The 144179-nt window shown below is 36.2% G+C and overlaps 1 protein-coding gene and 1 pseudogene across 9 annotated transcripts; both read right to left on the bottom strand.

The window, feature by feature from the left end:
* Positions 1 to 28562: 28562 nt before the first annotated feature.
* On the bottom strand, positions 28563 to 128058 carry TSGA10 (testis specific 10). Of its 9 annotated transcripts, none has more exons than XM_011381957.2 (20): positions 127797 to 128058; positions 118498 to 118626; positions 113603 to 113818; positions 107516 to 107581; positions 106365 to 106488; positions 105807 to 105962; positions 101568 to 101738; positions 101400 to 101477; positions 100336 to 100487; positions 80356 to 80471; positions 77954 to 78108; positions 73881 to 73936; positions 72545 to 72713; positions 69987 to 70097; positions 67160 to 67345; positions 42273 to 42482; positions 33720 to 33922; positions 32155 to 32259; positions 31839 to 31988; positions 28563 to 28887 (listed from the first exon to the last, which is right to left on the bottom strand). In XM_011381957.2, the coding sequence occupies exons 5-20, from the start codon at positions 106413 to 106415 to the stop codon at positions 28863 to 28865; spliced, it is 2094 nt and encodes a 697-aa protein (XP_011380259.1). In that variant the 5' UTR covers positions 106416 to 106488; positions 107516 to 107581; positions 113603 to 113818; positions 118498 to 118626; positions 127797 to 128058; the 3' UTR covers positions 28563 to 28862. The 9 variants fall into 9 exon arrangements, with proteins under 9 accessions (XP_011380259.1, XP_023380086.1, XP_023380089.1 ...); XM_023524318.1 differs by having other exon boundaries at positions 28564 to 28887; positions 106365 to 106532; positions 127797 to 127940; XM_023524321.1 differs by lacking the exon at positions 127797 to 128058 and adding an exon at positions 127713 to 127769 and having other exon boundaries at positions 28564 to 28887; positions 106365 to 106532.
* Positions 57226 to 57344, bottom strand: LOC111732448 (annotated as a pseudogene).
* Positions 128059 to 144179: the final 16121 nt, after the last annotated feature.

Below are 144179 nucleotides of genomic sequence, written 5' to 3'. Positions count from 1 at the left end.
ACAAACGTGGAAGGGACGCTCTCCACTTCTGACTATAAACAGGATCAAAAACCCAAAAAGAATGATCAGAGGGAAAAGAGTCTGAAGACAGGTCCCATTTACTTGAGCTTATATACAGCAGTTTCCTTTTCCAATTTTGATATAATCCCTTTGGCACAAGCTATTCACTTAAAAGCTCCTTTCGATGGTTACCTGTTTTAAATTCCCTGTGTGACAAGAACAAAAATACATTATGAGTCAGTCTACCAGCCTCCCAAGTTAATAACCTGCATTCATGATGGACAGGTAAATCAGGACCATCAGATAGTGACTTTGTTAGTGTACGTTTGCTTTTTACAGAATCCTCAGACTAAACCCAACAACTTCAGCAAATCTGCACGCCCTTTTCTCTTTTCCCACCTGGAGTCTCTGCTCCTTGCTTTTCAAAATCACATTTTTTTTGTTGTTGTTGTAACTACTAAATATTTATTGATTCCATAAATCACCTTCCTACCTAAGAATTTTGTTTCCAGAATATCTTAAACCTCTGGCCTTATTCGTGTGTGGCCGTGGGTGGCTTTGAGAGGTGCCTGGAGCCTTTGAGAGGACAAAACCCAAGTTGTCTGTGATTCGCTAAGGCTGAGAAGGGACATGGTGTCAACACCCAAAATAGCAAGTAGTAGGAACTTTGTGAATAGGTTAGGAAAATGTGAAATTACCCGGAGCTTGGGAGAGCAAGCACCTTCAGTCTTTAAAATGTTGAAAGGAAGTATGTCCTTCACCCATCCCTGTCACTTCCACCTTCCTGCTGAGGACTTGGTCTCCAGGGGCCTGACATGTGGCCCTTTTTCTCCTTAACGCTTCTTGGGTTGAGAGGAGGCTAATACATGCAAGTAAGGCTTTGCCAGAGGTTCAAAGGAAATATTCAGTCCCCAGCAGATCCCTAATTAAGACCTGCTATTACCCCATTTTTACAGATGAGGGGCTGCTATTCTTACCCTGTCATGGATGAGGGGACTGAGGCACAAAAAGGGCAAGTAACATGCCCAAGGTCATTCAGGAAGTAAGCGGCAGAGGCAAGATTTGAAAACACAAACTCTCGGCGCTGAACAGGCTGCCTTCCTAAACACGGCATCTATTTCTGCAAACTGAAAAGCACCTTTTAGATTAGAAAATAAATGGGAAGCCCACACTCAGGAAGAGGATATCGGAAAGCAAGAGTATTGAAGTATAGTCTCCATCCCCATGACTCTTCATTTCATTGAACTGGAGGGCTGCTGTTAATGGGTGAAGAGGGTTTCGCTAGAGACAATAGGCTTCCTAATCAGGCTGGACCCAGGAGGCTGTGTTCTGAAGGACAGTGCTTCAGCCCTTAACCCACGATTCTGCACATGCGTCTTCATAAGACAAGCCCTGTCTGTCTTCCCTTGGGCTCAGAAAATGCGGACCCCATGGGTGCAGGTACCCCGACATGGGTAGAGGGTCGGAGCCAAGCATTAGCCAGAAAACAGCTGGGAAAAAAGAATATCGTCTTTGTCCTGACCACAGGCCCATTGCCCTGGTGAGCCTTGGTGACAAAGGTGGACTTGAGCCACCTCACTGTCAGAGGCCACATGAACCCAGCTGCTGGGGAACTTCCCACAGAATCAAGACCGTAGCTGCTGTCCCTCCCACCCTCCTTCACTGATATGAATGACCATGTCATGTCCCTCTTTCAGAATCCTCCCCTAGTGTCCATGCAGTTAGAATAAAACCCGACCCTCTTAAGAGGACCTACCCTTAAGGTCCTCTTTGTCACCTACCCTTCTCTGGGCCTCACCTCCAAGCACTACCCACTCACTTCCCTCCAGCCAAGCAGGGCTTCTTCCTGGTCCTGAGCACCCCACTCTGGGGCCTCTGCCTGAGAGGCACACCTCCCTGAGGATAAGGCGTTACTCTCACCCTGTACCTCCCTGGCTCTCACCTGGCTAACTCTCCCCCTTCAGGTTTTAGCCTAAATGTCACTTCCTTTGGTTTTTTCCCTGCCCCGTATCTCTCAGTTGCCCCTATTCTTTTCTTTAGAGTACATCTCACCCTTTGTGGTGGTTTATTACTGATTTCATACTGAATTCCTGGAGCACAATTCCTGGAGGGCGGGATCTGTATGTATTTTGAGCATTAGTGCTGCATATCCAGCTAGCACAGGGCTGGTACATAGTAGCTGCTTGATAAATATTTATTAATCAGTTCATAAGGAATATAGTCAGTAATATTGTAATAACTATGTATGGTGTCAAGTGGGTACTATACCTATCAGGGTGATCACTTTGTAAGGAACATAAATGTCTAATCAGCATGTTGTACACCTAAACTAATATAATATATGCCAACTGTAATTGAAAAATTAAAAAAAATGTTTAAAAATATTTATTAACCAGTGACCTTCCACTGTGACCTGTCTGACCCCGAATTGGTCCACCTCAGAAGTGTTAACCTGCAGTGCTCACACTCTCTTCCCACTCTTTTCCATCTGGTCTTGCTCTCCGTTTCCCCAACTTCTCCTCTTTCACCTTCCAGGGACCTTCTGTTATTTGACTGCTCTCTTATCTCAGGAGTCATCCCTCCCCAGCATCCATCTTTCATAGCTCTGATCATCATGGTCATCACCTCAGTTACTCTCTTACTGGCACCCCTAGTGCCATCACATCTTGGTCTGCCTTCTGTGCCTTCCTGGTTAAGGTCTCAACCCTACACCAGGACCCTGCACTCCTATAGCCAGGCCTCTCTCTGCTGCCAAGGAGGATCGCAGACCTGTGAGGAATAAAGCCACAAAGGTTTATAGTCTCTGACTTCATTTGAGCCTTAATGCCTCAGTCTCTGAAAAACAAACAGGGCAATGCATAAAATAAGAAAGAAGGAAAGACCACCGATAATTCCAACCCTAGAAGAATCACTGCTGCCACTTTGTTGTTTTTTCCTTCTGCTTTTTCTTTAATCGAGAAGGCATTGGAGTTAGCCGGTGAACTCATATGTCTTCTATGAGTTGAGATGAAGCCAAATACACAATTTTGGGTCCCAGATTTTATCAGCTACAGTATAATATAAGTATCTTCCCACGTGATGACCAAGTCTCTGTAAATATAAATTTTAGTGACTGGCTAATAGCCCATTATGTGGATATATCACAATTTATTTTGCCATTTCTCTCCTGCATGGGTTCCAATTTGAAGGTGGTACACACATTTCTTGACAAATACACGTGCGCATAACTTGTCTGCACCTGTAACTGCACCCTTATGAGAGATCCAGAGGAAAAATGCCCAAGTCCATGGCTGTGAACGTGTCAAAGGCTCTGGCTGAGTTGGAGGCTACAGAGGCTTCTGAGGTTCTGTGGCCAAATGACACACGTGGACAACAGTTCCATGTGGCCCCAGGCAACTTCCTCTCCAGTCGCCACAGCAACGAGCCCCAAATGCTCTCAAGCACCGCGTGTTCCTGGCCCCATCACACTCTCGTGAAGAGAGGATTTTGCTTCCTTCTTTAGAGAAAATTAAAGTTACCAGGAATGAACTCTCTCAATGCCCCACCCCCATCACAGCCCAACAAAAGTGACCTCTGTACCCAGATATAAGAGGATATCTCCCCACCTCTCATGTTTTAGATAAGATTTGCTTGCACCCTCTTTCTCCAAGACTACCGCCTCTGAAGGTGGATCTTTCTAGTATGTAAATATGATCATGTTACCTATCACTTATTGAGTACCTATGATCCATCGTCCTATACCAGTTGCTTTCAAAGATTCCCAGTTGAACTTCTGTGAGGGAACTTTTTGAAGTCCAGAAATCAGTGTGCCCACAATCACACTTAAACTACATGTCAGAACCCATATACGGCTCAGAGTCTTAACTCCTACGTGGTATTTCTAAGCACTCTTTGCACGTGGTCCTGTATTTTTCCTTTTGGAAGGGGACACATCATAATCTCATTTTCTATGTGAGTTTGGAAACATGGTCTGGGAATTATAGGTTCTTGCCTACATCATTCGATACTGATGCTTTGTTCTAATTATAGGAAACCATTAACATTTAGGCAGACATTGAATTCATGTTTGCTTTCTTTTATTTCTCTTACTTCCTTGACTGTTATTTACATGGCTTCATCTGTCACCATGCATCTGGGCAGGGACATTTTTGTCCATAACAATGAAGCAGCACTGTGCACTTTAACTAGTGATTAACTATTTTCAAGACAAATCATAATGGTTACGAGGCTGTGCATTTATATCACATCTTTGTTTCAGTGGTTCTGGATGTTTTCTCCTAAATCTTTACAACAGTTTTTTATAAAGTAGATGGCAAATTTAACAACTGAGTGGGCTTATGTTCAGAACAAGTTCAGCACATTCTATCCTGGTGGAATGTTTTTCCTTAGATGCTTCTTATCCTTTTGGCCATTTTATTGATCTGTAGGGAAGTCTGTTGGGATTAGTGAAGTGGAAATACTCAAAAACTCTGGCTTAATGTTGGCTGGGGCTGGGAAGTTACAGTTCTGTTAGAAATTCACCTTGGATGGTAAATCTCATAAAATCTTATTGTTTCTCAGTGGCTAAATCTTGGCAGTGGTTTTTGTTGTTGTTTGTTTTGAGAGATTGGCTTGGTTTTTGTTGCCTGAGGTGTAACTGACCTAAAGGACATACATCTTAAGTGTTTAGGTAGAATTTTTAGTTATATACTATTATTCCCAGGCGACCACCATTCACATCAATATCTAGAACATTCCTAACACCCCAAGAAGCTTTCTTGTGCCCTTTAGCAGTCACTCTACAAGCTAACCACTATTCCACACTGTCACCATAGATTAGTGATCTGTAGGTTAAGCCACATACATAGGTATATATAGATGTATTGACTTCTATTATTCAACATTATTTCCATGAGATTCACCCATTTTGTGTGTATCAGTTCATTCCTTTTTACTGCTATGTAGTATTCCATTGTGTGGCTATACCATTTTACTCTTCTTGGGCATATGGATTGTTTCCAAGTTTGGATTATTACAAGAAATCTGCTATGAACAGTCTTATACATGTTTTTTTTCAGTGGGCTTACACATTCAGTTTTGCTGGGTATTACCCACGAGTAGGATCCTGGGTCACAGGGCATATGTATGTTTAACTTTGGCAGGTATGAACAAACATTTTTTGATAGTGGTTGGAACAATTTACATTAGCATCATTAATGCAAAAGTTTCAGTTGCTCCACATCCTCCACATACACATGCATGTATGGAATTGCTGAGCTTTTTAATTTTAGTCATTCCAGTGGATGTTGTAGTAGTATCTCATTGTGGTTTTAACTTCCATTTCTTTAATAACTAATAGTGAGCATCTTTTCATTGACTATTTTGAGATCCTCTTTTGTTAAGTGTCTACTCAAGTCTTTTGCTCCTCTATTGATCTGGCTATCTTTTATTATATTTCAGTAAGAACTCTTTATATATTCTAGATGCAATTCCTGTACTGGAAATACATGTCCATTTGTACACACACACGATAGAGAGAGAGAGAGAGAGAGAGAGAGAGAGAGAGAGAGAGAGAGAGAGAGAGAAAGAAAGCATGAAAATATCTTTTAGTCTGTTACATCGACCCCTTCTGTTCCTATAACCAGGCCTCTCCCTGCTGCCAAGAAGAATCGCAGACCCGTGAGGGATAAAGTCACAAAGGTTTACAGTCTCCGACTTCATTTGAGCCTTAATGCCTCAGACAGTCTCTGAAAAACAAACAGGGCAATGCATAAATAAGAAAGAAGGAAGAATCACTGCTGCCACTTTGTTGTTTTTTCTTTCCACTTTTTCTTTAATAGAGAAGGCATTGGAGTTAGCCAGTGAACTCATATGTCTTCTATGAGTTGAGATGAAGCCAAATACACAATTTTGGGTCCCAGATTTTATCAGCTACAGTATAATATAAGTATCTTCCCACGTGATGACCAAGTCTCTGTAAATATAAATTTTAGTGACTGGCTAATAGCCCATTATGTGGATATATCACAATTTATTTTGCCATTTCTCTCCTGCATGGGTTCCAATTTGAAGGTGGTACACACATTTCTTGACAAATACACGTGCGCATAACTTGTCTGCACCTGTAACTGCACCCTTATGAGAGATCCAGAGGAAAAATGCCCAAGTCCATGGCTGTGAACGTGTCAAAGGCTCTGGCTGAGTTGGAGGCTACAGAGGCTTCTGAGGTTCTGTGGCCAAATGACACACGTGGACAACAGTTCCATGTGGCCCCAGGCAACTTCCTCTCCAGTCGCCACAGCAACGAGCCCCAAATGCTCTCAAGCACCGCGTGTTCCCGGCCCCATCACACTCTTGTGAACAGATGGTTTTGTTTCTTTTTTCAGAGAAAATTAAAGTTATCAGCATGGAAATAAGTTTCCTAAGCAGCTGACCTTAAAATTGGGAGAATTTTCTGGATTATCTGGGTGGGCTCAGTATAATCCCAAAGGGGTTTAAAAAGGGAAGCGCGAGACAGATGAGGACCAGAGAGGCAGCAGTGTGAGAAAGACTCACCTCAACATTCCCGACTTGGAGGGTGGGGGAAGGGCTGCGAGCTAGAGAAAGCAGGCAGCCTCTAGCAGTTCAAAAAGGCGAGGAGATGTACTCTCCCCCGAGTCTCCAGAAGGAACATAATCCTGCCAACACCTTGATTTTAGCTCAACAAGACACATACCGGACTTCTGATGTCCAGAACTGCTAGATAATTAATTTGTGCTGTTCTAAGCAACTGCTTTTGTGGTAATTTGTTGCTGCAACAATAAGACACTAATACAGAATTTATTTTGGAATTCCCTAGGTTTATTGCTGGAAATCCCATTTCTCCATCCCCGCTCACTGGCAGTTTATAGCAGAAGCCCCAGTAGACACGCCTTGGCCGAATCCTAGCTGAATAAACTTAATATTTTAAATGGAGGTTATTATTCGAACTCCTCTAATGGGAATCAGACTCTTAGCTAAGAGTCTTCTAGGAACCATTTTTCCTTTTTCTTTTTTTTGACAAATGCCAAATACTGACAGTCTGAAATTTTGGACCCTTTGGCCACCATTTAAATACCATTCAGCAATGTTTAGACCTTTCGGGAATGTCCATAACAGCATCTTCTGGCAACTCAAATGCTTCCAGTTTTAACCTGCCCAAATTTTATAACATTTTGTTTAATTATTTCCTCTTTTCAAGAAAAACAAAATGTGCGTGCTCTTGTTACATCATCTAAAAATCACAGTTTTGTTGGTTTTTAGCAAAATAATGTTATTTTTCATAAAACTCTGCCCTTCCATGCTTAATGCTTACTCTAACTTAACAAGTATTTGTTTGTCCGAAGGTATTAGATTCCTGGACTGCAGAAGAATCTGGAAGATTATCTTGGAATAGTGCCCATAACGGTGCCCATTTTGTAATATTTTAAATAAGAGAAATGAAAACTTGAATTGTGTCTATAAAGAAAAAGCGTAAACCACTACTTTTCTTTTGGGCAGAGAGATAAAACCACCATGTATCTGATTTATGTGCTGGCCCGTATAGCTCCTTTTGCAAATGTGGCTTTAAACCAGCTAATCTTTTCAAAGTCTTTACACTGACTAATTTAGAAGCAGGGAGAACAAATGTGGGAGGATAAATGTAAGGCACTGAATAAGAGCGATGATCTCTGCCAATGAACACTCCGCTGTGTTTCTGAGTACCCAATGTCGTTCACGACTTTCATTTAGCCGAAGCTTCCCGGAGCTCGTCTTGCCTCCCCAGCCTGAGGTGCTACGTGACTGGAATCCAAACTTGGAAGATCAGACCTGTCTAGGATCTTAGAGATCATGCTCTTCCGCCTCATTTTATGGAGGGCTGGAGAGCGACCAGCCCAGTTTCTAATGGCTGAAGATGGCTGAGTTATGCCTCATACCTGTCTCTGAAGGAGGTAGAGGACAGCGCCTGCCCACCTCTCCGATTCTGTAGCTTCCTGAGACTGGAAATCACGAGCAACATTTCGATGGAAAACTTATCTTCTTAGTAGAATAAATTAGCCACATTCTGATTCCTTCGCTAGGAATATGGCATCTCATTCACTTGGTAGATTATAAATAAAAAAATAAAATATAAATAAGCAAATACTAAAAAGGAAACATAGTTGATTTTTTCTTAATCATATGAAGATTTTATAATTGTCACTATTTTGGCAATTCCTTATTTTTGACTGAATTATGAACAAAAATATGTTTGGTACCCAAAACACAGACTCTGTTCTGGAAACTGCGGGAGCTGCTCTCCCTGCCTGTCAGCGAGATGATATGATACTGAGGGGAAGGAACTAAGCCAATGTTTCTGCAGCAGATGCTAACACTAAAAATAGTGTTTGGAATGAAAGTAGGATGAGGAATAATTTCTTCATTGTTTCCATGGAAAAATAGGAAAGTGGGAATGATGTGGACACTGACTGTGCCGATGCAGCCTTAGGTGGGTTTGGAGACTTCCTGTAAAGAAATGGGATGGCATCTGCAGACACGACACATCTCTCGGCAACTGTGAATCACCCACACTGCCATTTCTGTGATCTCTTCCCATTTTCAATGTCTGTGAGTCTGATTGATTTCGTATATGTATGAGAGTTTTTATTGACTGTATTTTTATATCCAGTTACTTATTGTTTGGTCCTTGTTGATTCTATGCAAAATTGCATAGTGGGTGCTGACCCTGTATTAAGTTGGAAGGTAGGTGAAGCTTGTTTTCAGTGCACTTTAGAGTCTTCTTGCCCTCAAAACCCCATTCTGCAGATGCCCTGAACCTGCCTTCTCTAGGCAAGGCCCCATTTTATACCCCCACATCCACTCTTATTCAAATGTACCCATTATACAAACCTCAGCTGGTAAACCAACATGCTAGTAAACCAATCCCTTCAAAGATGTGAATGACAAGTATTAACCTGCTATTTCTCTGGGTCTATCACCACTTAATAGAGATATAGAGATATGTATACTTCTTTTAAATCCTGGAAAAAAAAAAGTCTTAGGAAATGCACGGTTGTTGGTAAAAAAACACAGGACAGGGCACCCAGGGAGCAGATACTGGTGTCTGTGCAGGTCTCTGGTCACCTGCCATTGCAACACCAAACCCAACCTCTTTGCCATGAGCCAGTTGCAAGGCAGGCTTTAGTGGCAGACAAATGTTCCTACTTACTACTTGCAATGCACCTATGAGAAAAACATCTCCATTTCAGGAATCAGGAAACTCAGAGGGTCTTGCTGGAGCCCACGTAACTAGTGAGTGGAGAAGCCAGAATGCAGACCCAGCTTGGTCTGACCCCAAAGCACTTAGTCCTTGGCCCCACACATGCACTCGAGTACAAGTTGCTTCTCTTCTTTTCCATTGTAAAGGATTTATAGACATTTTGATAATTGAGTTAAGATAATTTGGTGGTTCTGAACTTGAATGTTTGGTAAAAATGTAAATGTATTCTTTTCAGCTTATGGGGCATGACATTAAACTTAGTGAAGGGAGTGAGCTCCACATGGCCAGCCACCTCTGGTGCTTCTCTGAGGCTTTCTGAGGCTGGGAGATGGACCCCTTTGTCTCCCATGACATGACTTCCCCGCATGGCCCGAGGACAGGTTTAGCTAAAGGAACAGGTCTCTGTGTGCTCATAGACACGGGCTGTGGCTGGCAGATGTCAGGGTGAGCCAGGCAAGCCTCTCTGAAGGGGGCAGTGTGGTCTCCTTGGCCGTGATACATGAGAATACCCCAGAGTTCAGTATTCCAGGGACATTTAAAGGTTGTGAATTTTGCACTAACACAGATGACTTGACAGCTCAGTTTTTAAAGCAAAAGTTTTAAAGAGTTCATTTTGAATGTCTGTTCCCTGGGCATAACGGTGTAAGATGGATTGGCCTTAGCAGCTAGAAAACTGGAATGAAGCTATGAAATGACAATGTTCAGACATCTAACCGCAGGCAGCAAGGGATTGTGTTCCTTGGTGGCCTTGGTGACCTGCCTGGAGGTGACTTCCCAGCTGCATGGGCAGAGGAAGAATCCAGACAGAGGTGGTGGCCAGGTGGCGTTAAGGAAGTGGAACTCAGAACTCAGGAGGCTGAAGGAGCTGGGATCTGTAGGGCAAAGTTCTGGAAAGGAGAGAGTCTTGGGGGGCTGAGGGAGCAGAACCCAAGTCTGGTTTGCATGCAGGCTGCATGTGTGTAGAGGGACGCTCCACAAGGCTGGGCAAAAAACAATCCCAGAGCTTAAAGCTGAGTAAGTCCCGGCACTAACACAGTTGGAGGGGATAGGCAAGCTTTGGCCAGATGGAGGGGAGTCCCGACGATCACACAGCTCGTTCAGTGGAGACGCCTCAGTGATGGGACTGAACTTGCTGTGGATTAACTGTCCTCCAAACCTACCCTAAAAAAGAGTTATGAGTTGACTATGTCCCCACCAAAATTCATATCATGAAGTCCTAACTCCGTGTCCCTCAGAATGTGACCTTACTTGGAAAAGAGTCCTTGCAGATGTGATTAGTTAAGGTGAGGTCACACTGGAATAACGTGCGCCCCAGTCTATTGTAACTTGGTGCCCTTCACTTGGACACAGGTACGCACGCTCAGGCAGAACACCCTATGAACACAAAGGCTGAGACAGGGTGATGTTTCTACAAACCAAAGAACACCAAAGATGGCCAGCAAACCCCCAAAAGCTAATCAAGAGGCATAGAACAGTTTCTCCCTCACAGCCTCAGAAGGAATCAGCCCTGCCGACGCCTTGATCTAAGACTTCTAGCCTCTCAAGCTGTGAGACAATAAATTTCTATTGTTTAAGACATCCAGTTTGTGGTACTTTTTACAGCAGCCCTAGTAAACTAATACACCAAACCTGAAAGCAGGTGGGGAGGGGGCGTGGTCAGTGGGGGATGCTCAGCAGGCCACCAATGGCTGTGTCTTGCTGTGTCTCAGCCATTCCGGTTTGTACCTTCCTCACCTCAACCTGATCCTAAACATCAAAAAGCCAAAGATCCATTTGATAAATTTGAGGAAAACTGAAATTTTAGGAAATCAAGTATCTCTAGATGAGACTTCTAGGAAGCACTGGCAGAAATGATGTTAGACTTTTTCAAAGAGATGTTTAAAAGACTCTACAAACTCTATATGTTTGAACATCATGTCTCATTTGGGAACGGTTTTTAACCAGATATTCAGCCAGTGGTTAAACTGATGATCTGGGAACCTCTATGATCAACAGGCAGACTCCAAGCAAGCAAACCCAATTGTCTTATCAACCCAGTGGGCTAAATGTTATGACTAGACTGGAAAACCTGGGTGTACCCCCACAACAGTGTCTCTCCATGAACAGCTGGCCACAGAGTAGTATAATAAATTAAAAACCAAATTAGACTTTTCCTCCTCGGCCTATTCAAGAAAAGGTATTTGATGACCAGCCCATTTTAAAATACTTTAAAAGTTATAAGCCAACAAACTTAATACCTAGTGAAATGCAAAATTCTTAGAGATATACTTCCCAACTCTATGAGATAATATCTTGATACCAAAAATAGAAATACATCATAAGAAACTAAAGACCAGTATTCCTTATAAATAAAAATGCACAAATTCTCAATGAAATACTAGCAAAACTAATCTAGCAACATATAGAAAGGATTACATACCATAAGTAAGTGGGATATATCCAGAAATGCAAGGTTGGTTTAACATATGAAAATCAATCAATGCAATAAACCATGTCAATAGGATAAAGGATGAATACATGAGCATCTCAATAGATGGGGGGAAAGCATTTGACAAAATCTAACATTTCCATGATTAAAACACTCAACAAACTAGGAATGGAAGGGAAAGTCTTCAACCTGACAAAGGCCCTCTACTACAAATCTACAGCTAACATCATATTAAATGATGAATGGCTAAACGCTTTCTCCTTAAGATCAGGAACAGAACATAAATATCTCATCTCACCACTTACATTCAACATTGTACTGTAAGTTTTAGCCAGGATAATTGGCAAGTAAAAAAAGTAAAAGATATCCAGACTTGAAGAGTAAAATAACCTCTGTTTGCAGATGACATGATCCTCTAGATAGAAAATTCTAAGGAATTCACTAAAAACTATAGGAACTAATAAACGAGTAAGGAAAGGTGGAGGTGTACAAGATCAATATACCAAAATCAATTGTATTTTTATACACTAGCAATAAACAATCTGAAATGATAAGCTTGAACTCATCAAAATCATAAACTTTTGTGTTTCAAACTATATCATCAAGAAAGTAAAAAGAGTAATGAATGTTACAGTTTGTACTATATTGCATAGAAATTGTTGTAGCAGATACCTTTCAATAGATCTGTATGAATATATATATAATATGACTAATTAGAAATACAGGGAATACACTACTTTGCTCCTTTAGTCCCTGGATACAAAAAGTTTCATAAATATAGCATAAAGGAATTTTCTGGAAGTGTTGGCAGCTAGATCACTGATTTTTCCTCCAAAACTACCTCTTCGTATAAGAATTTCATAGCATATCACAGAACATCTCCAGAATCTCTGTTTAGCAAACTGACACGAGAACCCCAATAAATTAATTTAAAGGGAAAAAAAAGTAAAAAGACAACCAAAATGTTTGCAAATTACATGCTTGGTAAGGGGCTTGTATGCAGGATATATAAAGAACTCTTACAAGTCAACAACAGAAAAACCATTAAAAGCAGGCAAAAGATTTGAACAGACATTTCTCCGAAGACATGTAATAAGTAGGCTAATAAATAGATTAAAATGCTCAACATCATTATTCATTAAGGAAATGCAAATCAAAGCTACTACACACAAACAAGAATGAGTATAATTTAAAAAAATCCCTACATGTCTGGTGTTTAAGAAATGCAATTATAAATAAGCCATGGGCCAAAGAGTAATCATGATGGAAATTAGAAAATATTTCCAACCAGTCATCAAAACTTGTAAGATGCACCTAAGTACTTGCCTTAGTGGAAAAATTATTATCTTTTCAAAATACTTATATTAAAAAAGAAGAAAGACCAAAAATCTGATTTAAGCATCCATCCTCAAGAACATAGGGAAAATAATAGTTAATTACAGACAAAAAGAAAATAAAAAAGGAAGAAATTAATAAAAGAAAACATAAAGCACAGTATAAATGATCAACAAAGCCAGAAACTGGTTCTTTGAAAAGACTAATAAAATTGACATATTCCTAGTGAAATTGACTTTGAAAAATAAATAAGGAGAGGGAGAAGGCAAAAATAGTCAACATTGGGAATGAAAAAGGGGATATTATTATAGATTAAAGAAATAACAGCACAATTTTCTGAATAACATGATGTATAAAAATTTAAGTTTAAATTAAATAGAGAACCTCTTAAAAATATTCAATATACTAAAACTGACAAGAAATACTCTTCTAGGGAAATAAACAGTTTCTAATTCATTTTTTGAGGCTGTCTTAATGTTAAAACAAAAGCTTGAAAAGACCATTATGAGAATGAAAATTTACATAACTTGATTCATTACTGAGCAAAAATATCAAACAGAACCCCAGTGTTGCGCGGTAGACTTGGAGAAATAAAGAAGTGGCCTCTTGCATCCCAAACTCCCTATTGGAGGAGGGGGACGAGAGAAGGTGCCACAACTTCTCTGAGCAGCCCTGCCTGGGAGAGCTGTGAGCTCCATGTGGCCAGTGGCAGTGCCCAGTCATCTGGGCAGAAAGCAGAAAAGCAGGGACAGCAGAGAAACAACAGCTGATTTTTACCAGCTGCAGATACAAAACACAGGCTGAGCCACAGCCTCTATCCCCTAACCCAGAGGGCCCCTCCCCCCATACCCTCTGAGACAGAATACTGCAGAGCCCCAGGGGAATCTGAGCAAATGCTACCAAAACTGTTGCTAACATTGACAGAGACTAAGACTGTGGTTAGCTAGCATAATTAAACATCTATTAGAAAAAAAGAAAAAAAAGATATTATTAAGACTTTATATGAAGCAGGGATCCAAGAGGCTTAGACACCACCTACTGGAAACCAAAAGAAAAGTGCCTTCTTTTCAATAGGCTAAGAACCATAATATAAAAAATCTTATTTCTGGAAAAAAAATCAGAATACACTTCCATTAATGCCCAGGCAGAGAAATAGTCCATTAAACACCATGAACAACCAAGGTGACAAGGCATCTCAGAAAGAAAGAGAAAAATCTCCAGAAAATAAGTTTACAGACATAGAAATATGCAACTTATATGACAGAGAATTCAGGATGGTACTTCTGAAAAAACTCAATGAGATACAAAACAACTCAAATCGACAATTTCAGGAATAGACAAAACAACTAGATGAGTAGGGCAAGGAGATGAAACCCTCAAAAAGAACCAAATAGACTTCTGGAGATGAAGAACACACTGCAAGAGTTGAAAAATGAAATAGCAAGCTTGAGAAATAGAGTCGACCAAATAGAGGAAAGGATCAGTGATATTGAAGACAGAAATCTAGAAATAAATCAGAAGGAAGAAGAGAGAAACTGAAGAATGAAAAATAATGAAAGAGAAATACAAGAACTAGCTTACACCATCAGGAGAGGAAACATAAGAATAATAGGCATTATTGAAGGCAAGGAAAAGGAGCAGGACTAGAAAGCATTTTCAGACAAATAGTTGATGAGAATTTCTCAAATCTAAAGAATGAGCTGGAGCTTGGAATTCAAGAAGTCAACAGAACACTCAATTATCTCAATCCAAAACAACTTTCACCAAGACACATTGTATTAAAACTATAAAAAATCAAAGACAAAGACAGAATTCTCAGTGCAGCCAGGGAAAAGAAGACGGTAACCTATAAAGGAAAACCTATTAGATTATTGTCAGACTTCTCGGCACAAATCTTACAAGCCAGAAATGAGTGGAATCAAATATTCAAACTATTAAATGAAAGGAACTACCAGCCAAGAATAATGTATCCAGCTAAATTCTCCTTCAGATATAAAGGAGAAATAAAGACCTTTGCAGACATACGAAGGCAAAGGAAGTAAAAGCTAAAGTAAATGAATGGGACTACATCAAATTAAAAAGCTTTTACTCACCCTGGTCAGTTTTGATGACCTGTGGAAACTCCTCAAATAGATGATTTCTATTCATTTTTTTTCTCCTCAAGAATTAGCCTGTATAAATCTGCCATCCATTGTTATAAAGCACTATTCTAGTGCTTTGTGTATTAATTACCCACTTGGCCCAACAAAGGTGTTTATTTCAAAACCTCTGAAGGCTAACCCACAGCAAAGTGGGGACTGGGGGAAATCCTGAACTCGTTCAACTTTTGATCTACTTGCTGAAAATCCTTGTCCCTGAACAATTCAAACCTCACAAACAACAGAGGTTTGTAGATTAGCAGAGGGACTTGAAAGGTGTTACAGTGGGACTTGTAAGAGTCAAATGTGTATCAGTTAAAGCAGGGGGCATAATTCAGTCAAGGTACAGACTGGAAGAAAAAATATTTTTTTCCTTTATTTTAGAGCAAGTGTAAAGTTCCAATCACAAATACAGTCCAGAATTTTTTAACATGTGGAAATTTTTCAGAAGGAAATTGAAAGTTTTGGGTTTATGTGGCTATATAAAATATACATTTATGTGGGTTTATATGTAAAGCCATAACTTTTAATTATCTATTGTAAAAAGTTTTCACTGATCTATATAGTTGTTATTTAGGGGTGTTCTTTAAAAAGGCATTCAATCTGGGCTTCCTCTAATAGAGGTTATTAAGCCCTTGCATTAATGCCTACAAAACCCAGGATTAACTGTCCTTGTCCAGACAGAAGTCCTGAAAATGGTCAAAGGGACTTGTGCCGTCGTGGGTTAACTTGATTATTGCATTTTACAACTGTGGGCTGCGAAAGAAGAATTCTTGAATTGTTTCCTGGCTGTGGCCATCCTCTTCAGACCTGCCATTAACTTGCTTTTATGAAGACTTCCTGCCTGCCTTTTTTCTGAAATGATTATATATACCATTACATGGACTTCGTAAAGCTACATTTCGTTTAGTTAGACATTTTTAGGAGCTGGGAGAAGTAAATGTAAATGCAATTGAGAAGGACCCCTGAGTAGAGCGGAGTCTACATAGGCGGGGGTAGGCACGTGTGCTGCCAGCCATTTGGCAGACATGCCAGAAACACGTTAAGGCTGGCTGCCCTGCACTGCAAGTTCAGTGAGTTCTTGAAGTAACTGAAAAGTTCTGAGGCAAACCTTTCATCTCAGTGAATTTAAAAAATAGTTTTCATGGATGTGTTCATTCAACAAATATTTCTTGAACATCTGTTATATGAAAGTCACTAGAGCTTGAGGCTAAATTGGTGAAAATGTTGCAACAGTTTAGTGAAAGAATAGGAAGAACATTATGTAAATAAATACCAACTTAGGCTTATACTTAAATACAGGTAATATTTCTCTTTGTAATATACACAAACATCAAATCATTAAGTTGTACACCTGACACTAATATAATGATGTCAAGAAGAATGAAGTCTTCGATTTCAGAATATTACAAAATGACATCTCTATTGTGTCAGATGCTATAGCCTAAGAGATGATGCAAATACACTAAATACTATGTTTGTTTTCTACTGAGATAAAACTGATTTAAATCCAGCTCAGCAAAACACATATAAGTAGGTAGCAAGCAGAGACAGATTTTTTTTTCTTAAATCTTTAAAACAGGACACCATATTTGTCTTGCCTGAAGAGATACCAGCTCAGTTACTGAGATACCAGCTCAGATACCATGTAATTAACATTACCTCCAAAAGCAAAGTAAACGTAAAATAATAATTCCTCATTTCCTGAGGGACAAAAGTGAGATATTTATATATTTTATCTTGTCGAAGTTATATGAGATTTGATTTTCATTTTACTAAATGTGTAAGTATAAGATGCAAAATTTCCTGTAAGTATAGCAATGAGAAACTTAAAACACAAAAAGCTTCTGCACAGCAAGGAAGCTGTTAATAATATGAAAAGGCAACCAGACAGAGGAAAATATTTGCAAATCATGTATCTGATAAGCCATTAATTTCCAAAATACATAAAGAACTCACACAACTTAAAAGCAAAAAGACCCAAACAATCCAATTTTTAAAAATAGGCAGAGGATTTGAATAGACATTTTTTCAAAGAAGATATACAAATGACCAACAGATACATAAAAATATGCTCAATGTCATTAATCGTCAGGGAAATGAAAATCAAAAGTACAATGAGGTATCACCTTACACCTGTTGGAATGGTGATTATCAAAAAGACAGGAGACAAGTGGTGGAGAGGATGTGGACAAAAGGAACCTTCATGCACTGCTGGTGGGACTGTAAACTGGTATAGCCACTACAAAAAACAATGTGGTGGTTTCTCAAAAAATTAAAAATAGAACTACTATATGACCCAGCAATCTTACTTCCTGGCATTCATCTGAAGAAAATGAAAACAATAATTCAAAAAGATATATGTAGCCCATGTTCAAAAAGATATATTGCAGCATTATTTACAACAGACAAGATATGGAAACAACCTAAGGGTCCATCAGTGGATAAATGAATAAAGAAAACGTGATTATATATATAAAATATATATACATGTAATATATGCGTGTGTGTATGTGTGTGTGTGTGTATATATATATATACGTATATATATATACACACACACATACACACACACATATATATATGCATATATATATATATATATGCATAAAATCCTGCCATTTGCAATAACACAGATGGAACTTAAGGGCGTTACGCTAAGTGAAATAAGTCAGAGAAAGACAAATACCATATGATCTCTCTCTTATATGTAAACCCAAAACAAAACAAAAACCAAGCTCATAGATACAAAGAACAGATTGGTGGTTGCCAGAGGTAGGGGGTGGGGATTGAGCAAAATGGGTAAAGGGAGACAAAGTTACAAACTTCCAGCTATAAAATAAATGTCATAGGGATATCATGAATAGCATGGTAACTGTAGTTGTTAACACTGTATTACACAGTTGAAAGTTGCTGAGAGTAAATCAAAAGTTTTTAATACCAGAAAAAAAAATTCGTGACTATGTATAGTAACAAATGTTAATTAGACTTACTGTGATCATTTCACAATGTATACAAATATTAAATCAGTATGTTGTACAACTGAAACTAATATACTGTTGTATGTCAATCTTATCTCAATATATTTGTTTAAAGGGCATGGGGAGTGGACTTTTCCCCAATATTAGATCATGGTGTCATTGAAAGAGAAGGAGCTGGGGAAGGACACCAGGAGCAATTCTCCAGCTGGAAAGCTAGCCTTTCTCAAGAGTGCTTCCCTCTGCATCGGGAGCCTCTGGAATCGCTCTGCTCAGCCTCCCTAGCCCCTCATTTGGCATGTGGAGTTCCCTGTGCCACATCTCTCTTCCTATCTCAACAAAATAATAAAGATGAGCTTTTCCAATCACAGTCCAAGAGCTGAACTCTTATTATCTGTGTACTTTGGTTCTTTTTGTTTTGTGGCCGAGTGCATGTACTTCTCTAATGCCTGATCCTTTTCACTCCTCATCAACAACTTATACTCACGGTCATCTCATTTCTCTATTGTCATCAGTAGATGTAGCAAAAAAACAAAAAACAAAAAATAAACTTTTTTGAAAGAGGAAAAAAGGAAAAATCTACTTTGAAATATTCTGAAAGTTTACCCAACTTAAATCCTAAAAAGTGGTGGCTTTTAAAACCCAATAAAAAACAACTAGTGCAGGATTTCCAGAATAGAGACGTGAAGATGTTGACTCATAGGAAAAAAAACCAGACAACAGAACTGTTTTTGAGAGCACCCCAGATGTTGGACTTAGCAAAGATGTCAAAGCAGCTATTATAAATATGTTCAAAGAACTAAAGGAAACCATGCTTAAAAAATTAAAAGGTGTGATGATACTGTCTCAAATAAAGAGAAACAACGATAGACAGAAATTATAAAAAACTGAAAATTTTAGTGTTGAAAAGTATAATAGCCAAAATGAAACATCACTACTAGGGTTCGACAGTAGATTTGAGCTGTCAGAAGAAAAGAACAGCAAACCTAAAGACAGATCAATAAAGAGTATGCACTCTGAAGCACAGGGAGAAAAAGGAACAAAGAAAAATCATCAGAGCCTCAAGAGAAGTGTGGAACTCATACCTGTACTGGGAGTACCAGAGAACAGGAGAAAAAGGAGCCGCAGAAAATACATTTGAAGAAATAATGGCTGAAAAGTCACAAATCTGGTGTAAAACATTAACCTACACATCTAATAAGCACAGCAAACTGCAAGTATGATAAACACGAAGATATTACTGTCCAGAGTTATCATACTCAAGATGTTGATGCCAAAGACAAAAAGAAAACATTGAAAGCAGCAAGAGAAAAATCCTTAAGGATATACTCAGATAAGACCAATGGCTGATTTCTTATGGGGTATGATGGAGACCAGAGGTAGTGGGGTGACACATCCAAAGCGCTGGGGGGAAACTTGTCAGCCGAGATTTCCATATTCAACAAAACTCTCTTAAAAACAAAAGTGAAATAAAGACATTCCAGTTAACTAAAAATAGAGATAATCTGTTAGTGGCATGCCAGCTTTACAAGAAATACAAAAGGAAATTCTTTAGATTGAAAGGAAGTAACATCAGTCATGAATTCATATCCACTTACAAAATGATGAGTTCCAGTAAAAATTATCATGTTTGTAATCATAAAAGACAACATAATTATATAGTTTTGTTTTCTTAACGAATTAAAAAGCAACTATATATGCATCAAAAAACACAATCAGAAAAAGGTGACGGAGAGTAAGAAGTACAAATTGCCAGTTATAAAAGTAGTCACAGGGATGTAAAGTACAGCAGAGGGAATACAGTCAGTAGTATTGTAACAACCACGTATAGTGTCAGATGGTGCTAGACTTATCGGGGGGATCATTTCCTAAGGTGTATGAAGGTCTAATCACCATGTTGTACACCTAAAACCAATATAATATATGTCAGCTGTAATCGGAAAATAAATTAATTTTTAAAAATACCACAATCAATGAAGCGAAAAGGCAACCCATGGAATGGGAGAAAATATTTGCAAATCACATATCTGACGAGGAGTTAATATCTAAAATATAGTAAGATATCTTACAACTCAACAGCAAAAAAATGAAAAACTTGATTTAAAAGGCTTGAAGGACTTAAATAGACATTTCCCAAAGAAGCAATACTTATTAGTACATGGAAAGAGGCTCAACATCACCAAACATTACGGAAATGCAAATCAAAACCAAAATGAGTTACCACCTCACACTCATTAGGATGGCTACTATAAAACAAACAAACAAAAAAACAAACAAATAAACTCCCAAAATAACAGGCGTTGGAAAGGATGTGGAGAAATTGGAACCCTGTGTACTATTGGCAGGAATGTAAAATGATTGAGATGCTAAAGAAAACAGTATAGCAATTCTTCAATAAGTTAAAAGTGAAATATCACATAATCCAGCAATCCCACTTCTGTGTAATGCTCTCAAAAGAATTGAAAGTGGGGTCTCAAAGAGATATTTGTACACTTGTATTCATAGTAGCATTATTCCCCAAAGCCAAAAGGTGAAAGCAATGCAAATATCGACATGAATAAACAAAATTTGATATACGCCTACAATGGAATAGTATTTAGCCTCCAAAAAGAAGGAAATTCTGACACATGCTATAATATGAATAAACCTTGAGGACACTATGTTGAATGAAATAAGCCAGGCACAAAAGGACAGGTATTATATGATTCCACTTATGTGAGGTACTTAGAGCAGTCAAATTCATAGAATCAAAAAGTTGAACGGTGCTTGTTGGGGCTGGGAGAAAGGGGAACAAGGAGTTATTGCTTAATGGGGAGAGAGTTTTGGTTTTGCAAGATAGAGTTCGGGAGATGGACGGTGGTGCTGATGGCACAACAATGTGAATGTATTTAATACCACTGATCTGTAAATTTAAAAATGGCTAAGATAATAATTATATGTTAGGTGTGTTTTATCACAATAAAAAAAAATCAATGAATACATTTTTAAAGCAATTATGTAGGACAATATGTGTATACTTGTACTAATGGGCTTATAATATATATAAAAGTAATCTATATGACAGTAACCTCACAAAGGAGGTCTGCGGAAACAGAACTGTATTAGAATAAGGAAATAACACCAGTTATTTCATAGGAGGAAATAGAGACCAAAAATGGTAAATAAGGTTAGAATATTATTTAATTCTATAAATATATTTGTGCTCTCTTCTCTGATTTTCTTTAAAAGATGTGAAATTATAAGAAATAACTATAACAATATACTGGTGGGTTTGTAACATATAAATAATTAGAATATATATCTTATATTTACATTAATATGTAATATATTATATAATAATAATAGCACAAAACATAGCAGTAACAGAGCTATATTGGACTAACATTTCCATATATCACTAGAATTAAGTTAATGAAAATATGTAGTTCTAATAAGATATAGATATATATGTATATACATATACACACACACGCACACAATGATCACTAAGGAAATAACTAAAAAATATAGTTAAAAAATTATTACATGAAGTAAAATGTTACCCTAGAAAACATTCACTTATTGCAGAAGAAAACACTAACGGAACAACGGAGGGAAAAGAAGACATGAGATATACAGAAAGAAAAATGTTCGATAGCAGAGGTAAATCTAAACATACTGAAAATAACCATACATGTGAATGTTAATCAAAAAATAAAATCCAAAGGCAGTGATAGTCAGCCTGAGTAAAAAAAAAAAAAAATCCAATTATATGCTGTCTACAAAATATACATTTAGAATCAAAGACACAATGGGCTGAAAGTAAAAAGACTGAAACTATATACTAATGTAAACAGAAACAATAACACAGCTAAAATACTATATATAAATAATACAAAATAGGCTTTAAAATGCTACTAGAGGTAAAGAGAGAGAGTTTATAATTATAAATGAGTCAATACACTAAGAAGATATAACAATTATAAGGATGTGTACCTAACAACAGATTCCCAAAATCTGTAATGCAAAAACTGACAGATTCTGAGTGAGAAATAGACAATTCAAAAATGATAGTTGATTTCAATATTCCACTTTCAAGAATGGATAAAACAATTAACTGGCAGAATATAATGAGGAAACAGAATAGTTGAACAACACTATAAATCAACAAGACATAATAGACATCTATAGAATATTCTACCTCAAAAGAGAATATAATGCAAGTAAAAGGTTATTCAGACAGGCACTATAATAGGCCATAAAATAAGTCTCAATATATTAATAAAGTTTGAAATCATTAAAGTATGTTCTACAACCATAAGAGAAAGAAATTAGAAGTCGATAATAAAGGGAAATTCGAGAAATTCAAAAAGATGTTCAAAAAAATTAAGTAAGACACTCCTGAATAACCAATGGGTCAAAGAGGAAACCACAGGGAAATAGAAAATGTTTTGAGGTGAATGAGAAAGAAAACACCATACTGAAATTTCCAGGATGAGTTACAGCATTGGTTAGAGGCAAATTTAATGTAAGCACTTACATTAAAAAAGTAGAAAAATTTCAAGCTAATAACCTAACATTCACTTTAAGAAACTGTAAAATAGAAAGAAAAAACAAACCCAAATCAAGCAGGAAGGAACTAATAAAGATTACAGTGGTGATGAATGAAAGAGAGATTATAATAACAGAGAAAAGCAACAAAACCAGAAGTTTGGTTCTTACAAAATATAAGCAAAGTTTTCATAACTTTAGCTAGATTTACAAAGAAAGAAGAGAGATAAGATTCAAGTTTCTAAAATCAAGAATACGAGTGGGCATTGCTAACATCTTACCAAAAAGACAAACGGAAGGATTATAGGGGAACTCTATGAACAACTATATGCCAACAGATTAGATAACTTAGATGTAATGGACAAATTCCTCGAAGAACATAAACTTTCAAAACCGACTTGCAAAGAAACAGAAAATCTGATAAAACTTAAAACAAGAGATTGAATTTTTAAAATTAAATTTAAAAGCTGCCCACAAAGAAAACCCAGGCCAAGATGGCCTCACTGGTGGATTCTACCAAACATGTAAAGAGTTAGTATCAATTCTTAACAAACTCATCCAGAAACACAAACCACATAATTCTATGAAATTAGCATTACTATGATACCACACAAAGCTTTGCACATGACTGTTCACTGTATTATTCATAATGGCCAGAAGGCAGAAACAATTCAAATACTTATCAACTCATGAATAGGTAAGATATAGCATAGCCATACAATAGCATACAATTTGATAATAAAAATGAATGAAGTACCAATATCTGCTATAACATAGAAAGCCTTCAAAACATTATACCATATGAAAGAAGCCAGTCACAAAAGACCACATGTCGCAGGGTTCCTTTTACATGAAATGTCCCGAATAGGTAGATCATAGAAATAGAAAGTCAACCCCTTAGGGCAGAGGGTTGAGCATATAAAGGAGAATGGGACTGAATGATTGCAAATGGGTATACTGTTTCTTTTTGGGTGACAAAAATGTTCTAAAGTTAGATTGTGCCGATGGTTGCACAACTCTGAATATACTAAAAACCACTGAATTATATACTTTAAAGAGGTAAATTATATGTTATGTGAATTACACCTTAATAAGGCCATTAAAAGGAAGGGAGGGAGGAACTAGAGTTTTGGCTCAAAGGAAATATTTTGAGGGACAGGAACAAAGTGTATACATTCTCAGTACAGAGAACAATCACAGGCAAATAGACCTCGATGTGTACAAATAAGGGAAAGAACATTTATTCAGTAAATGAATGTAATAGAGTGTTATAAAGGTATAAAAGGCATAAAAGTCTTCCGCTTTATTTCTCTAGAACAATAGAACTCTAGAACAAATTTTGAAAAATTTGTTTTGGCATACTGATAAATCTGATTATCTTGTTCAAAATTTAGAAGTCTGGCATGGTCTGTACCATGATAACTAAATCAGACTATCCTCCCTACCTTCATGGAGGATAGGCAAGTATGACACACAAACAAGACCACACATTAAGAATGCAATGAAGCACATAGGATAAGTGCAGTTAATAACAGATAGAGGAATACGTAGAACTTAGACAAGAAATAAGAAGACTTTCATTTTTTAAAGAATATTTATTGAGCACATACTACATGCCAAGCACTGTGCTAGGTGCTGAGAACACAATGTTAAACTGAACAAGAACTTTCCAGGCTGAGTTGGGGAGCGGGAGAGAGAAAAATGAGTGATCCATGCAGAGGAAAGAGCATGTGCAAAGTCCAAGAGAAGAAAGCATAAACTGTTTGAGGTACTTGAAAGCAATTCAGAATAACTGCAATATATAATTGCAAAGCAGGAGGGGTGAGGGATGAAGTTGAAGAGATCAAAAGAAAAAAAAGAGAACCAAATCAGAGAGGTCTGTAAAGGGGTCCAGTCTAATGGTGAGTTTGGTGCCCACAGGGTATGTGTGCAAACAGCGATGTGATCATATTAGTGTTTAAAGCCATTTCTTTTATTTCAGTGTAGAGAATGAATTAGACTGAAGCAGAGAGAGAGAATGAATTAGACTGAAGCAGAGAGAGAGAATAGGAGGCTGTTGCATTTTTCTAGGTTCAGAGGTTATTACGGTCTGAATTAAAGTTACAATAGAGAAAAGTGGATTATTTCAGAGATATTTTGGAGATAAAACTGTCAGAAACCAGGGGTGTTTCATTCTTTTATTTGTTCCGTAAGTATTTATAGAATACCTATTGTGTGTCAAACATTGTGCTACATCCTAGGAGATATAATGGTGGATACAGATATGATCCCTTGCCTGATGTATCTTACAGTACAAAATGATAGATATTAGACAAATAATTACACATTAATTACAAATTAATTAATTACGATTGTAATAAGTCCTTAAAGGAGAAATACTGGGTTCTTTTACAGGAGAATCTGACTCAGTCAGACCAATACTAGGAGTCAGAGAAATCTTAAGGAAGTGACTTTTCTTATGGTAAAATACACGTAACATAAAATTTACCATTTTAACCGTTTTAAATTGTACAATTCACTGGCACTAAGTATATTCACAATGTTTTACAATCATTAACATCTAGTTCTAGAATTTATTCATTGCCCTAAAGAGAAACTCTGTATCCACTGAGCTGTCCCTCCCTGTTGCCACTGGCAACCACTGACCTGCTTTGTCTCTATGGATTTGCCTATTCTGGATATTTCATATGAATGTAACCACAAAATATGTGGGTTTTGTGTCTGGATTCTTTCATTTAGCACAATGAAATTCTTTCATTTACCACAAGGGTTGTCCATGTCGTACTCTGTATCAGCACTTGATTCATATATTGATGTCTGAACAATATTCCATCGTAGGGATACACCACGATTTGTGTATCCATTCATCAGCCATTAGATATTTGGGTTGTTTCCACCTTTGGGTTACTGGGAATGAGAGCTGCTGTGGACATTCATGTACAAGTTTTTATTTGAACACATTTTCAGTTCCTTTGGGTATATACCTAGGATTTGAATGGCTGGGTAATATAATAACTCTGTTTAGCTTACCGAGGAACTGCCAAACTGTTTTGGACAGTGGCTGCGCCATTTTATCTTTCCGCCGGTGATGTATCAGGGCTCCAATTTTTCCACATCCTCGTGATACTTGTTATGGCCATCTTTTCTACTACAGCCATCGTAGCACACGTGAAGTGGTATGCTATTATGGTTTAGATTTCTATTTTTCTAATGACATTATCTTTTCATGTGCTTTTTGGCCATTAGTATATCTTTGGAGAAATGCTTATTCAAGTCTTTTGCCTATTTTTTTTTTTAAATTGAGTTGATTTTTATTGTTGGGTCATAAAAATTCTCTGTGTATTCTGGATACTACCCCCCTTATCAGATATATGATTTGCAAATGTTTCTCCCATTACTTAGGTTGTCTTTCACTTTCTTGATAGTATCCTTTGATGTGCAGGCTTTTAGCTCTGATGAAGTACAATTTATCTACTTTTGTTGCTTTTGTCATTTCAGTCTCAGTTAAGAAGCCACTGTGAAATCCAAGGTCATGAAGATTTGCCTCTATGTTTTCTTTGAAGAGTTTTATCGTTTTTGCACTTACACTTAGGTATATGCTCCATTTTTAGTTGACTTTTGCATGTGGTGTATGGTATGGGTCAAACTTCATTCTTTTGCATGTGGCTATCCAGTTGCCCCAGCACTACTTGTTAAAGAGACAGTTCTATCACCATTGAATGGTTTTGGCACTCTTACGGTGACAAATTTCTGGGCTCACAATTCTATTCCATTGATCCCTATGTCCATCCTTATGCAAGTACTGCAGTATTTTGATTACTGCAGCTTTGCATAAGTTTTGAAACTGGGAAATGTAGAAACTCTAACTTGTTCTTCTGTTTCAAGATTGTTTGGGCTATTCTGGGCCCCTTGCAATTCCATATGAATTTTAGGATTGGCTTTTCCATTTCTGGGAAAAAAAAAAAAGAATCCATTGGGATTTTGATAAGGATTGTTTTTAATCTGAAGATGGTTTGGGAGAATATTGCCATCTTAATATTAAGCCTTCCAATCCATGAACACAGGAGGTCTTTCCACTTATTTGGGTCTTCTTTAAATGCCTCAGTATTGTGTAGTAGGATGTGGCATTTAGGTTGACTGAATTGTGCAGTAAGAACAGAAGGGAGTAACCTAGGATGGCATCTGGGCTTAGGGTTCAGGCATCTGACAAAGCAGCTGGTGACACTCTAGGGTGGGAAACAAGGGCAGAGAATGTAAGGAAGAGACATCATTTAATTGTTTTAGATGTAATGAGGCTCAGTGCCTATAAGATGTTTAACTAAGAGGATTAACAATTCTCTTCGAAAACACCCTTCGGTAAAAATGGATATTTTGGATTGAACATGACATTTCAAAGCTGAGAGCTCTTTTTCAGATCTTTGTTATCAAAGAGAGAATATGTTTGGTATAGCTTTCATATTCCGTATTTTATTGCATTAGGTAACCTCTTCCGTATCAATAGACTATTATATATTTACATCAAGTGATCGGAATCTCATTTGAAACAATAAATGTTCTTAAATCCTACCATAAGAAAAAGTCTTTCTCTTTGAATTTTAACATAGAATACAATTGAATTTTCCCTGCCTTCGGGTAATGTTGGCCCCTTTATAATTACTATATTTTCCTTTTACGCATTCTGTAATTAACGGCACAAGTCAAGTACAGTATACTTTTAATCAAGTATGGAAATATTTCCTTACATATTTCATTCCTATTTCTTTCATGCCCCTCTCCTCACATACTATCCTCTACATACAACGTATCTTAGGTGTACATGACAGGCGATGATCAGCTCCTTGTCAGCTCAGCTCAGCTAGGAGATGGATAGACTAAAATTAATGTTGCAACGACCTAGTGCTTAGGTCATTAGTGCTTAGGTCATTGCATCACCTGGCAAAGGTTAATTTTGCATATATATCAACATATTAATATTAGCAAAAACAACTTTTTGTATATTATCGTCTACAATGTTTATTATAAAAGGACATCTTATTTTAAATTGTGCACAATTTAAAACCAATCTGTAATGACTATCTTGAACTAGATGAATAAATCTAAAGGTTTTTAAAAATTAAACTAAAGTGAAGATGTAGAACGAATTTATAGTAAAATATCAGAGTGCTAATGATTGAATAAGATCTAAATCAGGGTACTAACCTGCATTACTGCAGTCACACTGAACGGTGACTGTATAAAATGAAGAACTGTCTACATTAGACAAATACTATTAATGACAGGAATTTTTTTTATTATTATTAAAATGGCAAGAATACAGATAGCTTCTATCAGTAAAATACAGCAGTGTTCAGGCTCTTAAATCCAAGCCTTTGAACAGAAAAGTAAGAGATTTAGGAGATTTTAGGGGAAATAGGGAAACATCACTGGATTTGTTACTCTATATAACAGACAGCTGCCACAAGCCAAATAAATAAATAAATAAATAAAATGGCAATTAAGTTGATTGCAGTACTTTAATGTTTTAAATAAAACTTATTAAAAATACAGATTTTTTTTTTTTTTTTTTTTTACGATCTTACATTCTTGACAGATATAGCATCACCTACCTTTCAAAAAATAGTAGGGGTAAACACAATTGTAGAAAATGTATGTCAGTTAGTGGTACAATACTACGAATTTTAAAACCCTGGCACACACCTATTATCTGCTGCTTTGAAGTCAGATTATGGCCTGGAATTTATGTCAGGTTGGTTCCAAAATGGAATAGTGGGTCCCAGGCCACTAGCAGTAAACTTTGCCTATTTTGGCACAACTTCTCCAGACATGAAAGCATAAATCACAAAGAAAAATTTTAATCAACCAATTATTTGAGATACCAAGAAAGGAAAGGAAATCAGTTTTGTAAAAAACACTTTTCCCTCTTTTTATAAACTTTCTTTATTTACTCCGGATAGTTAACATAACAGTGTTCAATAGTGAAGTGAGCAGGTTTTATACTCACTATTACCGTATGGATAGAAAGAGCCATATGCATTTTTGTTTTTATAAGTCATCTCCGATCACTGCAATATGGCACATGAGAACAGAGATTCAGAGGCACAAAGTTAATAAATACATTTAACATTGTCAAGCATTCAAAAGATAAATGCAATCATGTAGCAAAAAAAATCAGTTTGTAACTTTGACCTTTCCCAAGGATGTGAAGAATTTTTCGTGTGTCAGAAATCTCTATAGCAAAGATTCCTATGAGAGAGAAAAAAACATTGTGCAGATTAATATTTTTAACTCACCAATTTTACCATTTATAAAAAATACATTCTAACATTACTTTGTCAATATTTAAGATTCTCCACCTACTTTCTGAGAAGGAAAGCAGATACAATGTATTTTTTTGCTCAGTTTTTACAAACTGTGATACATCCATATCATGGAGTAATATTCAACAATGAAAAAGAATGAACCATTCACACATACAACTTGAATGGATATCATGGACATTGTGATTCCATTTATATAACATTCACAAAGTGACAGAAATAGAGATGGAAAAGAAATCAGTGTTTGCCAGAGGCAGGAGGAGGTGAGGAGGTCTGTGACTACAAAGGACTATCATGAAGGAGTGAGTTCCTTCATGTTGATGGAAGAGTTCGGTATCTTAATTGTACTGGTGGAATATGCATGGTATGCAGAACTGCACACACACACAAGTGCATGTAAAAACTAGTGAAAACTGAATAGGGCCTATGGGTTAATCATATTGTACCAATGTCGATTCCCTGGTCTGTCAGAGAGTGCCATTGATAAGCTGGGGGAATGGCATGTGGAGCTGTCTGTACAATTTTTGTAACTACCTGTAGAACTGTAATCCTTTCCAAATAAAAAGTAAAATAAAACAAAACTGTAGTACAGTCACACAATGGGACGTTATTTAGCAGTTAAAAGGCACATGCAACAATACCTGATATGTACAACAACCTAGAAAATCTCAAATACATCATGCTGAGTGACAGTCAGCCATTAGAGGCTACATACTATATGATTCCATTCATATGACAACCTGGAAAAGGCAAAACTATAGGGACAGGAAGCAGACGAGTAGTTGGAGGAAAACAAATTAAGTACTTTGTTGTCTAGATAACAGGTGGCAGTCAAAGGATATCATCTAAAACTAACAGCAAAAGTTAAATAAAAAAAAAGAGGATTAAAGGCCCTATTTTTTTAAAAAAAGTATTAGTACAAAAGTAACCACTATAATAAAACATACACCTTCCTCAATATCAAAAGAAACGTTTGAAAGCAAAGAATAACCAAACTGAGAAAGAAATATAGTAAATATCACATAATAAACATAGTTATCATAAGAAAATATGTCAGAGTTGAGATCAAATTTAACAGTCATGTTAATAATGTGAAGGAGTTTAACTCACCTATTTAAAAAAAAGAATTTCAAAATGGATCATGATGCAAAACTCAAATCCATACTATATACAAGAGAGATACTTACAATGCAGTAATTCAAAAAAGCTAAATATAAAGAGATGGACAAAGATTCACCAAGCAAACGGAGACAGTAAGGAAACAAGAGTCGTAACTCTAATGCCAGGTGAAGTAGGTAATGAGCCCCTCTCCCCTCCAAAAAATTAAATGTGTCAGAAAAGGACATTTCTTAGAAGGACCACATTCCACAATGAAGATGTGACAGTTCAGAATATCTGTGCAACAAATAAAACAGCAAACCACTTATATAAAACAAAATTTATAGGAGATACAAAAAGAAATAAAAAGCATACTAATAATAGGAGATTTTAAAACACTATTCTTAGTAAAACAGGTCAAGTGAACAAAAATTAAGCAACAATATAAAAGCACTAAATGAAATTATAAAGGTAAATCTTTTAGCTGTATACACACTATATCCTGAGAAGAAAAACTGTAACTTCTTAAGTGCATATGAACTGTTCACAAAAATTGATCATGTAGTAAAGTACAAAGAACACATCAGTAGTTGTCATAAAATAGAAATATTATAAACAATATTCTCTAATCACAAAGCAATAACACTAGAAATTGAAAATGAAACCAAAACACAAAAAAGCTCCTCTCACTTGCAGGGGTGGGAGAGAGAGCACACAGGAGAGACTGACACTTCTTTGAGTATTACTTTTGCAGAGTTTCGACTTTTGAAAGCATATTTATCTATATATTCAAAAATTAAATTAAATCAAGGAAAAAACTAGAAAGGGGAAAAATGAAAGCAAATTGAAACAAAGGAATCTAATGTGATTTCAAATGTATACCATAAACACAGCAAACGGAAAAGAGTTAATCCTGAACACAGTATTTGACTACATGGCCTCAAGACTTGGTTGGGCAAGGCACAAACTTTTTCAAAAGTGGGTCTGCAGTGACACAGGTGAAGAAATTTTGAAACTGTTTTAGATGCATTCTGGGGTTGAGCAAGTACTTAACCGTGCTGACGCTGTCGAGTACATGTGTGACGCTGAGCCAGGGTTCCCACTGTAGAAGGAAGGGCATACAGATACAGAATGAAGAAGGCAAGGCAGAAGCCTGGGAAGGTGGTTTGGAACCGGAAGTATTGGTTATTTTGTTAAAATGGTATATGTGTGGAAGAGCGAGCACATGTGCAAGAGTGTGAGTGAACAAAACAGCACCTATGCTGTCTCATAAAAAGCAAATGGGGTAAGATTTTTAACAATAGTAAGTATAGGTAAAAGGTATACAGATGTTTTTTGTATTATTTTTCTTTTTATTACTCCTTGTAAGTTTGAAAACATTTCCTGATAAAAATGTTTTCACAAAATTTGTGACATATGGGGCTATATCTAAAATATTTTCCTCTGAAAAATTAGTTTCTTACTTTCCTAGAGCATATGTATTTTATGGTACTATAATAATTAACCAATATTTCATTAATGAAAGTATATGAAAAAATTGTTGTAGAAATAAAATCAGATTTTAAAAATATAATTTATGTAAACATTAGAAAAAATAGAAATCTTTCACTTTAGCATATTTATTTATACAAAACTAATTATCAAAATACTTTATTTTTATGTGAACACACAGAATCATGCAGTCATGTCTAAACAGGTCTGTGAGTGTCCTGACTCCCTTGGACAGTCACCGTGCACACTGCTCTGTGGTCCCCACAGAATGGACCTTAAACCACTCACTCTTCCAGTGATCGATCGAGGCCTCGGTCGGGAGATCGATGGTGAGCGCGTTCTGGCGAGTGGCATTTTGTATTCGGCTTTATTGTAGAACTCAAGTGATAAGTGTTACTTGAGTAATTCTGGCGGCGGAGTTCTTGCACAGCCCTCTCCCTAAAGCAAAGCAGTGAGGCTTTAAATTTTATATCCAGTGACGTTATTCATAGTGTTGTAAAACTGCAGTTCAAGTCATACTTTACAACCTAACCATCATGAAATAACCCAATCCTGCTGTTATCTAAGAAACACGGCTTCCCAGGCTGGTGGGGACGAAACCTACCTTTCAAAGCGCTCTGTCCCTAGTTGTCGTTTAGTGATGTCTAGATCAGCCTCCAGCTGCGTCACCACATTCCTGAACTGGGCCACATCTCTGCTCTGGATGGCCCTGTGTAAGAGAATATAAAGGTGACAGTTGATCAAATGTAAAACACGGCCAGGACTCCTGGAGCGCACTGAGCCAGCCTGCAACATTTTCTCCGCTGGATCCAAGCTCAACTGTGCTTTTATAGATGTAGCTGCTGATTTTAGGCGTCATAAGTAAACAAAGGTGCCTACTTAAGAAGCCCAGCCTGTGATAGTCACATTTAATTAGTTAAACCTTCTCTGCCTCAGTTTCCTCGTGTTTAAGTGCAGTAATATTATCCGTTATCTACCTGTAATATCTATTTATGGCAAATCGTTTTTAAAAGTACTGTGAGGTATTACATGCAAGGTAGTAGTATGACCAAATAATCCGCACTGGAGTTCACCCATCATTAATATGATCTGTTACATATGCATATACAAATATATTAAATCAACCATGTGCTTTATATATACTTATAATTAATTTTGCCAAATCTACATACACTGTTAAAACTACAAAATCTCTTCAGTTTAACAGGGTCTTCCTTGGGGCTAAACGATGCCTCCGAAAGCCTGTAACAGCACACTGTCATCAGGAAGGTAATGCAGACATGAACTCTGCGTGCACAGAACATTCCACCCTCTTTGCTTGCTTTCAGGACTGCTTATAGCCCGCTGAAATCTAGACTTAGAGATGAAGAACACAAAAGCTGATCATGTTTACCAGTTCTAAGTGATAGCGCTTAACAGCTAGTCTGACCAGAATGTACCCTTTAAGGTGAGAGTTTGGCATGCTCCTCTCGGCAGGTTTCCACCTATCAGCTTGAGAATGTGACCTTGTAGAACCAGTTTAAGGACTCACAAAAGCCCAACTGCAGTGACTGAAAAGACTGACTCGGTTGCAGCTGCCATAACCTGAAAGCAGTTTTTGAAGGAAACTGGCCTTGACTTTGCAGCCTTTGCTTGGTCGGGGGCTCCTATGAGAGGCCGATTCCCAAGACTGTGACTCTTAGCCTTCTGCAGGTCCCAAGTGCAGACAGAGCACAGAGTTGAGGCTGGATGAAAAAGTGTGATAGATGGGATAGATGAGAACAGAGGCTGAGGGTCCCATCAGTTTTTGTGAGGTATTTCTACCTAATCTTCCAGCCAGGGTCATTTAATAATATGCTAATAGTGCTGGAGATTCTTAAAAAAAAAAAAAAGCCAAAATCAATGCTCTGAGGGAAGTAAGTCTTCAGTATTCTGTGAGTGCAGTTCTTCTAGGTCCCTGGTATACACTTACAGCTACATAAGGAAATACTACATGACAATGGAAAGACTAAGTAGCAATACCAGGTGGCTCCATAAGTAGAAACATTCTTCTGGCTTCAGAAGTATTTGTTTTTCTAATCTGGTTATAATTCCTAAAGGCAATATTCTAGATCAGACATCCTATTATATCCAAAGCTCTACCCAAAATTTAAGAAACCTGACTTCATGTTATATTGCTAACCAACTCACATTTTATTTTCTGCCAAACAAAGGTGTTCTTTAAGAAGCTGAATTTCAGATTCTTTCTCTTGAAGTGCTATCTGAGACTGATATTCTTTATCTCGATTGGCCACCAGCAAAGCTTCTAGATTCTGCATGGAGATTCTCTCATTTGTCATCTGACTCCGGAGGAGTTCGATTTCGGAACGAGCAGAATCTAACTCATTCTCCATCTGTACAATAATAAGAAGATATCTATACTTATTCCCATTCATCCACTTAACTGATCATTTATCAGAAACTCATAACATTTCTGTATGTTATAAATTGACAACCCCTTTTAATTTCTTGATTAGAAAGTGTGTCCTTCTTCCCAGGCTGTGTGTATGTATGTGTGTCCACACACACATACATAGACACAGTATCACTTTCCTCAACTCTCTGAAAATATCAGAAAAGTCATTAATAAGTAAAGATTTATTAAACCCAAACTGCAAACGATTTCTATTTCCAGCTTTTGTATTTACTTATATATTTCTGCAGGAATGACATGGAGATATCTGTGACAACTGCTTTGTTCCGAGTTAGGCAGGTCACAAACACTCAGCTACCTATGGATGTCATTGCACTCCACAGTCAAGGAAGACAAGAGGTTGTTACACATGCCCTCTCTTGCACAAAACCTTGGAAAGCTTCGTTTTTTTTTTTTTTTTAAGGTAACCTTGAGCCTGGAATATGCTCTGTAAGCCAAATGTTTCTTCAAAAGGAGGGAAACCAGACGTTACTATTTAGAAAAAAATGATTCCTTATCTCATAATACACATTATAACAAATTACATATGCATTTAAAAAGTTAAATGTGAAAAGATAAAACTCTAAGAAAAAAGAATTTAATAAAAAATGAAATTATTGGGGAAGGAGTAGACAGTTGAGGAAGAACTTTCTAGACTAGATACAATTAAAAAATGATGTCTGATCATATAAAAACATTGATATCAATATAAACAGAATTTACAAGAGAACAACTGGAAGAAAATAAACTCAGCAAATAAAATAGTTAATATCATACTAATATAAGGAACTCATAAAATTGTTGAGAAATACGAACTAATTATATGAACAGAAAATTTACAAACTAATTAGTAAACATATGGAAAAAAATTTACCCTTATGAATAGTCAAAGAAATATAAATTAAAACAAGATGCTATTTCTAGTCCAGTGTTTCTTAACCATGACGATACTGAGCTTTTGGGTTGGATAATTTCTTGGCATAGGGAGCTGTCCTATGCTTTACAGGATGTTTAGCAACATCCCTGGCCTCTTACTCACTCGAGCCCAGCAGCATCCCTTACTCCAGTCGTAGCAATCAAAAATATCTCCAGACATTGCTAAAGGTCCAAAATCTCTTTCAGTTGAATCATTGTTTCAGTTTATCAAATTGGTAAAGTTCTTAGTGTGTATTGATTAATATTAAAAAGAGCAATGACTATTTCATATACTCTGCTGGGAGGAGTACCAAATGGAGCATCGCTTTTTTTGGTAACAGCTTTATTGTAATAGAATTCACATGCCATAAAACTCACCCATTTAAAAGGTACAATTAATTTTTTTTAGCATATTAAAAGCTTTGTGCTATCTATATCACAATCTCGCCATCTAGTGTTGGAATTTTTCATCATCTCAAAATGAAACCCAGAATTCATTAACAGCCACTCTGTACATCCTCCATACCTGCTGCCAACCCAGCACCAGCCCTAAGTATCCCTAACCTACTTTCTTGTCTCTATGCTTTGCCTTATCTGGACAAGTCACATAAATTAAATACAATGTATATGTGGTCTTCTGTGACTGGCTTCCTTCACTTAGCATAATGTTTTCAAAGCCATCCATGTTTTAGCAGGTATCAGTACTTCGTTACTTTTATTGCCAAATAACATTCCCTTGCATAGATGTAGGAACATTTGAGCTATTTATACTTTCTGGCTATTATAAGAAATGCTAGGAACATTTGTGGATGAGTTTTTCGCATGGACCTTTGTTTTTATTCCTCTTCAAATTTCTGGCCTTTATGGTAACCCTATTTTTAATATTTTGAAGAACTGTCAAAATGTTTTCCAAAGTGGCCTATTTTACATCTCACCAGCAACATATGAGGGTTCCGAATTCTCTATATCTTTGTCAATGCTTGTTACTGGGTTTTTTTTTTTTTTTTAGAGCTATTCTAGTACTTGTGAAATGGTTAAGTTTTGATTTGTATTTTTCTGATTGCTCATGACGTTGAGTATCTTTTCATGTGCTTATTGACCATTTATGTGTATTCTATAGAGAAATGTCTACTGAGACCCTTTGCCCTTTTTTAGTTGGGTTATTACTAAGTTGTGAGAGTTCTTTATATATTCTGGATACAAATCTCTTAACAGATGATTTGCAAATTTTTTTTTCCATTCTGTGAATTGTCTTTTTTACTTTATTGATGAAATCATTTGCAGCACAAAAGTTTTTTTATTTTAATGAAGTCCTTTTTATCTATTTGTTCTTTTTCGTTGCTTGTGCTTTTGATGTACATCTAAGAAAGCATCGCCTAACCCAAGATTACAAAAATTTACTTGCATGCTTTCTTCTGGAGAGTTTTTTAATTTTAGCTCTTACATATAGGCCTATAATAATTTTAAGTTAATTTCTGCATATGGTATGTGATAAAAATCCAACTTCATTTTTTTTCCACGTGGATGTTCAGTTGTCCCTGTACCATTTGTTGAAAAGACTATTCTTTTCCCATTATATCATATTGGCACAAATTTTTAAAAAAGCTTTTGGCCACAAATATAAGAGTTTATTTCTGGACTCTCAATTCTGTTCCATTGACATATATATTTTTCCTTAAGCTAGTGCAATACTATCTTGATTACTGTAGTTTTGTAACCAGTTTTGAAATTGGAAAGTGTTTTTCTTCTGACTTTGTTCTTTTTCAAGATTGTTTTGACTATTGTGAGTCACTTGCACTTCTATATTATATTATCTTGTCAATTTCTACAAAGAAGCCAATTTGGGGTAATATTGCCATTCTAACAATGCTGTCCTCTGATCCATGACTATGGGACATCTTTCCATTTATTTAGTTCTTCTTTAATTTCTTTTGAATATGTTTTGTAAAGTGCAAGTTTTGTGCTTCTTTTGTTAAATTTATTTCTAAGTATTTTATCTTCTCTTAATGCTCTCCTTTTTTGTGTAATTCCATTTAATAGAATTGTTTTATTTTCATTTTTAGATGATTTGGATGGATTTGTAATATAGAAATATAATTGAATATTCTACATTGATCTTGTATCCTGTAACCTGGATAAACTCATATATTAATTTTAACTTTTTAGTAGATTCCTTAGGATTTTCTATATCCAAGATGATGCCATCTGTGAATAGAGATAGTTTTACTCCTTTACAAATCTGATGCCTTTAATTTCTTTTCCTTCTCTAATTTCCCAGGCTAGAATCTCCAGTATAATGTTAAATAGAAGAGATTAGGAGGCCATTTTTATATTATTATTGACAAGAAAGAAGGAAAGCATTCAGTCTCTCTTCATTAAGTATGATGATGCTCTTTATCAGGTTGAGTTTTGTAGATGCTCTTTATCAGGTTCAGTAAGTTCTCTTCTAATCCTAGTTTATACTTTTTTTAAATCATGAAATGGTGTTGGCTTTTGTCAAATGCTTTTTCTGCATCTATTGAGATGATCATTGTTATTTGTTCTTTATTCTATGGATATGATGTATTTCATTAATTGATTTGCAGATATTAAACCAACTTTGTGTTTCTGGGACAAATCCACTTGATCATGGTATAAAATTCATTTTATATGTCATTGGATTTAGTTTTCTAGTATTTTCTGAAGAATTTTTCATCTAAATTCATAAGGGATATTAACCTACAGTTTTCTTTTCTTATGATGTCTTTGGTTTTGGCATCAGCGTAAAATCAGCTTCATATAATTAACTGGAAAGTATTCTTTTATTTTTTGTAAAAGAGTTTGTGAAAAGTTTATATTAATTCATCTTTAATCATTTGGAAGAATTCATAACTGAAATGTTCTATTTATGGAAGTTTCAAAATCATTAACTCAATCTCTTGCTGTAGATATATTTAGATTTTCTATTTTTCCTTAAATCAGTTTCAGTACTTTGTATATTTCCAGAAATTTACTGATTTTCACCTGAGTTATCTAATTTTTGACAGTTAGTTGCAAACTAATAATATTCTTTTATAATCCTTTTAGTTTCTATAAGGATGGTAGTGATGTCTCCTCTTTCATGCCTGGTTTTGGTAATTTAATATCTAAGTAGTAATTAAAGAGCATTAAGGAAGGATATTTAGAATTCATGTTCTTAACATTCCTCTTGAAAAGAGTTAGATAACAGACATACATACTACATTTATTTGGAAGATAGAAAACTAAGATCTGGGTAAACTGTACGGTATATGAATTATATCTTAATAAATATATTTTTAAGAAAAAGAAAAGCAAAGAAAGTTAAGACTAAAAGGTTCTAAAATTCCTTATTCTAGTGCTTTAAATAATTTTTATGAAGGTGGAGATATAGATCTTTTGCCTTTAACCTCTATATTCTCATTTGAAATTATCTGAGTGATTCCATGGATGCAAGGCTAGTATGATAATAAAAAAGTCAATCAATGTCATCTATCATATCAACAGGCTAAAGAAGAAAAATCATATGACCATATTAACTGATACAGAAAGAGCATTTGACAAACATTCGACAACACTCATTCATAACAAAAACTCTCAGAAATATAGGAATGGAGGGAAACTTCTTTAACTTGATAAAAAGCATCTACAAAATTCTACAGATAATGGTATTCTTAATGGTGAAAGACTAAGTGCCTTTCTCCTAAGATTGCAAGTATATGTTTAATTTGACCACTTTTATTCAACATAGCACTAGAGTACTAACCAGTGCAAAAAAGCAGGAAAAGGCATAAGACAGGAAAGGAAAAAATAAAACTGTCCTTATTTTCAGATAACATAATTGTCCACATAGAAAATTACAAGGAATCAGCAGAAGAATTACTACAACTAATAAGTGAGTTTGGCAAGGTCACAGGATATAAGATAAATGTTCAAAAATCAATTACACTTCAAGATATGCACCCCAATGTTCATAGCAGCATTGTTCAAAGTGGCCAAGACATGGAAACTACCGAAGTATCCATTGATAGATGACTGGATAAAGAAGATGTGGTACATATATACAATAGAACATTACTCAGCCATAAAAAAAAGATGAAATACTGTCATTTGTGACAACATGGATGGATCTTGAGATTATCATGCTAAGTGAAATAAGTCAGAAAAAGTTGAGAATCCTATGATTTCACTCACATGTGGGATATAAAACTAAAAGTAACAAACAAACATGACAAACAGAGACTCATGGACATGGACAGTGGATTAATAGTTACCAGAGGGAAGGAGGGAAGGGGAGTGGTAAGTAGAGGTAAAAGGGGTCAAATATTTGGTGGCAGCAGGAAATTTAATTTTGAGCGGTGATCATACAATGCAATATACATATGGCATTGCTGAATTGTACACCTGAAATCTATTTGATTTTATTAACCAATGTCACTCCAATAATTTTAATTTAAAAAATCAATTACATTTCTATATACTGGCAATGAACACACTGATAGCAAAATTAAAACTAGAATACCATTTATAGTAGCTCAAAAAAAGAATACTTTGTATTTTGTAGGTATACTTCTAACAAAATATGTATAGAAATTATATGGTGAAAACTACACAGAGCTAATAAAATAAATTAAAGAAGATCTAAATAAGCCATACTGTGTTCATGGATTGGAAGCCTTAACATAGTAAAGATGTCAGTTCTTCCCAAAATGATAAACAGGTTTAATGTAATCTAAGATTTTTTGAAGAAATAGACAGATTATTCTAAAACATATATGGAAAAGCAAAGAGGCTAGAATAGCTAAGACAATTTTGAAAAAATAGAAGAAAGTGGATGGAATCTGTCTATCTGATTTAAAGATTTATTATTAGCTATGGTAATCAAGACTGTGTTGGTATTGGTGGAGAGAGACACACAGAATCAATGTTAAAGAGTAGAAAACCAAGAAACAGACCTACTCAAATATATTCAACCAATTTTTCACAAAGGTTGATTTCACAAAATCAGTTCAATGGAGGAGAGGTAGCTTTTTCAATAAACGATACTAGAGCAATTGGACACCCACAGGCAATAAAGGAACCTTGACCTAAACCTCACACCTTATACAGAAATTAACCTAAAATAGATCATGGAATTAAATGTGGAACATAAAACTATACAATTTTTAGAATAAAACCTAACAAAAATCTTTGGGATCTAGAGCTATGCAAAGAATTTTTAGACTTAAAACCAAAAGTACATTAAAGGAAAATTGATATATTGCACTTCATCAAAATTTAAAACTTTTGCTCTGAGAAAGACCTTAGAGGATGACAACACAAACTAAATAGTGGGAGAAAATATTTGCAAACCACATATTTGAAAAAGGACTAGTATCTAGAATATATAAAGAACTCTCAATACTCAACATTAAAAAAACAAAGAATCCAATGAGAAGATAGACAAAAGACATAAAGAGACATTTCACTCAAGGATATATATAGATGACAAATAAGCACACAAAAAAGATATTCATCTTCATTAGTCATTAGTAAAATGCGACTAGATGATGATATAGCACTGCACGCATATCAGAATGGCTAAAATAAAATAACACCAAATGCTGACAAGGAAGTGGAAAAACTGGATTGCTCATACATTGTTGGTGGGAATGCAAAATGGCACAGACACTTGGGAAAACAGTTCCCTAAACAACTAATCATGTAACTACTATATAATCCAAAAATTGCATTCCTGGGCATTTACAGAGAAATGAAGATTTATATTCACAAGAAAACCTGTACACAAATATTAACAATAGCTTAATTTGTAAGATCCCAAAACTAGAACTAATCCAGATATCTTTCAATGGGTAACTGCTTAAACAAACTGTGTTACACCAACAGCATGGAATATTACTCAGAAATAAAAAAGAATGAAGTACTAATACATGCAACCTGAATGAATCTCCAGAGAATTATGCTGAGTGGAAAAGCCAAAGCCCAAAAGGTTACATACGGTATGATCCTATTTATATAACATTCTTGAAGTGACAGAATTATAGAAATGGAGAACAGATTAGTGGTTGTCAGAGGAAAAAGAGGAGTTAGGGATAGGAGGAAAGTAGATAAGACTATAAAAGGGCAACAATTATAGATCATTTTAGGAATAAACACATATACAAAAATAACTAATTTCAAGGCAAAAAAATTTATGTCAGGAGTATTTTAAAATACAATAAGAATTAGCCTGACCACTTCACACCCATTAGGATAGCTTTTATCAAAAAAGCCCAAAACCCTAAAAATAACAAGTGTTTCAATTATTAAATAAGTATTGCTTTTCAAATTTGAAAACACCAAGTAAAAATTGTTTTTAAAGAAAAAAATTAAGAACACATCATTTGAATTTTTACAATGAATATTCATGAGTTGCTTACATCATTAAAAGGTTCTTGCTGAAATAAAAATGATTTAAGAAAAAATCTGACAATTTTGGCATATACAACTTCACTAATTAAATAGTAACAGTGGATTTTTACAGAAACCAGCTAGACACATGATTCTCAAGTGCAACATATCCTCCTAAAAAACAGTAGACTAACAAAATTAAAATTTCAATAAGATTTGGTAGTAATATAAATATAAATATGACCACAATGTTGATATTTCAATTACACTATGCAAATTGTAATGCATTCCTCTGTAGGGTCTGGGCTCCATCTATATTTCCAGCTGCATCTCCAGCCACTTTCACCCATGAATGCTATGCTGGCCATTGCAAACTACTTACTATTCACTCAAGAGTTCATTTATACCTTCATACACTTCCTATGTTGTTGTTCCCTTTGAACGAGAAAGCCTCATTCCTTCTGCACCTAATAGGAATTCCCTCCCTAAAATCCTGAGTATTGCTTATTAGTATAACTTTCATCCCAAATTATTTGTATGCCAATACTGCCCTTGAGGGCAGGGGTCTATATCTTTTGAGCATTATACTCACAGTGGCAAGCACAATGTAAGGCACACTGTAGGTACAATCAACTGAATTACAGTTTAAAAGAAACCAATTAGGAAATAAATTAAGCTTAGAAGAGTATCCTTCAAGTTATAATTTAGCTGGATAAACCTCAACTTTGTGGTTATTTGCTGATTGGTATGTCAAAGTGTTTTATAATTCTTCTGGCTAAAGTAATGTAAATTACATACTCAACGAAAGAATTTGTTATAGTCTTGAATTATTGGAACACAGCTGTCAAATTAATCTTTTGGACTTTAAAAATAAGATCTAAAGATCAAAGATATGGCTTGATGTAATATTTTATAAAAAAGAGTTTATTTTTCTAAATTCGTAGCAATTTTAATAAAAATATGAAAAGAACCATTTTAAAATGTATTACCATTTCTATTTCTTGATCTTTAGCAACCAACTGCCGATTAAGAAGTTCTTTGCTTGAATCAAGTTTAATACAAAGTTCCCTTGTGGAAGACAAGTCTGCAAGAGCAGACACTTTTTCAAATTGAACCTTCTGAAGCTCCTCTTCCATCTTTACAAGAGATTTATGTAAAGTAGAAATCTGGGACTTGTAAGACCTTTCCGCATTTAAGTGCTGCAAAAACAAAATAATTATGTATATTTAGCAACCAAGTGTTGATTAAGAAGTTCTTTGCTTGAGTCAAATTATATATATAGATATTTTATATATACATATATATTTTATATATATATACATTATATTATATATATATATACATATATATATATATATATATACACACACACACATATATAAAGTGTACAAAATGGAAAACAAAATGGGGCAAAATCTTTTAATGACAGTACACTTATATTACACATACCTTTAGATGATATAAGTGGTAACAGCATGCACAAAACACTCTGGTAAAGATAAATTTGGGTTTCAAATTTCTGTACATAAAATCTATGAGTAAGGTGGTCAACTGATGGTTCTTTTTAATGTACTTAGAAAACAACTTTTTCCACTTAAAATCTCAGCCCCAAAGCTCATTGAGATACACATGTTTGGTCTATAGTTCTGTCTATATTTACCACAGTTTCAATTATTCTATGATGTAAATATTATTGTTGTCTTTAACAACAAAGTGGCAAACAAAACATTAGCCACTCCCTGTTTAATTCACAATAGCCAATTCTTGAGTGGCATGTTGATATCGATTATAGTATCATAAAATGAGGGCTGATAACTCTCTAGTACTTACTAACACCTGAGGGAAAGACTGGGTAAGCATAAATTAAGAATACATCCCCATTATGAGAAATCAGGGCATGTTTTAAAAATGGTAATATGAGATTCAAGTTATATGAGATTTCAAACATTCAAGATAATTCCATACATCCCCCCTTTTTCCAGAAAAAAAAACAAAACAATGTCTTCTGTAAGTGCACTGCCACATACAGAGAAGTGTTTACTATTACGTGAAGCCAATAGAACAGAGAAGCAAATAAAGACATTTTTCTGCTTTTATAAGCATAAAGCACCAAAAATTCCTTCTGGAATAAATTATTTGGCCAAATTCATTCTTACCTTTCTCCTTCCCTTTCTTCCTCGCTCACTCTATTTCTCACTCATTCTTCAAATAACTCTCTATCTATCCCCCATCCATCCATTCATCCATCCATCCATATTTATTGAGTATAGTCCATGTTCCAATCAATGTGTCGAAATGCATATTCGAGGGTAAGCAAAATGATCTCTGCTCTCATAAAACTTCCAGACTATGGGGAGTTATGTATCAATCACATAATTGGACAGATGAATAATAAATTCATATTAAGGAAATATTTCTAGAAAAAAAAAAAAAAACACTGTATAACAAAGGAAAATGACCTAGACTGAGAGAGACAGAAAAGTCAGGAATGGCTTTCCTCAATAAATGACATTTGAGCTGGGTGGGATCTGAAAGGTGAGTAGATATAGCATGTGTGTTATGGAGGGCAGCTTTCAAGTCGGGAATGCTAAGTGAAAAGGTGCTGCAGGGAGTGTGTGGAGAGAGGGGAAAGATGAGCTCCAAGAACAGTTAGAAGGCTGAAACAGCTGGAGCTCAGAGACCCTAGGAAAAAGTGAGAAGAGATACAGCTGAAAAGGTGCACAAACTTACAGGACAGAGAGCCTACTCAGCTGGGTTACAATTCAGGTCCTGATCCATTGAAAAGTCTTAAAGAAGGAGGTGATACAATCAGTTCTGTGTTTTGAAAAGATCTGGATGTTTCAGGTTCTAGTAAGACAGTTGATGAAAAGGAAACCCTTCTCTTAAAGGTTAAGATAAACTAGAACAAAACATTATTTTTGCAATTCATAGACGAACTTTTGAGGAAGAAAGAAAAATTATCACATGCCAAAAACAAAGAGAAAACAAAGCTGGAACAGGCAGCAAATGAACAGGCCTGAAGCTAAGAGCTGGGGGTAAAAAGAGCCAGTAACACTGAATGGCTTACATTTTAACGTTCGAGCAAGGATAGGAAATGATACTTTTGGACAAATGGAGAGTTGGAACTGAGACCTCCACATAATCTGGGACCTCTAAAAGGAGGCTCCAGGGGAAAAAATTCACTCAATCTCACAGAGATACAACCAAAATTTTATCTTGATCTAGTCTCTGGTTAGGGAAAAAATATATCTTCTGTAAGAAATTGAATCCTTAGGTCTAATTTCACTCGATTTTAGAGTCTGACTTTACACTATCCATCCCAAATTCTAAACTTTAACATAAAGTTTATCCCATGCCAATGGTAACCCAGAGTCCCTATGTAGAAGCAAATCCATCTTCCTGGTCATAGAGGATTCCATAGGGGGAAAAAGTCCTGCTCAAGAGGAGCTTACCATCAAACACAGGGCACAATCCACCATGAGTGAGACTCAGAGTAACATAACACATAGCAGAATCAGACTTTTAGAACTTCAGATCACTGAAAAAAATATTTTATAAGGCATGGAAAATATGCTTAAAAGTTTTAAAGACATTAAATAACATTTGAGAAGAATAAGATTTCGAAAAAACAGGCAGATATGAAGGAGAATCAAACAGAACTTGTGGAAAGAAAGAAAAAGTAACATTCAAAGAAATAACATCTGAGAATTTCCAGGCTAAATAAAAGCATGAATACTCTGACTTAAAAAGTACAGCAAAACCAAAGGCCTCCCCCCCAACCAAATAAATCCATAACAAGACAAAGTTTCTTTGAAACTACAAAGAAAAAGAAAAGACTGTAAAAGAAACCAATGATGAAAGACAGTCTTATAAGGAATCACGATTAGAACGAAAACACTTCTCATCAAAAATGACAATTATTTTTAAACTTATCAAGGGAAAATACCTCTCCACCTACAATTCTATATTCAGCTAAACTAATACACAAGAATGAGAATATGGTGAACATTCAATGCAATATATATGACTTACTGTTGAATTGTACATTTGAAACTTATTGAATTTTGTTCATCAATGTCACCATTAAAAAAGTGAAAATAAAATAAAGCCATGTTCAGACAAACAGAAAATTAACTCACAGATCAAAGAAAGTTTTGAAGAAAGGAAATTGAACTTAGAAGGAATAAATAGAATGTAAGAAGCAACGATGAATGAAGAGTTTGGAAAATTTATGGATGGATATGAATAAGCATTGACTGAAAGAATAAGAACAATAGAAATAAATGACTTATTCTTAAGGTTATGAAAAAACAAAGTGGAACTAAAATAGTAACAACAATATCATAAAAGGTTGGTGTGTGAGTGTGTATGAGAGAATAAGAGAGAGCACACATGCACTGGTAAGCAGGGTGTTGTACTCAATATTCCAATATTCATAGGACTATATATTGTTTAGGAGGAGGGCTGGAGATACTAACAATAGACTTTGTTAAATATGCATATTATAATTTTTGCTGCTAAAAGAATAGATCGAGAATGTATAACTTCCAAATCAATGAGCAGTAAGGGTAGGAAGTATGTAAAGAAAACAAACACATAAACGATGGATAAAAGGAAAAAAAAAGAAACAAAACAGAATCATGACAAGTAGAAAGTACAAAATAAATCAATAATTGTAAACCTAAACATACCAGGAATTCAAACAAATTCAAAGAAATGGATTAATCTTATCAGTTAATGGAAAGATGTTGTCAGATTGATTTTTAAAAAAATCAAGCTACCTGATTTTTATTAGACACAAATAGCTGAAAGGATTTTTAAAAAATACATAATATTTCTGTTTCCAGCCATGAAAGATAACTGGGAATGAACTTATTTTTAATGAGAGAGAGAGAGAGCGAGCGAGAGAACGCTTGAGAGAGATGAAAGCATTGCTTCTAGCCATTGGACAACAGGCAGCACAGGACTGCAGTCTCTGAGAGAAGGAAAACAAATACGATGACCCCCATGAACATCCAGGTTTCTCTCTGAAGTCACTTTCCAATTTCTGGTCCAAGGAAGGAAACTTTTACCAGAGAATAGTTGTTTTGTTGAGTTGAGGAGACAGAAACAAGTATCTGAAATGTGCAGTGTAGAGTTCTGGAAACAAGGGATCTACATAAAAAGATATCCAGAAATCTGCCTAGACGTCTGACTGAATACTGAGCCTTGAACATATAGAGGGCAACTTCAGAAGCCTGCGAAGGAACCACCAGAGAGCTCTAAAATAGACTAGATCTCTCGAGTGACGTCAAAAACATGGCAGAATGAGAGACGTCCTCGGATCACTTCCCTTGAAACAACAATAAGCTAAACATCTAAAACTCAACAAAAAACATCCAAACTGCACACCAGCACGCCCGAGCATTGGATCTACACATGAGAGCTACCACAGGTTAGAAGCCCAGGTGTTGGGCGGTGGACTGGGTGAAATAAAAAAGCTGCCTCTCACAGCTGCGGGAACTACCTGCAGGAGGAGAGGGAGGGGAGAAGGTGTGGCGAGTCCCTGAATAGCCCTGCCTGGGAATGCTGTGAGCCATACGCGGCTGGTGGCAGTACCCAGTCATCAGGACAGAAGGCAGAGAAATGGGGATGGTAGAAAAGTGAGAATGGCAGAGATACAACAGTTGATTTTTATGAAAAGCGTTTGCAAAACCAGGGCTGAATCACAGTCCCCATCCCCCAACCCAGAGGGCTCCTCCCCCCATACCCTCCGAGATCGATCACCGTGGAGCCCCAGGGGAATCTGAGCAAACACTACCCAAACTGTCGCAAACACTGATAGGAAAAGAGACTTGGGGTAGCAAGCATGATTAAACATCTATAAGAAAAAAAAAAGACATTAAGACTTTATATAAAGCAGAAATCCAAGAGGCTTAGATGCCACCTACTGGAAACCAAAAGAAAAGTGCTTTCTTTGCAACAGGCTAGAGACCATTATATAATAAATCTACTTTCTGGAAAAAACAATCAGAATACACTTCCATTAATGCTCAGGTGGAGAAATAGTCCATTAAATACCATGAACAACCAAGGTGACAAGGCATCTTAGGAAGAAAGAGAAACATCTCCAGAAAATAAGCTTTCAGACATAGAAATATGCAACTTATATGACAGAGAATTCAGGATGGTACTTCTGTAAAAACTCAGTGAGATCCAAAACTAATCATATCAACAATTTAAGTAATTGAAAAATCAACTAGATCAGCAGAATAAGTTCTTTAGCAAGGAAATTGAAACCCTCGAAAAGAACAGAATAGACCTTCTGGAGATGAAGAACACACTGCAAGAGTTGAAAAATGAAATAGCAAGCTTGGGAAATAGAGTCGACCAAATAGAGGAAAGGATCAGTGATATTGAAGACAGAAATCTAGAAATAAATCAGAAGGAAGAAGAGAGAAACCGAAGAATGAAAAATAATGAAAGAGAAATACAAGAACTAGCTTATACCATCAGGAGAGGAAATATAAGAATAATAGGCATTATTGAAGGCAAGGAAAAGGAGCAGGGACTAGAAAGCATTTTCAGACAAATAGTTGAGAATTTCTCAAATCTAAAGAATGAGCTGGAGCTTGGAATTCAAGAAGTCAACAGAACACCCAATTATCTCAATCCAAAAAAGCCTTCACCAAGACACATTATATTAAAACTATAAAAAATCAAAGACAAAGACAGAATTCTCAGTGCAGCCAGGGAAAAGAAGACGGTAACCTATAAAGGAAAACCCATTAGATTATTGTCAGACTTCTCGGCACAAACCTTACAAGCCAGAAATGAGTGGAATCAAATATTCAAACTATTAAATGAAAGGAACTACCAGCCAAGAATAATGTATCCAGCTAAATTCTCCTTCAGATATAAAAGAGAAATAAAGACCTTTGCAGACATACAAAAATTGAGTGAATTCTCCACTATGAGGCCTCAAAACAGGAAATACTGAAAGAGGTCAGCTCACATAAAATGAAATGACAAAAAAAAAAAAATATTAGGAGTAAGGTGACTAGCAGGAAAGAGAAGCAGAGGAGTGCAACTCTTACTAGGAACAGGGCATTATAAGCTTAAAAATAAGAAGAGATTTGATATAGCAAGATAGTAATGAACATTCAGCATACATAGGGACAAATTGAGACAGCAATGACAAAAAGGGGCGATTCGAATATCCAAATTTGCAAAGTGGAATGAAGATAAAGCATGCACAGAAGAAAAGGAAAGACTGAATATAGATAACTATCCTTTATATATTTGTAATGACAACCACACACCATAGATTCAGAACCATTGTATATAACATAAAACAAGAAGGACCGGAAACATGGCAGAGAGAGAGACATCCCCAGATCTCTCCCCTTGAAACAATAAGCAGAACATCTAAAACTCAACAAAAAACACCCAAACTGCACAACAGCATGTCTGAGCTTGGGATATGTGCATAAGAGCTACCACAGGTCAGAATCCTGGGTGTCGAGTGGTGGACTGGGAGAAATAAAGAAGCTGCCTCTTGCAGCTACCTATGCACCTTGTAGGAGGAGGGGGAGGGGAGAAGGAGTGGCGAGTTTGTGTGGGAGTTCCCTGAACATTCCTGCCTATGATAGCTGTGAGCTCCCCGTGGCCAGCTGGCTGCAGGTCCCAGTCACCAGGGTAGAAATCAGCAGAGGAACAACAGCTGATTTCTGCCGGCTGTGGTTGCAAAAACAAGGCTGAGCTGCAGCCCTCAGCCTCCAACCCAGAGGGCGCCTCCTCCCATACCCTCTGAGACCGATCACTGCAGAGCGCCATAGGAATCTGAACAAACGCTGCCAAGACTATCACTGACACTGATAGGAACTGAAACTGAGGGTAGCGAGCATGATTAAATATCTACAAGGAAATTTAAAAAGTGTTATTAAGACTTTATATAAAGCAGGGATCCAAGAGGCTTAGACGCCACCTACTGGAAACCAAAAGAAAAGTGCCTTCTTTTCAACAGGCTAAAGAAAGACCTTTATATAATAAATCTTTTTTTCTGGAAAAACAGCAGAATACACTCCTATTAAAGCCCAGGTGGAGAAATAGTCCATTAAATACCATGAACAACGAAGGCAACAAGGCATCTCAGGAAGAAAGAGAAAAATCTCCAGAAAATAAGCTTACAGACATAGAAATATGCGACTTATATGACAGAGAATTCATGATGGTACTTCTGAAAAAAATTCAATGAGATACAAAACAACTCAAATCAACAATTTTAGGAATTGAAAAAACAAGTAGATGAGTAGGGCAAGGAGATTGAAACCTTCAAAAAGAACCAAATAGAACTTATGGAGATGAAGAACACACTGCAAGAGTTGAAAAATGAAATAGCAAGCTTGGGAAATAGAGTCGACCAAATGGAAAAAAGGATCAGTGATATCAAAGACAGAAATCTAGAAATAAATCAGAAGGAAGAAGAGAGAAACCGAAGAATGAAAAGTAACGAAAGAGAAATACAAGAACTAGCTTATACCATCAGGAGAGGAAACATAAGAATAAAGGGCATTATTGAAGGTGAGGGACAGGAACAGGGATTAGAAAGTATTTTCAGACAAATAGTTGATGAGAATTTACCATTTCTAAGGAATGAGCTGGAGCTTGGTTTCAAGAAGTCAACAGAACACCCAATTATCTCAACACAAAAAGGCCTTCACCAAGATACATTGTATTAAAACTATCAAAAATCAACAACAAAGACAGAATTCTCAAGGTAGCCAGGGAGAAAAAAACGGTAACTTTTAAAGGTAAACCCTTTAGATTATCCTCAGACTTCTCAGCGCTAACCTTACAAGCCGGAAAAGAATAGAATCAAATATTCAAAATATTAAGTGAAAGAAACTATCAGCCTAGAATAATGTATCTAGCTAAGCACTCTGTTAGATATGAAGGAGAAATAAAGACCTTTGCAGACATACAAAAACTGAGAGAATTCTCCACTACGAGGCCTGCACTACAGGAAATACTGAAAGGGGTCAGTTCATCTAAAACAAAATAACACAAAAAAATACATAATTAGGAATAAAGTGACTATCAGGCAAATAGAAGCAGAGGAATGCAACCCTTACTAAGAACAGAGGATTATTACATAATAATAAGAGAATTGTTATAGCAAGATAGTAACGAATGTTCAGCATACATAGGAACAAATTGAGATAACAATGACTGAAAAGGAAGGAATGCAAAGATCCAAATTCGCAAAGGGGAATGGAGATAAGGCACACGCAGAAGAAAAGGGACGACTATATATATATAACTATCCTTTATATATTCATAATGGTAACCACATACCAAAGATTCAGAACCATTGTATATAACATAAAACAAGAAAGACCAGCAGGAAAACCCACAAGAGCCAACCAAAATAAAGAAAACAAAAACACAAGGACAAGGAAGCAATGGAAACAACGAGCTACCAGAAAGCAAAAGATAAAATGGCTATAAGAAGACCTCATATTTCAGTAAGCATCCTAAATGTAAATGGACTGAACTTACCAAGAAAAAGGCACAGAGTTGCAGAATAGATCAAAAAACAAAACCCAACCATATGTTGTCTCCAGGAGACACATCTCAGCTCCAAAGACAAATATAAACTCAGAGTGAAAGAGTGGAAAATGGTATTTCAAGCAAATGGCATTCAGAGAAAAGCGGGAGTAGCGGTACTAATATCAGATGAAATAGACTTCAAAATAAAAAAAGGTAAAGAAAGATACTGAGGGACACTTCATAATGATAAAGGGAATCATGCACCAAGAAGACATAACACTTATTAATATCTATGCACCCAATCAGAAAGCCCCAAAATATCTAAAGCAATTACTAACAGAACTAAAGGGAGAAAAAGACCAAAACACTATCGCAGTAGGGGACCTAAATACTCCACAGTTGGATATGGACAGATCATCCAAACAGAAAATCAATAAGGAAATAACATCCTTAAATGACACATTAGACCAACTGAACATAATTAACATTTACAGAGCCTTCCATCCCAAAACAGCTGCTTATACATTCTTCTCTAGTGCACATGGAACATTCTCAAGAATCGACCACAACGAATAGAATAGCCTCAACAAATATAAGAGGGTTGAAATCATACCAACCATATTCTCTGATCGTAATGCTTTGAAACTAGAGATCAACTGCAGGAAGAAATCAGGAAGAACCACAAATACATGGAGATCAAACAACATGCTACTGAAGAATAACTGGGTCAGAGAAGAAATAAAAAGAGAGATCAGAAGATACATAGAAACAAATGATAATGATAGTACAACATATCAAAACTTTTGAGACACGGCAAAAACGGTCATAAGAGGAAAGTTCATATCATTACAGGCCTATCTCCAAAAACAAGAACGAGCCCAAATAAACAACCTAACGCTTCACCTTAAAAAACTAGAAAAGGAAGAACAAATGAAGCCTAAAGTCAGCAGAAGGAAAGAAATCATCGAAATTGAGGAAGAATAAATAAAATTGAAAACAAAACAAAAGATAGAAAAAAATGAAGGCAACAAAGAGCTGGTTCTTTGAGAAGGTTAATAAAATTGACAAACCCCTAGCTAGACACATTAACAAAAGAAGAGAAAGGATACAAATAGACAAAATCAAGGATGAAAGAGGAGAAATGACGACAGACACTGAAGAAATACCAAGGATCGTACAAGAATACTATGAAAAAGTATATAACACCAAATTTAATAACCTAGACGAAATGGACCAGTACAACAATCAAGAAGAACTGGAAAATCTAAATAGACCGATCAGCAGTATGGAAATTGAAATAATCATCAAAAACCTACCAAAAAGTAAAAGTCCAGGACCAGATGGCTTCACCAGTGAAGTCTACCAAACATTCAAAGAAGATTTGATATCTATTCTCCTCAAACTCTTCCAAAACGTCGAAGAGGAGGTGATACTTCCCAACTCATTTTATGAGGCCACTATTACCCTGATACCAAAACCTGGTAAAGATAACACAAAAAAAGAAAACTACAGACCAATATCTCTCATGAACACAGATGTAAAAATCCTAAAGAAGATACTAGCGAACCGAATACAGCAACATATTAAAAAGATCATATACCACGATAAAGTGGGCTTCATCCCAGAGGCACAGGAATGCTTTGACATACGCAAATTGATTAATGTGATACACTACATAAACAAATTAAAACACAAGAATCATATGATCATATCAATAGATACAGAAAAAGCCTTCGATAAGATACAGCACCCATTTATGATCAAAACACTTAACAAAATCAGTATAGAAGTAAAATACCTTAATATAATAAAGGCCATATATGACAAACTCTCAGCCAACATTATAGTTAATGGTGAAAAACTAAAAACCTTCCCTCTAAGATCAGGAACAAAGTAAGACTGTCCACTCTCGCCACTGTTATTCAATATAACATTGGAGGTCCTAGCGAGTGCAGTCAGGCAAGAGAAAGATATAAAAGGCATCTAAATAGGAAATGAAGAAGTCAAACAGTCACTATTTGCGGATGACATGATTCTCTATATAGAAAACCCTAAAGACTCCACAAGGACACTATTAGAAACAATAAACAAATATAGTAAAGTTTCTGGATACAAAATCAATGTTCAAAAATCCATAGTGTTCTTATGCTCTAATAATGAAGTGTCAGAAAAAGAAGTGGAAAAAATAATTCCTTTTGCAATTGCAACAAAAAGAATAAAATACCTAGGAATAAATCTAATGAAACATGTGAAGTACCTAATATAATGAAAACTATAAGACTCTGTTAAAAGAAATTGAAGAGGATACAAAGAAATGGAAAGAGATTCTGTGTTCTTGGAATGGAAGAATAGTTAAAATGATCATATTACCTAAAGCATTATACAGATTTAATGCAATCCCCATAAAAATCCCATTAGCATTTTTTAAAGAAATAGAACAAAAAATCATCAGATTTGTATGGAAGCACAAAAGACCCCGAATTGCCAAAGCCATCGTGAGAAAAAAGAACGAGGCTAGAGGTATCACTTTGTCCGACTTCAAATTATACTACAAAGCGACAGTAATCAAAACAGCATGGTATTGACAGAACAACAGACAGAAGGACCAGTGGAACAGAATAGAGAGTCCAGAATTAAACTCATATTTATATGGGAAAATAATTTTCGACATAGAAGCCAAAAACATACAGTGGAGAAAAGGAAAGCCTCTTCAATCAATGGTGCTGGGAAAACTGGAAAGCCACCTGCAAAAGAATGAAACTAGACTGTTATCTATAACCACGCACCAAAATTAACTCAAAATGGATTAAAGACCTGAATATAAGACCTGAAAAAATAAAATGCATAGAAAAATCACAGGAATGAAATTGAAGGACCTTGGCCTTACAGAGGATTTTATGAATTTGACCCTCAAAGGCAAGGGAAGTAAAAGCTAAAATAAATAAATGGGACCACATTAAACTAAAAAGCTTCTGCTCAGCAAAAGAAATCGTCAACGAGGTAAAAAGACAACTATCCAAATGGAAAAATATATTTGCAAGCAACACCTCTGACAAGGGCTTAATATCCAAAATATACAAAGAACTCATACAACTCAATAATAACAACAAAAAAACCCCACAACAATCCAATCGAAAAATGGGCAGAGGACCTGAACAGACACTTCTCCCTAGAGGACGTACAAATGGCCAACAAATATATGAAAAGATGTTCAACATCGCTAGCTATTAGGGAAATACAAATCAAAACCACAATGAGATAGCATTTTACGCCTGTTAGAATAGCTATAATCAACAGGACAAGTAATAACAAATGATGGAGAGGATGCTGAGAAATAGGAACCCTCATTACTTTGCTGATGAAACTGCAAATTGGTACAGCCACTATGGAAAGCAGTATGGAGGTTCCTCAAAAAACTAAGAATTGTTCTACCATATGATCCAGCAATCCCTCTTCTAGGTATTTATCCCAAAGACTTGAAAACTCATATCCTAAAAGATATTTGCACACCGATGTTCATAGCAGCATTATTCACAGTCGCCAGGACATGGAAGCAACCGAAGTGTCCTACGATAGATGATTGGCTAAAGAAGCTGTGGTACATATATACAATGTAATATTACTCAACCATAAGAAGAGACGAAATACTGCCATTTGTGATAACATGGATGGACCTCGAAATGATCATACTAGGTGAAATAAGCCAAAGAGAAAAAGTAGAAAATCACATGGTATCACTTATATGTGGGATATAAACCTAAAAGCAACAAATGAATAAGACAAACGAACAGAGACTCATGGACAAGGACAATGGATTAGTGGTTATCAGAGGATAGAGGGGAAGGGCAAGTGTGGAGGTAGATGGGGAGAAAATTTAAATCATTTCTTCAATTAAAAAAATTAATCAATTGATTAATTAATTTGAAATATAAAAATAAAACAATTAAAAAATTAAAATAAAAATAAAGTAGACTAGATCTCACATCTCATACACAGCTGGGGAGACATCAGTGTCTGGATGCGCCAACGTGAAAAGCCCTAAACGTGAACAGCCTGGACCAGGCATTAAGAGAGATCCCAGAAGAGTCATACCTTAGTGGTGGGGCTACACGAGTCCTACAGAAAAGACTACTTTACATCTGCCCTAACAAAACTTAAAAACAATCTTGGAAGTATCAATTGAACTGCAGGTAATTTTTTTGAAAGTTTGTGAATATCTTATTAGGCACTGAAAATAATATAGCTTTCCCAATTTGCTGAAAGTAAATGTGTCATCTTCCATAAAGAATAAGCCTCTCAATGTTTTAGAAACATACACTCCATATCCCAGAGAGGTCAGTCCCATAATTGACTGGAAAATAAAGAAAGGTTTTATTTATACTATACCAAACCCAGAGAGCAAAATACTCTGTGGGTCTTACAGAGTTGGGGGTCTGTCTAAAAATAAGGAATATGTAAGCTATAATATTATACAAAGAAATATCATATCCTTCTTTTTCTTCCTAGCATCTCATCCTTAAGGGGCACACAGGGCATTCCCGAAGAATAGAGTGGCTTAGCAATTAGGCAACAGTTGACCTGCAAGTAATTTAACAGCCTGCCAGAATAAATTCAACAAAGTAAAATTCGCAATGTCTAGCATCCAACTATAAAATACCAGATATATAAAGATGCAGGAAAATGTGACCCACAGACAGGAAAAAAATCAGTCAATATAAATAGATGCAAAAATGACAAAGATGATGGTATTAGCAGACAAGGGCTGTAAAGTAGCTATTGTCCAGTCAAGGGGGGATAAGAAAGTCTGAATTACCATGTTGGCACAAACAACCAGAAAAATGGACAAAGTATAGGAGGGACAATGGAAAACAAACAAGAAGAATCCTGTGGTGGCCAGAGCATCTCGCTAAAGGCAAATTCTGGACCATGATGCAGAGAAAAAGAACCAAAGCACAGTCTAGTGATCTCACTGAGTTCTAAAGATAAAGATCAGACTTCAGTGAAGCTGAGGTGGCTAGAATTTGTGGAGTAGAGTACTGCAGAGAGCGGGGGTCTGCAGAGAAGGAGTCTCAGAAACATGTACATGCACAAGGGAACCCAATGTGACCAAAGAGAAACTTCTCAGAATGAACAATTACCAGGGCAACTGTGAGCCACACAGTTCCTACATCTTGTGTTAGGCCAGGAATCATCCCAGATCTCACTGGCCAGAATGGAGACACTTGGACACTTCACTGACTACACAGGCATTCAGTAGAGACCCCAAAAGGGTCACACTGTAGTAATGAGGGCAAATTAGCCCGAGAATAAAGACTCTTCTGGAGCTATCCTAAAAAGCTTATAAACAATCCTCAGGAACACAATAGAATATCAAGTAACTTAATAGTTTGACAAGATAAACCCAACACTTTTGAAATTCAGCTCTCAGTAATGTAAAATTAACAACATCCAGAATACAATCAGAATTTACTATATGGGTTCAGAAGTAGGACTATGGGATCCATAATCAAAAGAAAAATCAGGGAATAGATACAGAAGCAAATGTGCCAGAGATGATGGAATTAGAAAACAATGACATTAAAACAGTTAGTATAAATGCACTCAATATGCTTAAAGATTTAAAAGGAAAAATTAAAATAATAAGAGAAGTAAAAGACATTCCAAAAACCAAATGGAATTTTTGGAGATAAAAAATATAATCTCTGAAATTAAAATTTCACTATATGTCATTTATATCAGATTAGACACATAAGACCAGTAAGTTTGAAGACACAAAAACAGCAACTATATAAAACGAAGCAAAAAGAGAAAAAGACTGGGAAAAATATGTACAGAGCCTTAATGATCTGTGGAACAATACCAAGTGATCTAACATACTGAGAACTGGAGTTCCAGAAGGAGAAGGGCAGGGGAAATAAAAAATATTTAAAGAAATAATGACCAACATTTCCTGAATCTGATGAAATGTATAATATCAAAGAATACTGAGCATTATAGACTCAAGGATATCCTTACCAATCCCAATTACACAAAGTCCAATTGCTGGGAACCAGCAATAAAGGAAATTCTTAAAAATAGCCAGAGTCGAAAAAAGAACATTATGTTTAGAGAAATAAAAAGCTTGACCTCAGATATAAGAATTATATCAGCCTTCTCTTCAGGAACCATGCACACGAGAAGAGAATGGACTGAAATATCCAAAGTATTGAATGAAAAACCCACCAACCTAAAATTCTATATACAGAGAAATTATTATTCTAAAGTGGGGAACTAGACCTTAGACAAACAAAACCTAAACAAATTTGCTGCTAGTAGACATATCTTAGAAGAAAGGTTTAAAAAGTTTTTCAGAGAGAAGGAAAATGATATGTCAGAAACTCATATCTATGTAAATAAATAATTTTTTTTTTATACCTACAGCACCTGGTATTCTTAGGTGGTCTCCCATCCAAGTACTAACCAAGCTCGACCTTGCTTAGCTTCCGAGATCAGGTGAGATCAGGCACGCTCAGGGTGGCATGGCCATAGACAAAAATATTTTTTCTAATTCTAAATTGATCTAAAAGATAACAGTTTGTTTGACACAACAGCAACAATATATTGGAAGATTATAGCTTATTAATAAGTAAAATGTATAACAGTCATAAAGAATGAGAGAAGAGATTTTGAATACTCTGTTATAAGATACCTGCACTATTCCTGCAGTTGTATTGTTTTATTTAAAGGTGGACTTAATAAAAGTGTATATTGAAAATTCTAGGGAAAACACTAACAAAGTTTTCTGAAACAGAAGTATATTGATATGCTAATAAAGGAGATAAAATCATATAAATGTTCAATTCAAACCAGAAAAAGCAATAAATAAGTAGGAGATAAAACAGAAGAAAAGAACAAGGGCAATGAAAACAGTTACAAATATGGTAAATATTAATCCAACTATATCTATAATCACTTTAAATGTGAATGGACTTATATACAATTAAAATACAGACTATTAGAGTGGGAGAAAAAAATAAGACACAATTATATGTATTTACAAGAAACTCACTTTAATATAAAGATGCAAACACTAATCACAGGAAGCCTAGAGTACCTACATTAATTTCAGACAAAGCTGATTTCACAGCAGAGGGATAAAGAGGCAGCCTTACATAATGATAAAAAGGCCAATTCACCAAGACATAAGAATCCTTAATGTTTTTGCAGCTCACAACATATTGTGTCAACATCCATCAGGCAAGAAATGATAGAATGACCAGGAGAGACAAGTAAATCCACTATTATAGTTGAAGAATGCAACACCCCCCCAACAGTAACTGACAGATCTAGCAGGCAGAAAGTCAGTAAATAAACAGTTGAACCGAACAGCACCAATGAACTGGATCTAATTGACATTTCTAGAATACTTCATTCAACAACAGCAGAATATGCATTCTTCTGAAGCTCATGTGGCACATTCACTAAGATAGACCATGTATGAGCTACAAAACATACCTTAACAAATAAAAACAATAGAAATCATACCAACGATGCTCTTCAACCACAATGAAATTGAACTAGAAGTCAGTAACAGAAGGGAAGCTGGAATATCACCAAATATGTGGAGAGTAAATACACATTTCTAAATAACACCTGGGTCAAAAAAGAACTCTTAAGATAAATTTTTTAATATTTTGAATAAAATAAAATAAAAATATAAATTTCTAAATTTGTGGCATTCGGTGAAAGTGATTCTTATAGAAAATTTATAGTATTGAATACATATATTAGAAGAAAAGAAAGATATAAAATCAATAACCTAAGCTTCCACCTTAGGAAATTAGAAAAAGAAGAGCAAATTAAATCCAAAGTAAGCAGAAGAAATAATAAAAATAAGAACAGAAATCTATGAAATTGAAAACAAGAAGTTTAATATAGGAAGTTAAAGAAACCCAAAGCTGGTTCCTTGAAAAGATTAATAAATTGAAAAACCTCCAAGGTTAACCAAGACAAAAAGAAAGAAGACACAAGTTACTAATATTGAAAGGGAAGAGAGACCATCACTACTGATCATAAAGACATAAAAATGATAATAATGAAATATTATTGCTATAGAAAGTTTGTTTCCTCTGAAAATTCATGTTGCAATCTAATCACCAATGTGACTGCATTTGGAGGTGGCGCCTTTGGGGGGGTGATTACGTCTGAGGGTGAAGCCCTCATGAATGGGGTTAGTGCCTTCATAAAAAGGACACCAAGGAGCTCACTTCCCTCTTCCTCCACGTGAGCACGCAGACAGAAGACAGCTGTCTACAAACCTGGAAGTGGGTTCTTGCCAGACACTAAATCTGCCAGACTCTTGATCCTAGACTTCCAGCCTCTAGAACCGTGAGAAATAATTGTTTTTTAAAGCCCCCTAGTCTATGGTATTTTTGTTATAGTAGTCCAAACAAGACTAAGACAATTATGAACTCTACACATACAAAATTGCTATCTTAGATGAAATGGACTGATTCCTCGAAAGACACAATCTGCCAAAACTCACGCAAGGAGAATTAGATAATGTCAACAGACCTATATCTTACAAGAAATTGAGTCAATAATTAATATAATCTTCTAAAACAGAAATCACCAAACACATATGGTTTTACTGATTAATATTACACCAAATATTTAAGGAAGAAGTTATTCCAATTCTATACAATCACTTCCAGAAGATGGAAAACTTCCCGACTCATTTATGAGGCCTATCTGTTACCAAATTCATTGGAAGACATTATGAGAAAAGAAAATTATACACTTATATCCCTCATAAACATAATGCAAAATTCTTCAACAAGATATTGGCAAATTGAATCCAATAAGGTGCAAAGAGAATTGTACACCATGACCAATGGGAATTTATTCCAGATATGCAAGGCTACTTCAACATTCAAAAATCAATTGATACAGGGGTGACATCAGCAAGATGGCCCAACAAGATGTCCTTCACATGTATCCCCCACCTCAACTACAATAATCTGGCATCTATCCACAAACAAAAGAGCCTATGTGGGAGCTGTGCAACCCAAGTAAGAGATCGTGAAACCCCAGTGGTCCAAGAACAGGAGGGTCATTTCGAGAAGACAGGCATACACAGAGGTAGCTGACTTGCAGATGTGGTCTTGACTACAGAAATAACTCCGTACCCCTGAGTTTGTCTTTGGTTCAGACACTAGCAACTACACTAAGGGACCAGGAGTCATCTCACTCACCCATAGGCATACAGACCTTGGATCCAACTGTGGACTATAAAGTGCCCTGTTAAGTGGCTCCAGCCCCTCTGGGCCAGCATCTGGGAGCCCTGGAGGAAAACTAAATTAGACAATTTACCCACAAATGAGAGAGCCTTTGAAGAAGTCTAAAAGTCCAACAAAGAAGTTTCAGCAACTCACTGAAGCCAAAAAAAAAAAAAAAAAAAAAAAAAGTGAGATTGGACACATTGGAGAGCGTAAGAGGAACAGTTTACTCACATCACCCTTTCCCCAAGGCAGCACAGCTCAATGCCAAAGAAGCCATTCTTGACCTTTGATTTCTCCCATGGAAGTAGCTGAGAAAATAGCAGTCTAGGCTTGGAACTGAGAGTGTCGAGGGGATGTGGATCCTAGGAATGGCATCAGGTGCTCTACTGGGAAGCTTCCCAAAAGCCACTGGTGACACCTCTCCTGTGAGCCCCCAGCTGGCCCATGGGCACCCCCAGTGCTCTATATGTCACCCGCACACATATGCCACCCAGGGGCTGACTCCCTGTGCTGCTCTCAACAACAGCAAGAACGAGCTTTTGCAAATGGCTAGTAAATAGTACAGAAAGCCAGCCCAAATCTGCAGGCTTGAGAAAGACTTCCCTTGGGAAAGCAAAAGGGAAGTTATAAGAACACAGCTTGAAGCTGCATGACCAAAAGAAGGCACATAAGCTGAAGAATTCTGCCACAAGAGGCATGGAGCAGGCATATCCATAGAAGGTCTGAGAATCTCTAATAGAGTTGATGAAAGGCATTTTCTCTCCTGAAGATAACTGGTAAAGACAACAGCATAAGAGTTCAAGGAACATGAAAAATCAAAGAAACATGATGCCACCAAAGAATCACAATAATCTTCCAGCAACTGATTCCAAAGACATGAAGTTCTATAATTTACCCCATAAAGAATTCAAAATAGCTATTTTAAGGAAGTTCAACAAGCTACAAGAAACAACAGAAAAGCCACAGCAATCAGACAAGGAAAAGATAAGGCATCTACATTGAAAAGGAAGAAGCAAAACTGCATTATTTGCAGATGACATGATGCTGTATATAGAGAACCCTAAAGATTCTACCAGAAAAAGTATTAGAACAAATGAATTTGGTAAATTAGCAGTATACTAAATTAATAAACAGAAATTGGTTGCATTTGACAAACCAATATAAAACTATCACAATTAGAAATTAAGAAAACAATCTCATTTTCAATTGCATCAAAAAAATAAAATACCTAGGAATAAATTTAACCAAAAAGGTAAAATGTACAATGGAACTGTAAGACATTGAAGAAAGAAACTAAAGAAGACACAAATAAGTGGAAGATATACCATGCTCATGGATAGGAAGAATTAACATCATTAAAATGTCCATAATATCAAAAACAATCTACAGATTCAATACAATCCCTAAGAAAATACCAATGGCATTTTTCACAGAACTAGAACAATCTAAAATTTATATGGAACTGCAAAAGACCCTGAATAGCCAAAGTAATCTTGAGAAAAGAATAAAGTTGGAGGTACCATGATACCTGATTTCACACTATACTACAAGACTATAGTAATCAAAACAGCATGGTACTGTCATAAAAACAGACATATTGATCAATGGAACAAAATAATCCAGAAATAAACCCACACCTATGTGGTCAATTAATCTCTGACATAGGAGGCAAGAATATACAATGGGATAAAGACAGTCTCTTCAATAAATGACGTTTGGAAAACCATGCAGATATATACCAAAAAATGAAATTAGGTTATTTTCTTACACTACATACAGAAATAAACTAACAATGGATTAAAGATCTGAAATCATAAAACTCCTAGAAGAAAACACAGATAGTAAACTCTTTGACATCACTCTTAGAAAAAATTTTTTTTGGATATGTCTCCTTAGGCAAGAAAAACAAAAGAAAAAATAAACAAATGGGACTATATCAAACTAAGAAGTTTTTGCATAGCAAAGGAAACCATAAACAAAATGAAAAGACAGCCTACTGAAGGGAGAAGATATTTGCCAATAATACATCCAGTAAAGGATTAATATCCAAAAAATATATAAAGAACACATGCCATTTAACATAAAAAAAAAATCTGATTAAAAAATGGGAAGAGGACCTGAATAGACATTTCTTCAAAGAAGAATACAGATGGCCAATAGACATAAGAAAAGATGCTCAATTTCACTAATCACAGAGAAATGTGAATTAAAACCATAAGAGATATCACCTCACACCTGTCAGAATGGCCGTCAATAAATCAACAAGCAATAAATTGGCAAGGATGTGAAGAAAAGAGAACACTTATGCACTATTGGTGGAATTGTAAATAGGTGCAGCCACTATGGAAAACAGTATGGAGGTTCCTCAAAAAATTAAAAATAGAACTACCATCTGACTCAGCAATTCCATTATGAATATTTATCTGAAGAATCCAAAACACTAATTTTAAAGATGTATGCACCTTTATGTTCACTGCAGCATTAGCCAAGATATGGAAGCAACCTAGGTATCTATAGATAGATAAATAGATAAATAGATAAAGAAGACATGGTGTGTGTGTGTGTGTGCGCGCGCACGTGTGTGTGTGTATAATGAAATATTACTCAGCCATAAAAAAGAATGATACCTTACCATTTGCGACAACATGGATGGACCTAGAGCTATCAAGCTAAATGAAATAAGTCAGACAGAAAAAGACCAATACCATGTGATCTCACTTATACGTGGAATCTAAAAAACAAAATAAACAAACAAAACAGAAACGAACTCATAGATACAGAGAACAAATTGATGGTTGCCAGATGGGAAGGGGTAGAGGGATGGGTGAAAAAGGTGAAAAGAACTAAGAAGTACAAATTGGCAGTTATAAAAATAGTCATAGAGATGTAAAGTATATATCATAGGAAATATAGTCAATAATATTGTATTAACTATGTATGGTGTTAGATGGGTACTAGACTTATCAGGATAATCACTTTGTAAGGTATATAAATGTCAAATCACTATGTTGTACACCTGAAACTAATATAATAGTGTATGTCAACTTTAAAAAATAAATTAAAAAAAATAGACATTGACTATCTTACATCATACACAAATATTAATTCAAAATGTATCATAGACTTAAATATAAATAGCAAAAGTAATATTTCTAAGAAACATAGAAGAAAGCCTATGTACCTTTGTGTATGCACAGATTTATTAAATAGGACATAGAAGTACAAAATGTAAAAGAAAACTGATAAATAGGACTTCATCAAAATTTTCAAACTTCTGCTCTTTTTATGTTACATTTATTAGAATAACTGGTTAATAAAATTATATAAGTTTCAAGTGTACAATTCAGTAATACATCATCTGTATATTGCATTGTGTGTTCACCACCCAAAGTCAATCTCCTTCTGTCACCATCCATTTGACCTTTTTTACCCTTATCTACCTCTGCTTTTAAAAAGACTTCATTAAGAAAATAAAAAGGCAAGCCAATGACTGAAAGAAATATTCAAAAATACATATATCTGACAAAGAAACACCTAGAGTATTCAAAATAATTCTTACAACTTGATAATAAGAACCCTAATAAAAACATGGGTAACAGAGTTGAACAGATACTTCACAAAAGAAGATTTTTTAGTGAGTGACAAGACTGTGAAAAGCTGCTCAACAGCATTAGTCATGAAGGAAATGCAAACGAAGCCTACAACGTGGTAACGGTACACATCTGACAGCAGTGCTGTGTGTTAGGAAAGATGTAGAGATATGGGATTCTCATATGATGGAAGTAGGAGTGTCGAGTGGTACAACCAGTTTAAAAAACAGTTTGTCAGTTTCTCACAAAGTTAAGCACACTATGACCCAGCAATTCTACTACTAGCTATTTATCCAAGAAAAATGAAAACTTATATGCACTCAAAGACTTACATGCAATGTTCACAGCAATTATATTCATAATGGCCAAAAAACTAGAAAGAACCTGTGATGGACTAAATTGTGTCCCTTCAAAATTCATATGTTGAAGTCCTAGCCCCAAATGTGACTGTATTTGGAGACAGGGTGGGGCTCTAATCCAATATGACTGGTGTCCATATAAGAAGAGAGAGAGACAGCAGGGATGCATGTGTACAGGGGAAGGTGTGAAAACATAGTATTAGGCAGCCATCTGCGGACCAAGTTGAGAGGCCTCAAAAGAAACCAAACCTGAGGCATCTTGATCTTGAACTTCCAGCCTACAGAACTGTGAGAAAATGAATTTCTGTTGTTTAAGCCTCCCAATCTGTGGTATTTTGTTATGGCGCTCTAGCAGACTACTACATTAACTTAATGTCCATTAACAGGTAAATAAACAAATTGTGATATAGCTAGATGATGGAATACTACTCAACAATATGAACTAATGAATGAACTAATATGCAACTATGTGAATGAACTTCAAAATCATTCTGCTGAGTGAAAGAAGCCCAGACACAAAGTGTACTTACTGTGATTCCATTTATATAAAATTCTAGAGAAAGTAAATCTAATCCATAGTGACAGAAACCAAATCGGTTGTTGCCTGGGTTGGGATGGATTTATTGCAAAAGTGCTTGAGGGAACGTTAGGGAGATGATGGGGTGTCCTATAACTTGATTATAGTGATGGTTGTACAAGTGTATTCATTTGCCAGAACTCATCAGATCACTCTTAAAGTAAGTGCTTTTTGCTGCATGCAGATTATGCTTCAATATAATTGATTAAAAATTAGATATACCAGTAGTTCATAAATAATAAACAAACTAGAGAGCTACCTTCACATAAAAAACACTATAAGTAAAAAGTATTAGTTATTCAAGTGAGTCATTATACAAAGATAGAACATTTTCATCTGAAATATATAAAATGCTGAATTGGTATAAAACTAACAACAGTCCCCAAAATAAAGCAAATCTGAGAAAAAATTTGGAGAAAAACAGACAAATCCACAATAATAGAGGAGGATCCTAACATGTTTCTTTCAATAACTGAAAGATCAAGAATACAAACTTAGTAAGGAATTGAAAGACACTATTAAACAAGCCTTATCACATGTGTATATATCTTATGTAAATACATTTCATATATATTATATATATATGTAAACACACATACCCAACAATTAATGAATATATATGCTTTTCAAGCTCATCTGGAGTATTATCAAAAAATGTATACACTGCCACCAAGCAAGTCTTATTAATAGATACCAAAGAATTAATATCATATAAGCCATTTTATCTGAACATAATATATGACAAAATTAGAAATAAAAAATAGAATAATAACCTCAAGTACTCTGTATATTGAAAAAAAGATATATTTAGAGAGAAATTTCCAGTCTTCAATATATATAAAGAAGAAAGATATTAAATCATGGAATGTTATCAGTTTATCCTAAAAATTCATTTGAGAGAGTTTAATGAGGGCAAAGTATAGTCAAAATAATTTGAAGGAACATGAATCCTTCCAGACATCAAGATTTAACATAAAACTATAGAAGCTCCATGAGTATGTTGTTGGCAAGCAGATAGAGCAATAGACCAATGCAGCAGAACGGATGGAGACTTATTTTTATGACAAAGTAAGCTTATAATTCAGTGAAGAAAGAATGATGACTACCCATCCACAAAAATATAAAATTACATCTATATTTAAAACTATACACAAAATCAATCTCAAGTAAATTAAAGGGCAAATGTGAAGGGCAAAATTTCACATAACTTTAGAAGAACTTTTAAATTAAAATATAAGAAAATATCTTTCTGGTCTTGGGATAGATAGTAAAGGATTTCTTAAAGAAAACATAAAAGCATAAATAAACTGTGAGGGAAAAGGCTGACAATAATTCTAACAGCATCAGAATTTAAAACTTCTATTTATAGTGCAAGTACAGTGAAAAGACAAGCCAAAAAGAGAAAGTAACTGCTAGTATCTTTAAAAGGATTGTTATCAAGAATACATAGATAATTCCTATAAATCAATGTGAAAAAGATAAACGACTCAATAGAAAAACAGGAGAATTTATGAAAATGTGTTTTAGAAAATCAAGAGAAAAATTCATAGAAGAGGAATCCTGAATGGCTAAAAAACATGAAAAGATCCTAAACTTCATTTGTGATCAAGGAACACAAAACACAAAATATTAGAAAAAATTTAAATGTCTGATAATTTCAATTATTGATTAGTATTTGAAAAAAATGATAATTCCATGCTTTCTGGTGGAAGAGTAAAACTTTAGAGAGCAATTTGACAATATTGGGAAAAGTCAAAATTGCACGTATCTTGGATCCAGTTATTTCATTTCAGGCATAAACCTAGAGAATTATACACCCAAGGAGAAACATAAAAGTATGTTTGTGGCAGCGTTTTATTATAGAAAACGTGAAGGCAATTAAATTTCCTTCAACATGAGAATAAACTTTAAAAAGAAAATATTTATGCAATGACTACAGATGCAACTGTTTAGATGTACACTACATGTATCAAAGCAGATAAATTGTAAAACTATAATATTGACAAAAAATGCAAGTTGCAAATGGATATCTATAGTAGATTACCACTTTTTTAAAAACTTAAAGCACACCAAACATTATACATTATTTGTGGGTGACAAATGTACAGAAAAAGTATAAACATATGCAAAAGAATTATACAACTGACATGTAAGTTATACACATCAACTATTTGAGAGGGAGGAAAAGAGAGGACAAGGCATTGTATCCTGTAATTTTTTTAAAATTTAAGTAAAGAGAAACTTGAAGCAAATATGCTGAAATGTTAGCATCCTTAAACCTGGGAGGAGGTATAAGTTTCATACTAATTTTTTTGCACTGTTTTGGTATGTCTGAAATAGTGCCTAATTTTTTAAAATGCTAAAGATTATTCTAGTTGTAAGGTAGGTAACAAATTACAGGAAAACAAGAATGGACAGAAAGAGAACAGTTATCAGGCTACAATTCACAGTATATTTAAATAATTTAAGTGTTTATAAATTTAGTTTATGGAAGCCAAACAAAACTCTTTTAAATATGATGCAGGATGTATTATTACAAGCACATTTTCCCAAACTCACCTGCTCGACCTCTCTATTGAGGGAATCCACCTTTTCTTTTAATCTGTTACCCTCTGCCTCTGCAGTGATAAGTTCTAACTTGAGGGTATTGTTATCTGCCTCTGCTTGCCGGGCCTTATTTTCCCAGTTTTCAGCATCTTCATTAGCTTTTCGGAGTTGGTCCATCATTTGCCGGTTCTCAGATTCCTAAAAAGCAAATCTTAGGTATTACTTTAAAAGGTGTAAAATGTCTGACCTCTGAAGAAACATTCTTACTTGCCGGGTCATTTGCATCATAACCTTGAGGAATCCCACCTATACTCTCAGTTTAGAAAGCTGGTCATCCGTAATTAACAACAGGGGTAGAGCAAGATCTGCCCTGGCTCCTGAGTCACACCCAGCCGCTTCGTAAGGGTACGTTGCTTACTCTTATCTTCAAGACCTGGGTGAATATGTTCTTATATTTGCTTTTATTACAATAAAATCCCCCACTGTCTCCCTTCCCCATGTATCTGCTTACTGACTACTTGCTGGTCTGGTCCCTAAGCTCCTGCCTTGGCCTGACCTTTTGTACCTGGGTATCCCATGTTCCTGACCACCCTTCTGACTTGCACTAGCCACAGAGCTTCTGGCTGCTTGCATGCCTTAAGCATCAACTTTTAATAATTCTCTTGGTTTGGCGCATTTGCTATCTGGGTCCATTTGCTATCTTTTTCCTTTAGAACCCCAGGCTTAATTTTTGCGATCGTGGACTGTTCTATCATTCACTTTTGCTGTTCTAATAATTTGCCTGAAAATTCTCAGAAGTAAAATATCAAACCTATGCCCATAAACACTATTGATAAATATACATTCATGTATATATTGGACATACAATATAGAATCACATTTTTAAAACCTTAAAAGTTCTATCATGACAGATTGACTGAAGTATGTTCTTATTTCTAGAGAAAAACAATCAATTCCACAAATAATGTATTATATCGAGTAATCATTATGAGGCTATATTTTAGTAGTGTGGTTTGGCTAACCCATTCTAAAAAATAATTTATAATTTTGGTAATTAATTAAAAAAGCATTAGATCTCTTTCTCTCCTACCTGTTAACAAACAGTGCATTTCCCTAGCAGACACATTGGGTTAAATAAAATGACAAATTGTAATAAACAAAGTCTTATCCCGTAAGGATTTCAAAGTGGATTTAAGTTCTCACATATATGATTAATCTTGAGTCTGGATGAAATTCAGTGAATATCGCCCCCTTGTGGTGGGATGATACCTGGACTGATGTGAAAGATCTTTGCGAAGTCTGTTAACAGGTTAACCTACTAAACTATAGTCCTGGCTTTCAAGATCTAGATATTCCAAATGTGCCACTAGGAATCTGACGTGTTTTCCATTACTGTACTAAAAATAACAGTTGTGTACAGAGTATGTACTTGGGAGGTACATGATATGACATACACAAACTGAATTTGACCCACATTAATCTTTATTTACCCACTTTAACTTTCTGTGGCCCTATTGTCTATGTCGTTCTCTTAAAACCGCCTCACAGCTCTCTGTGGTCAGTTGTGGCTGGACAGTCTCCTCAATAACACTTCAAAAATAGGAACCATTTCTAAATATTAAATTTAGTTCTGTGACTAGGTAATATATGTTCAGAGTTTAAGTAGTGAAAAAGAATTGCCATAAAATCTCTCTCCTGCCCTCCAATCACCTATTATCTCACTCTCATGGCAACCAGAGACCAGAGTTCACCTTTTTTTGGATCCACCCAAAGCAGCCAGAGCAGTGTGGGACTCAAGACAGGCAACTCTTCAAGAAAGTGAGACTGGCGTTTGGGGTTTCCCAACTCCTCCTTTCTGGATCTCTTTACCTCTTTCTGGTGCTTCCCCCACCCTGTACCCCATGACTCCATCTGGGATTCCTTGGCTCCTCACAATACTCCACCCTTCTTGACTGAATTATGGATACAGCCTCTTCTAATGGCCCTCTCTCTTGATTTTGTTACCATTCTGATTTATTCTTCCCAACATTTCCAGAATGATCTTTCTAAAAGGCAATTCTTCCAGTAACTTCTGTGCTTATGTTGTTGCAAAAGCTTCCTGAAACTCAAGTTCAAATGAGGCCTTCCTGCTCATTTATCACATTGCTCCAGCTACAGGACCTGCTCCCCAACACCTTGCTTACTTTGTCCCCACAGACTGGGTGCCATCTTGTTTCCTGTCGTCTCTGGTATTCGGCACCTAGCATGCTGCACGCCGAATGCAGGAAGCACTCGAGAAGTCCTAACGGACCTCCCGGACAAACTGGACCTCAGGAGGACACCTGGATCCACCCAGCTACACTGTGAAATGAAATCTCACAAAAAAACTCATAATTAGGGTGCTAAAAGCTGACAGAAGCTTCTGAAAGCCCCAGTCCCTAATGGTGAAACAGGTAATGTTACAGGCTGCGGGGGAAAGGAACACTGACTGAAAGTGTACTGTGTTAAATGTTCAGATATCCATTGATTCACATTCTGCCCTATTCATATTTTGCTTTAAATGGCTTACTGTGCTAGGTTTACTTGACTTACTCGGGTGTTCTTCCCACTTGCAGATGGGACACTGAGACTCAGGAGGTTAAGTAGCCTCCCTGAGTTCATGCCATGAGGGAGAAGAAAACTTAGGTCAGCTGACTCTAGAGCTTCTGTCCATTCGTGGTGTTACATTTCCAGACCGTAAAATCAATAAGTGTAGGGAACAGCCTGCTTTGTCAACATTTACTGCCTGAGAGCAAGGAGGACAATTTAGGAGTCCTTATCTTAGCTATCATGAGCAAAAAGGAAAAAAATATATACGTACTTCAGACTTTAATATATTCTTCAGCTTGTTAACTTCCAAATTAGTATCTTGGACCTTCTGTTTTATGTCATTAAGTTCATTATGAGTATCATTCAATTTTTTAGACAGTGCCTGTGGGAAAAAGATAGCTAGACTTGACCACAAAAAATAAAAACTTGATCTATGTCAAAACTACTATAAATAAATTTTAAAATATTTATAATAATATGATAAATAAAAGTTAATATACCTACTATATAAAACTCATATAAACACAGTAAGAAAAATATAAATCCAAACAGTAAATGGGCAAAGAACCTAGACAGACAATTCACCAAAAAAAAAAAAAAACCACAATAATCAAAGGAATGCTAATTAAGACAATGAAGTACTATTCTGCATATCAAATTAGCAAAGACTTAAAACTATTATGTTATGGTAAGGAATGACTATTTCCATGTACTGTTGGAGTAAACATAAATTTGTAAAAAGTAAATCTCTGATGTGCTATTAGGTGATGTATCAAAGGACATTTTCAAATACTCATAAAAACAAGAAAGACAAATGTGTCTTTGAAGGTAAGAAATAGATATGGGTGGGTATTCACTATATTTGAAAATGTCCACTTAGAAAGTTTTATTTTTAATTAAAAAGAAACTTCAAAAGCTTTAATTCAATTTGAAATTAATAAAATTTAATGAAAAAGAATATTCATTAAGGCATTGTTTGTTACGGTGACAATATCCACTCCCATTAAGTGAATGATGCAGTAAATAATAGCGTCTACATAATGGTATAACTGCATAGAACATTATGCATCTATGAGGAATGTTTGGAATAATTTTTAATAACAGAGGAAAATGTTCATCTATATTTAGTGAAAAAAAATCAGGATAAAACACTAAAAATACCTTATCCCAATTTGTTAAAAGTTGTGGGACTGAGGATGTATGTTTTTAAGGCTTCTGTTTTCCAAACCTTTCATGATATGGGTTCTTAATCTGAGGTCCACAGAATGATCCATTGTCCAACCTTGGGTATATCACCCAAACGAAGGAAAAAGCTACTCTTGACCACATGTAAATTGCTGTGACACTACTTTTCTTCTGATTATAAAAAATGTTTATGAAGTTTTAAAAAGCAGGAAAATGCTTATGTTACAGTAGCTAATAATGGCTATAAAATATTTATCAAGTGATTATGCTGGACAATTTGATAAGAAAGTGCTTTCTAGGCATAGTCTTATATACTCTCCGTTTTTACAGATGACAAGCTGAGATTCAGAGAAGTTAAACGGTATTATCACACAGCCAAGCAGGAGATTCAAACCCATGTGAGTCTTAAATACTCCACTCTACTGCCTTCTCATGTAGAAAAAAAAGGCATAATATAAAGGAGTGTGTGGTCATAGTCCAGCTACATTAAAAAGTTTATGTAAAACATAGTATAAAACATTTTTTAAGTACATTGAAAATCAGTAAAAAATATGTTAACAGTGGCTAACTCTGGAGGTAAAAAAGAGAGTTTTTAATCTAGTTTTTCATAAATATAAGTTATGTTTATCTATAGCCCATTTGCTCTAGCTATAGAGTATACAAAACTGTAAATTTGTTTTTATTGCTATTCAGATTTTTTAAGATAAACTCTATTTTAGAATAGTTTTAGATTTATAGAAAGGTTGTGAAAATAGTCCAGAGAGTCCCCATATGCCCTACACTCAGTTTCCTCTATTATTAACATCTTACATTAGTATGGTACATTTATACAATTAAGAACCAATATTGATACATTATTAACTAAAGTCCATATTTTATTCAGGCTTCCTTCATTTTTATGTAATATTCCTTTTCTGTTCCAGGATCCCATTATTCATTAACTTCTGAAGAAAGTATTTTAATATCTCAGGCAATTTTTTTATAATTAACAAAAGGTTGCATCTTTATACATGTTTATGTAAACTAAAAATATTTAACAGCTAAAAAATACAGACTTTTACGATGCAAACTAAATATACTGAGAGTGATACCAAAGTGGAAGAAATCATTTGGACCAAAGAATTTTAAGCAGGGAAGAAAGCTTCCAAATAGAAATTTTTAATGTTCGAATTAAAATAATGATATTGGAAATGAGAACTGTGGATAAAGCTAAAGTGTACTGACTTAGAGAGGAAGTAATTATAAAAGAAATCCCCCTTCCCCCCCCCCCAAAAAAAAATCACAGTGCTAAAGAGGACCAAAAAACGTGACACAGTCCACACACTCAAACAGAATAGTCTGTCAGATAAATCCATCCTTTTCCTAAAAGTTTCTGAAGGTTTTATCTTCATTTGTATCCTTCAGTAAGGAAGTACTGCTAAGGTTTAATATAAAATATTATCCCTCCCCCCTTCCCTCTCTTCTTTAATATTTAATACTTTGTGTCTGAGAATTTCATTTAGAAATTATGTGGCAGATTCTGTGTAATAAAAGTAAAATCTGGCTGGTTCCAAAGTCTGAGCTTTTCTACAAAATGAAAGGAGGGCCATGTCTCAGAGGAACTAAATATTTTCTTGGAGAAAAAGATTCTAGGGATAAATATACCTGGTTTTCTTGTTTAGCTTTAGAAAACTGTTCTTGGAGATTGTCATTCTCATGAGCCAAGATATCTCTTTCCCTGGCAATTTGAGCCAGCTCATCATTCGTTTCATCCAACTGCCGACGCATTCTGGAAATGTCTTGTTCACACATAATTAGCGCTTCAGTAGACTGTCTAGTCCATAAATCAAATAGTACATAAGAGACATTTTACCGAAACAGAATAACAAATTCTCACAAGACAGAAGATGGACAGTTAACATGAAAACATTTGAAAAAGTTTTAAACACATTTAGATTTATAGGAGTAAATACTGCAAGGATTGTGCATTGGAGTTTCTCTCTGTTGCCAACATTTCACTATGAAAAAGGGTGCTAACTACACATAATAGTCAACGATTAGCTAAATATTTCAGAACTTCTGACACTCAGACATAAGAAAACCTTCACTGTATCTCTAGACGCCATGGCTTATTAGTCTCCCTTTCAGGTTCTTCTTCCTCTGCCCTCTTAAAACTTAATGGTTATGAGGGTTTAACTCAACCTGCTGATTCTTCTTTCTCCATACCTTCTCTCAGACAAATTCTACTCATACCCATGGCTCCCAACACCATCTGCACTGAGATGACTCTGAAATCATTATTTCCAGCTCAGCCTTTTCTTTACACTCCAGACTCTTATATTTAACTACTTATTTGACATATATACAAGGTCTCAAAGGCTTGTCAAGTTCAGAGGAAAAATTTTTTCTCACATACTTTCCACATGGCCAGTATTCATCCCCAGCCCCTAACCTGGCATTTTCCTAGATTTTCTCTTTCACAAGTACCTCATTCCTGTTCTCCAACTCCCCAATCACTATCTGTCATCAGTTTTCAGCCACGGTAATCTTTCTAACGCAACGATCTTCTCAAAATTTTTTAATGACTTCTCATTGCCTATGGATTAACAAGTGTCAGAATATTTTTTATCTTTAAATATAAAATCAAGACTCGTTTATCTCTAACATAGGCCTCTGCCTGCCTGTTCAGCCTTTCCTCCCTTCACGTCTCCTCTTACACTTTGAGTTCCAACACACTCACCTACCTGTCATTTGAGAGGCCCTGTGGTTCTCTGTGGTTCTTTGTTATCCTTTCAACCTAAATGCCCTTCCCTTTCCTTCACCTGGCAAACACTATGTCCTCTTTTACTTCCTTACACAGAGTTAGGCCTTCTTTCTTAAGATATTAAGAAAGTTATCACCTTATATATAACACTAAGCCCCTTGTTTCTTACTATCTTTGTACCTTCCATAGTACTTTGCCCTAATAAGCACACAAATTCTTGTTGAATGGATGATTTACCTTGATGCCTGTTCCATCTCAGCAATGATATTCTTCATGCCTGAAATGGTCTTTTCCTTGAAAAGTAATATAAGTATTAAATAAAAATTATCTTAAACTGTTATTCTGTTAAAACTGAGTGAATGAAAAGAAATTTCCCCCACTCTTTTTGATTTCCATTTGGGTTTAAACATTTATTCTGTATTTTTTTCTACACTTTAAAACTAAAGCCTAACATATCAATGTAAATATCTGTACTAGATAAAAATGATAGATTATGGTCATTAAAGACTATACTCAGGTAAACTGATATGAGATCTATATATGAAATGCTTTGTTAAAAGCTATTTTGTGCAGTTACCCAGCAACATGAGACCCCCATAAGCACTCTGCATTTGGAAACAAACCAATGGTCTGGCACTGAAGTGTTCTATATTGGCAAAAGGACTGATTCACTTTCTCACTTCATGTTATAAAAAAATGAATCATGTAAAACTAAATCTAGTTCTTAAGAATAATAACGTTGATCAAGTATATTATTTATATTAGTCATCAATAGCAAAAAGCTGCTAAATGGATATATAAAGGATATTATTAAGTTTAGGTGTGAGTTAATAAGGAGGTAAGCATTAGCCCTAGAACAAAGGTATAAAAAGGAAAACACTAAAGACAGTCTCCCTTTTTAAGGATGTGGTGAGGGAGCAGAATTACTGGGGTCAGTCAAGGCTGAAATGTTAGTGTTTTTTAAAAAACAATACCATTCCCACAGCATCTCCTTTCAAAACTCTCCTTGATCTGAATAGTTACAGATACTATATGCAGATACGTAGGCTAACATTAGCCCAAAAAAGTAGGAAAATTGTCCTTTCACTAAATAACTAGATTTCACTTTACCCTTTGAATTTTCAAATTCTTAGTAACCAAGTAACAAGATGAAAAACTAAACCTATATTTACCAAACAGTTCTGTTCCTGTTTATTAGAGACAGAGTTAGTTGTGCGGGCGTGTGTGTGTGTGTGTGTGTGTGTGTGTGTGTGTGTGTGTGTGTGTGTTTGATTTTCCTTTATTCATGTCCTCCTCCCCAGGGTACTTTTAGCTCTGGTTTCCCATTCTGCTTTCTGGTAGAATGGTGCAGATTCCACTCCTGGCAGTAATGGCTATTGAAGTATGGTTAAAATATCCATTAGCAAAAGAGTTAAACCCCTTTGGGAAGCACAAGTCAATGAAGGAAAAACTCAGAGAAAATACTGCTTAAAATGGGATATTTACACATGCTTTTAAAATATAATTTAATACATTTCTAAATAAATTCTGAAAAACTAATTGAACTTATAGTGTTTCTGAAACCCATTACTTGGTTAAGCTTTAAATATTTTTTATAAGCCTAAAAAGGACTTTAACAGAAATTCATCTTGAAAGTAAGATTCTCTAAGAATATTATAAAGTATCTAGGGCAACAAAATCATTGGGTGGAATCCAGTAATATATCCTGTTAGCCCTGTTTTCTCTTAATATGGCCTGAATACCACTATTTCTCGAACTGTGAAAATCTGTGCCATCAATTTAATATTTCTTGTACAATCTCAATATGTTTGTCCAGAGACAGACTCATGGTAATTGTTAAAAATTCAATCTGGACAGGATGGTCATAAAACTACTTAGAAAACAAGAAACTAAAATTTTATACAAATAATTCTGGCTTTTATTACTCAAAAAATCTGTGAATTTGCTATTGGGTTTTTTTAAACTGCAACTGATAACACATAGTTGGACATCTTTTTAAACTATGATTACCAGAAGAAATATCACCTAAGTCACTGTAGTATAGACTTTTCTAGGAATTGATTTCTGTAATCTCCAGATAAGCCTGTAAAACTATTGCTTTTCACTGCAGAGTGTTTTCAAACTCGGCTCTGCAATATCATGGTAGAGAACATGTCCTCTTTCGAATTTCTAATAGTTTTAAAAGTTATTTTCCTTCCAGAGGATGGGTGTGTTTTTATGTTCCCAATCTTATACGAAGTTCTTGATTTGAAATGGACTTGCAATTCGATATTCCTTAAAAATAATGTTGGTACAGTTAGGAGAAAGGAAGAAATAGGAAATGTCAGATATAGAAGATAGAACTGAGATTCAGAAAGATCTGAATAATTTGTTTCTAAATGTTAGTGTTTTTTTAAAAAAATCATGTTTCAGTAGTCAAAAAGTGGTTTGAATAAAGTGAGAATCAAAATTCCACCCTCCCAAAGCCATAAAGTTTCAAAAATATTTAGGTATAATGTATAAAGTAACAAGTCAGCCTTTTCGACAAGTGTACTAAAATTTACTATCTCATGTACATTGAGGACTTCAGTTACGCTCATGATCCCCACATCTATTAACTTCAATTCCATTTTCTCTTAGAACCTAAAAATCCAAAAGCCTACAAATAGTTCAACTACATGTCCCAAAGACGTGTCAGTAATTTTCCCCTCTAAGCCTGTTCTATTTCCTGTGTTTCCTACTCTGTGCACAGCAACTATTCATGTAATTCTGAAATCAGAAAGCAAATCCTGTTAGTCTTATCTCCTGAAAATAGATCTATTTCTCTCAAACATACTGCCACTATTCTAACACTTATTTTATTCCTAACTAGTATCCTTGTCACTATTCTCACATCTCTATAATCCATCTTTTATATGGATTAACAAGTGTCAGAATATTTGTTTTTAAAAAAGATCTAATTATAATATTTTATTTACATTATTTTAATGATTTTCTCTATCTATGATTATAGAGTCTAAACTGAAATCATATGTATTTTTATGATTTGCTGCTGTCTATCCCCACCTTATCTTTGCCCTCCTCATCCCTGCCCCCATATCCACCTCTTTGTAATCTATTCTCTGGACATGCTAAGCTATCAAGACATCTCATGAAATACTCTTTTGAAACCACTGGGCTTACAGATTAGCTGTTCTGTTGCTCTGGGTTGCCCTTTCTCTCACTGTCCCCTTTCTCTAAATCTTTTCCTGGTTAATACCTAGTCATCTGCCAGGGCAGTCCAAGCACCAAGACCTCCTGAAAGCTATCTAGATCTTCCTCCTCCCTTAATTGAACCCCTAGGCCAAACCAGGTGTGTTTCTGCCAAACTCTAACAGCACTTTGTGCAGATATCATTACGGCACTTGGCACATTCTATCATAATAGCATCTTTATTTATCTTTTTCCCAATTAAACTATAGGCTTTGGAAAGCGTGCCCAGTCCTCCTCAGTGTCTAGCATAATATCTAGTACATGTCAATAACTGTTTGCTGACTGGATAGATGGATAAAGGAATGAAAGAGTTCCTGCAGAGAGGGGAAGGGCCTTATTCCAATGATGCTGCCTTTGCTTAAGACATTTGTGGAAAACAGTTCAGGAGCTGCCTTCAGAATCGGTTAGTTTATGAGTTAGAAAAGGGTATCAATATTTCCCTGCCTTTTAGGCAACACCTTTTTTGTTGCTGTTGTTTGAACAACAAAAACCGAGGGATGGAGATTATCATCCAGTTTTATGCACCAGTTGCATCCGATCTAGTCTCAAAGGCTAATAAGGGCGAGGTAAAAATGTGCTCCTTGTTCTGAACACAATTACAAAGGCAGTTTAAATGGAATAAACATATTGCATCCCAAGGTGGCCACCTGAAAAATATAAGCTCTGGTGTGCTTTTAAAAAGAAATCAGTCTCTCTGCTTTATTATCATGCTCCACAGTTTGACATTTGAATTAGTTGTCAGTGAATGTTAATCAAAAATTGATGAGAAATCGATTTAAAAATATTAACTAGTAAACACAGAGTAAATATATATATGCCTTACTGTTAAAGTGTACAGCTGAAACTTATTGGATTTCATTAACCAATGTCACCATAAAAAAATTAAAATAAATAAATACACATTATTTGAAAAAAATATTAGCTACTGGATTTGAACACATATTTCTTAAGACTATCTCGAAATATTTCAAACTCAGATTTTAAAGTTTCAGCTCTCTAGAAAAAAACTGAGAAAATCCTATTATTTTATTCAGATTCAAGTGCAAACATTTCTCTTAAACCGCAGTTCTGGAACATACTTTCATCGCCAAACTCTCTCCAAGGGATGCAATATTCTCAGATTTTTTATCCAGACATGCTTGCAGGCATTCCTTCTCTTTAGCCAGATCATTGAGAGTTGCACCAAGAATGCCGATTTCTTCTCGCTGAGCAATACTTTGCCTTGTAAAATTATCTAAATGTGTAATCATAAAGACATTATTTTAATCAAGATCGATTTTTTCCAGTTCGTGCTGGTTGAAATACTTTTCAAAGTAAGTTCTCCTCTATTATATTCAATGACTAAAAATAAGTACTGTATCTCAAATAAAAAATGGCTTTTGTTGTGATTGAAAACCAAGATGAGTCATGAAATTCTAAATGACTCATAAATGTAAAAGCACAATTAACACATTTGAATTAGAACATCAAAGGAAAGCTCTACATCACAAGTTCTCAAAGTAGATTTACATGTGTGGTGGGGGAGGAGAGGATGGGTGGAACATTAAAACAACCATTTCCCTCTCTAATTTCCCCTCCCTCTAGCCTAGAATCACTGTTGTATATAAGTTGGTAACAGATCCTAATAAAATATTCAATTAGGTCATCTTCAGAGTCAAATATCTTCTAATATTCGGAGTTTCCTAAAGTAGTGGTATAAAAATTCCTAGAAAAAAATATCACCACAGGAAATCTGATTTGATCTGTGAGAACGCTGGCAAGCTGAGTCTGTGCTGAGGGCTGAGTGACTGGTAGACAACAGTGGTTTGCAAATTGTGGATTCTCAACCAGCACCATCAGCGCCATCTGGGAAGTCCAGATGTACTGAATTAAAAATTCTGAGTGGACAGAGCACTTACGTTTTAACAAGCATTCCTTTCACGTGACTCTAATGCACAAAACAAGATTGAGGAGACTGGTAAAGACACAAAAGCCCTGGCCATATTCTATCCAGGAACTGGCTCTCCAGGTGACACACACAGCAGAGTTTGGAAGCTGCTGGTCTAAAGCTCCAGAAGGGAAGCTCCGCTAGACCAGACCTCGAGGTAAACCCCTGCCAACGGCCCTCTAGTGCAGTGCTAAGAGAGGCAATGCCATACACCAAGAGGATGAGCCATCCAGCACCTGAGAGTACATCATGCCCCTTTTCTAGGCAGTACTGTCCTTAAGGCAGAGTATATGTTTTGGGTGTTCTGATATCTGAGTTCATTCCAGGTGGCATAAAATAAATAGAAAAGCTCTGAAACAGCTCTAGTGTCTCCCAGGACCACCCCAATTTTCTGCTACTCTTGGTAGCCAAACTTCTAAAGAGATTTCTGTTCTCTCCTGTCTATACTTCCTCATTTCCCATTCATTCCTTAACTTACTTCATCTTCCACATCCAATACTCCATTCAAACTTCGTCAAAGTACCAAAATCTCCACTGTGCCAAATCCAATCAATATTTTTTCATCTTTATCATATTTTGTTTCTCAAAGTATCTGACAATTGATGATACCCTCCTTTTTAAACCATTTTGCTCTCTTGTCTCCCAAAATAACACTCACTTCTGGGTTTTCTTCCTAATTCTTTGGTTTCTTCTTACTCAGTCCTGGATCCTCTTCTCCTCATTCTCTATATTTCCCCTAGGTGATGTCATGGTTTTAAAATATCATTTATATGCTGATGTATCCCAAATGTATATCTTTAGTTTAGATTTCTCTTTTGAGATAAAAAAAAAACTTATCTATTTAACTGCTTACCTTAAATTTGTACTTGGACTTAAAATATCCAAAAATGAGTTCTTCAATAGTCCCCTTTTGTATTTCTTTTAAAATATTTCCTATCTAAATAAAAAGCACTTCCACCCACTTAATTATTTATGCCAGATGCTTTTGAACTGCATAAAAGCAAATGTTAAAAACATTTCCTCAGTTTTAAAATGGGTTCTTTTATAGTCCTGAAGAAAATTTTACTTTACAGTTATAAGGAGATTGAGTTATGACCATACTTTCATAGAGACCACCAGTCATAAACATAAACATAAATAGGAGATTTTATAAAAATAATTTTCTCTGTAAACCCAATACCATAGATATAGCAAAATATATGCACACATTCCACAAAAAATAATATATAAATAATAAGTTTCATTACAGCAGCTATAGCAAACCACAAGCTAATACAAAAACATCTCAATTTAAAAGTGATCACCATAAATTTACAAAGTGTTGCTGCTTTGTTTAGTTATTTTTTCACTGAAAAATATGAAGCCATATCTAAGTATTTTCAGTCTTAAATATTAGTAAAAAATTTTTACTATTAAAGAAAAAGGCATTTTCCATGACTTTTAATTCATTAACTTTTAAGGGCCTATTTCCAAGTTCATCTATGTTATAACTGAAGAAAAGAAAACATTTCTACCAGACTTAAAGAAAAAGTAATATCAGAAAAAAAAACTCACCAATTTTTTCATCCAAGCACATAATTTTCTCCTGAGTAAGCTGTAGCTCATATTTTTTCTTAGCAAGGTGTCGCTGAGTATCAGAAAGATCTTTTTCTGTGTTTTCATATAAAAGTCTGTAAACATTTTAATAAAACTAATTCTGAAATTTTTATGTTTTATCAGCTTTTTAGTGTATTTAGATATAAAAACTTTTAAGGACGCTAATATACTTTTTTCCTTTTAGTATTTTCATTATAAAACCATGTTATAGGAAGTTTGGAGAATAAAGGATAAAAAAGAATCCTTAATTCACTACTCCAACATAAATTACTATTAGCATTTTGGTATTCCCTTTTCAGTATTTTTTTTCTTTGCTTATTTATAGTTAATATACTATAAAATCAAAACTGAATCCTGATTTTTTTTTAACTTACACTTAATCTTTAATATTTTTCAGTCTTATAATACAGCCCTCCAAATCATTTTCTGGCCAAAAAAATATATGAGTAATAACCATTTATTTTTAAGCAAATAACCACTTATTATTAGACATTTAGGTTCAATTCAGTCCTTTACTATTATAAATACATCTATAAGGAACAGCATCCCATTCATTCCACGAACACTGATGTACCAGGCGCGAGATACCGAGGAAACTATCGTGGACCAGGTGGGCACTGGCCCTGCCTCAAGGGGTTTATAGTCAGTAAACAAATAAACAGAGTATAACTTTTAGCAATATAAAAACTAGATAATCTAAAAGTCTTCTTGCCACAAAACACTGGAGGCATACTGAATAAAATAAAAGAAGCATCCTTTTAAGTGTATAGCAAAATGTATAAGAATTTGAAAGGAAAGTCCCCTAGGGCCAAATTAGAGCGATGACTATAAACTGATGTCATGTTAGATATGGTTAGGGTTGGACTGTCTCAGTAGTCTTGTGTTTAAACTCAGGGACATGGAGTTATCTGTAACACAAGTATTAGAATTAAGACCCTCCAGATAAAACCATTGAGGACTATAACATTAGTTGAAAGGTCAGACTAGAGAAAATCAGCTTATCAACCATTGCTAGGCTCAGGGTAATAACAACAGCTAAAAATATTCCTTGGGAATTCTTTTTTTTTTTTGGCTTCTCCTTGATTTGTTTTTAAATTTATTTCTTTTAAATAGTTTCAAGTATACAGTACATTGGTTAGACATCTATATAGTTTGTAAAACAATCCCCTCAATTGCTCCCTCCCACCCCTGACCCTCCACCTAGCCAATGTATTAATGCTGACTGCATTCCCTATGCTGTGCTCCCCATCCTGTGACCATCTATCAGCTACTAATTTATACTTCTTTAACCCTTCACCCCATTCTCCCCGCCCCCAAACACCCCTCCCCTCTGTCCGTCACCAAATTGTCCACTATATTTGGAATCTGTTTTGATTAGTTTGTTCTTTTATTCCTTAGATTTCTCATATAAGTGAAATTATATAGTGTTTATCTTTCTCTATCTGACTTAAATACCTTCTAGGTCCATCAAAGCAATGTCTTTTTCCATCCCCTTCCTTTTAGTCTATGTCTTTTTAATCTGAAGTAAGCCTTTTGTAGACAGCATATGTAGGGGTCTAATTTTCTTATCCTTTCAGCCACTCTATCTTTTGGTTGGAGCACTTAGTTCTTTTCAATTTAGGGTACTATTGATAGGAATGTAGCTGTTATCATTCTTTATTCCTGTTTTTGATACGTTTTTCCTTCTTAAAGAAGTCCCTCCAACATTTCCTGTAATACTGGCTTGGTGGTGATAAATTCCTTTAGCTTATTTTTGTCTGGGAAGCTCTTTATCTGTCCATCAACTCTAAATGATAGATTTGCTGGATAAATTATTCTTGGTTGTAGACCCTGGGTCTTCATCCTGTCAAATATTTTTTTGCAAGCCCTTCTGTACTGCATAGTTTCTTTTGAGAAATCAGCTGCCAGTCTTATGGGTGTTTCTTTATAAGTAACTAACTGTTTTTTGCTGGCTGCTTTTAATATTCTTTCTTTATATTTAATCTTTGGCATTTTAATTATGATGTGTCTTGATTTGGGCCTCTTTGCATCCCTGATTTTTGGAATTCTCTGAGCTTCCTGGGGTTTTATGTCCATTTCCTTCACCAGGTTAGGGAAGTTTTCCATCATTATTTCTTCAAACAGCTGTTCAACATCTTGGTTTTCTTCAGTTATGCCAAACAGATGGATACTTGGACCCTTAATAATGTCCCACATTCTCCTTAAATTATTTTTATAGTCTTGGCATCTTATCTCTCCCATTCTGATTGCATGTCCTTGGCTTTCCTATCATCTAGATAGGGCATTTAATCTTTTTCTTTATTCACTTTGTTTATTCCTCTGTTTATTCCATTTAATATACTTCTCATGTCAGATAATGTGTTCTTCATCTCAGACTGGTTCCCTTTTATAATTTCCATTTCCATTTTTATGTTTTTTTACCTCTTTGTCAAAGTTCTCACTGAATTTATCTATACTTCCCAAAAGTTCATTGAGCATCTTTATAACCAGTGTTTTGAAGTCTGCATCTGTCAGATTGCTTGACTCCATTATCTCTGGATCTCTGTTCTCTTCTCTCACATGGTTTCTGCTTTTTTGTCTTCCCATTTTGGCTACCTTTTCCATGTCTGCTTCTATGTACTAAGCAAAGCTTCTAAGTCTCCCAGTCTTATTAGTGTAGATTTGTGAAGTAGGTGTCCCATAGTCTTGAGAGGAGTTTACCTGCAGGCCAAACTTAGTCCAAGCCTCTACCCCTCTGGGGCCACCTATTAAGATTCAGCAAGCAATCCACAGATGCTATGCTTATAGTTGCCTCAAAAGGCCACACCAGAAACCAAGGCCAGCTGCCTCCAGTGTGAGTCTAGGCACTGCTCAGCAAGGAGCACCTGATTCACTGAGGATATACATGAGTGTGGCTTGGGTGGGGCTCCAGTTGGGGGAGGAGGGGTTTCAGGGAATCCTCTGGGCAGAGTGACCTCTGTTATCCAGTTTGATGACATCACGGCTATGGCAGCGCTGTGTCAGCGTACAGGGAGTGGGGAGGCCTCAACAGGGAACAATGGATACCACCGGAACTTCCGTACAGAATGAGTCTCTTCTGGGCCCTCACTCCGACAGTGTCGTCCCTAGTGCTTTTGTGCACAGCCGAATAGGCACTGGTGCTCAGAGCAAGCAGGTCCATCACTGCGAAAATCTGCTTATGGACGTGGTCCTTTTAAGAGGCTTCTGCCGCTGTCACAGCCTCTGTCTCACTCAGCCACTTGAGACTGGACAGCCCCGCATCCTTACTCTGTCCTACCTTCTGACATTGCAGGGTGATTTCTTGAATTTCTCTCTAGTTATATGGCTCTAGATTTCAGGCGATTTTTCCTTGCTGCTGCTCCTTGTTTTTGTCACAACTTTCATTTGGTTGCCAGAGGGATAAACAGAGCCTCTACCATCTACTCCATTTTTTTTTTCCTCTCCCCTTCCTTGGGAATTCTTAAAATCAAAATAAAAAATCAAAATAAAATCTGGTTCTATAGAATTAGTGGGTTTTGCATTGTGGATGGCCATATAATCTAGAACACTTGGCAGAAATAAACACAAAACTTCTCCAGGGAGACATGCCCTCCACCCAGGCACAGAACTAAGCCTCAGATAAACGAGGTTGAAAATGAGCTCACAATTCAAATTTTAAAAATACATTGAGAAACAACCCAAACTTAGTGGGAGTCAAAAGATAACACAAACTAAATTAGATACCTAAGAACTTCAGATTGTAGTATTATCAAAAAGAAACATAAAAAGAGTTTTGTTTAAATACTAAGACGTAAAATAAGTAACAGAATTCATTTTTTAAAAAAAGATTTTAAAAGAGAACCAAAGAGAACTTCAGAAAATAAAAATAATTGAAATAATTAAAAAAAAAATCAATGTCAATAGATAAGTTTAAGAACAAAATAGACACAGCTGAAGAGACAACTAGCTGGAAAAAAACAGATCAGAGGAAATTACCTTTTATGGAACACAGATAAAAATATAGGAAAAAATACAAAAGAAAGGTTAGAAGACATAAAAGGTTAGGATGAGAAAGTCTAATATTTACCTAATCAATATTCTAGAAGGAGAGAATAAACAATATTAAAAGAAATAATGGCTAGTATATGAAATCTTAAACTAAAGCAACATCAATGAAACACATGAATGACACTAAGAGAACATAAGTCCTAGGCAGAATGAATAACAAATCCATATTTACTAAGACAATTATAATTGGGGGAGGGTAAAAGGACTTAAAGGGAGGCAAGATTTCTAGACTAAAAGTGATCAAATGTGACACCTATAGACTGCGATGAGTTTTATATGTATAATGTAATACTTAGAGGAACCATTCAAAACAGAGATACTCAAATGTATTATATATAAACTGAAACAGAATTCTAAAAAACTGTTAAAGTAACTCACAGAAAGGTAGGAAAAAGAAAACAGATAAAAAACCAAAAGGAAGAAACAAAAAAAATTACATAGGAGACTTGAGCCCTAACATATCAAATAATTACAGTAAATGCATCAGGTCTATCTTATCTATAATAAGTAAAACTAGAAACCACCAAAATACTCCTCATCAGGTGAATGGTTAAACAAACTGTGGTACATCCATATCATGCAATACTACTAGCAATAAAAAGTATCAAAGTATATCAAAGTATTGATACATACAAGAACTTGGATGAATCCCAATGGCATTATTCTAAGTGGAAAAGCCAATCACAAAAGCCACATCTGATTCCATTTTATACCACATTCTTGAAATGATAAAATTGTAGAGCTGAGAAACAAATTAGTGAGTGCCAGATATTTAGGATGGGGGCAAAGGGTGGGAGGGAAAGTGTGGCTATAAAGAGGTAGAATGAGTGATATCTTTGTGGTAATTAAATAGTTCAGTATCTTGAATGTGGCAGTGGTTACATGTGATAAAATAACATGAAATTATATACACATTGTATCAATGTCAATTTCTTGCTTTTGATATTGCACTATAGTTATATAAAATGTAATCACTGGGGGAAACTGAGTGAATGGTAAGTGGAACCTCTATGTGTATTTCTTCAACTTCTGTGAATCTGTAATTATTTTAAATGTAAGAAGTAAAATAACTTCTAAATCTAACTGCACATCTAAACCAATTAAATAAAAATCTTGGAGCAGGAATTAGGAATCACTATTTTATTTTAAAGTTTCTCATTTGATTCCGATATGCAGCCAGGGTTGTTAAGAAGTGCTTCCTAATGCTGCTTCGCCCAGAGGGGCAATAAGCGAAAAAATGACAAAGCACGTATTATGTGAGACAAAAAGTGACTGTGATTTTACAGTGTTTCTCCCATCTTAGGACTCTTTCATCCCCCATACTCTGAACTCAATGAAGCTGACACTGCTGTTACCCTAAAAGCAATGTCTAACATAGTAACTTTTATCTCCACAGAAAAATCATAGTCCAAAATCACAAGACATTTGAAAAAGCAAGCCATTTCAAAAGAAACAAGACATACTTACTGATTATTGAATCCAAATGGTGGCAGATATTTTAGAGTAAGTAAATCAATAATTTTAAATTAGACTAGTAAAGGTATAAAAGAAAGAGAAAAATATTAGCAACATGAACAAGGAACCAAGAAAAGAAAACAGATGCAACCAATATGAGAAATGTAATAGCTGAAATTTAAAAATATAGCTGATATAAAAAGCAGAATGAATATAGTTGATGAATGAGCAAACTGAAAGACCAAATTGAGGAAATTTCTCAGGAAGAAGTAGGAAAGGACAAATAAATAGAAAATATGAAAAGTTAGAAGACTTAGCAAACCTAACTTCAAGACTTATTCCAGTAATCATTACAGTAACCAAGACAGTATGGCATCAGTATCAAGATCAACAAATAGATTAATGAAGCAGAACAGAGAACCAGAATTAAGCCCACAGTTACAGAGTCAATTTTCAATAAATATGTCAAAACAACCCAGTGAGGAAAGGAAACCACTGGTACTGGAACAACAGGATTGCCATGTGGGAAAAAAATGAATCTTGACTTCTACAATACACCACATACAAAAGACCTAATGTAAAAGTTAAAACTACAGAGCTTTTGGGAGAAATCCTAAACATACATACGGAAATTTTAACAAATTTTAGGAAACCTAATCTAATCTAAAAACTATAATCTATCTTGACCAAGCGGAGTTAATTCAGGAATGCAAGATTTGTTTACAACCTAGAATTAATGTAATTTACCATATTAACAGACTAAAAAATGAGGTAAAACAAACAAACAAAAAACATATGATCAGATCAACAATGCAAAATAGTATTTGACAAAATCCAATATCCACTCTTCATAAGAATTCGGAGAAAATTAGGAACAAAAGAGAACTTTTTCAACCTGATAATAGGCATCTATGAAGAGCCTATAGCTAACATCACAATAGTGAAAGATTGAATGCTTCCTAAGGTCAAGAACAAAATAAGAATGACTGTTCTCATCCTTCAATTCAACATTATACCAGAGGTTCTAGCCAATGAAATAAGACAAGGAAAAGAAAACAGTAGGTATTCAGAGTGGAAAAGAAGTAAAACTCTCTTTATTCATAGACAACATGATAATCTATGTAGAAAATGCTAATGAAACTGCAAAACAAACAAACAACAAACAATCTTAAAAGTTTAGAAACTAGATAGCAAAATATAAGCACAATATACAAAAATTAAATGTTTCTATATGCTAGCAATAAGCAACAGGACACTGAAATTTAAAAATATTTATAACAGCATTAAAAATACAAAACAGGTATAAATATGACAAAGGGTGTGCACTAACAAATATGACAAAATTTGTACACTGGAAATTATAAAACACTGCTAAGAGAAATTTAAAAAGACATAAATAAATGGAGAAATAGTCTGTTTCTATGACTCAAAAGCCTCAATATTGTTCATAGTCAATTTTTCCAAAATTGATCTATAGATTCAACATAAAATTAAAATTTCAATAAACATTTTGCAGACATTGACAAGACAATTCTAAAATTTATAGGAAAATGTGAAGGACCTAGGGCAGCCAAAACAACTTTGAAAAGAAACTAATTTGGAGGGTCACAGTATCTGATTTCAAGACTTATTATGAAGCTTCAGTTATTAAGACAGAGTGATACTATCATAAAGATGGGAAAATAGATCAACAGAGCAGAAGAGAATCCAGAAACAGACTCACACATATACAATTTTTCATTAAGATGCTAAGGGAACTCAGTGGATGACTGAATAATCTTAACTAGTAAGAACCAATGGATAGTTATATACAAAACAAAAAAACAAACAAAAGCAAATCTCTACTTTTATCTTAAACCTACACAAAAATTAATATTAATTCAAAAGGACCATTAACCTAAATGTAAGCTGAAATTATAAAATTTCTAAAAGAAAACATAGCAAATAAGATTTAATGGCTTTAAGTTTGGCAAAGATTTCTTAAATAAAACATAAAAAGTGTGATATAAATGAAAAAATAATTTTAATAAATTGTACTTCATCAAAATTAAAAACTTTACTTATCAAAAGGTACTGTTAACAAAACAAAAAAGCAAGCCATACACTGGGAAAAGATATTTGCAAAACATGTATCTGACAAATAATTTGTAGCTAGACCATAAAAAGGATTTGTATAAGTTAATGATAAAAAGATAAACAACCTAATTAAAAATGGGCAATATTTGAACTGACATTTCACTAAAGAAGATATATGGATGGCAAATAAGTAAAGGCACAGATGATCAACATCACTGATCATTAGGAAAAAGCAAATTAAAACCACGATAAGATACTATACAATAAGATACATCCACTAGTATTACTAAATTAAAAAGACAGACAAAACCAAGTGTTGACAAGAATATAAAGCATCTGGAACTCTCACACACTGCTGGTGGGAATGTAAAATAGTAAACCCATTCTGGAAAACAGTTTCTTCAAAAGTTAAACATATATCCACCATATTACTCAGCCATTCTAATCCTAAGTCTTTACCCAAAAGAAATGAAAGTACACACACACACACACACACACACACACACACACACACACACACACACACACACACACACACACACAGAGGCTTGTATTTGCAGCTCTATTTGTTATAGCCCCAAACTGGAAACAAACCAAATGTTCATTTGGTGGATCTAATGCAATAAAAATGAAAAAATATAACAACATGAATCAATCTCAAGGTAATTATGCTCAGTGAAAATAGCTCGACAGAAGAGTAAATGGTGTATGACTCCATTTAGATAAAATACTAGAAAATCCAAACTAACCAAAAATGACAGAAAGCAGATCAGTGGTTGCTTGAGGATGGGGAGTCTGGTGGGAGGCAGTATGAGAGAAGGATTACAAAGGAGGACAAGGAAACCTTGGGAGATGAAGGATATATTCATTATACTGATTACAGGGATAATTTAATGGGTGCATACATATGTCAAAATTTATTAAATTGTGTCTTTTAAATATGTGAGATTAACTCATATTGTATGTCAATTATACTTTAATAGAGTTATCAAAAAAAAACACAAGAAAGCTAAAAATTATGGTGTGTAGAGTAGAAATGTTAATACCTAGGCAACATATATCCTCGAATAATAATAAAAATGGGGAGGTTGAAATATTGGAAGAAATTTTTTTAAATACTAATATTCCAGTGGCTACAGAAGAGAGCTAAGTGTGCCGCATTCTGGCTGATAGGAAGCCATGAGGAGAGCCGCACTGTGTCCCTGCATCATGGAAGCAAGGCAGCAACCAAAGCTTATCTAGCTTTTGGTGGAGAGCTTCCCTGGACTACAGAGACCACATTCTGTGCACTGCACCTGACCTAATACAAGACCCACCTAATAATGGCCTGCATCGGGAAAACCACAGCATGCAGGGTGGCATAGTAAATCAATGAGAAAATATTGTAAAATGTAGTGAAATTCTCCTATGGTCTAGCTGAAGAATCCCTTTGAATGCCCTGACAGACTTTTTTTTTCTTGTAAAACAGCACTTAAAAAAAAAAGTGTGCTAAAATAAGAAGCACCAATGTAATAAGTGCATCAATTCAAATGATAATGAATGTGTCTTGAAAAGACAGCAGACACTGTGGCAAAGCCTTCCAGGGTGCACTGCGGCTAGCCTCATGCTGTTAAACTGCACTGCAGCCCTGTCCTCTCCAAAATAGCTTTAAGACCTAGCACAACACTGGGATCCATTTAAAAAAAGAAAATAGAAAATTACATGCACAATTAGAAATTTTCAAATCAGACCTTTAAATCACTGACCAATAAACCCACACCTAAAACACTCATGAAATAGACCTTTAGAAATAAAGCTGAAGCAGACTCTGGTAACTCCCATATCAGAAAACATGTCTTATTCTCAAACCAAACTGTCATTTGTTTCTCAAGTTACACGTTCCACCAGTGCTCAGATATGTACATTTTTCCCCCCCAATTCTAAGGGAGCCTCATTCAGAGACACCCAAATGAATGCTTTTACAGAGAATTGTTTACAGTCACAGGGACTCTCTGGAGATACTCAAATCAATGAAATACAAAAGTCTACAGATGATAGCACTGATAAACCAAGCTATAATGTATGTCTATGGTTTTTTTACAGTTTGCATTCACTAAACAGGATTTTAACAGATAATATTCCAAGCAACGGTTTATTAGCAGAGACTGAAATTCATGCTTTGTTACCTCAGAATGACTCTACGACTTAAAATTCAAGATGAGAAATCTGCATGTATTATAAACTTCAGTGCACAGAATAGAATGCTTCCTTTACAAAACATGACATAACTAACCAAATGATAGATTTTTTAAGTAATTTTGGAAAATGTCTTGTTAGGTAATTTGCCTGGCCAGAAATCACATAATGAAGGTCCTCTGTCAAACACTAATATGGGATCTGACACATAGTTTCCATCTGGTTCAGCCTACAGTCCTATGATAGACTTTGGTTGTTTCCAAGTTTGGGCAATTATGATTAAAGATGCTATAAACCTCATATGTAGGCTTTTCTGTGGACCTAAGTTTCCGACACCTTTGCGTAAATACCAAAAAGCACAACTGCTGGATCGTATGGTAAGAAAGAGTATGTTTAATTTTGTAAGAAACTACCAAACTGTCTTACAAAGTGGCTGCACCATTTTGAATTCCCGTCAGTAATGAATGAATAAGAGTTCTTGTTCGCTCACATCCTCGCCAGCATTTGTTGTCAGTGTTCCAGATTTTGGCCATTCTAATAGGTACGTAATAGTATCTCATTGTTTTAATTTGGATATCCCTGATGACATATGATATGGAACATTTTTCACATGCTTCTTTGCCATCTGTGTATCTTTTTTGGTGAGGTGTTTGTTAACGTCTTTTGCCCACTTTTTAATTGGGTTGTTTGGTTTCTTATTGCTGAGTTTTTAAAGAGTTCTTCGAATATTTTGGATAACAATCCTTTAGCAGATGTGCTTTTTTGCAAATATTTTCTCCCAGTCTATAGCCTGTCTTCTCATTTTCTTGACATTGTCATTTGCAGAGCAGAAGTCATTGATTTAATAAAGGACAGTTACCAATATTTCTTCCATGGATTGTGCCTTTGGTGTTGTATCTAAAGAGTCACTATCATACCCAGGGTCATCTAGATTTTCTGTTTTCTTGTATAAGTTTTATAGTTTTGCATTTCACATTTAGGTCTATGATCCATTTTGAGTTAATCTGAAGAATGTAATGACTGTGTCTAAGATATATTATTATTTTTGCTTGTGAATGTCTAGTTGTTCCAGCGCCATTTGTTGAAAAGACTATCTTTGCTCCATTGTATCACCTTTGTTTCTTTGTTCAAGATCAGTTAACTATATTTATGTGGGTTTATTTCTGAGCTCTCTGTGCTGTCCCATGGATCTATTTGTCTGTTCTTTTCCCAGTACCATATTGTCTTGATTCCTGTAGCTTTACTGTAAGTCTTGAAGCCGGGTAGTGTGAGCCCTCCAATTTGGTCGTCTTCAATATTGTGTTGGTGATTCTTTTACCTCTTCATATAAAGTTTAGAATCTATTTGCTGATATCCACAAAATAACTTGCTGTGATTTTTGCATTGCATTGAATCTATAGATCAAGTTGGGAAGAATTGACATCTTGACAATATTGAGTTTTCCTATCCATAAACATGAAATTTATATAGTCCTACTTAGATTTCATTCACCAGAGTTTTGTAGTTTTCCTCATATAGATCTTATACATAGTCTGTTAGATTTATACTTAAGTATTTCTTTGGTGGGGGCTAACATAAATTCTATTATGTTTTAATTTTGAATTCCACTTCTTCATTAAGAAAGCAATTGACTCTGTATATTAACCTTATATCTTACAACCTTATTATAACTGCTTATTAGGTCCAGATTTTTTTGTTGATTCTTTTGGATCTTCCTACATAAAAATATCATGACATCTGAAAAAGATTTTAATATTGAAATCTTTTTAGCCTCAAAAACCCAAACTCAAATTAAACCTGTCTTGGAATCACTGGGCACAGAGACCCAAATTAACATTTTATTCATCAATTAATCATTCATTCAACTGTATAGGGAATTTTAACTTCTTGGATCTTAAGATGTTTGATGAATAGATGTAGGCACAGACATTTCTTTAAAATCTGCTTCTAGGAAGTATGCTGGGAACACTTCAGTTTTTTTATAAGTATTGATTTATCTGACATAGAAACCCAAACAAACAAACTTCTGCTACTAAAATACACCTATTTAGAAAGAAAATTTCATTTATGCAGTACAGAAACATAGACAATGAGTACCAGTTTTGAAATCCTGGGGATTTTGTTCTTTATCAGCAGTAAAACCTAAACAGCAATGGATGCATTTCTTTTTGGCTGATTTGGCCTGAAACACTATACTCAGTTTACAGATATAGAAATCTAGACATGTGCAGAACTATGCTCTTGACTCAACTTCTAATAAGTGGAGTTTACATGTGAAATAAAATTTATAATTTTTTCCATCAAGTGACAAAATGGAAAACAGTATTTTAACTATATTGAATGTAGTTGGATTATATAGCTCTTTAAGCAGGTTCTTTATAATTCTTTGCCTTTTATATATGTCAATATGAAACCTATGATAAATGTAAGTGTATTATAAAGTATAAGATACTGATCTTTAAAAAATAAATTTACACTGACTTCTCAGCAGAAATAATGAAAGTCAGAAGACAGTAGAAGAATATCAAAGTGTTAAAAATAATTCCCACTTCAAAGACAGAATCAACTGGATTGGATATGGGTGTATAAAAAGAAAAACTGTGGGTCACTTCCAGGTTTCAGACCAAGAATTGTATGAGTGGAGTTTCCATTTACTGAGATGTGAAGACTGAAAGAGAACAGATTTGAGTGTGTTGGAGGGTAAAGGGCAGTGGATAGCAGAAACTGAGGTTTTGAAATGCTAACTTTGAAATATATATTAGACATCATAGTGAAGATGAAAAAGAGGTAGTTGGACATTCAAATTTGAAGTTCAAGAGAGAATTCCAGGCTTGACATACATTTCAGAGTCAAGAGTAAATACATGAGACTGGATGAGATCACTGAGGGATGAGCATAGATACAAAAGAGAAGAGGTCTAAAGACTGAGCTCAGGGACATCCAATAATTGGAGATCATGGAGATGAGAAGGAAGTAGCAGAAGAGACTAAGCTAGGACAGCCAAAGATTTAAAAAAATTGAATGAGCATGGTATGTCAGATGTGAAATGAAGAAAGTCTTTAAATTGGTAGGGAGAGCACAGTCGATCAACTGAAGACTGAAGATTGATCATCAAATTGAGTAAAATGAAAATAAATATTACCTTGGGAAAAGGTTTGATAGAATGGTGGGGGAGAGAGGCAGATTACAGTAGGCTCAAGAGAGAACAAAAAGTGAGACATTAGAGCCAGAAGTTTAGACAACAGTTTCCATGAAATTCCTGTAAATGAGTAACAAAATTTAGTATAAATATAGAACATCTGAATAACATGATTACAAATTTGAACTAAGGGACAAATATAAACCACTGTACCCAACTATTTCAGAATTTACAATTTCTCAAGTATACAGATCATTACCAAAAATTGACCATAAAAGTAGAAGACAACAAATTTCAGAAATCTGAACTCTAATAGTATGTTCTGAAAAACAATTTAATTAAGAAATCAATCACAAAAGTATAAATAAAAATTCATTGTTTCTGGATATTTAAAATCATAATGGATCAAATAAGAAGTCATAATGGAATTCAGAAAATATTTCATAAAGTAGAAAGTAGATAACAAAACTTGTAGGATACAAATATTTTAAAGAAAATGTATGGCCTTAAGTGTTTATGTCAGAAAAAAGCCTGAAAAGTAAAAATGTAAGCATTCATCTGAAAAAATTAGAAAAGATAGTAAATCTAAAGAAAATAGAAGGAAATAATAAAGAACGAAAGCTAATGAAATAGTAAAATGAATATTAGGGAAGATCACCAAAGCAAAAAGTTGGCCTTTTGAAGAGATAATTAAAAACAATAAACTAGAAAACGAAGAAATCACTACAGATTATGTGAACATTAAAAAATTGAAAGGTATTATAAACATTATCCTAAAAATGTTTTAAAATTTAGAGAAAATGGACAAATGCCTCAAAAAAACAGAAACTGACTGGAATAAGAAGAAATTTCTAATTCTTACTTTATCTATTAAAGAAAATAAAATCCCTCAAAGAAATGTTGATACCCAAATGGCTTCACTGGCAAGTACTAAAATTCCAATATTATAGAAATTCTTCTAGATATTGAAAGAAGACAAAATAATTTGGAAAGACTATTATCATAAGGTTTACATTATCTTGATACCAAAATCTGATTTAAAACAGCCCCGAGAAAGGCAAATTGTTGGCTAATCTTAAATATAAATATAGATATAAATATCTTAAAGTAGTTAACTGAGACCAGAAATCTATGAAAAGTATAATACACTCTAACTGATTTGACAAAGCACATCCATTCCTGGAAAAAAACAAAAAAACAAACCAAAAACCAAAAAACAAACAAAACTTCAGTAATCCAGGAATAGAAAGAAACTTCTTCAACCTGATAGAAGACAACTTTGAAAAATTTACAGCTAATATCTCTAATTGTTGACAGTCTGAATGCTTTCCCCTTAAATATGAAAAAAGACAAGGATGTCCACTTCACCATTTCCATTTAACATTGTGCTTGATGTTCTAGACAGTGAGACAAAGCAAGAAAAAGAACAAAAAGCATGAAGATTGAACAACTAAAATATCTTTATTTGCAGATGAACTGTCTATATAGAAAATTAAATGGAATCTACAAAAGGGCTACTAGATCTAAAAGGTAAATTCAGTAAGGTTGCAGAATACAAGATAAATATATAAAAATAAATTATGATGGTTTTAGCCCTGAAATGTAAAGAGCTGCAAAGACATCATTCCCATTGTTACAACAAGAAAATGATGATTAAACTGCAAATCAAAGACTTTTCATGAAATCATCAGGGTAGTAAGTTGCAGGGCAAATTGCCACCCCAAAATCTGAAAAGAAAGGCAAATCAGGGAGTCACAAATAAGGTATGCTCATCAGAAGGAAATGCTAGAAAAAAAAATACTGTGACAAAAATGAAGAATGCCCTTGATGGATTCATTAGTAGACTGGTCACAGTAAAGTATAAATCTTTACGCTTGAAGATAGGTCAATAAAAACTTTCCAAACTGGAAAAAAAAAAAAAAAAAGAACAAAACATTCAAGAACTGTGGGATAATTGAAATACCGGAAGGAGAAAAAAGAAGAGAACAGGAGCATAAAAAATATTTGAAGTAATAATGATCTAGAAATTTTGAAAATGAATGTACAGTATCTATATGCAGAGAGCTGCAAAACACTGATGAAAGAAATCAAAGATCTAAATAAATGGAGAAATATTCCACGTTCATGGACTGAAACACTCCATATTGATAAGATGTCAGTTCTTCCAAACTTGACTTAAAGATTCAATGCATACCCAACTGAAATCCCAGAAAGCCATTATATAGACATCAACAAACTGACTCTAAAGTTTACATGGAAAGGCAAAAGACCTAGAATAGCTAATATAATATTGAAGAAGACAAAGTTAGAGGATTCACATTATCCAATTTCAAGACTTACTGTAAAGTAATAGCAATCAAGACAGCATGATTTGGTAAAAACAAAACAAAACAAAACAAAACAAAACAAAACAAAACAAAACCAAAATAAACAAAATAGATCAATGAAACAGAATAGAGAGCCCAGAAATAGGCCCATACAAATGCAGGCAACAGATCTCTGGCAAAGGAGCAAAGACAACAGAGAAGAATGGAGCTGGAACATCTCTTGGACACCCATATGCAAATTAAGGGAATCTAAATATAGACTTTATATCTTTTATAAAAATTAACTCAACATAGATCACTGATTCTAAGTATAAAATGCGAAACTATATAACTGCTAGAAGAAAACAAAGGATAAAAATATGTGTTCTTGAGTTTAGTGATGAGTTTTTAAATACAACACCTAAGACAATCTATGAAAGAAAAAGTTGGCAAGTTGAAATTTATTGAAATTTCAAATTTCTGCTCTGCAAAAGAAGCCGTTAAAAGAATGAAAAGACAAGGCACAGACTGGGAGAATACATATTTGCAAAACGCGTATCTGATAAGAATATGTATCCAAAATATACAAGGAATTCTTAAAATAATAAGCAGACAAACAACTGAAAAATGAGCAACAGTTCTAAACAGGACACAACACCAAAGACACACAGATGGCAAACAAGCATATGAAAAGATGTTCCACATCATTTATCATTAGAGAATTGCAAATTAAAGCAATGTGCTATGGCAATACACCTACAATAATGGCTAAAATACAAAAATCTGATAATACCAAATGCTGACAAGGATATGGAACAACAGAAACTCTCATTCATTGCTGGTAGAAATGCAAAATGGTACAACCACCTTGGAAAAGAGTTTGGCAGTTTCTTATAAGGCTAAATATTGTTTTACTATATGCTCCAAGGTATTTACTGAACTGATTTGAAAACTTATGTCAACACAAAAACCTGCACATGAAAGTTCATAGCAGCTTTATTCATAATAACAAAAACTGGAAGCAACAAGATGTCCTTCAATAGGTGAACGGATAAACACATTATGGTACATACATATGATAGAATATTACTCAAGAAATGAGATCTCAAGTTATGAAAAGACATAGATGAACCTTAAATGCAAATTGCTAAGTGAGAGAAGCCAATCTGAAAAGGCTATATACTGTATAATTTCAATTATATGACATTCTGGAAAAGGCAAACATTATCTCAGCCAGGTGACCAAAGTCAAAATCAACAGTGATAAATCATACTAATAGTATAAACCCATGATACTCTGGATATATGTACCTAAAATAGCACTTTACCTCTGTGCTTTCTCTCAAAAACATATTACCCAGTCTAATCATGAGAAAAACATCAGACAAATCCCAGTTGAAAGACATTCTACAAAATACCTGATCAGTACTCCTCAAAACTGTCAAGGTCATCAAAAACAAGGAAAGTCTGAGACTGTCATAGCCAAGAGAAGCCTAAGGAGACATGACAACTAAATGTAATGTGGTGTCCTGGATGGGATCCTGGAACAGAAAAAGGACATTAGGGAAAAACTAAGGAAATCTGAATGAAGTATGGACTTTAGTCAATAATAATGTATCGATATCAATTCATTAATTGTAACAAATGTACCATACTAATGTAAGATGTTAATAACAGGAAACTGAGTATGAGAGATGTAGGAACTCTGCACTATCTTTGTCATTCTTCTGTAAATCTAAAACTTCTAAAATACAAAGTTTATTTTTAAAAACAATTGTATTTTCATATATAAGCAATAAACATTCAGAAAGTGACATTTTAAAATTCCATTTACAACAGAATCAAAAAATAGGAACTACATAGGGAAAAATCTGACAAAAGAAGTACAAATCTACACACTAAAAACTACAAAACATTCTGAGAGAAATTAAAGACCTAAGAAATGGAGAGAGACATACTGTGTTCAGTGAGTGGGAACACTTGGTAATTTTTAGATACCATTTTCCCCCAATTCCAATCAAATTCTCAAGGAGGCTTTTTTGGTACACGTTGCAAAGCTGATTCTAAAATCAAAATAAAATGCAAAGGAACTAGAATAACCAAAACAACTTTGAGAAAGCACCAAGTTGGAGAACTAACACTACCTAATTTGAACACTTAATCAGGAGTGTTGTATTGGCCTCAAGATACATAATAGATCTTCTCAACAAAACAGATAACTAAGAAGTAGACCTACACATATATGGACAACTGACTTTCTAAAAAGATGGGAAACAATTCAATGTAGAAAGGATAGTTTTTCAACAAATGGTGTTGGAACAACTGGATATCCATATGCAAAAAAAAGTGAACTTTGATTTATACCTAGTACTATACACAAAAATTAACTTGAAATGGATCCTGGATTTAAATATAAGTACTAAAACTATAAAACTGCTAGAAGAAAACATGGGAGAAAAATCTCAGTGACCTTAGGCTTGACAACAATTTCTTTAAAAGAAAACAAAAAGCTGTATATAAAAATTTTTAAATCAATAAATTTCACTTAATCAAAATCAAGAACATTTGCTCTTTAAAATATACTGTTAAGAAAATAAAAAGGCAAGCCAGACTGGGAGAAAATATTTGTAAAACATATACCTAACAAAGGATTTGTATCTAGAATACAGAAAAGATTTTTACAACTTAATGATAATAATATAAACAACTCAGGAAGAATGTGCAAAAGATCTGAATAGACACCAAAGAAGAAACATGTATGGCACGTAAGTACATGAACAGATAGATGTTTGAAATAATTAGGCATTGGGGAAGGCATATTAAAACCATAATACACACCTATCAGAATAGCTAAAATTAAAAAGATACTGCACCCCAAGTGTTGGTGAGAATATGTAACAACTGGACCACCTATACACTGCTAGTGCCAACATAAAATAAAACAGTACAACCACTTTGGAAAACAGTTTAATGGTTTTTTTCAAAAGTTCAACATACACCCATCAGATGACTCAGTCACTCTACCGTTAGGTATTTTCCAAGAGAAATGCACATGTCCATACAAAGACTCACATAAGAACATTCACGACAGTTTTATTTGGTACAACCCCAAACTGGAAACAACTGAAATGTATATCTATACAATGGAATACTACTCAGAGATAAAAAGGAATAAACTCTTGATTATATGTGACAACATGGATAAATTTCAAAATAACTATGGTAAATGAAAACAGCCACACGAAAGAATATATACTATATGATTTCACTTATATAACATTTTAGAAAATTCAAACAAATCTCTATGACAGAAAGCAAGTCAGTGGTTGCCTGGGGACTGGCAGGGTATGGGGAGGTTACAGAGAGGGGGCATGAGGAAGCTTTGGGAGTGATGGATAGGACCACCATCCTGATTGTGGTGATGGTTTTACAGGTACGCACTAATGTCAAAACTTACCAAAGTGAACACTTTAAACTATGTGCAGTTTACTGCATGTATGTCAACTGTACTTTAATAATACTGTTAAAACAAATATATACAAAAAACCTCCAAATTATTATACATCTATCTGTTAGAATATTTTAATAAACTCAAATGCTTTCAAAGAACATCTAATGACATGGGAAAATGCTTATGGTATACAATTAAGAGAAACTGGCCAAATATATAACTTAATATAGGATGATGTCAATTACATAGAAAGCTTATATACACACAGATAAAAATGTTTCTGGTTAGAAATAGATCCACATTAATAATCACTTTCCCTAAGTTATGGAATCATAGGTGATTTAATTTTCTTTATACTTTTCTCTATTTTCAAAGGTTTTCTTTGTTGTTGTTATTATTTTTATTTTACACGAGCTTGCAATATCTTTTTAAGCAGGAAATTTAAAGGTACATGAAGGGAAAGAATTTGAGTGATTATCTGTCCTGACAAATGATTCCAATGTATGCACCACAGACCCTTGAAAGCCAAAGAGGGGAACTAACATGTGAACCAAGTATTATTTGTAGACTTAATATATTTCACACTCATATGAATTATTATTTTTCAAATATTTGTAGAGTCACTGAAATTCAACCTTACTGAATCTGTAGAACCTCTATTTCTCACATCAACAGATACTAAAAGTAAAATCATTAGCCTGGATGTCTTCAGAAACTTATTCCCCTATATTTACTGCCTGTTGGCTGCTTTATTGAAATTTCTTCTGCTACCGTACTAGTATGTAAGGACACACATAGTACCTGACATTCAATTAACAGGAGTCCCATTATATGTTTCTCTCCCATTTCTCTGCTATGACTTTTTATTATATTCTAAGCCACCCTTTTTTCTAAGTTACCGTCAACCTGTACTTTGTGCTTTCTTACACTGTTCAAATGCCAGAACATAATTTAAGTTATAAAGGTAAGTTAACGATCAAACACCAAAGTCAAATAGGCTCTGTTCTGGGAAAGGCTTTGTAAAAGCAATTTCAGTTAAACATTGAGGCATTCTGCACATGTAAGGTTAAGATGACTAAACATTTGATTCCTGGTTAAGTGTGGCATTTCCAGTCTGTGATCAATCTTGGGAAAATCACTTAATATGTACTGAGGTTTCCACAACTGCTCCATAATAATCCTCTCAGAAATTAAAGTCAACAAATAATTTAACTATCATTATAAAATACACTACAAAAAGCAGAGCTATTTGTAATAAACTATTAGTTGTTCAAAGGCAATTTAATTTACCTCAAAGAATTATTCTCTGCTTTTTGTCTGCCAAGTTCACTTTCCGTATCCATTGCCTTTCTTGCTAGTGATTTCATTTCTTTTTCCACAGTGGTTATGGTTTCCTTCATCAAAGTCATATTTGACATTTGCTCCAAACGTTCATCATCAAGCTATACAAGTAGAATGACAAGGTTACTAATGTCACTGAAAAAGCCTTAGTGATCGTCCTAAAGTAACACCCACTTGTACAAACTGGCAAGTGACAAGATTTACATGCTAAGAGAATCAGATCAGACCTGAACACTGAGAAGCGGGACGGACAAGGTGTGGTGGGGCAGGTATATGAACAGTAATGTCCACCTACATTTTCAATCTGGTCCAATTTGGTTACAGTACACATTATTATTTGCAAAGAAATTATCTGTTGTTCAACAGTAATAAATTATACATATACAGTGAGAGTATGAAAAAATTGTTTTTCTCCTATCTACTGTTTTTACCCATTTTAACAACATAATACAGATGAGTTTATAAATATATATTTAAGATATAAATTAAATTTGGAATAGAAAGTTCTCTTAATTCTGTTTACATAATCATAACATCTCAAACATATGTTCATAGCATCTCAAATCCTTGTTTTGTAAAAATATGATGCTTCACACTTTAACTTCATTTTAAATATCTTTTTCTCATTAATTTTCATTTAATCAAAATTTTCTCTTCTCTACTTACTCTTTAGGTAGAATAAGGCAGTTTAACTGTATCTGGCAATGTTATCTTCGATGAAACAGGGAGATGAGAAAGTTGCTAAAATCCCTGAGAATTATCTCTAATGTCTTTTTTTTTTTTTAAAAAAAACCACACTTCTCAACTGAACATAAAAGACTTCACTCACATGTTTTAGAAGGAAATAAACAATGAAAAAAATGACAATTTACTCCATACATTCCATCTTAAATATTTTAGGATTACAAACACTATCTTAGAAAAGCAAAAGAAGTTCTCTGAACACAGAAAAGGGGAAAGGGGGAAGCTACTGACAGTTTATGGACAAAAGCATAAAAGTGATTTTTCTTTACATTATGAACTGTACATTCCAGCTCCTCTATCCTTTGTTCCAAGTGAGCCTTCTCATTAAATGCTGTCTCTTGGGCAATCTGGTTAAAAAAACAAAAACAAAACAAAGTGTTTTCAATGTCACTGCATTGTGTTTAACATATGTTCACATAAAAACAGCTATTACAAACCTTTAGTCTTTCCCTCAGACTATCTCGTTCTGTGGTCATCCTTCGTAAATCAGTGAAGGCCACATCTCTTTCAGTCTCCACCCGCCGGAGGATGGCATGTGCTGTTGTTGACTTAGGAGACTTACAGCTTTTCATCATTTCTCGTCGAAGTCGGGCAATTTCTTCCTGCGCCTATTATTTAAATACATAGATAGACTGGTACTTAATAAGCTTTGTAACAGACATAAATATAGAGTTATGTCTTATATCTAACCAGTTAAAATTCAAGCCTATATTAACATGTATGCAGCAAGATAATGGTATAATTTTTAATGAGTTTATACAAATAAATGCAAATGATGCCCCTAAAATGCAAGTGAATGTACACAAATAAAAGTTTGATTTACAATATCTTTGCCAAAATTTCTGAAACTACTTTGAAGGCAGTCGATGAGAGAGAATATTTTACTAAGAAATATATATAGTATGGACCATTCACTTTGTGATATAAATTTAAATTCAGCACAATTCAAGTAGAATACTGACTTAATAAATATCATCAGTGTTCCAGTCTTTGCTACATAAATGTATAGGCCACAATCATGTCCTAGCTACTTTTACCCTGACGGAAAGGCTCACCAATCCTTACTGACAACTCAACATACTATCTAAACACCTATTCAAATCTGTTCTACACCTGCAGATGACTGCATATTTTACTTTGTGGCTTAAGTCTTTCATCTTCCTTCATCTTGATTTTGATCACTATTTATTCAGCTAGCCTCCAAATCTGAGGAACCTATATTAACTTCCTAAATTCCACAGTTAAGCCTTTATTGGAATCCTGAACCTCAACTCCTGTATATAAGTTATCGAAGTCATCTAAGTTATCCCTGACTCAATTATAATCATTTTCTCTTACTTTGAATAAAAGCCTCTCCACTGGCTCTTTCTCAACCCTGCCTTCAACCATGGACAGGGCTCCCATAAATTGAAAAACTGTCACTTAATCCTGCAGCCCATTTACCATCCCATGTCTCTTTTTCCCTTTTTTTAAGTGTTGTGGTCTGTACGCATGACCTGTTCCTTACCACCCACTTTCTTACCATAGTGTAACCTGGCTCCACATCCACCCTCAGCAGAATTTCAACTACCTCACCAAATCCAATGGCCTTTTTTCATTTCCTGTTCTTGATATTTTGGCAATATTTGACATTGTTTTCAACATCTTCCTTCTTATTCCTTTCTTCCTTGGGCTTATAACATTGTTCTGCCTTAATTTCCTATCTTCCTAATCTCTCCCAAAGGAAGAAAACATCCCAAGAGTCTCTTTTTATAGCTTTCTCTCTCTTTCAGAGACCTCATCTACTCTGAAGGCTCAAAACTCACTCTAAGGAGATGACTTCTAAAACTATACAATCAGCTCTTGCCTTTCTCCCCACCCCAGTCCCACAATGCTTACTGCCTAAGGGCAATCACAACCTGGATGTGCTATCGTCTTCCTCCATCTGTCTGAAACCAAAGTCTTTTCTCTCAAATTGTGTGACTCTCTTATTTCTTCTTCTACTACTGTTGTAGCTGCCAGCCCCCGAAAGACACAGGACCACCAGAAATCAGTGAGTTATAGGAAACACACTCTTTATTCAGCCAGCTGGGTCTGCCAGGGGTACGCAGACCCCAAATTAAGTAGCCCCGAAATGTAGAGGTACAGGATTTTTAAGCCCTAAATCCCATTCCTCATTCTGTCTTAAACACAAAGGTCTATTTTTCTCCTATTCACTACCTGTCAACCCACAGGTCAGTTGTGCAAGCGGGGGTACAGAAGCAGAAAGCTTATTGTTGGAATGTTATGTTCCCATAGGCGATAGCCTATGTTCCCATGGGCGATAGCTAAGCAGTAATTTTCCAGCCAGCAGACTACCACAATTCTTCAGCCACTCAAAACAGAACTTCAGTAATGTCCATCCATCCCTCATTTTTTGCTTAATCAAGTCTTGCCAATTCTTCCTTTAGAGTGTCCTTTGCATCTGTCCCTATAATTTCCACTGATAGCACCCTAGCTTAGTCCCTTCATGGCTCATGCACAGACCACTACAACAGCCTTTTAAAGAGCCCATGGCTCTGTCTGCAATTAATCATCATAATAGTGATATTTGTTCTTTGGGTTTTTCTATATAGTCCAACTGTTCATGATTACTGAACATGTATAAGATAACTGTTAATACTCTTCATGGTTTATGTAGCTGTTATAGCAGATATTTGATACAGAAAAATGAAACAGAAAGAAAAACTTAGATCATGATCGTTCACAGAACAGAAATGATCCAGAGAGTTTTTTCACAATGAAGGCCGTAAAACCTGACTGTTTTCCACTTACTTTCCCTCTCATTTTCAGAAAATTCAGCCTCAACTTAGATCCCGTGGTTACAGTATTGCCCCATCCCCAGTGGTCAACAGATAAGGTCTTCCTAGAGACTTCCTAGGGATGAACCGTCCTCACACTGTGAGGTTGGTCATCAACCCATACTTTGGATTAATTTATGACCCAAAGAAGGAACTGTGGACAAAAAAATGGGTTCTATAGAAACTCATCTCACAGGGTAATCTGTTCATAAATTCCTCACTGGGCAGGTCATGGTGGGTAATCACACCCCAGGCATACAACTTTTTAGTAAAAGGTTTATTTTTGCCTTAAGTAATCTCTGTCCTTTGTTTCTGTGCACCTAGGTTAACACATCTTTGAAATAAGTGTAACTACCCTCAAGAGAGCACATGTCTTGTTAACTATCCTGTAATCCAATCCCTAACCCACTTTCCTCACCTCCATGTAATCTTCCCTCCTTAATTTCAAGTGCATTAAAGGGGTGCAAAACTGTCTTCTGCAGAGCATTTAAGATCTTGCTCCCTGGCATTGTCGTCAGTTCGGCTAAAATAAACTATAAAAATTCTCAGAGGGGATAAAAAAAAGTCCATGGTTCCTCCCTCCTCCCATTCTCTTCAAGGAGAAATTCTTATATATAAGAAGATAACATGAAAAGGTTATATAAGGAATAATATAAAATTGTTACCAAGTTAAAATTGTAAAAATGTGGCTTTTGTCATATTTCTTCTGCCTTAAAATAAAATAGACTACCCATTGCTTATAAAGCAAAGTATAAACCCCTGGTAAAGGATAAATGAAGTTATATTGTAACATGGCCAACTCATTCATTTATGTTGTCTACAGCTGCTTTCACAGGAATACAACAGAGTTGAACAGCTGTGACAGAAGCAGCAGATTATCGGATTATGGGCCTGGCAGGAGTGCAATCCCTTGCTCTCCTCCCAACAACCTCTCAAACTTTAGATCCCCCTTTCCCCAGTGACACACACCTTTGATTCCAGTCTTAAACTGATCCATTTACCTGCTGATTTTTCCTGCCTTTATCCTTTGCCTCACACCATTCTCTAGCTTGAAATGTTCCTCCTTTCAAGATAACAGAAACCCCACTCACCCCTCAGGACTCAAATTCCACCAGTCTACCAAGGATTTCCTCGATCACCATATCTAAAAATACCACTTTTTCTATTTTTACAGTATCTTACAGACTATGCTAAAGTACCAAAAAAAATACAAGACAATATATTTTATCTCCTCAACTAGACTGCAAACATAGAAAGCAGTGTCTGTGCCCTGTCATTTTTTCTTAGAGTGACGAGTCCAGAACCCTGCACAAAATTGCTGTAAATAAAATTTTGATATTTGATATTTTAATAAAATTTGATATTTTAAAATTATGTTGGTGATTTATAGGGTTTAATGTTTGTTGAATAAAGAAGCTAATGGATTACTAAGGGTTATAAAATTTTAAGCTAAAAAATAGAGATAAACTACAAACAAATTTTACTCTCTGAAATTAAACAAATTATATGGCAGCTCCTAAAGTGATTGACAGAACATCAAAATTAGTATTTTTTTAACCCTCAAACCTAAATCTACTTTGAACTCACCATATTTGCTCTTTTAACATCTTCTCCATTTCTTATTCCAACTATTCCTATACATATATATGACTTCTTTGGGGTATGGGGATGACATGTGTGTGTGTACACATTCACTTGTTGTATCGGAAATATATTACATTTCATTAAGAATATCTTAAGAATAAAGGCAATTGCCAAATGTTAAATTAATTTGATTTGCAGATTTAAGCATAAAGAACTATCTATCTCTAGAATTAACTGTTATTATTTGTATATTGTTTACTTATAAATGTTTACCTGTTCATAAAGAAGAAAGGTCTTGTCTCTCTCAGATGTAAGGACTTTGACATTACCCTGAATTTCTGCCAAATGACGCTCATATTTTTCCAGCATGCATTTAAGTTCTTCACGGTCTCTTGTTGTCTTCAAAAGCTCTACATCACAGTTTGTACCCTAAAATTATTATATAATAAATTCAAAATTCTTCTTTGACATGTGGTACTAACAGAAAGTGCTACTGATGGCAGTATACAATCTACTTAAACATAAATATATAATGAAAGAAAATGATGAAAAAAAAAAGCTAAAAAATCACTTCTTTTAAACAGCTTCATCCCAAATTGCTCCACATTTGCCTGATTACTTCCCAACCACTACTAAAGCTGGAGATAAAGAACCAATTTCGAAGGTCCACTGTCCATCAAAGAGACCTTTGTCTCTCAACCTCTTTGAGATAGCAATTCATGTCAATTCATGTCAATCAATATGAATTATTTCCAGATTAGGTAAATCAAAGAATAAAAATCAGTGTTTGAGCAACAAACTCCAAAATACTTCTAAGTTTCCAAAACCTACCCGGGCAGATGGAGATGGGCGTCTTGGACTTTTAGATCTACTTCTGATCATCTTTCTCAAATTCTGAACTTCACTCTTATAGTAATCTCTGTCTGCTTCTAAAGTCTTGACAAAGGAATCAAGTCTGGAAGGAGATTTATTTTGTGCTTTTTCAGTCTCTAAAATTATCTTGCCAAGGAGGAAAAAATTAGGCCATTATTTCAAGCTAAACTCTAGCATTATTTTTTACATGAAAGTTGAACATGAACGGGGATCCTTAAAAATAGTGAATTTGATATTTTAAAAATAATTCATTAATACTTTTTAAAAAGCAGTTAAATATCTTTCTTTTCCAGCATTTCTGAATGAAGTATATTTTTATTTAACTGAAAGTGCCCATAAATTTACTCAATAATTTTGAAAAAATGGTAAAAAATTTTCAGGAGGCCAGAAATGTCCACAGACCTAGTTACAAATCCTAGAAATGGAATTTGCTTAGAAAAACTTGTATAGCATCTAAGTTTTGTTCAATAATTCTTCAAAACATAAACTATATGCATGAATAAATTAAATAAATGCTTGATATTCCATACTTGTATATATTTGTAATTACATTCCCATTCGCTTTAATATATTTAGAAACATTTCTTTAACATCATTTATGTTACCAATACAGTATTGAGAGAAAATGACATATACTTTCAGAGATGTTTCAAATATCTTAAATAATATTAAAATGTCTAAACAGAGAAGTTACCATTTCACATTGTTAGATAAAGAAAATAAATTACTCGGAATTAAGTAACAAAATCTGACTTAAGGATATTTATTACTAATAGGAATAAAAATTAATGTGTAGGCAAATGCATCTTATATTTTAAAGAATTAAGTTAGTCATTTTAAATCAAGTAACAGCTAAGGACATTAATAAAACTAACCGAAAGCTCTCTCCACCTTTAGGAAAGAAAGTAGTGATAAAATGGAGCAAGAGCAGCATCACTTACAGTGGGTGTGCCCCTGTGCCAAGCAGAGTGCTAATTTTAGAAAATATTTTTTATTATTCACAAAATGCATGAGAGCCAAAACCTATGTACAATTTTTTATAGTCTTCCTATACTAACAATAAAAATGATTCCTTAACATTCCATAATATTTAAGAAAAATGTACTTACAGATCTAAGTCTTTTTAGTGTATCTTCCAATACTATTATATTATTTTGCTGGCAAATGAGTTCAATCTGAAAATCAAGCCAGAAAAAAACCTGTTTTTTAGATTTAAAATGTTTAAACTGATTTTACTGGAAAGAGCGCTTCCACAAAAAAAAAAAAAAAAGAAAGAAAGAAAGAAAAAAGGAAGTCACTTAAAAAGAAAAACATGTGCACGGCATAGGGAATACAGTTAGCATTAATATGATGGCTAGGTGGAGGGCCAGAGGAGGGAGGAAGCTATTTGGGGGATCATTTTATGAACTATATAGATGTCTAACCAATGTACTGCATACTTGAAACTAATTTAAAGAATTTTTTAAAATTTAAATAAATAAATAAATAAAAACATGCAGTGAATATTTTATAAAAGAAAAGATAATCTACTCCTTTATGTTTACCTACCTTTGATGGTAAAAGAACCTCTGATGAAATATAGCAGTTCTTTTAAATTATCTAATGTTTTGTATAAAATATTCATTATATTTTACCAAATTACTCCCCTCACTGGAAAAAATGTTATTACTGAAGATGATAATAGGGAAGAAATAAAATGACTAGGATAAAAAAACTGTCCCAAATCACCAGTCAGAATTGATTCCTCTGAACTTGTTTAATAGTTTAGTTCAACCCAAAGTTTTAGTTCAATACAAAAACTTTATGTATCAGATTCATGACACAGAACATACCCAGTCTTCCAGTGTAGCTACCCATAGTTATGTAGTTAGCATATGACTAGATTGTATGTTCCTAGATGACAGTAACTGTTTTTATGCAAAGCTATAAATCTTTTGGTTAAAATTTGGCATATCAGTCTAATAAACTGATTTCACAATTCATAAACCTTCCCCCTCATTATTTTAAACTAAGATGTCTCCTGCTATATGTTAAATTTGAATTTCATGGAATTATCGTACCTCAGTTTTCTTTAGACCAAAGTATTTTTCTAAGATTTCTCTGGTAGTCCTATTTTAGTTAATGAAGTATTAAGGGGAGTTATGGTACGAGACATTACTTATGTATAGTTTGAATAAGGTCACATATAGTTTTGGATAAACAATTTTCGATGCTTTAATTTATACTACTACGCAGATACTAAAATGAAATATATCTATAGTGGATTATGTGTAAAGATGTCCATACTAAATTAAGTATAAAAACTCAGACTGCCAAAAATTTTATTATGACATATTCTTGTAAAAAATAAAAATTTATACACACATATCCCAGATACAGATGGAACAAAACCAATATGTAAACTGAGGAAGATGGATTATGTCTAGTTATCACAAGGTATGATTATAGATGTTATTTTCTTCATTATGCTCCCCTGAATATACTGACATTTTTATAATAGATATGTATTACTTTTATAAAGATAAACATAATGCTGATTCAACTCTGAAAAACAAAATTATAACTGGCCCAAATGAGATGCTAACTCAGTGTTTTCATTTGACAACTGTTTAATAAGTACCTACTACTATGTGCCTGACATTGCATTATGTGCTGGGTATAGCAGTGAATAAAACAGACAAAAACCTCTGCCTTCAAGAGGCTTACATTCTAGTTGAAAAGAGAAAACTGGTTATAACAGGAAAAATGTGTCAGATAGTGATTGTGTCATTCAAAAAATATATAATGAGCATGTACATCTATTCTAGGCCCTTGAGATTTTAAAATGTGGACAAAACAAAGTCCCTGCTTTTGAGGACTTTACATTCCAGCTGCGTAGATAATAGAAAATAAACCTAACAAATAAATTACATAGTATAACAGGAAAAAAAAGAGCATAGTTAAGGATATTGAGGGTGTTTATGAAAGAACAGATTGGAGTTTTAAACTGGGTGATCAAGGAAGTCCTCATTGAAAGGTGCCCTTTGAACAAAGAATAAAAGGAAGGAGGGAGTAACCACATAAAAATCTGGGAGAAGAACATTCCAGGCAGAAGATATAGCTATAGCAAATGTCCTAAGGCAAAAGATGTCTGTGAAATTCCAAGGAATAGTAAGGAGGCTAGTGTGGCTGGAGTGGAGGGACGAAGGGAGGAATAAAGAAGTAGGAAACTGCTAAATAAAGCAGAGGAAAACTTAAATACACCTCACGTTTTGCCTTCCACATGGTAGGTTTTGAAATATATTTGACTGAATCACAAACAAAGGTAACAATAATAACAGGAGCTACCAGAGATCCAGTCCAAAATGGCTACGTTAATTAAAATATAAACTATATGAAGAAACTAGTAATGGTAAAATTGAAATTCTGCTTTTTCGTATTTCAAAAAATTGTGTTTAATTATCTGGGAAACACTATATTAAGACATGAATGATAAACAACTCAAAATGAGAAGATTAAAGGAGGTATACAGTTGTGGTGGTTTTAAAATATGTCCACAAATTCTGATACTCCTTCCTTCAAAAGATAGAGCAAAAGTGTGGGCTATACTTAGTGACTCACATCTGATAAACAGGTTGTGGTGGAAGTGACGGTATGTAACTTTTGAGAATGAAGCTTAACAGGCATTACAGATTCCTCTTTGCTGTCTCTCTTGGATCACTGGCTGGAGAGAAACCAGCTGCTATAAAGAATATATCAAACAACCCAAGGGAGAGATTCACCTGGCCAGGAACTGAGGCTTCCAGCCAAAAGCCATCAGCCATCTGAGTAGGCCATCTTATAAGCAAATCTTCAAGTACCAGTCAAGCCATGACTGAAGCCTGGCTATCATCTTGATTACAATTTCCTAAAAAAAACATGAACCAGAAGTACCCAGCTAAGCTGCTCTTGAATCTCTGAGATATAAATGTTTGTTGTTTGAAGCCAGTAAGGTTTAGGGGTAATTTGTAACATAACAATAAATAATATCGTGGAAAATACTCAAAACAATATTCCATCATTATGGAATAAATGATGGAAGAAATTACTCTGTTGACATTTAAAAATAACTAAAAGTAATCTCTTCTGAGTAAATAAATTTAATTCCAGTAAATAAATCTCAATTCCAGACAGACTACATAGGATAACAGGAAAAAAAAAGCAGAGTTAAGGATATTGAGGGTGTAACTTTAGCCTCAGACTCTACCTGAACATATTCAGAGCATAACCTCAAACAGTACCAGAACGTAAACATTCTTTCTCAGTTCTTGAATTAGAAATTCTCTTGCTGCAAGTGTCATTCCACAAATCTCTCCCCAGTAACTGGATACCTACACTGCACACCCAATGATATAAGGAAGATGACAACAGGCATTGGTGTTTCTCTCCCCAACGCTGGTCACATGTCTTTCTAATCTCCATTTAATGTAACATTCACTTACTGATGCTGGTGATCTCACTCAGGCCATTTTACCAGCTCGAAGTGCCTATTTCCACTTTGTCCTCTTTCTTGACTTCCCTGTCTTCCCTGCAACAGCAGTGCTATCTCTACTCTAAGAACACTGCCCACTGCTCCTGCCCCTCATATATGGGTATCTATTTCCTACAAACACTCTTTTTTGAGCCAAGCAGAATTTCCATCTGTGAATTTAATATTTTTAGTTTTAGGTAAATCCTAGCTCTTTTATTTTAGATGTTTTCCATTCTGGCTGTTCTCCCTTTTGGTAGCAAAGGATTCATTCACCCTGACACAGTACTCACTCTCTCTCTAAAATGCAGACCCTAATAACTCTTCAAAACTAATGACTTCTAAACTGGGCACTCTCCCAGCAGGAATTGGGCCAACTAGACTTCTCAGACTCTGGGAAGGAGTGCAGTAATTTTAATGTGAAGAGTGTAAGACATAATAAGACATTAATCCAATGTTCTTCAATATGATAATTTTTATAACTGATACTGAATTCAATTTACCATTAAAATGGTAATAACTATTCTTAAAGAAACAATACAAAAAAAGTTTATTGAGGAATGTTTAAAATAGCCAAGCTGCTTTAAATGTCCTTCAAATACTTTAGTAGCAACCGTGACAAGATAAATAATTCACAAGTTAAAAACAAATCATTCTTATTAACTCTCTCAAGTAGGTCTAAGGACTTCCTCCAGGCAACACTGTGAAGAAGACTGTGTCCTTACATCAAAGGAATTAACTTCACATATTTAAATATTCCATTATTCAGACTTTTCACTAATTTATTTGTCTTTTACATACTCTAAGTGAGGTTACTGCATATAAATACTGTACTAGAGTTCATTATTTGGGCTCATATTTTAAATTACTGTAACAAATAATACCTTCAATCACACTAATGTTCTCAGCCTGAACCTTTATTTAAGTGCTTTATCATATGCTACTAAGAATAGCATATAATATTCTTTATTATATGCTATCAAGAGTATATTATATAGAGTTTAAGAAATAGCATGTAACAACAATTAGCTTTGGGAAACCATCTTATTACAGACACAGTTGACTAATGGTGATTAATAAAATCAAGTCAAATAAGCACATTCACATATTATCATTTAAAAATTCAACTGGTTGCTTTTTGTCTTTCAAATCCACTTTGTAGCTTGCTGATAAGCCATCAGGCAGCAAGGAAAAATAAAATGGTTTTCATTTCATACTTGTGTTGAAATTCTTAGTTTCTAAATTTCATGGCAGAGTACTAAAACTCAAACAAGAAATAAAATGTTATCAAAATATCCAAGAGTTACAGTAACTAAAACAATGTGGTAGCGGCACAGAAAATGGCAAATGAATTAAGGAAACCAAACAGTCCAAATTCTATACCCACACATATAGAATTTAGTAGCTGTTAAAAGGGCACTTCAATTCAGTGACTAAAGAAAGAACTAGTCAACTCTACCACATACTAGAACAAAAAGAAATTCCAAAAGGATTAAAACTTTTTAAAAAATTATTTAAAAGTATTAAAACTGTAGAAAAATTCTTATAGTTCTTAAGGTGAGAAGACTTTCCTAAACAAAAATCAAAACTAAGCAGAATGCAGAGAATTTTTAGGGAAGTCAATTACTCTGATAATGTCATTTTACATTTGTCCAAGCCCACAGAATATATACCACCAAAAGCAAATCCTAATGTAAACTATGAACTCAGGGTGACAATGTGTCAGTGTAGTTTTATCTACTATAACAAACGTGTTCCTCTAGTGGGGGTGTTGATAATGGGGGAGGCAGAGCATGTGTGGGGGCAGGAAGTACATGGGACATCTCTGTACCTTCTGCTTAGTTTTGCTATGAATTTAAAACTGCTCTAGTCTATAACCATGCTACCCTGAACAAGGCCGATCTTGTCTGACCTCAGAAGCTAAGCAGAGTTGGGCCTGGTTAGTAGTTGGATGAGAGACCACCTAGGAAGACCAGGTGCTATAGACATAAAAAATAAAAAAATAAGGGTTGTAAGCTGACAAGTTCCTTGCAATCTGTGAGGTCAACCAAGGGTTGCCTCGCCTAAAAAACAAACAAACAAACAAACAAAACTGCTCTAAAAATAAGGTCTATTAAAATTTTTTTAAAGTGGAAAGGAAACAAAAAAATAAAAGAATCAAAACTCAGAAGTCAGTAAAGACTGACAAATTTGACAAATTTAAAACCTTAATTTAAAAAAAATCTTAAAAGTGTGAAATAAATTGTGGGTCTGAAAACAGAAAGGAAGAATGTGAACATGTAAATCTTGTTGGTAGATATCTGTGCAGAGAGGAGCACTGGGGAGAGAGAGAAATGTTCTATATGTAGAACATTCTTGTTGCTTGAAGTTTTTACCATTACTACATAGTATTTAGAAAATTTTGTGCACAAAATTAAAAAAATAAAGTGTGAGATAAAATATAATTTAATCCATATAATAGATATTTAATGTCAAATCTAGAAAACTTTCAAATTACATAAATGAGAATGTCACTTTTTTCATTGCATTTAATAACTACAGGATGTTAAAAGTAGAATTAAAATCCTGATCAGTAATTGGATGTTAAACAGACTTATTGTGATCACTCCGCAGTATATACAAATAATGAATCATTATGTTGCATACGTGAAGCTAATATGTCAATTATACCTCAGTTAACAAAAATCCTGATCAGCAGTATATCTAATACCTTTGCTTCTTCAAGTTCCTTGTCAGCGGTATCCACCACAAATTTTTTCTCTTTTTCTAGTTGCTCTGCTAGTTGGTCAATCTTAATCAATTCCTTACAAAGATGCTCATTGTGGCTGGTTAAATCTTCTACTTGACTGCTTACCACCTCCTTACTATCCAAGAGTTTCCTAACATATTCTTCCAAGCCATGATTTGTCTGTTTGAGATCTTCAATCTGTTATGATTAGAAAGAAAATAAACATGTTAAAATATTTCCTTAGCTCCCCCTGAGAACAACGCGGTGACTGGAATTGGGAAGGGAGTTTGCTTCCCTGGCAAGGAGACTTGATTATTTATCTTTTATAACTTTCTGAATTTTGTGCCATGTGAATGTATTACCTAGCTGAAAAATATATTAAATGAAAATTTAAAGGTTTATAGCTATATCTTTCAAGAAAATGTAGAGTTTAATTTAAAAAAAGAACTTAATTACTATTGATTTTAAACCACACTACTAGAAAAAAGGCCAAATATTTATATCTGCAATAAAAGAAACCACAGTCTTGAAATTTTTTATTTTAATAATATCATCAATTAGGCATTCTTTAGAATTAAATATCTAATCGTTGTTATCAAAATGTGTTAACTCTTTAGAAATGTCCTTTTGAACCAATCGGTAACTTCCTTGACTAAGCTAAACACCAAATCAATGGAATATTTGCTGACCAGTGTGGACCACAGCTCTCCTTCCCAGCCCATTATCAAACTACCAACGGATGAAGAAAAGGGCCATTTTTACTTATCTTTAGTGTTTTGAGTGTGTCTCTTTGTATAGTTTTTTAGTGGTTGCCGTTACATTATCTATTCATAACTTATCACAATCTACATTTTACCAGGTCAAGTATAGAAAACTTACCTCCCTTTATGTCCTTTTTACCCCCTCTATTAATAACTGTCTTAAATATTTCCTCTACATGCGCTGAGAACTACATTTGACAAAGATAGAAAAAAAGGAATTTCTATTGCATTTACCCTTATTTTTGGTCTATACATTGTTCTTCCTTCCTTTCTATTCTTCCAAGATTCCTTCTTTTATCACTTCCTTCCTAGTTAAATTCCTGTAGCTAGTCTTTTATGGTAGCTCTGGGGGCAACCGATTCTCTTAGTTTTCTTCATCTGAGATGTCTTGATTTTCCCTTCATTTCTAATGGATACTTGCACTGGATACAGAATAGTGAGTTGACTTTTTTTTTCTTTCTGGCACTTGAAAAATGTTGTGCCACTTCCTTCTGACCTCCAGATTTTCAGATCTGCTGCCATTTGAACTGGTGTTCCCCTATAGGTAATAAATTGTTTCTCTGGTTATTTTATTTTTTTGTCTTTACTTCTCACAAGTTTGAATATAAAGTGTCTTGGGATGGATTTCTTTGAGACTCCTGGTAGATGTTCACTCACCTTCTTTACTATGTCTTGTGTCATTTGCCATTTTTGAGAAATATTTAGCCATTGTACTTTCAAATACTTTTTCAGCCTCATCCTCTCTTGTCTCTCTTCCTTGGACTCCAATGATCTAAACATTAGATCTTTTGTTATAGCCCCACCTGTTCTGTTCACATTTTTTCCAGTCTATTTTCTGTTAATCAGATTATGTAATTTCTATTCTCATGTTCACTGATCCATTACTCTCTCCTCTCCATTCTGTTGTTTGGAATTAAAAACAGTTTTTAATTTCAGTTACTGTATTTTTTAACTTTTTTGTTGTGGTAAAATACATATATCATAAAATTGACCATCCTAACCATTTTTAAGTGTACATTTAGATGGCATTAGCACATTGCAGTGTTGTGCAACCATTCTAGATCCATTTCCAACTTTTTCATCATCTCAAATAGAAACTTGTACCCATTAAACAGAATCTATGAATTTGCCTATTCTAAGGACCTCATGTAAGAGGAATCATATACTATTTTCCCTTTTCTACCTGCCTTATTTCACTTTGCATGTTTTCAAGGCCCGTCATGCTGTAGCCTTATATCAGAATTTCATTATTTTTTAAGGCTGAGTACTATTCCACTGCATGTCCAGACTGCATTTTGTATATCTAGTCATGTGTTAATGAAAATCTGGGTGGTTTCCACATTTTGGCTATTGTAAATATTGCTGCTATGAATATTGCTGGTATACGAATATCTGTTTGAGTTCCTGCTTTTCATCTTTAGGGGATACATCTAGGAGTGGGATAGCTGGGATCATATGGTAATTCTATATTTAACTTTTTCTCCACCATGGCTGCACCATTTTACATTCCCACTAGCAACGCAAAAGGGTTCGTTTCTTCACATCCTCACCAATACTTGTTATTTTCTGAGGTTTTTTTTTTTGTTGTTTATTGTTGTTGTTTTTTTTTTGTTTATTGTTGTTTTGATAACAGCCATCCTAATAAGTTTGAAATGACAGCTCATTATAGTTTTTATTTGGATACTCTTAATAGTTGATTATGTTGAGCATTTTTTATGTGCTTATTGGCCATTTGACATCTTCTTTGGGGAAATGTCTATTCAAGTCCTTTGCCCATTTTTGAATTGTTTGTTGTTGTTGTTGAGTTGTAGAAGTTCTTTAGATATTTTGGATATTAATCTCTAGGATATAAGACTTGAAAATATTTTCCTTCATGCATTTTTTAATAGACATTTTTTAGAGTAGTTTTAAGTTTATAGAAAAATCGATCAGGAAGTACAGAGTTCCCACATACCTCTTCTTGTCACATACACAGTTTCCTCTCTTATGCACATCTTATATTTGTGTGGTACATTTGTTACAACTGACAAACCAACACTGATACATTATTAACTGAAGTCCATAGTTTACATTAGGGTTCACTCTTTGAGTTGTAGATTCTATGTGTTTTGACAAATGTATAATGACATGTATCCATCATCACTGTATCAGAGAGAGTAGTTTCAATACCCTAAAAACCCCATGCCCCATTCACACCTCCCTCTCTCCTAAATCTCTTGCAACCAGTGATCTTTCCAATGTTTCTCTGTTTTGTCTTTTCTAGAAGGTCATGTAGTTGGAATCATATAGTGTGCAACCTTTTCAGATTGGCTTTTTCACCTAGCATGCTTTCAAGGTTCCTTCATTATCTTTTTGAGGCTTGAGAGCTCATTTTTTACAGATGAATAATATTCCACTGCATGGATGTACCATAGTTTGTTTATCTATTCATCTATTGGAGAATATCTTGGTTGCTTCCAAAATCTCCATTTGGTTCTTCTTTATATCTATTTCTTTGCTGAGATTTTCTCTTTTTGTTTGTTTCAGGCATGCTCAAAATTGCTTGTTGAAGCATGTATATGATAGCTGAATCAAAATGCTTGTCAAATAATTGCAATATCTGATTCATCACTGTGCTGGCATCTCCTGTCTTTTCTTATAGAGGTAGAGATCTTCCTAATTCTTGTGATGAAGAGAATTTTTTTTTTTTTTATTGAGATCTGGTATTCTAAGACTCTGGCTCTTGTGTTTTAGTAGGCTTCCTGTGACACTGCTCTAGCTAGAAAAGGGAGACACTGCCTTTGTCCTGTTAGGTACGGGAAGAAGTCCAGTAGGCTTCCACTGATACCTGGGGAGGGTGGGGCTCATTGTTTCTGCTAGGTAGGGATGAGAGTTCAGGCTCCCCACTAGGCCTCTGCTGATACCACCACAGCCAGGAAGAAGAGCGACACCCAATTACTGTTCCCATGAGTCCTCACTTCCTCTGTGGGAGGGCGGACTTGTTATTGCTGGGGAACAGAAGTCTTGACCCTGGTTCCAGTCTCCTCTGACACCACCCCAGCAAGGAGATGGGGCACCGCTCCTACCAGGGGAGGGATGGGTGTCTAGGCTCCCCACATGGTCTCCACTGGCCCGTGGGGCTTGGGGACCTTCCCTACTGCCTTGTGGGCACAAGAGCCTTCACTCCCCACTCTGTCCAGACAGGGACCTGGGAGAGGGGAAACAGGGGGTACAGCTGGGGCTCCTTGTTACCTACAGCCTGGTGAGGGTAGAATCCTAGGCTCTTTACTCAGCTTTTGCTGGCAGGAACAGGGCTAGAGTTTTTCCAGTGTTGCTTAGAGCAGACAGCTACTGTCTAAAAGTGGGCTGCCTTACTAGGCTGCCCCTTTCCTAGTCTTTTGGCTATAGAGGGATGGCTTTTCTGATGCCTCTTTTTGTCTGCACTCATTGTTGTTTCTGGGTGCCAGTTTTTCTAGCACTCTGTCTGGGGTACATAGAGCACAAAGACAATCCAAGAACTCACTAATATGTCATTTCATGGTGTGCTGAGGTCCCTAGCCAGTCTTCCTTCTACTTTCCACCTTTCTATGTTTGTTTTAGATATTATGCTCAGGGGTTTTAGCTGTATTTAGTGGTAGGACTAGGGAAAAGTAAGTCTACTTCATCTTCCTAGAAGAAGTAGTTCATTTTAACAACTTTATTAATAGCTACACCACATATCAGGCACCAGGAGAACAGAAACAATACTGAACTTGGAGAACACAGTTCAAATCCTAGCTAACTTGAGAGTTTAGAGAAATCCTAGCTCTGTCATTCATTAGTCCAATATCATAATTCTTTAACCCCTAGAACTTCAGCTTCCATGTCTGTAAAATAGAAATAACATCACTATTTCCCAAGGTTGGGATGAAGTTAGATTATGTACTTGAAAGCACCTGATATAACACTTGGCACGTAGTTTGCACTGACTCTGAATCTATGTGTATCAAAATGGTTAAGATAAAAATGAAATGATTTTAGACCTAAAAAAACCCCATAAAACGAGCACTGAATTCGTATTTATTCTCCATCTTCTTGTTTTAAAATAGGCCTCATCCCAAATTAATTCAGGGAAATACATAATAAATTAAGTGTAACCTGTAATTTCAGTGCGGAGATGAATTTATCTTGATTTCTCACTTCTTGTTCTAGCTGGAGAGTAGTCTGGTATTTTTCAGCTTCAGAAACTGGAGCCCCTAGACCAAAACCATGTTCTTTGGTGGTAACCTGGTGGAAAGAATGGGAAAAATACTGAGGCATTTAGTTTAAAATAGCTTTGTGATTTCTCACAATAATCAATAAATTCTAAAAATTAACAACATTTTTAGCTACATATTCACTTGTTTTTAACCTTGTCCCATCCACTAAGAGGATTTTAGCAAGCTTTACTTGCTTAAAATTTTGTTATAAAACTTTTTCTGTTTCCCAAATATAAAACCACAGTACTGAACATGCTTTTCAAAAAGACATACTCCATCCTATCCCCTTGGTAATCACTGTTTTAAGAAAACGTGGGTCAGCAGCAAATTCAGTAGTCTACCTCTGGGCTTGTGTCGTCAAATATAGTGGCTACTGGCTACTTGTTTATTATGGCTTTTGTATATTAACGAAAAGGTTTGTTACCCAAATCACAAAGGGTTAACTACTCTAATATGTAACTAACCCCTATAAATAAAAAAGGAAAATACCCTAATTGAAAATTTGGCAAAGAATATGAATATTTCACATAATTGGCTTTAAAATAGATTTAAAGATCAAAAAGTTGGATATATATAACTTAGCTTTCATATACATCACTGTAATTTACATCAGTGTAAACTGATATAATATCTGTGGAGAACCAATTCTGTAAAATCTAGCAGTGTTACAAATACACATAGCTTCTGTACAAAAAATTCCATTTCTAGGAATTTTCCCTACATATATATTTGCACATGTGCAAAATAACAAGTGTTAAGTGTTAAAGGTGTTTCACTTTAACATACTGCACATACTACTCTGCATTGTGAATTTTTACTTGACAACGTGTCTTAGAAACTGTAATTTAGGGAAATAATTTGTTTTTTCCCTGAATCAAGGCTACCCTTATGTCAAGGAAGAGAGAATTTGCTACAAGCACTCTAGGTATCCTTTGGCAACACAGCTACTATTGCCCAAAATCTAGTGCTCGGGGTACTAGAGGATCAGGATCCCCCAGTCACTGACTTTGTGTTACAACCTGTACAATCCAGTACTTAGACGTGTGACAGATTATCTTCCTTTTCCCTTTTCCCTAAACAAGACACAAATTTGCTTTTCTGTTCTTCCTTCCAGAAGTTACCACCTCACTTGGACCTCAAGCATTAGATCTCACAGAGCATCTCTAATTATGAACAAGTGAGGCCTTTATGGGTTAGGCTGCAATCCTAACTACTGTTTCTTACATAGTTTCTGTTGAAAAATATGTTCCTCGTTATAAATATTTGACTTAGAATAACAGAATAAAATGATTCCTCACCAAAGCAATATTTTTCAAATTTTAGTGGACATAAGAATCACTTGGGAATCTTGTTAAAATATAGATTCTTATTCACAGTAGGCTGGAAATACTGCATATCTAAAAAGCTGCTCAGTGATCCCTATTTGGCTAGTGCAGAGATTACACCTTGAATAGCAAGGATCTATTTAAGTGAAGTCTAAATCTGCTAGCACTCAAAAGAGTTCTTCATACTAGTCCCTTCCCACTTCTCCAAACTTATCTCCTACTTGACAACTCTAAGAACCCTTCTATTAAAGACAAACTATTCTAAAGTACTCTACACATTCTTTACACACTGAGAAACATGTTATCTTTTGTTCTTAAGCCTTGCCCTCATCCTTCTCTCCATTTAACTGAAGATACTTCTAAGGCTCAGTTTGAATTCCATATTCTCTAGGAAGTTTTCTGTCTTCTCCAACAGTGATCACATCTTCATTGAGACTTCTGTATATATTAGTTATAGAACAATTTAGGTAGCTATCTGTTTTTTTCTGGATATGTCTTCTTCATACTGTCATCAGAATCTTAAGAACAAGCAATGTTCTAGAGCAATCTGTACTGCCCCTAACCTGCACAGAATTATTTGTATAGTGAGAAGGTGTCACAAAAATTTGTAGAAGTTGATAAGCAAATAGTGTACTAAAGCTAGCAAAATTAAACTTTCCTTCTTCTCTTTGATCAACTGAATACTCAAGTGGGAATTCTATAAAATTACCTATCAGGCTAGTGTAGAAATTAAAAGTAGGAAGACGCCAACAGTTTATCTGACAAGTGTGAGCAATCACAGTATGAGCTGCTGCTTCTTCTGCACCAGCTTTTGAGGCAATACAAAGGGAGAGAAATCAGTGTATCTGAAATGACAGGCCTGGCCTGCCACCTCAATACCTTCCACATTCCCATGATCTTGAAATAGAACTATGAATGGATCTAAGATCTGTGTTCCTGTACAGATCTTAGAAAGTGCAAGTAAAAGGAATGAGCAAGTGAAAAAGCATCCTCATAAACACCAAGCTAGAATCACAATCATTCTCACTGGGAAGCAACATGGCATAGTGGTTGAAAGCACGTTCTTTAGTATCACACTGCTGATGGGTGCCATGCTTGTCCTGTCACTTCTTAGTTGAATGACCATGGGCAAGTTACTCCTCTGGCTATGACTCTGTCATCAATAAAATGAGGATGATAATAGTACTTGCCTCATAGAGTTGTTCTGAGGATTAAACAAGTTAATACATGTAAAATACTTAAAATACTGCCTCACAAAAATAAGGGCTATATCCATTATTATTTACAATTATTACTACTAATTTCTCTCACTGACTCAACTTATCTATTGGCCATCAAATTCTACTGATCTTTTCACTAAAATATCTCTCAAACACATTTCTTCCATTCCTACTATCACTGCTTCAGTTCATACTATGAGACTGTAGCAGTCACATTTATTCACTTAACAAATTTATAAATAGGTAGACTAAGGAAGAAACAATATTAGATTCTGGAGACAGAAAGATGAAAAATAAAAGCCTACAATTTCAACCCTCAAAGAATCTAGAGAAGTCTAGAACAAATACATCAGAAATTAGAGTGCTGCATGAACATTGCCACATAAGAGGGATGCACGCAAATGCCACTGGAATATAGAAAAAGGACTACAAAAAAGTAGTTCTGACATCTACTTTCCTCCAAAAGACTTAGAATATATTTTCCATGTTCCATAAAACCTATGACCACACCCCTATTGGAGCACATAACACATCACCTCGTGTTTACTGGATGTCCATGGCCATTGCAACTCTAACATGTCTGAAACAGACCTCTTAATTCCTCCATCTGCACTCCTGCTCTCAACGTCATCTCCACCATGTTCCTTCGCAGTCTTTCCCACATCAAATGGTACTACCATCTATCTGTGCAGTACCCAAGGTCAAAAACCAAGGGCTTGTCTTTGTTTCCTCCTTCCCTGACCCCCAACAAATCCATGTGCAAGCCCTGTCGTTCTAACTTAGAGGTCTCCAAACCCTGGACCGCGGACCAATACCAGTCCATAGCCTATTAGGACCCGGGCTGCACAACAAGAGGTAAGCAGCGGGCCAGCGAGCAAACTTCATCTTGTATTTGCAGCCATGCCCCAGCACTAGCGTTACCACCTCTGCTCCACCTCAGATCATCAGGCATTAGATTCTCATAGAAGCGCTGGTCCCTGGTGCCAAAAAGGTGGGGGGCCGCTATTCTAAATCCAAAATATATCCCTACTCCACCCACCACTCTGCACTCTGTGGTTCACCATCACCTCCAGTGTGGATTCTTGTCGTGTTTCCTAACTGGTCTTTCTGCTTCTACTGTAGCTCCCTACAAACTATCTTCCAGACTGAAATTAAAACATTCACTTTAAAGCAGTGAGATCCTAAGATCAGGACAAAATGGCATAGATGATAGGGGCTTTGTTCTTTCTTCCTGCAACCAAATCAAAGTTGTGAAAGAAATAGAGCAAATAGCAAGCAAAGTTGCCTGGGATCTAGATGAACAGAAACACTACAACTAGGGAGAGAAATAAAAATAAGAAATCACCTTGCAATGAAAGAAGATAGGAGAGGGCGAAGACACGAGGCTGTCCGGTCCCAAGTGGCTGAGTGGGACAGAGGTTGTGGCAGCCAGCAGCAGCAGACGTTCCTCTTAAAAGGGCCATGTCTGCAACTGGAGTTTTGTGGTGACGGACCTGCTCACTCTGAACACCAGAGCCAGGTCGGCTGCTGGGCAGTGAGCCACCAGGGACTTACAGAGAGACGTTGAGTTGTCAGAGTGAGGGCCAGAGGTGAGGTTTTCTCCTGGACAGAAGTGCCGGTGCATCCACTGTTCCTCTGTTGAGCCCTCCCCACTCCAAGTGTGCGGACAAAGTGCCGCCATAGGGGAGACATCATTAAACTGGATAACAGAGGTCGCTCTACCCAGAGGACTCCCTGACACTCCAGCTCCCCTACCTCACAGCCCCACCCAAGCCACATCTAGGTGTGTCCTCAGAGTCAGGTGCTTCTAGCTGAGCAGCGCCAGGACTCACACTGGTGGCAGCTGACCGCAGTTTCTGGTGTGGCCTCTTAAGGCAACTATAAGCACAGCATCTGTGGATTGCTTGCTGAGTCTTAACAGATGGCCCCGGAGGGGCACAGTCTGGGGCTAAACTTGGCCTGCTGCTGAACTCTTCCCAGGACTGTGCCACTGGACACCTACTACACAAAACCATGCTAATAAGACTGGGAGCCTTGGGAGCTTTGCTTAGTACATGGAAACAGACACAGAAAGGCAGCCAAAATGGGATGACAAAGAAGCAGAAACCAGAACAGAGATCCAGGAATAATGGAGTCAAGCAATCCTAACAGATGCAGAGTTCAAAACAATGGTTATAAAGATGCTCAATGAACTTAGGGGAAGTGTAGATGAATTCAGTGAGAACTTTGACAAAGAGATAAAAAACATATAAATGGAAATGGAAATTATAAAAGGGAACCAGTCAGAAATGAAGACCACATTATCTGAGATAAAGAATATATTAGAGGGAATCAACAGAGTGGATAAAGAAAATGATCACATCACCAATATAGAGGATGGGGAAGCCAAGTACACTCCATCAAGTGGCAAGAAAAAAGAAGCCAAGAATATAATAATAATTTATGGAGCCTATGGAACACAATTAAATGTAAAAATATCCATGTCATAGTGCTCCAACCAAAAGACAGAATGGCTGAATGGATAAGAAAACAAGACCCCTACATATGCTGCCTACAAGAGACTCAACTCAGATTAAAAGACACACACAGACTAAAAGGAAGGGGATGGAAAAAGATATTGTCTTGATGGACCTAGAGGGTATTGCATTGAATGAAATAAGTCAGATAAAGACAAATATCACATGATTTTATGTATATGTGGAATCTAAAGAACAAAATAAACAACAACAAAAACATAAATAAACTCAGATACAGAGAATATTTTGAGGTCTACTAGATGGGAGGGGGTTAGGGGAGATGGCAAAAAGGGCAAAGGGATTAAGAAGTACAAACGGATAGTTACAAAAGAGATGTGAAGATATAAAGTGTAGCATAAGGAAAATAGTTAATAATGATGTAATAAATACCTAAGAGGGAAGAGGGATAGTAGATAGTGGGGTCATCACTTCGTGACTTATATAGATCTCTAATCGCTATGCCCTACAAGTGAAACTAATATATTATTGTATGCCAACTCTAACTGAAAAAAAACAAAACAAAACTCATTGAATTGTACAATGTAAATATGAGCAACTGTCTATTATATTTCAATAAAGTTGAAAAAAATTCATGTAATATGTATTAAAACAGTGAGATCCTTCTAAAAACAATACTTTTCCATTGTAATTAGAATAAAATTCAAACTTTTTAACGTCTGACATGATTCGGCCCTGCCTTCATTTCCCTTAACAGACCTAGTACTCTCTTCTTCGTTCACCCACCAGTTTTATTGGTTTTCTTTCTGTCCCTCTATATGCCAATCTCATTCCATTTTGAGGAGTCTGCCCTTGCTTCCCCTGTGTCAGGAACACTCTCCTAGCCCTCTACCTGGCTGGCTCCCTTTTACCTACAACTCTTTGTCTGAAACATCAGAGGGTCTCCCTGACCTCTCACCTAAAGCAGCCTCTCCCCTACTCACTCTCTCATTAGGCTATTTTTACTAACACTATTTGAAATTATATCATTTATTTCTTCACTTGTTTTTTGTCTGTCTCCTATTAGAATGTAAGCTCCAAGAGATCTAAGCTCTTGTATGATCACTGTTATATCTCTAATGCCTAGAAAAATGCCCAGCACAAAGTTGGTACTCAATAAAACATTTCTGAAATAAGGAATTTTGATGACTGGAAGAAAGTAGCCTTAACTGTAGGGATGGGGGAGGAGCAAGTTTGAATAAGACTAATCCATGAATGATTAGTAAAGTAAAGGCAGTAGGAAAAAGACACCTCTTTTAGGAAGCACAATTGAGAGAAGAGACAGAGAGTGAAAGTTGGAAGAAAACCAAGACTGTTTAAGGGTCATTACAAGAGAACTCGTTTCTCTTTACATCAAAGAATTAAACAAAAGCCCTGGGTCTACTCAGGAAAATGCAAACACATACAAAACAGGGTTCGAGAACTCCCTAAAGTTCCTGTACTCCAGGTTAAGAAGCCCTACAGTACAAACACAACAGAGATTCTAAGACATGGGTTAATGTTCACTGGTGGAGAAAGGCCACTGAGCGAATAAGAAGCCCAGGTAAAGGGTGTGCCCTGTCCTCTGAGACAAGAAAGGAAAGCAAGGTCAGGTGAAGATTTAGATAAGAAGGGGTAGAAATCTGAAGAAGTTCCTGCCTGGTGGAATTTTGAATTTTCAGTAAAAAAGGAGGCAAGATCATGTGCTAAAAAGTATCATTAGTGTTGAGCAAATTATCAGGTACATAATATGTGCTGAACAAATGTCTACTGAATATTTTGATAGAATAATTTAAACTACTGGAGTATTTTACATGGGATTCTGAATTCTGGTTCCACAGAAGGTCAACTTCCTTTATTTTTATAAAACTGTCTCCAAAAGTAGGAAGTAGGAAGAATAGCCTCAGTAACAGAAGGATGGAGAAAACCACACAAAATTTTATAAATAATTTTGAGATAACTTTTTGTATTTATAATCAAAATAAGTATATGTTTTAGAGATTCACCTCAAACAAATTTAAGCTTTCTTATGAAAAAGAATAACCTCTCCAGTCATTCCATCCAAACCCAAACTCCCACTTCCCTTCAATCCAGATATACCGTAAAGAAGTAACTTGTCTTTTTCAAAGAACATAAAATAATGGCTGTAGAAGAAGTACCATTCATCAAGACCTCTTGGAAACATAAGAAGGGGTGAAATAGTTGTTTTCAAGAGATTTTTCTGAACTAAAAGAATTTAAAAATATATAGACTGCTGTTATTAGCATAATGAAGACATGGAACTATCTTACTAACTAGCTCATTTCAAAAGATTATATGAGGTAGATGTACAAAAAAGTTTACAGCAGTGTTGTTCACATTAACCAAAACTGTAAAATCTTTAATGTCCATCAAGAGTACATAAATTGTGGTATACTCTTACAACAGAATACTAAACAAACTGCAAGCAACAATGAGGATAAATCTTAAAAACATAATGAGTAAAGAAGCAAAATGGAAAGGAAAACTTAGTATAACTTCATTTATGTAAAGTTCAAAAACAAGCCAAACTAGAATGTGCGTGTTCATATAAAAGATGGAGAAACTATGAGGAAAAGCAAGGAAATGGCGATCACAGAAGTCAGGATCATGGCTGTATCTGGGGAGCAGAAGGGGAGAGTGACAGGAAAAGAGAATGAATAACACCTGCTCTCTGTACATGGAGCACTTTGAGCAAATTATCCTCAAATTGAACTAAGCAACCAAAAAACAAAACAAGAGAGCCCAGAGAATCTCCACAACTGATTATATGCTGGGGTATAAGTAGTGAGTGTTTTCTTAAGATAAACAAAATAAGATATGTTTTGGAAGCTGCCTTTAAACAATGTAAAAGTTTATTGTTTAAAATAAGTATTTCATTAAAGTGTCTTCATAATTATTTCCCACTAAATTAGACTGAATGATTTAGTTCATGGAACAATTAAAATAAAAACAAAAATGGGTTTTATCCTGGAGACAGATTTGAGTGACACTTTAATCTATTTTTAAAAATCGACTGTTATTGTTTATTGCCTTACAGATTAAAAAAATAAAAAGTGCAGTTGAAATGCCAGTAGAGAAAATTTAAAACAAGGAATATCCTGAGCTATAAGGGCATGAAATGAAAGAAGAAAACTCTGGGACACTGTTATCTTTGCCGACTTTTCTGAAGCCACGATCCTTGACTTTATTGAAAGAAAAAAAAAATGTATTCCTATACGTATTTAGATAGCAGGTCCATGATCACAGCAGTTATTCAATTTAAGTCTTAAATATTTTTTCAAACGAAAGCCAGCTTACCCTGCTTTTCCTGTGTATAATTTCTACTGAAATTATAAGAGATTTTCATGCAAATGCCTATGTAAATCTCGGCCCTTCACCTCCCAAAGTTTATAAAGAGGTTTAGAAGTGAGAAGTTGGGAGTCAGGATGAGCCAAGTTGAACTCCCAAATCTCTGACTTTCAAATTCCTCAGCTCCACTCCAGAGTGTTTCTAAACAGAACAGTCTCCCCAACAACCAAGCGGACAGCTGCGGCACGAACCGAAGCGGTCACCATAGGAACTGGGCTCAACCCTAAGCTCCTAAGAAACGGCAACAGGAGCAAAGTTTGCTCCCGGAGAGATTCCCGGCACCGCAACACTGCCCGCTACTGCCCCTCACAGCAGGCCAAGCAGTGAGTACCTACTTCGGGGGTCGCTCCCAGCCCCAATTCCGGCTCCCTTGCAGCTGCCCTCTCAGAGGCCTTCCGGCGCAGGAGCCGCTTTTACCCAACCTGGCGCATCCCCGCTGCTTCTACCTGGAGCTCCGGATCCCTCCCCGGGCTTCTCAGCCCGCGGTCCTTCCCGGAGCTCATCTCGACGACTGCCAGGCCTCGGCCTCGGCCAAGGATCCAGGACCCTCCCAAGGTCCATCCTCCGCCCCTTTACCCTCCTTTCCCACCCGCAAATCACCCTGGCCCCGCCCCAATGCAGGAGGAGGGAGGCGGGACCCGGCGGGAAAGAGCCGGGGCGGTTAGCGGCGGCCGGCGCCGCGGTCGGCCCCGCCCTCACGCTCTGTACCTGAGGCGGGCTTGTCCTCCACCTCCCCGGCGCCTTCGCTCCGCTTCCGTCCCGCGCGCCCCCCGTCCCTATGCGCACGCGTACCTGGCTCGACCCGACCTCTCGCGGGGACTACAAGCCGTGTGCGCGCACTCACGCACGTAGAGAGTGTACGTCCACCTGTTCACTGCAAGACGCCTAGGAAAGGCCTCTTCCTGGTCCATCCGCGCCGCGCAGGCGCACGCCCACGCAGCGCCTAGACGACCCATCCGAGCGTCTCGTCTCCTAGTAACCAGCCGCTACCCCTTTTCCGTCACTTCTTACTCTGTGCCGCCTGCGGCAGCACCTGGATGGAAGGCGCATGCGCGGGGTTGTGTGCCTTCTGGCCACCTTCCCTCTGCTCCCGAACACCTGCGGCTCTGCTGCGGCGTCTTTGTGCCGCTTTTCCTAGGGTTTGGGCACAGTTCTGGACCCACAATCAGTGACCCTGTTACTCCCCAGAGCTGATCTTGGGCGCTGGGAAGTTGGTGCGCTCTCCTGCAGCAGCCAGGATCCGGGTTTCGGGGAGTCTCCCAGGTAGGGTCCTGCCGCTGCATCTCCGAGGAGGGAGCCTGTCGGTTCGGCGAGCGCCGGCTGCCTGCAGTCTGGGGAGCCTGCGGGCCCGCGGCCCGGGTCAGCCCTGCACGGTCCAGTCAGGGCTGAATCGGAAAGGCGCAGAACCAGCACAGAAAGCGTAGATTACTTCTTCACATACCAGCCCCTTTCCAGATTCTCTTAATTAGAGAACACTCACTTAACGTAATCAAGTGTAATAATACTTTTGGGCATCTATGTTGAAATTCACATTACCTAAAGGTGGAGAAATTAGCTTTTTAGTGAAAAAGAATGAGAACTACATCATTCTGCCAAATTTTTGGAACCCAGCTTGAAAAGCAATACTGCTTTTTAACATTTCTTTATGTGTTGTATGTTCCACCTTTCTTAACCCAAGGGCTTCTGAACTTTAACGGTGGCTTTATCGCCCTGTCTTTTCCACAAATGAACTAGATAACTAGGTTTTTATAGCTCCTCTCTGATTATCTTGATTTAGCATTCACCATTGCATTTCAAGAGTAATCTCACATTTGAAGACACAAAAACAATTCCTGTTTTTGCCAGGTGAGCACTCATTTTTTTCTCACAATGTATTATTGTTGGCATAAACAAATTTTCTTAGAACAAGTGTCTTCAGAGATACATTTAAATATAAATGCCATGTTTTTCCATTCTCTGCTGATTTTTATCAATGTGTGTGTCCTTACATTTTCTCATTTTATAGCATTTATTTTCAGATATCATATACTTTGCAAATATAGCTGGATACTAAGTAAAATTGAGTGTCTGCTATTTTAGAAAAAAATCAGAAGTCTCAAGAGGTACATTTCCTCCATAATATAATTATAGCTGATGATAGAATATATTACAAAGAAGCGTGAGCTCTCAAAGACCACCCTGAAAAATGGGGTTCTGTCTGAAATGGGTAAGAACAGGAATGAACTGCATCTCCTGCACAGCACTGCTCCAGGGGTGTCAGACCCTCCCTCAGCCATAAACGGTCCTTTCTGCTTCTTAAAAACAAAACCAACCTAACAAAATGCCCCGCCCCCTCCCTCTCTCTCACAGACTTTCATCAGCATATTAACAAGTATCTTCTGGTCTGATCATTAAAAATTCCAAATGTTTATGATCTTAAAAATCAGACAGGAAAGAGTTAACATGAATACCTCTACCTAATCCCCCCACTACCAGGAGAAAAAAAAATACTGGTTTTTAAACCTTAAATTGTTAGAATAAAAAGGATGGGAGTGCCACTAATTGTGAAGTTCAGTGAGGAACGAAAGCAGATGTCCTCACAAAAAAGCAGATGTCCTCACAAAAAGCATATGACAGAGCTCCCTTCCAACTATAATAACTCGGTGTGCTCGCTAGAAAAAATTATGATCGTACGAGCTTCATGCATGATTGGTACCATTGCTGTTTATTGTAAGACTGTCCTTGAGAATCAATCAAATGAAGCCTGGCCAGTGTAGGTTTTGCAACCAAGAATGAGAAACATGATCCAAATGCCCTTTATGAAGACGACGTGATGGCCTATTTCCTACCAAAAAGAAACATCCAGTAAAAGTGAATTGGGCAGAAATTCATGTTCTTTACAGGATATCAAATTAACCAGCAGCTACACTTACAATTAAAAGAGAGAGAGGCTGTCATTACACATAAAGAGGTATATGAAGCTAACTAAGAAAAATGCTCAAGTGCTTAAACTATTTGGGAAAAATACAAACTTTAAAACATAATCTCAATTATTAGAAATCTGTATATCAAAAAAGGTCTCAGATGGCAATGCCTCTTATCTTTCATAATCTTTGCATTGTATAATAAATGCGCTCTAAAAATGGGGAAGTAGTTCTTTTTTCCCCCCCATAAACTCCCTTTTCACACATATCTTGAATAAAGAGAGGATACAATGGAAATTCAAAATGAAATCTTTTTTTAGTAAAATCATAACTTTTCATTACATAATAATATCTGATTAAAGTGACTGAGGTATTCAAGCTAGGAAGGACTACAATCAAGTTTATGTTTAGCCTCAGAAAGAAAGCAAATAATCTTCAAAATGCTGATGCTATGACAAAGACTTCTGAAAGCAAAGCCAAGACTTTCCTAAAGCTGGCAGCCTTGGTGAGCAAGACAGAGCCTAGCACTTAATTCTGATCACCTCCCAGGACCAACCGTACCACCACCAGTACCACCATCTGAGACCATAGGCCTGTTTGTAACATTATAAGTAACAGCCTGCCACTTACATTCCTCCAGTCTATAAATTAATTATGTATTCATTTCAACATTATCACTTGATCTAAATGTTAGATATAAACATCTGTGGCATGCAATTCCAAAAGTTCGAATTTGCAGTGAACAGTCTGGACACTCATCCCCTTTCCATCTCTTTTTATCCAGAAAAACAAAGTTTTTTTTTCCAAAAAGGGTTAAAAAATTGATTTTCAAATTGGATTTTTTGCATAATATCCTACTTAACATCTCTGAACTTCTTTAACTCATTTAATAATGGTTGTTACTTTTTCAAATACTTTCTCTACCAACCATCACTTATTACATGGAGTCCTAAGAACGGTTTCTGTAAACAGTGATGTCAGAATATGCTCTCACATATGGCACTTATGCACACTTTATATGTAAATCTCATACATGAAATATGTTCAAATCCTGTGCAATAGGTCCTTTTATGGAGTAAATACATTCCCAACAAAATAACAGGAAACTCTCAAGGATCAACACTATAAGATAAAAATCACCTGATTTTTCAGAGTCTAAATTCTTCTGAGATGCCAGAGACAGCTCTGATTCGAAGGGATCTATCTCACAAGTTGCTCCTGCTGTGCAGGAGCCTATCGTGTGCGGGGTAACCAGGTGCGCACACGATAGGCTCCTGCAGAGACTCATTGCACATCATTGGCTCCAGTACCCAGAGACTCATTGCACATCATTGGCTCCAGTACCCAGTCGGTGACAGGAAGGGGACTCTGGCAGAGGTCTGGCAAGTCCTACCCCTTAAGTTCCCTTTGGCTTTGTGTCTGCGTATTCCCAGAACTATCGAACTCAAGCCAATGGCATCCTAAAACCTTCCCGTTGTGCCACGAGAGTGTGAAATCAAATTTAAAACACACCTCAGAACTATTTTACTGGGCCACGTTGAGGTTCGAATGGTGAGGGAGGGGAGGAGCAGACACTTAAAAAGAGATGGATTCCACATCCTTTGTGTAGCCAGCTCCAGTTATGGTGTATTAACTTAGGTCTGAACGAAAAAACACTCAGGCTAGTCAAGTGTTCTAACATATACTAACATCATTAAATGTAGCAGCATTCCCACCCCACCCCGCCCTGCGGATTCTGCTTTTAATCCCCTTTGTTAGACTGGGCACACAGAGAGAGAAGTTCCCAGAATAATGCCGAGCAGCACCGATGCCAGGCAGTGAGCCCTATGTACCAGAGTAGTGGCTTCCCTCCAACTCGGGCCGCCTCCTGGGGCCACACGTCTTCCTGTCCCAGTAAGAGGACGGCGTCGCCGCGGCCGAGCGCACAGCATCCTGCTTTGTTCCTTGAGGATAACGGACTCGGTCTGCGCGCATCCATCACCCACACTGGCTGGAGGGGACACTACTCAGACCCCACTCTGAGCGACCGGGATTCGGCGGGGGCGACCAGAGTCTCAAGAGCAGCCATGCCGGGGAAAGGAAGGAAGCCTGGTACTCTTACCACCACATTGAAATACTACTCCGTTCTGCAGACGGCAGCACATACAATCCAAAGCAAGGTTTGCAAGAAAACCGCTCCCCCAAGTGATGCACGAAATCCAGCCATCTTCCAGAGCTGAAGGCAAGTAAGATCATAGTGGACTGTGTTCCAGTGGACGCACGAGCTCCCCGCACCTTCCCTCTCCGTCTCCCTCCCTCCCGGCTTTTTTCCCCAAAAACTCCTGCTGAGAAGGAGCGTGCATGTTCTCCGCGCTGGCCGGGAGCAGCGCAGGTCAGCGGCGGGCCGCTGTCACTATGGTCTGCCAAGTTCTGGGCCTGGCCCCGCGTCCTGCTCTGCGTGCACCCTGCTCCACTGCTGCCTCCAGCCACAGCTCCTGCGGAAGGGTCGCTGCTACGGGCTCATCACTGCTGCCTCTCCATCCCTACCCTTGGCATAATGTACATAACCCTTCCTTCTGCCTTACTTTGGGTCTGCTGGCTCCAGGCCTGGGCGCGCACACACACAACCACACGCGCGCACACAACCATACATACAGCTGAAACGAACACACATCTGCACACACACAAACAGACGCGCCCGCGCGCTTCTTATAGGAGAAGACTTGGAGGGAACCTCCACAGCACCTCGTCCTGAAGGCAGCCAGCCTGCAACAAGTGCCCTGGGTGGGGATGAAATCTTGAACAGACACCCACCCCCTACCCACAGATGGGCAGGCCCTGTCATCTTGCCCACTCCGCTGACCCCTAGAAACCTTTGCACCTGTCCTGCTAGGTACCATTTCTTGGTAAATTTAACATAAGCACTGAGAAAATAAGATTACCTGTGTAACGTAGCCACCTTACAATCCTTCAATTGAAACGTCATGTCTGCATGAGAAGACGTGCTTGAGGTCAGTGGCATAGGCTAACACAGACTTGAATCTGCCACCAGAACCTTTAAGGGTTTTGCTTACAATGACTCAGCATTTCTGCTGCAACACAGCATAATGGCGCTTAGAGTTTCCACTGTTCTAAGGTAGCCTCATCATTCAGACTCAGCCTCTAAATTACAATGTGGTTGATGTGTGACCGCTGCTTCCATTGTATACAAGCAGGTTGCCCAATCAGAGACTAAACCACAGGGCAGTTACCTAATGACAAATGTGTGTTAGCCTATGCCACTGTCTTCAAGCAAGTCTTCTTATACTGACATGACCTATTGATTGAAGGGCTGTTAGGTGGCTATGTTATACAGGTAATCTTATTTGCTTAGTGCTTATGAGAATTTTACCAAGGAGTGTAGAAGGGTAACACAAAAGGGTTTTTCAAGATTTGCCCTGGCTCTTCCTGGTCACATGAATGGCCTTGCCCAGGCCAGGCTCTTCCTGGTCACATGAATCCCGTGGGAAAGCCTTGTTGAGTATTGCCAGATTTCCTAATTCTTGGTACGAGATTTAGGCGACTTCTACCTCATTACCTCTGCTAGGCTAATAGAAGTCTTTTTAGAACACATAGAAGAAACTCCCTCAATGTCAGTTTCTCAGCTTTTTCTTCGTATTGGTTTCGCCAGTCTCTTACAGATGTTTAGTCTTTGGTTTGACACAGAAGAATTCTTCAGCAGCTGTTTTTTTTTTTTTTGCAATGAAGAAGTAACCTTACAATGACTCGGCATTTTTCCTACAATAAAGCAATATGGCAGCTATGGTTTCAACTGCTATCCATTTGCTTCCTCACAGTACACTCAGGCTCAATTATGAACCTGAGTCGCAGCCAATGTGCGACTTCTGCCTTTACTAACATAGGCAGTTTTCCTGACAAACATACAAAAGTAGAGGCAAATTAAAGATCATTGACTGCCCACATATGCCGTTGACCTCACATAAGATTTGGAATGTAAACATGACATTCGATTGGAGGTCAGTATGAAATCTGTCTCGGCCACCTTTGATTCCACGCAGTGATTTCTCAGTGTTGATGTGAATTTTCTCAGTGATATGCACTCGTCACTTCAAAAAAAGCACTACATCATCTTCTCTTTTGAAGACGTGGATTGGTGACATGGGCCCAAGGTACATGGCTTATCTTTTCCTAACAAAAATAGGAGGGAGACTGAGAAACAAGGCACTAAGCCTATGCTCTCTGAAAACTAGTAGATAAGATAACTTAAACCACAGGGCATGTCTGTCCTCATGTAATTTGAGTCTTATCTTTAAACCTAGGACCTTGTCTCCTGCCTGCATGTCCTATTGGGATCTAGTGTGCTATCCTTGGTTGCAGTTATAATCCCACCTCTATTACCAGAAAGTAGATTTGAGAAATTAGCCCAAACCATTTCTTACGACATTCTCCGACATAGACTGAAATGATGGCGTAATCCCACATTTCCAATCCTGTTCTCTGTGAACAAAAGTTGCCTGAAGTCCTTGTCTCAAAGCAAAAACCTTCTCAGGAGAGAAAAAATAAAACGGAGACTGTGGAAATCTGAACCAAGCCTGGACCTCCTAAAAGGACATAGTTAAAGCCCAGGCCTACTACTTCAAGTCCATCCAGTTGGTAACAATGTCCAGTCTCAAGAACTAGGCCCACAAATATCCAGCCTGGCCCTTATTACCTGAAACTCTTGTGGACACTTTGGCATACAGATCCAAGCTGTCATCTCCTAGGAAGAGGAAGAATGGAGGACTTGGTGCACTTCGCCTAGACTGTACTCCCTTGAAAGCATTTACAATAGATATTGGGCCTATGGCACCAATGCTGTGTCATCATAACAGTACATTCAGCAAAAACTGGTCCGAAGTCACCAATTTTTTTTAAACAATTATTGAAAGTTGACCATAGTTTGCAGCACCAAGACTTGCTTCTGGTAAGAGACTGTAGTGTTGGCACTAAGAAACCTGGTAGAAGCCTGGACTGTTCTTTAAAAAACTCGACTGGGGAGCTTGGAATAACAACCAAGTACTGCTTCTATTTCTAGGAATTAGAGTGCAGATCTTGGCCCACAGAATGTAGCCTAACTTTACATAACGAATCTTTAGGTAGAGGACTTGGCAAATGGTCACATGACATTCTTGATAGGAAAAAAAGTTGTCGGAAACCCATGGTCTAGGAGTCAGTCCTCTGATGGAACAGGGGAAAGTTGGGTGGACATTTGAAAACACAACACCAGGCAATCTCATATATAAGGTAAATACACATGTTCTGAAGCCTGGTTCATTATATGAAGTGAAATGAAAACCTATGGCCACAGCAGCAAGACTGGTCACTTGGTAGATACTAGATTAGTGTGGGGTATTCCTTGATCCCCATGTGAATTCCACCAGGTGTTTAGTGAATCTCTGCGTGATTCCCTAGTGATTTCCAAGTGATTTTCAGGTGATTTCCACCTTATTTCTCTTCCTTTATTTTCAAAAATGTGTTTTCAAACTCATCTCATAAACTCTTATTTTCAATATTCAGCATTGAGTCATTGCCATTTAAGCAATTTTCTGTTGACAGCTGTGGCCAAAGGTCCGCATAAAAGAATAGTGCAAGAGTTTCACATGAATCCATTCAGAGTTATACTCAAAATGACCCAGCATTTTTGCTATATATAGCAAAATGGCACTTATAGTGTATATTGCTCTAAAGTGGCTTTGTCAAGAAGACTCAGCCTCCAAATTACAACGCAGTTCATGTTCAACAGCAGCTTCCACTGCATTGAAGCAGTTTTCCTGAACACAGATGAAACCTAAGACCAGTTATCTAACAACAATTGTCCCTTAACCTATGCTGCCATCATCAAGTGAATCTTGTCATGCAGACATGACCTTTCTATTGAAGTGTCATTAGGTGGCTATGTTCCACAGACACTGTAATTTTCTAAGGTATTATCTAAATTTTACCAAGAAATTGAGAAGGGTCACTCAAAGGTGAGTGCCACACCATCAACCCAATATCACGTGACTCCTTTTGATGCCCACAGGCCAATGTCTTGACGGTCATGTGAATCCCATAGGGAAACCACGTGAGTATCGCGAGAATAAATCTAGACGACTTCCACTTCCTCTGCTAAGCTAAAATCAGCCACTTCAGAACACAGTGATGGAACAGCCTCAATGTCAATATCTCAGATTTCTTTCCTTGGTGGTTAAGGCAGTCCCTCTCAGGATTTGTAGTCTGAGGTTCGGTATAGAGAAATTCTGAGGCAGCTGTTCTTTCTGCCATCAAATGGTATCCTCACATTGACTCGGCATTCTTCCTACAGTACAGAAATATGCAGCTATTGTTTCCACTGCTATCCAGTCACTGCCTCACAGCACACTCAAGCTCAATGATCAATGCTGCCAATATGCAACTATTTCCTCCACGAATAGAAGTCAGTTTTCCTGACAAACTGAAAAACTAGAGGCAAATTAAAGATCATTGACTGCCCTCATATACCTTTGACTTCAAATTAGATTTGTAATGTGGACAGGACAGTCCATTGGAGGATAGGTAGGAGGCAGTCTCCGCACCTTCTGCTCCACGTAGGGTAATGACTTCTCCATATTGATGGGAATTGTCTCAGTGTTATGCACTTTTCACTACAAAGGGAGGACTACATTATCCTCCCTTGTGAGGATATGGATTGCTGACATGGGCCCAAAGCACAGGGTCTGTCTTTGCCTAACAAAAATAAGAGAGCAGACTGGGATTAAAGCACTAAGCCTGTTCACTCTGACAACTAGTAGAGAGGAAAACTGAATCCAAAGGGCAATCCTGTCTTTATGTAATTTGAGTCTTATCTAGAAACTTAAACCTGGTGTCCAGCCTCTAATTACTATTAGGAACCAGGATGCTGACCTCGGTTTTGCAGTTCCAATCCCTTCCCCTATTTCCAGGAAGTAGATCTGAGAAAATAGCCCACAGTATTTTTCCAACTATTTCCGACATAGACTGAAATGGTGATGAAATCCCAAGTTTCAAGCCCGTTTTCTGTGAACAGATGTTGCCTGGAACCCTGGCTCAAGATAAAAACCTTCTTTATGGAAGTAAATATAAAACAGAGACTGTGGAAATCTGAATGAAGCCTTGACCAACTAAAAGGAAGCAGTGAAACTCAAGGCCACAATGTCAAGATCATCCAATTGGTAACAATATTCAGTCAGAAGACCTAGGTCCACAAACTTGCAGACTGGCTTCTGCTACCTGAAACTCTTGTGGACATCTTGGTCTACAGATTAAGCTGTCATCTCGTTGAAGGAGGAAGAATGGAGTATTCGGTGCATGGTTCCAAGACTGTCTTCCTTTAAAGTATTTACGAGAGAAATTGGGCAGAAGACACCAAATGTGTCATCATAACAGTACATTCAGCATGAACTGGTTCCACGTCACCAATTTTCCTTTTAGACAATTATTGAAAGGTGACCATAGCGTGCAGCACCAAGCCTTTCTTCTGGTAAGAGAAGACGGAGTGGGCAATAAGAAACCTGGCCAAAGACTGGACTGTTCTTTAAAAAACATAATTGGGGAGCTTGGAATCACAGCCACATTTTGATCCTATTTCTAGAAAGTAGAGTGGAGACTGTGGCCCACCGAATTTAGCTTGACTTTACATAACAAGTCTTTAGGTAGAGGATTTGACAAACAGTCACAAGACATTCTTGCTAGGAAACGAAAAGTCGTTGGAAGTCCATGGCCTAGGAGTCAGTCCTCTGCTGGAACAGGGGTAAGTTGTGTGGATGTTTGAAAACCCAACACCACGCAAACATTATATATAAGGTAAAATCATTTGCAGTACACTTCATGCTATGAAGCCTGGTTCATTCTAAGAAGTAAAGTGAAATCGTACGGCCACAGCAACAAGACTGGTCACTTGGCAGATTTCTGATTAGTGCGTGGTAATCTTTGATCCCAATGTGAATTCCACTAGTTGTTTATTTGATCTCCACATGATTCTTTAGTGATTTCTAAGTGATTTTCAGTTGACTTACACCTTATTCCTCTTCTTCCATTTTCAAACAATTTTTTTTAAAACTTATCTCATAAACTCTTATTTTCAATATTCTGCATTGAATCATTGGCCTTTAAGCAATTTCCTCTCGACAATAGTAGTCTAGGCTTTACTTTCAAGAATAGCGAGGATCTTCCACCAGGACCGTTAAGAGTTATGCTCACAATGATTCAGCGTTTCTGCTACAATACAGCATAATTGCACAATGGTTTCTATCGCTGTAAGGTAGCTTCGTCATTCAGACTCAGCCTCTAAATTTCAAAGCAATTAATGTGTGACCTCTGCTTTCATTGTATACAGGCAGGTTGCGTGACCAGAGATGAAATCTCAGGGCAGGTACCTAAGACAAATGTGTGTTACCCTATGCCGCTGTCCTCAAACACGTCTTCTCCTGCAGACATGATCTTCCAATTGAAGGTCTGTTAGGGGGCTATGTTACCTAGGAAATCTTATTTTCTCAGTGCTTATGTGAATTTTACCAATGAATGTAGAAGGGTAACACAAAAGTGATCGCTACCCCATCACCCCAATTTCACATGATTTTTGTGTGTTGCCCTCAGGCCAGTCTCTACCTGGTCACAAGATTTAGCGGGAAAGCCTTGCTAGTATTGCAAGACTTCCTAATTCTTGGTACGAATTTTCCAGGCAAATTTCACCTCATTACCTATGATAGGCTACTACAAGTCTTTTCAGAACACGTTGAAGAAAATTCCTCAATTTCAGTATCTCAGCTTTTTTTCCATATTGTTTAAGCCAGTCTCTTGCAGATTTTAGTCTGTGGTTTGATATAGAGAAATTCTTAAGCCCCCGTTCTTTATGCAATGAAGAAGTATCCTCACAATGACTCAGCATTTTTCCTACAATAATGCAATATGGCAGCTATGGTTTCAACCACTATCCATTTGCTGCCTCACAGCACACTCAGGCTCAGTTATGAACGTAGTCAATGTGCGACTTCTGCCTCCCCTGACAGAGGTGGTTTTGCTGAGAAACAGACAAAAGTAGAGGCGAATTAAAGAAAATTGCCCACATATACTGTTGACCTCACATAAGATTTGGAATGTGGACATGACATTCATTTGGAAGTCAGTACGAAGTCTGTCTCGGACACCTTCTGTTCCATGAATACTCAGGATTTCTCTGGGTTGATTTGAATTTTCTCAGTGATATGCACTCGTCACTTCAAAGAAACCACTACAACATCTTCCCTTGTGAAGATCTGGATTGGTGACATGGGCAAAGGCACAAGGCATGTCTTTTCCTAGCAAAAATTAGAAGGAAGACTGGGCAACAAGGTACTAAGCCTATCCTCCTTGAAAACTAGTATATAGGATAACTTAAACAACAGGGCAAGTCTGTCTTCATGTAATTTGAGTTATCTCAAAACTTACGAACTTGTCTCCTGCCTGCATTTTCTATTGAGATCCAGTGTACTGTCCTTGGTTGCAGTTATAATTCATACCTCTATTTTCAAAAAGGAGATTTGAGAAATTAGCCTTGATCATTGTTTACGACTTTCTCGGACTTAGACTGAAAGGGTGGCATAAGCCCACATTTCCAAGTGTGTTCTCTGTGAATAAATGTTGCCTGAAGTCCTTGTCTCAAAGCAAAAGCCTTCTTTAAGGAAGAGAAAATTTAACAGAGACTAGGGATACCTGGACCAATACTGGACCTCCTTAAAGGACATAATTAAAGCCCGGGACCCAACATCAAGACCATCCGATTGGTAACAATATCCAGTCTCAAGACTTAGGCCTGTGAAACTCTTATGGAAATCTTGGCCTATAGCACCAAGCTGTCTTCTCCCAGGGGGAGTGAGAATGGATAACTTTGTTCATGCCTCCAAGACTGTACTCCCTTGAAAGCATTTACAATAGAAATTGGTCTGATGGCACCAACCTGGTGTCATCATAACAGTATATTCAGCACAACCTGGTCCCACGTCAATTTTACTTTTAGACAATTATAGAAAGGTGATTATACCTTGCAGCACGAAGCCTTTCTTCTGGTAGGAGAAGGTAGTGTCAGTACTAAGAAATCTGGCCAAAGCCTGGACTGTTCTTTAAAAACTTGACTGGGGAGTTTGGAGTCACTACCAAGTATTGCTCCTATTTCTAGCAAATAGAGTGCATACCATGGACCACAGAATCTAGCCTACCTTTACATAATGAGTGCATAGGTGAGGACTTGGCAAACGGTCCCAAGACATTCTCGGTATGAAAAGAAAAGTCGTTGGAAGTTTGTGGTGTAGCATGCAATCCTCTGCTGGAACCGGGGTAAGTTGTGTGGACATTCAACAACACAACACCACGCCAATCTCATATATAAGGTAAACTCATTTGCAATACGATTCATGTTCTGAAGCCTTATTTATTCTCCGAAGTAAAGTGAAACCCTAAGGCTATAGCAAGAAGACTGGTCACTTAGTAGATTCCAGATTAGTGCAGGGTATTCCTTGATCCCCATGTGAATTCTACCAGGTATTAACTTTATCTCTGTGTGATACCCTAGTGATTTCTAAGTAATATTCAGGTGACTTCCACCTTATTGCTCTGCCACTATATTCAGACCAGTGTTTTCAGTATTCAACATTGAGTCATGGGCCTTTAGCAATTCCCTGTTGATAGTAGTGGCCAATGGTCCATACAAAAGAATAGTGTGGGTTTCCCGCATGAAGCCGTTCAGAGTTATACTCACAATTAGTCAGTATTTTTGCTATAACACAGAAAAATGGTGTTACAGTTTATACCACTCCCACTCCCAAGTAGTTTCATCAAGCAGACTCAGCTTCCAAATATCAATGCTTTAATGTTCAAGAGCAGCTTCCATTGTGTTCAAGAAGGTTGCCTGACCACAGATGAAACCTAAGGCCAGTTATCTAAGAACAGTTGTCTGTTTACCTATGTCACCGTCCTCAAGTGAACCTTCTCCTGCAGACATGTCCTTTCGATTGTAGGGCTGATAGGTGGCTATGTTGCACAGATGTTATCATTTTCTCAGTGGTTGTCTAAATTTTACCGAGGAATAGAGAATAGTAATTCAAAAGTGAGTGCCAAATCATCAATCCAATATCACTTGACTCCCTGTGATACCCTCAGGCCTGTCTCTGGACAGTCATGTGAATCCTTCAGGGAAGCCTCATGAGTATTGCGAGATTCCCTAATTCTTGTTACGAGAATTCCAGAGGGCTTCCACTGCACTTTCCTCTGCTAGTCTAAAATCAGCCTCTTCAGAACACTTTGTTGGAACAGCTTCAATGTCAGTATCTCAGATTCCTTTTCTTGGTGGTTAAGCCAGTCTCTCTCAGAATTTGTAGTCTAAGGTTTGGTATAGAAAAATTCTGAGCCAGTCATTCTTTTTGCCATCAAGTGGTATCCTCACAATAACTCAGCATATTTTCCACAATACAGAAAATTGGCGGCTATTGTTTCCACCACTATCCAGCTGCAGCCTAGCCCCTGCTACCTGAAACTACTGTGGATATCTTGACATACAAAATCAAGCTGTCATCCACTTGAAAGAGTTAGAATGGAGGACGTGGTGCACAGTTCCAAGACTGTCCTCCCTTGAAAGTATTTATAATAGAAACTGGGCAGAAGACACCAACCTGTGTCATCATAACAGTACATTCAGCACAAACAGGTTCCAAGTCACCAATTTTCCTTTGATACAATTATTGAAAGGTGGCCATACTTTACATCACCAAGCCTTTCCCCTGGTAATAGAACATAGTTTGGGCACTAGGAAATCTGGATCAAAACCTGTACCATTTTGTAAGTTACTCAATTGGAGAGTCTGGAATCAAGGCCGAGAATTGCTTTTATTTCCAAAAAGTAGGTTGGAGTCTTTGCCACACAGTATCTAGCCTAACTTTACTGAATGGAACTTTAGATAGGGGATGTGACACATGGTCACAAGAACTTCTTGGTATAAAATATGTCAATGGAAGTCCATGGCCCAGGACCAAGTCCTGTGCCAAAAATAGGGTAAATAGTGTGGATGTTAGAATTGACAACACCACACCGTTCTCTTTTACAGGGTATACTCCAGTGCAAAACAATACAGAAACTGAAGCCTGATTCATTGTAAGAGGTAAGGTCAAAACCTAAAGTCACAGCAACTAGACTAGTCACCTGGTAGACACCAGATTCCTGCAGGGTCTTCCTTGATCCCCACGTGAATCCCTCCAGGTATTCACTTGACTTCTGTGTCATTCCCTGGTGATTATTACATAATTTTTAGGAGACTTCCACCTTATTCCTCTTCCCCTATCCTCAAACAAGTGTTTTCAAAACACGTCTTATAAACTCTTACTTTCAATATTTCAGCATCGAGTCATTGGCCTATAAGAAAATTTTTCTCGACACTAGTAGCCTAAGTTTCATCTTCAAGAATAGTGTAGATATCCCACCAGAACCATTAAAGGTTTTGCTCACAATTGACTCAGCATTTCTGCTACAATTCAAAATAATGGCTCTTAGAGTTTCCACCGCTCTAAAGTAGCTTTGTCATTCAAACTCAGACTCTAAATTTTAATGTGGTTAATGTGAGACCGCTGCTTTCATTGTATACAAACATGTTGTGTGACCAGAGATGAAACTTCAGTGTAGTTACCTAAGATGAGCATGTGTTAGCCTATGCCGCTGTCCTCAAGCAAATCTTCTCATGCAGACATGACCTTTCGATTGAAGGGCTGTTACATGGCTACGTTACACAGGTAATCTTATTTTCTCAGTGCTTATGTGAATTTTACCAAGGAATGTAGAAGAGTAACACAAAAGTGAGTGCCTCACCATCACCCCAATTTCACTCGATTTTCGTCTGTTTCCTTAAACCCAGTCTCTTCCTGGTCACATGAATCCCAAGGTAAAACCTCATGAGTATCGCAAGATTTCCTATTTCTGGGAATGAGATTTCCAGGCAACTCCACCTCATTACATCTGCTAGGATAATATAAGTCTTTTAAGAGCATGTTGAAGAAATTGCCTCAATGTCAGTTTCTCAGCTTTTTTTCCAAATTGCTTTAACCAGTCTCTCGCAGATTTTTATTCTTTGGTTTAAAATCTATAGAAATTCTTAAGCAGCCATTTTTTTGTTTTTGGTTTTTTTGTTTTTTTTTTTGCAATGAAGTGGTAATCTCACAATGACTCAGCATTTTTCCTATAATAATGCAATATGGCAGCTATGGGTTTAGCCGCTATCCATTCGCTTCCTCACAGCACACTCAGGCTCAATTATGAACGCAGCCAAAGTGCGTATTCTGCTTCCACTTACATAGGCAGTTTTCATGACAAACACATAAAAGTAGAGGCGAATTAAAGATCATTGAATGCCTGCATATACCATTGACCTCACATAAGATTTGGAATGTGGACATGATGTCATTACGAAGTCTGACTCGCCCACTTTGTTCCACGCACACTAGTGATTTCTTAGTATTGATGTGATTTTTCTCAGTAATATGCACTCGTCACTTCAAGAAAGCACTACATCCTCTTCCCTTGTGATGATATGGATTGGTGACATGGGCCCAAGGCACAAGGCCTCTCTTTTCCAAACAAAAAGTAGAAGGGACACTGGGAATCAAAACATTAAGCCTTTGCTCTCTAAAAACTAGTAGATAGAATAACTTAAACCACAGGCCATGTCTGTCCTCATGGATTTTGAGTCTTATCTCGAAACCTAGGAATTTGTCTCCTGCCTGCATTTCCTATTGGAATCCAGTGTGGTATTCTTGGTTGCAGTTACAATTCCTACCACTATTTCCAGAAAGCAGATTTGAGAAATTAGCCCAGAGTATTTCTTACAACTTTCTCTGACATAGACTAAAAGGATAGGTGTAAGTCCACAGTTCCAAGCCTGTTCTCTGTGAACAAATGTTGCCTGAAGTCCTTGTCTCAAAGCAAAAATCTTCTTAGGGTGAAAAAATAAAAAGGAGACTGGAAATCTGAACCAAGCCTGGATCTCCTTAAAAGACATAGTTAAAGCCCAGGCCCAAAATGTCAAGACCATCCATTTGGTAACAATATCCAGTCTCAAGACCTAGGCCCACAAACATCCAGCCTGGCTCTGATTAACTGAAACTCTTGTGAAAACCTTGGCCTATAGAACCAATCTGTCATCTCCTAGGAAGACGCAGAATGGAGGACTCGGTGCACGCCTTCTTCAAAATTTTTATGATAGAAATTGGGCTGATGGCACCAATCCTGTGTCATCATAATA

Source organism: Pteropus vampyrus, unplaced genomic scaffold (genome assembly GCF_000151845.1).
Source record: "Pteropus vampyrus isolate Shadow unplaced genomic scaffold, Pvam_2.0 Scaffold461, whole genome shotgun sequence".
Classification (NCBI taxonomy): domain Eukaryota; kingdom Metazoa; phylum Chordata; class Mammalia; order Chiroptera; family Pteropodidae; genus Pteropus; species Pteropus vampyrus.
This window is presented reverse-complemented; position numbering and strand designations above follow the sequence as displayed.

Excerpts from the sequence above, each read along its gene's own strand:
- TSGA10 (XM_011381956.2), bottom strand. The coding sequence starts at position 127,507 with ATGAGCTCCGGGAAGGACCGCGGGCTGAGAAGCCCGGGGAGGGATCCG. Across the intron at positions 118,627-127,450 it reads GGAGGGATCCGGAGCTCCAG|GTTACCACCAAAGAACATGG; the intron begins GTAGAAGCAGCG and ends TCTTTCCACCAG. Across the intron at positions 107,582-113,602 it reads AGGAACTTGAAGAAGCAAAG|ATTGAACTCATTTGCCAGCA; the intron begins GTATTAGATATA and ends CTTGATTTTCAG.